General features: G+C 36.1%; 1 protein-coding gene across 1 annotated transcript; it reads right to left on the reverse strand.

The window, feature by feature from the left end:
• Positions 1-60,220: 60,220 nt before the first annotated feature.
• Positions 60,221-114,841, reverse strand: GNAT3 (G protein subunit alpha transducin 3). The gene is made up of 8 exons (XM_055301191.1): positions 114,724-114,841; positions 90,587-90,629; positions 87,648-87,789; positions 80,307-80,464; positions 74,914-75,042; positions 64,063-64,192; positions 63,703-63,856; positions 60,221-60,411 (listed from the first exon to the last, which is right to left on the reverse strand). The coding sequence occupies exons 1-8, from the start codon at positions 114,839-114,841 to the stop codon at positions 60,221-60,223; spliced, it is 1,065 nt and encodes a 354-aa protein (XP_055157166.1).
• Positions 114,842-144,179: the final 29,338 nt, after the last annotated feature.

Raw genomic sequence — 144,179 nt, forward strand, 5'->3', positions numbered from 1 at the left:
GGAGGAAGAATATTGTGTGTGACAAGAGTCACTTTCCAGAAAAGGCTTATTTATGATGGAGACTAAGTGTATGGGCAGCTACAGAATGTGGGTTAAGGAGACTAAGAATGGGGCCCTCTACAAATAGCTACCACCATCTACTATCAAACGGAGGTTGAAATTTTGTAACTAAAGATTCATTTCATTTAGATCTCGTAAGTCTGTACCAAAATGCAAACACTTTACAGAGGTTATCAGTTAGTTACCAATAGCATGTAGAGATAATTGAAGGGGTGGTCTACTGGTCAGAGGTCAAGTTACCTTGGTCTTCCCAATGGATTTTCCTAAGGCTGAGCCCAATTCGCATATTTTTCCCCTCAAAGAACATCCCTTTACTAAAACATAATTAAAATAAGAATTCACCAGGGATATAAATACTCAAGTTTGTTTTCCTTCACTATTCTCTAGGCTTTCCCCAAGTTTGAACACTTTTTAAAAAAAATATTTTTGAATTTATACTATATGTAGTAATCACTGTGGTAACCTTATAAATAAAAATACCTAGCACATACAATACATTTAAAAGCATTTCTGTGGATAGCCTTGATATGGTGGTGATAGCTCAGGGAATTTTCCGTTGCTATTTAAGAAATCAGGGTGAATTTTTTCTTTCTAAAATTACTCCGCGCCAAATATATTTTGTTCACAACCAGAAAAATGATGTTTAGAATGGTGACAGGTTGTGATCACAATTTTCTCTGTGCCAAGGATGAATTTATAAAAATACCATTCTTGCAAGATTGCCAATCATTTTATATTCCTTAATATATTTTAGGAACTAAGTCTATAAAATAGAAAAGATAAGGAAACATCTTAAATGATATTCTCTATGTAGTAAAATCTTTAAAGAACTTGAAATTAAAAGGACATGAGATTTAAATATGATCCTTAATTAAATACCATACGGATATCCATTTGTTCATTCATTGTTAGCACCCAGTACAACTACTGGCTTAGTGCGAAGTCCTTGAATGATATATGTAACAACTCAACATGGATCCTGCCTTTAAGGAGCTCATACATTTCAGGGAAATCTAAGACGTTATGCAGCATGATAAGAACAGTATGACAGACACTTGAAAGGTAAGGTGCAATCAGAAAGAATGACAAATTCTTCTCGAGAATAAGAATGAAGAAAGGCTGTGTAGGATAGGACAGAAAAAGGAACTGAGTCTTGAATGAAGACAATAGACTTTTTACTAATTAGATAGATATGGTGGGTAGAGATGTGCGTAAGAACTGGCATTTTGGAGAGAGGGGTTGACATACATAGGAACTTTATATGACATAAACTAATATTTAAAAAATAGATTAAAAGGAATAAAAACTAACATGACATAATATGTCTAATGACCCACTTCCTTCCTCACTTGAATAATAGCTACAATTAGAAAGAAAACATTAAAAGATGGAATCTTTAAGCATTTTGCCTGTCTTGTTTGGATCCAGTATTTCAAAGCATCAGTAAATTATAAATGATACAGGCATATGAAAGAATGTGCTTGAATATTAAGGATGCCTATGAGAATTTATGAATCTTACATTCTCTCCTCAAGCTATGTTTCTATAAAACTGGTATTTTTGATGTGGAAATACATGAATGTTTTAATGCTTCAAAATTTTTGAGGTATATACTTTAGAATTTTATTTAGGTAAGCATGGAGATATGATAAAGAATAAGATTTTTTCTAATATTTTTGAATTTAGACTATATGTAGTTATCACTATGGTAACCTTAGAAATAAAAATATCTAGCACATACAATACATTTACAGATTATACTGATTATGCAATAAGATTTAAAATTATTTGATAAAGAATTAAAAACAAGCCCATTTTAGTAATAGATTTATAATAGTAAACTAGTAAACCAACCTAAATATTTAATAGTGGAAATGCTAAATCAATTAAACTATATCCATTCATTGCAAATACTATGCAGTATATTTAAGCTCCTTACCTGGACACATTGAATGGAAAATATTTCATAATATATCAAAATTAACAATGTAATATTTGCTATGTAAAATAGGCATTTGTCTTTTGAAAAAAATCCTATTTGAAGATTCTAAACTTGATGTCTCAGGTTTGTGAAATTCAATGACTAATCTTTAATCTTTGGGACAGAACTTAGGGATAAATGAGAAGTATAATAACTGATGCAATTCTGATATTTGTATAAGTATATATTATATACAATAAAATATACTATATAATAGAATTATATATAATAAAACAATGTATATTGTGTATATATGTAATTTATATTATATAACTCTATAATATTGTATATTATATATATTGATTAAAGTATTTTTAGTCATTATATATATATATATATATAAAATATTGCAGACATTAAATTAGAAAAAAAAATAGGCTAAAATAGTAGTTTTATAGAGCTAGGATTCTTCAGATAGCTTGTATCATCCAGAGAGGTGTTCTTAGCTTCCTAACATTGTCTCCCTGGTAAGCCTCTAGAATATTAACAGCTATCATCTCTCAATAGGCAGTTATGGTTGCTTTTTAATTTTTTTAAATCATATATTGGCTGAAAATTTTCTAACATGTACTAATCACTATCATAAAACCATACTGTTTTTGGATAAACAAAAAATATGATGAAGAGTTGGTACTGAATTTATGAACTGGAGTAAATGAAAATTTCATTCCCTTATCCTCATTGATAACTCTTGGAATAAACAAGTGCTTTAATTATTTTTATTCAAGTACTTAACAAAGGCAGAAGAGACATATTCATTCATTCACTCATTCATTCATACAGCTAAGAAACGTAACCATTGTTTTTCCTCTAGCTGCCTAGTAAATCATATAATTAGTTTCTACTTTCAAAGTACCTTTTATAAAGGAGGCATACTGTACCCATTGTCTTCAGTAGTATACTTCAAGTGGCATCATTATATTGTAAAGTGGGTTAAATATCCAAGGAGGTAGTTATATTGGGAATATTTGGCTGCAACATTAACTAAAGTATGTGTTTATCACCAAGCAATGACTGAGAATGATTAAACTAGACCAAATTATGAAATGTTAGTTGTGCCTTAGAGATAATCTAATTTGACTTCAAAAATGATCATTTACAGATAAGTAAGTTAAAACCCTAGGGCTTATGTGAAACAACTTTTCCAGCTAATCGGTAGCAAAATTAACACTAGATTCCATTAATATTTAACAACTTCTACATCATATTTTTTCTACTCTGTAATATTAGCTCCAACTATTTTGAATTTTTTCATAATTGCTTGAAAACATTATTTTTCAGTCTTCTAACCAACATTTTACAAATTTAAATGCAAATTCATTCATTAAATTAAAAAGGAATCCTACTGAAACCTGTTCTGCTTTGGGTCATTTTGATGGAGTGTAATAAAAAATAAAAAAACATATTAATAATTACGTGGTCAGGGGTCAACTCATATACATTAATCGGAGACATAGAATGGAGAATACATCTCATGGGGAATTAAAAGTGTAAATTCGGTAGTTATTATGTAAAATGGGCATTTATACTTCTTAAATAATAAATTTTCTTATTTTGAGGATTCCAACTTTAGGATTTGTCCCAATTCTTTTAAATTACTACATTTTGTTTAAAATATAACTTTGACATGTCATTAACACAAAATTAGGATATTTTATACTTATTTATTATTTTATTTTAATTGAATAAATTTAACATATAATCTTGTGTAAATTTAAGGAATACAGCATGTTACTTAGAAACATAAATTGTAAAATGAGAACGTAGCAATATTTATCACCTTAAATAATCATAGTAAAATATTATCTATGTTCATTATACTGTGCATTAGATCCCTTTGGTTTATTTAGTACCCATTACAGGTTGGCACTTTTAAACACCATTGATCTTATTCCCTTCCCCCCATCACCTGGTAACCACCATTTTATTGTGTGTGTGTGTGTGTGTGCACGCGCACGCACACACTTTACAGGTATAACTTTTTTAAGATTCCGCATATAAGTAATATCCTACAGTACTTAGCTTTCTCTGTCTTGGTTATCTTGCTTAGGATAATGTGCTCAAGGTCCATTCATGTCACAAATGGCAGGATATCTTTTCTAATGGTTGAATAATATCCCCCATGTATACATACTACATCTTTTTTATCCATTCTGTTTAAATATTCTGTTGATGAATATACGGGTTATTTCCATATCTTGGCCATTGCAAATAATGCTGTGATAAACACCTTGTCAAACTCCTGTTGCCACTTCCTTTGGGTATATACCCAGAAGTAGAAATGCTGGATCATATGGTAGATCTATTTTTAAAATTTTGAGAAACCTGCATAGTTATTCATAGTGGTTGGACCCATTTACATTCCCACTAACAATTTTTAAGGGTTTCTCTTTTGCCACATCCTGGGTAGCACCTGTCGTCTCTTGTCTTGTTGTTAATAGCCTTTCTAACAGGTTCTAAGAGCTCATTATGGGTTGATTTGATTTTTCCCTTCAGGATTATTGATGAACATCTTTTAATGTACATGTTAGCTATTTTGGCATCCTCTTTGGGAAATGCCTTATTCCTTCTTAAATTGGAATGTTTTGTTTGTTTGTTTTTGTTGTTAAATTGACTGAGTTGTTTATGTATTTTTAAGAATCAACTCCTTACCTGACAGATGTTTTACAAAACTTTTCTTCCATTCTGTAGTTTATCTTTTCATTTTTTTTATCTTTTTGGTTTTTGTGCAGCAGCTTTTGAGTTTGATGTAGTCCCACTTAAATTTATTCTGAAGTGATTTGTTGTCTTTTAAAAACAGATATATTTATTTATTTGAGAGAGAGAGAATGGGCGTAGGGGAAGGGCAGAGGGAGAGGGAAAATATCCAGCAGACTCTGGGCTGAGTGTGGAGCTAGACTTGGAACTTGATCTCGAGACCCTGAGATCACGACCTTAGTAAAATCAAGAGGCAGACACTTAACTGACTGAGCCACTTAGACACTCCCAGTGTTTTATTGTCTTTTAATGCTATTGTGAGTGAGATAGTTGTATTTCTTTTTAGATGGTTCATCATTCATGTAAAATAATGCAACTGACTTCTATATGTTATATTTCCATTTTTATTTGTTTCAAGATATTTTTAATGTCACTTCTGATTTCTGTGACCAATTAAATGTTCAGTAGCCTACTATTTAATATCCAAATATTTGCAAATTTTCCATTTTTCTTATATTTGGTTTCTAATTTTATACCATCGTGGTCAGAAAAGATGGCTGATATGATTTCATTGGTTTTAAATTTGTTAAGATATATTTATAGATTAACATATTTGTTCTGGAAAGAGCTCCATGTGCACTTGAGAAGAAGATGTATTCCATTTGGTTGGAATGTTCTATATATGTTAAGTCCATTTGTTCTAAAGTATGGTTCAATTCCAATGATTCTTTATTGATTTTCTGTCGATCTATCTATTGCTGATAGTGGAATGTTGAAGTTCCCTATTACTGTACTGTTGACTATTTCTCCCTTATAATCTCTTATTGAATACATCTTACTGCTTAAGTATTGGTAGTGTATGTATTTATAATTATTATACCTTTTTGATGTACTGACCCTTTCATTATTATACAATGACTTCCTTTGTCCCTTCTTACCCTTTTGGGCTTGAAGTCTACTTTTTTTCTGATATAAGTATGACAATGTCTACCTTTTTTTGGTTCCTGTTAACTTGGAATATCATCTTACATCTTTTCACTTTGAGGTTATGTGTGTCTTCTTTTTTTGAGTTTGTGGATTTTTAACATTTATTTGAGCGAAAGAGAGCACACCTATCATGTGGGGGTGAGGGGTGGAGAGGAAGAGGGAAAAGGAAAAGTAGACTCTGTGGAGCCAGGAGCCCAATGCAGGACTCAGTCCCAGGGCCCTGAGGTGATGACTTGAGCTAAAGGTAAATGTCTAACTGAGCTACCCAGGTACCCCTTTTGTGTGTCTTTAGAGCTGAAATGAATTTCCCGTAGGCAGCATACACAGTTGACCCTTGAGCAAGATGGGATTTGGGGGTCCAACACTTTATACAGTAAAAAATCCACATGGAACTTTTGACTCCCCTAAAACATAACTAATAGCCTGCTGTTGAGTGAAAGCCTTACTGATAATGTAAATAGTCAATGAACACATATATTGTTGTTACATGCATTATATACTGTATTCTTAAAGTATGCTGGAGAAAAATGTTATTAAGAAAATCATAAGGAAGAGAAGATACATTTACAGCACTGAATTATATTTATCATATAAATATAAACATATGTTTATGTTATCTGTTTATAAGATGTAGGTACTGAAAAGTGACTCATCAATATGAGGATAGAAAATGTTATATGTAGATATTATATGTATTGCTAAAATGAAAAATGAAAAGTGAAGAGATAATATGAACAAAATTATATTTACAGATATAACGATGCATTGATACGAAGAAGCAGCAATATGATTGTATTATGGTAAGCCCCATGTAATAGATATGGTTGCTTCATGATAGCCTACCCTATACACTGAAGAATGATAGAAAAATTTGTATGGCATACAGTATTAGTCATATTCATAATAAAACATTGGAAACATCATTTCATTAAAAACCCTCACTTATCTGTGGTGTTAGGCTAATACAGTTTCTTCAATTAGAAGGAAGAGGCATGTTGTATAATTCTTTGAAAAAAATTATAAAACTAACACAATATTTTATACTATCACTCACCTTATTCCTGCGTAAGGATAGGCTATGCACTTACGTACAGGCCTTGCACATGATCTACATGATGAAAGCTTAGGTGGTGATGATAAACGTCTGATACGGTTTGTGCCGTACAGTCATCAGATGTCCACATGAAGATACACGCATACACACCAGATAGTTTTATTAGCTGTACAGCATGATGATTATCTACTCTTCATTAAGAGAAAATAGATCATCATAAAGGTCTTCATTCTTACCATCCTCATGTTGAGTAGGCTGAGGAGGAGGAAGAAAAAGAAGAGGGGTTGTCTTACTGTCTCAGGAGCAGCAGGTGGAAGGGGAGGCAGGAGAGGGAGGCACAGTAAGTGGAATTTTATGGAAATACGCTGTAATTTCTGAGTGTCTTTTTAATTTCTCTAAAAATATTTCTATACAGTTCCAATCCTTCTTCCACCATTTGCTTTAGTTTCAGTGACTGTATCATAGAAGGGTCAATGTTGTATAAGAAATTCAAAGCAGTCTTGAATAATTAGAGCCCTTCTACCAGAATGTCTGAAGTCCATTTGTTTTCTGGCACTATTTTCTTCCATGATTTCTTCCTCGTCATCTGTCGTGGGTTTAAGCATTCACCTCCATCAAGACATCTTCTGTTAACTCCTCTATGTGTTGTCTATTAGCTCTTAATTTTTCTCAAGATCTGTATCTTGAGAGTCTTCACCCATCACCTTTTTGTCATATTAATAATCTCTTTAATGATTTCACTTACTAGCTCTGTTGATAAACCTTGTGAAGTCTTGTATAACACCCAGTTTCCTCCAAGACGAATTTATTGTTTTAACTTAATGGTTTTCACAGCTTTTTCTATAATGATGACAACATCTGCAGTGCTGTAGTCCTCCCAGACTCTTATGATGTTTTTTCTATTAGGGTTCTCTCCTATAGCATTAGTAGTTCTTTCTATAGAAAGTTGTGTGTAATGATCCTTAAAGGTTCTTATGAATCTTTTATCTGAAGGTTGAATTAGAGATGTTGTGTTTGGGGGCAGAGAAGCCATTTGACACTTTGGTGTTGAACTCATAGGGTGCTGCACCCAGGGGCATTGTCCAATATCAGAAGAACTTCAAAAGGCAGTCCCTTATTGGCAAGGTACCTCCTGACCACAGGGACAAAGCATGCATGGAGCCAATCCAGAAAAAGAGTTCTTGTTGTCAAAGCCGTCTTGTTGTGCAACCAAAAGGCTAGCAGCTAGTATTTATCTTTTTTTCTTCTAGGCATGGGTTAGCTGTTTTATAAACAAAGGCAGTCCTGATCATAAATCTGACTTTATTTGCTTAAAACAGTAGTTATCCTATCCCTTCCCACCTTAAATCCTGGTGCTCACTTCTCTTTCAATAAGTCTTGGCAGCATTTTTTTTCCCCAAATAGGGCACTTCTATCTGCATTCAAAACTTCTTCAGGCAGATATCTTTTCTTCTCAATGATTTTCTTAATGGCATCTAGGAATTCATCTGCTGCCTCTTGACAAGAAGCAGCTGCTTCTCCTGTTATCTTGACTTTTTTTTTTTTAATTTTAGAGCGAGAATGAGAGCATGCAAGGGGGAAGAGTAGAGGGAGAGGGAAAAATGGACTCTGTGATGAGCATGGAGCCTGAGGCAGGGCGCTCGATCCCAGGACCCCAAGATCAGGACCTCAGACAAAATCAAGAGTTGGACGTTCAACCAACTGAGCCACCCAGGCGCCCTTATCTTGATATTTTTAACACCAAACTTCTTTTTAAAATTACCCAACCATCCTCTGCTGGCATTAAATTACCCAGCTCTAGAACCTTCACCTTCCTTCTGGTTTAAACTGTCATATAATAACTTCACTTTCCTTGAATCCTATTGGAATCTATAGGTGTGCCTTTCTTAAAGCAAGCCTGCACCTACCCTAGAGCTGCATATTCAACACAAGATAAAAAGGTACATATTTTACAAAAAGTGCAAGGCTATTATGCCTGCTGGTTTAGCTGCTGTGGTAGCTTCCCAAATGTTCTTGTTTTTTACAATTCTCCTTACACCAGGTTGATATTTTGAAATGGCAGGTAGCTACAGCTGCAGCCTTAATCTGTGGTACATATCAATTAATTCAACTTTTTCTTGTGATGTTAGGACTTTTCTTTCTGCTTCTTGGGAGCTCTTTCAGCATCACTAGTGGCACTGAGTAAGGGTCCCATGGTGTTAGTTAAGGTGCATGGTACTGCACCAAACACAACGAAAACTATGTGAGGATGATGAGAGATCACTTTTTACTGTGATATGAAATGTACAGGAGAGACAAACTGGTCGGGAGGAGATGATTAGCATCACACAGCATTTTAAGTGGATACAAGAGGCGACTACAGAATTATTACAGTATACTATGTACTATGTACTAATTATTACAGTATACATAGTACTATGTACTATGTTGTTTTTATATGGTTATGATTTAATACTGCACCTTTACATTAGTTGACATTTCTCTCAACTGTGAATGGGATGTATGGCCTATGTATATAAGTTTTAACAAGTTTTAGTTTTTAATAATTAGGGTATATTTTATGGTAGTAAGCAATAAGATAGACTGACTAGTACCTACAATTCGTATATTATGCATTCACGTCATACCTAACTTTTTCTGAATTTTGTTGTTGTTGTTATTTCTGGGCAATGTGGTTCATCTGTGAGTTCTTTCAAATTGTCAAAAACCTCCAAAAGAATTTTCCAGTATATTTATTGCAGAAAAAAAATCCACGTATAAGTAGATCCATGCAATTCAAACCCATGTGGTTCAAGAATCAACTGTCACTAGGTCTGGCTTTTTAATCCAGCCAGCCAGCCTGGGTCTTTTGATCCATAAGTTTACAACCTTATCTGATATTTAGGGTGATTATTAATAAGTGAGGATTTACTACTGCCATTTTATCTTTTGTTTTCTGATTATTTTGTTTATCCATTTTTCTTATTCTATATCCCCTCTATCTTTGAAGGTGGTGGTTTTCCATGGTGATTTGTTGAGTCTCTGCCACCTCCCCCCCACACCTTATTTTGCTTTTAGACAAAGTGCAAGTGTAGGGAGGAGGGGTAGAGAGAGAGGGAGAAAGAGAATCTCAAGCAGGTTTCATGCCCAGGACAGAGTCAGATATGGAACTCAATCCTAAGAACCTGAGATTATGACTTAAGCCAAACTTAATATTCAGAAGTCTAACCAACTGAGGCACCCCAGTATCCCAAGCCTCCTCTTCTTTGTGGATTTGTACCTCTGCTCTAGATTTTTGCTTTGTGGTTAGCAAGGTTTACATAAAGCACCCTATAAATGAAATAGTCCTTTTTTGCTAATGATAACCATTTATCTTCAGTTGCCCATAGGATTCTAGCCTTTTATTCTTCCCCTTTCATTTTTTGATGTCACATGTTACTTTTTATGCTATAATTTAACTACCAAGAGGCAATAACCATTGTTATTTTTAATGTTTTTTCCTTTAACCTTGACACTACAATTAAGAGTATGATAGACTATTGTAAAAAAAGAGTTATACTCATCTAGTTATGATGGTGTATGTATCACTTTGATCAGAGCTTTGTGTACTTTCACCTTTTGGTTTCAGGTTGAAGACTTCCTTTTTACATTTTTTTAGGCAGTTCAAAAGGTGGTAAACTCCCTCAGCTTTTGTTTGTCTGGAAAAGCCTCTATCTTTCTTTCAAATCTGAAACATAACTTTGCCAAATAGAGTATTCTTGGCTGGCAGTTCTTATCTTTCAATATTTTGAATATGTCACTCCATTCTCTCCTGTTGTACAGGATTTTTGCTGAAAAATTGGCGGGTTGGCTAATGTGGATTCCTTTGTAGGTTGCTATACTTCCCCTCACCCCCTGCTGGATGCCTGTAAGCTTCTTTATCATTGACTTTTGGCAGTTTTAATATAATGTGTCTTGGAGAAGGTCTTTTGCGTTGAGATAACAAGATGTTCTATCAGCTTTGTGGATTTCTATCTCCAGTTCCTTCCCCAGGTGTGAGCAATTCTCAGCTATTATTTCTTCAAATACACTTTCTGCCCTTACTCCCTCTCTTTTTCTTCTGGTGTATCCATTACTATTTTTATGTCTTTTCAAGATTTTATTTTTAAGTAATCTCTATACCCAGTGTGGGGCTCAAACTCCCGAACCTGAGGTCAAGAATCGCGTACTCCACTGAGCCACTAGCCAGGTGCCTCTATTCATTAACCTGATGTTGACTTTCCTGGTGGACTCTGATAGTTCTCATGGAGTGTCTTTACTTTTAAAAATCTTACTTCTTTCTTCTCTTCCACTGAATTATTTCTATATTCCTATGCTTGAGCTCACTTATTCACTCTTCCATCTGATCTTTGCTATTTCCAATGATTTTTAGTGCAGTTCTTTTATCTCATTTATTGGGTTCTTCAGCTCCAGAATTTCTGCTTTGCTTTTGAATTTTAATCTCTTGGGTGTTCCATCTGCTCACCAATTTTTATTCCTGAGATTATTGTGTTACCTTCCTGACTTTTCTTGTAGCTCATTGGAAACAGCTATTTCAAATTCTTTATCAGTTAGATTAAATATGCCACGCTTTCAGCTCAGTTGCTGGAAAATTGTCATTTTCTTCTCGGGAAACCATAATGTCATGATTTTCCATAGCATTTGATGGAAAGTACATTTGCCACCACATTCGAAGTATTAACACCTTTCTTACTTAGGCTATGTTTTGCTTGCTTTGATTCTAGAAATTCAGCAATCTTCCTTTTGTTTTCCAGATAGTGGCACTAGAGCACAAGTTTTTGGTTTCTTTTAACAGAGCTGACTCGAAGCTATGATTGGGAAAGCTTGCCTAAGAAGAGCTGACAGAGAAAAAAAAAGGGTGTGTCAGCAGACTGGGGTGAGGTGTCTTCTTTGCCCCAGGGTTTTGGGTGTGCCCAGGACCTGATTGTGTGGCTCTATTGGGGACAGGGGCAGGGTCATGGAAGTCCTCTGGCCAGAATCTCAGGGCAGACAGCACGAGACATTTTCCCTCAGTTCATTGCCTTCCTTCCTCCCTTGCCTTTAGCCCCCACCAGTCACTGAGGTCACTCCTCAGAGAAGGCGGTAGGCATCTCCAGCTGCAGAGCTGAGCCAGGTAGACCCTCACTTGCTGCCTTCACCTTCCACCACTTCTGCCGAAAGAGGTTGTGCTGGCCCTTGTGGGACCTGTGTCTACCACCACTCCCCTCATTCCACAGCCTCTTCCGAAGTTGAAGTCACCCACTTCGGGGTGCACAGATGGATGGACTCTCAGGTGTCCTGCACAGAGGTGATTTTCTCAATTAAGAACATTTGATTAGTTGTAAATTAAAGGGGAGAGACAAAAAGAACTTGTGCCACCATGATGGTGACCACACTCCATCCCAGTTCCTAAAACCATGTATTCTTTCATTCGAAACTTCTAGTTACACTGATGAGTATTCTGGAACTGTTTCTTAAACTCTCAGTGGGGACCCACCTATTATGCCAAAGATGGTTGGCTAAAAGTAATTTGGGAAAGCAGAACAGGAAGCTTTTCACAAATCGATCAGAATCTTGAATGGTCTGACTTAATCCAAGGATACATTTTTGAGTATCTGTAGGAATAGTACATATCCAGGCAAAACTCCACAACTACGGTCTTGTCCAACTGGACAAATATTTAATATCGACAAGACACAGTGGTGTGTTTTACTCCCTCCCCACCCCCTTGCCCTGGCTACTAATTAGAATGCTACTTCTATAGTTTCCAGTTAAGTGCAGTCATACATTGCAGCAAAAGGCTGCATAATATATGATTGACGTCTTACAGAATTTAATCCCTAACAAGATTCTACATTTATGACGTGGTAAGCCAAGTAGAGAAGAGAGATATCGATAAAGAATGGAGGTTCCATTCGCAGATGATATTAGAACTGAGTTTTCTGAGATTATTCAAGGAGAATGTAGGAGGAACAGAAAAGTAGTATGTGAAGGCCGCTTAGAGGAAGCCAGAAGTCCTATGGGGAGAATGAGCACCACAAGAAAATGGTGCCTTGGTAGTCAGGAGTAAATAGTATTTCAAGAACGGATTGGCTTAAAATAAAAAGTGCCAAAGAGAAACCGAATAGGATAAACTGAATGTTAAATATCATTGTGTCAGTTAGGATGTTACCATTGACTTTGTCTTTGACAAAGACAGGTTGCAGTGCTTTTAACATTATTTGCGATGTGGGAAAGTTCCTAGTCATTAAACAAAATTAGACTGAAAAAAAAAGAGAGATTTTGGGGATCTAGGGTAGACTTAGGACAAAAGCATAGAAAACAGTGTTTTATGCAGGTACAAACAGCAGAAAAAAAATATTTAATGGAGCAAGTCCTGGGGAGGTAAAGTAAGATGAAGTCAAGATTACAAGTAGAAGAACTAACTTTGTAAAATAGTATGGACACCTCTCCTGTTAAAATTCAAAAGTTAAAAAGGATGGTTGAAAATAAAGGACATTATGAAAGCAGAATGTTTTTTTGAAAGGTTATTTTGTAAAATCAGCTATTTTGGATAGAGGTGGCTAGATTAAGAATAAAATAAAAGTTTGTAGTGAATAATCTAGGCTGTGAATAATTGATTTACAGAAAATAATTTGAGGCTGATTAGAGACAATGAATAGAATTCTGAACCAATTACAGGCTGATTCATAAGAGCATCATATATTTGTAATGATATCTAGGTGTAAAGCTCTCTGACTCTCCCTGGTGATGCTTGACAGCCTAAAACCTGGGGGGGGAGAAACATTCCTCTTTCTCCAGAGATGGGATTATCATGATAGCTGTAGTGATAAAGACAAAAAGACCACAAAGTTATTATTGAACCGAATAAAGGAGGCTTTTGAGACCACTTGAATGAAACTGTTAAGTAGTGGATTGCCAAACTAAGATTGACTTAGTAAACCTTTGGGGTTTATGGAGTTACTTCCAGCTTATTTTCTGGTATAGGTTAAACTCTGTCAAAATCTGCATCAGTAATCAGTTGAATAGTTTGATCTCAAAGACAAACTCTATTTGTTTTCTATAAACATAGGCCAAAGGGAGTGGAAAAAATCAAGCTGAAAATCAACAATTCAAAACTGTTCCTATTCTATGTGTGTGGTTGATATAAAATGATGATGCAGGGGGAACTTCATTATATACATATTCAAAATTGGGATGTAAAATTTAATGGTATTACTATGAAACTTATTATTTTATTTATTATTTTTTTAATTTTTAAAAGATTTTATTTATTTATTCATGACAGACACACACACACACACACACACAGAGAGAGAGAGAGAGAGAGAGAGAGAGAGGCAGAGACACAGGCAGAGGGAGAAGCAGGCTCCCTACAGGGAGCCTGAGGTAGGACTCAATCTCAGGTCTCCAGGATCATACCCAGGCTGAAGGCAGTGCCAAACCTCTGGGCCATCGGGGCTGCCCTATTATTTTATTTAAATTTTAGTTAATATACAAGGCATTATTGGTTCTGAAGTAGAATTCAGTGATTCATGACTTACATACAACATCCAGTGCTCATCACAAGTGCCCTCTTTAATACCCATCACTCATCTAGCCCATCCTCTACCCTCCTCCCTCCATCAACCTTCAGTTTGTTCTCTATCATTGAGAGTCTACTATGGTTTGTTACCCTCTCTCCTTCCTCCCACCCCATATATTCATCTTTTTTTCTTTCTTAAATTACATATATGAGTGAGATCATATGGTATCTGTCTTTCTCTGACTAGCTTTTAACTCAGTGTAATATACTCTAGCTCCATCCATGTCATTGCAAATGGCAAGATTCCATCCTCTTTGATGGCCGAGTAATAGTCTTGTGTGTGTGTGTGTGTGTGTGTGTGTGTGTGTGTGTGTGTACAATACGTCTTCTTTACCCATTCAACACTAGATGGGCATTTGGGCTCTCTTCATAGTTTGGCTATTGTTGATGATGCTGCAATAAATATGGGGAGTGCATGTACCCCTTCAAATATGTATTTTTGTATCATTTGGGTAAATACCTCGTAGTGCAATTGCTGGATATTAGCATAGTTCTATTTTTTTAACCTTTTCAAGTAAGCTCCATAGTGTTTTCCAGAGAGGCTGTACCAGTTTGCGTTCCCACCAACAGTGCAAGATGCTTTCCCCCTTCTCCACACCCTTGCCAACACCTGCTGTTTCTTGTGTTAATTTTAGCCATTCTGACAGGTGTGAGGCAGTATTTCATTGTGGTTTTGATTTATATTTACCTGATTATGAGTGACATAGAACATCTTTTCATGTGTCTATTAGCCATCTGGATGTCTTCTTTGGAAAAGTGTCTATTCATGTCTTCTGCCCATTTCTTAACTGGATTATTTATCTTTTGAGTGTTGAGTTTGGTAAGTTCTTTATAGATTTTGGATATTAGCCCTTTGTCAGATCACTTGCAAATATCTTTTCCCACTCTGTAGGCTACCTTTTAGTTTTGTTGATTGTTTCTTTCATGGTGCAGGTTTTTATCTTGATGAAGTCCCAATAGTTCATTCTTGCTTTTGCTTCCCTTGCTTGTAGTGACACGTCTAATAAGAAGTTGCTACAACTGAGATCAAAGAGGTTGTTGTCCACATTCTCTTCTAGGATTTTTAATAGATTTCTACCTCACATTCAGGTCTTTCATCCATTTTGAATTTATTTTTGTCTTCAGTCTAAGGAGGTGGTCCAGTTTTCTTTGGCATGTGGCTGTTTAGTTTTCCCAACATCATTTATTGAAGAGATTTTTTTTTTCCACTGGATATTCTTTCCTTCCTTGTCAAAGGTTAGTTGACCATATAATCACTGTTCCATTTCTGGGTGGAACAGTTCTGTTCCATTGATCTATGTGTCTGTTTTTGTGTCAGTACCATATTACCTTGATGACTACAGCTTTGTAATATAGCTTAAAATCCAGAATCACGATGCCTCCAGTTTTGTTCTTGTTTCCGGATTGCTTTGGCTACTCGGGGTCTTTTATGGTTCCATACAAATTTTAGGATTATTTGTTCTAGCTTTATGAAAAATGCTGGCAGTATTATGATAGAGATTGCTTTAAATGTGCAGATTGCATTGGGTAGGACAGATATTTTAACAGTGTTTGTTCTTCCAATCCATGAGTGTGGAATGCTTTTCCATTTCTTTGTGTCCTCTTCAATTTCTTTCATACATATTCTATAGTTTTCAGGGTACAGATCTTTCAGTTAAGTGTATTGCTAGGTTTCTTATTGTTTTTGTTGCAATTGCAAATGGATCAAGTCCTTTTTTATTAAGATTTTATTTATTTATTCATGAGAGACACAGAGAGAGGCAGAGACACAGGCAGAGGAATAAACAGGCTCCATGTAGAGAGCCTGCTGTGGGACTCGATTCCGGGGCTCCAGGATCACACCCTGGGCTGAAGGCAGACACTTAACCTCTGAGCCACCCAGACATCCCTGGATCAAGTCCATGTTTCCTTCTCCTGCTGTTTTCTTACTGGTGTATAGAAATGCAACAGATTTCTGCACAGTGATTTTATATCCTGCAACTTTGCTGGATTCATGTATTAGTTCTAGCAGTTTTTGGTGGAGCCTTTCAGGTTTGCTACATAGAGTATCATGTCATCTGCAAATCGTCAAAGTTGCACTTCTTCCTTGCTGATTTGGGTGCCTCATATTCTTTTCGTTGCCTGACTGCTGAGGCTAAGACTTCCGGTACTATGTTAAATAATAGTGGTGAGACTGGACATCCTCGTCTGGTTCCTGACTGGGGGAAAGGCTCTCAGTTTTCCCCCCTTGAGGATGTTATTAACTGTGGGTCTTTCATACATGACTTTTATGATGTTGAGGTATGTTCTATTTATCCCCACTTTGTTGAAGAATTTTTATCAAGAAAGGATCCTGTATTTTATCAAATGCGTTCTCCGCATGTATTGACAGAATCATATGGCTCCTCTCCTTTCTTTTAATAATGTATGTCATGTTGATTGATTGTGGATATTGAACCAACCCCACAGCCCACGAATAAATCCCACTTGATCATAGTGAATAATTCCTTTAACGTAATGTTGAATTCAGTTTGCAAGTATTTTATTGAGAACTTTTGCATCCATATTTACCAGGGATATTGGCTTGTAATCCTCCTTTTTAGTGGGGTCTTTGGTTTTGGAATCAAGGGACTGCTGGCTTTGTGGAAAGAATTTGGAGGTGTTCCTTCCATTTCTATCTCTTTGGAACAGTTTGAGAATAGGTTAATTCTCCTTTAAATTTCTTGTAGAATTCCCTCAGGAAGCAATCTAGCCTAGGACTCTTGTTTGTTGGGAGACTGAATTTCATTGCTGGTTACAAGTCTGTTCAAATTTTCTATTTCTTCCTGTTTCAGTTTTGATAGTTTGTAGGTTTCTAGGAACTTGTCCATTTCTTACAGATTTCCCAGTTGGTTGGCATATAATTTTTCATAGTATTCTCTTGTAATTGTCCATATTTCTGTGGTGTTGATTGTGGTCTCTCCTCTTTCATTTGTGATTTTATCTATTTGGGTCCTTTCTCTTTTCTTTTTGAGAAGTCTGGCTAGGGGCTTATCAGTTATATTAATTCTTTCAAAGAATCAGCTCTTAGTTCTATTGGTATGTTCTACTAGTTTTTGTTTGTTTGTATATTTTATTCATTTCTGATCTACTCTTTATTATTTCTCTTTTGCTGACGTTAGGTTTTATTCATTGTTCCTTCCCTTGCTTCTTTAGGTGTAGGGGTAGGTTGTGTATTGGAGACTTTTCTTGCTTCTTGAGATAAGCCTGTATTGCAATCTACTTCCTTCTTAGGATTGCCTTTGCTCCATCACAAAGATTTTGGACTATAGCGTTTTCATTTTCATTTGCTCCCACATATTATTTTATTCTTTAATTTTTTGGTTAATCCATTCGTTCTTTAGTAGATGTTCTTTAACATCCATGTATTTGTGGTCTTTCCAAATGTTTTCTTGTGATTGACTGCAAGTTTCATAGTGTTGTGGTCTGAAAATATGCATGGCATCATCTGGCTATTTTTGTACTTGTTGAGAGTTGGTTTATGACCCAGCAAGTGATCTGTTCTGGAGAATGTTCCATGTACATTCAAAAAGGACATGCATCGTGCTGCTTTAGGATGAAGTGTTCTGATTCTATATGTTAAGTCCATCTGATCCAGTGCCTTTAAGCCATTGAGTCCTTGTGGATTTTCTGCTTAGATGATCTGTCCATTGCTGCAAGTGGGGTGATAAAGTCCCCTACTACTATTGTATTATTATCCATGAGTTTGTTTTATTATTGATTCATATATATGGGTACTCCCAAGTTTGGGGCATACATATTTACTATTGTTAGGTTTTCTTGATGCTTAGACCCCTTAATTATGATATAATGCCTTTCTTTATCTCTTGTTACAGTCTTCAGTTTAAAATCTAATTTGTCTGATATAAGCACGGCTACTTCAGCTTTCTTATGACATCCATTAGCATGATAGATGGTTCTAAAGAACCATCCTAACTTTCAATCTGCAGGTGTCATTAGTTCTAAAATGAATCCCACGTAGGCAGCACATAAACGGATCTTGTTTTATCCATTCTGATATGTCTTTTCATTGAAGTATTTAGTCTATTTACATCAGAGTGACTATTGAAAGATATGAATTTAGTGCCATTGTGTTACCTGTAGAGTTCATGTTTCTGGTGATGTTCTCTGGTCCTTTCTAGCCTTGTTGCTTTTGGTGTTTTTTGCCACTCAGGTGTTTTTTGCTCTTAATATTTCTTGCAGGGCTGGTTCAGTGGTCACAAACTCCTTTAATGTTCAGGAAACTCTTTATCTCTCCTACTCTGAATGATAGCCTTGCTGGATAAAGAATTCTTGGCTGCAATTTTTCCCATTTAGCACTTTGAATATATTTTGCCACATTCTTCTGTCCTGTCAAGTTTCTGTGGATAGATCTGCTGCAAACTGGATCTGCTACACACCTGATCTGTCTTCCCTTGTAGGTTATAACATTTTTTCCCCTTGCTGCTTTCAGGATCCTTTCTTTGTTACTCTGTTTTGTGAATTTGACTATGATATACCTAGGCAGTGGTTAGCATTTGTTGAATTTAAGGGGAGTTCTCTGTGCTTCTTGAATTTTGATGTCTGTATCCTTCCCCAGATTGGGGCATTTTTATGCTCTAATTTGCATGGTAAACCTTCTGCCCCTTTTTCTTTCCCTTCATCTTCTGAAACTCCTGTGATAAGAGTGTTAATGCATTTTAATAAGTCACTGAGTTCCCTAAGTCTACCTTTATAATCCATTATCTTTCTTTCATTCTTCAGCTTCATTATTTTATATAATTTTATCTTCCATATCCCTGATGCCTTCCTCTGCTTCAACCATCCTCATTTTTATGCCATGCATTTGTGTTTTCATCTAGCTATAGCCTTTTTAATTACAGCCTGACTCAATTTTAGTTCTTCTATCTCTGCAGCAAAGATTTCTCCAGTGTCTTCTATGCTTTTTCAAGCCCAGCTAGTATGTTTATAATTATTGCTTTAAATTCTAGCTCAGACATTTCATTTATATCTGTATTGATTATATCTCTGGCTGTAATTTCTTCCTGTTCTTTCTTTTGCAGTGAATTCCTCCATCTTGTCATTTTGGAGGAGGGAAAAAATAAAACAGAATAAAACAACTAAAAGTTAAAAAATAATTAAAAGATAAAATAAAATAGATATAGGAAGCTAGATCCTACATATGTTTTGATCTCCTTATGAGAAACTTGATAGAACAAAGAGAGAAAGAAAAGAAAATTAAAAATTAAAAAATTAAATAAAACTTAAAAAAATTAAATTGCTCCTTCTGTATCCAAAAATACAAAAGAAAACAAAATGAAAGGACAAAACAAAATGAAAAGAAACAACTGAAAAAACAAAAAAACTCCAAAGGACACTAGATCCTGTTTTCCCTAGAGCTAAAACGTTGTAGTACTCTGTAATCAGGAGACTTGGTGTGATTGAGGTTTTTGTGCTGGTCTTCTGCCAGGAGGGGTCCCCTGTCCTGATTCTCAGATGGAATTGCTGGAGTGGGTATGTGGCTGCAGGGGGCACGAGGGCCCGGCTTGGTGTAGCTGCTCCTTTCTCCAATTGGGGGCGCTATTTAGCTCACTGGGGTGGATTAAGTTTGTGGGCTCCTGGAGAAAATGGCCTCACCCTGTTCTTTCCTCTCCTAAGCAGGAAATACATGCCACCCCTCTTAGGTGAGCCCTCTCAGATGTCCAAACAGTGACCTCTCCTGTGTCCCTGGTTTCCATCACATCCCACCTTCGCCCTGTGTCCGAGCTGCCCACCTGCCCAGCGGCACCGCATCCCAGTGTTTCATCTCAGCAGTAGCTGTATCTCAAAACCCAACACTGCAGAGACTCTGGTGGCAGGGACCTGCCTTGATCCTCTGGGGGAGGGTATCCCTGCACTCTGGCCAGTGCCAGCTCGTCCCAGAAAAGAGTCGTGGGACTGCACAGTGGTTTGGAGTTCATGGTAAAGTGCAACACACAGCTGGCGCCAGGGTTTGCTGCCTTCAGCGGGGGAATGGGATAGCTATATCGGTCCTTCCGGGCCCTTTGCGGCTGGAGAGGCCTTATCACCTCTCCCAAATGTCCTCCAAGCAGGGGAACCACTTCTCCTGTGACCCTGGGGATCCTTGCTGCCTGCTGTTGGGGTTTGGCCCTGCTCTCCCACCAGAGCACTATTTCCTTCCCCAGGTGCAAGCCTGGCAATGCCACAGACCTCTGAAACTTCAGACTCTATGCGCCACTGTTTACAGAAAATGTGGTGTTTAATCCTTTCCTTTTTCCCTGTCAGTGGTTTTGGGGAATTGTTTTCTTACACAGTCCCCTGCGTGTGTTTTCATTCTTCTCCTCCCACCCCCACCCACCCCACCGCTGCTTTCTCACCTCTCTTCCTTCTCTCTTGCAACTCCCTCTGCAATCAGGGCTCCCTCCCCTGGGCAGCACCCAGGGCTCTTTTCTCCCACCAATCAATTCCACAGTTCCTAATTCTAGGGGTCATTTTTCTGGTTTGTTCTTGTAAAACTTCGAATTGATCTCTTGTCTTGAGAATGATTTGGTATTGTCTAGCTGTGTTCAAGGGAGGAGACAAGCTTAGGGCTGCCCTACTCAGCCATCTCTCTCTCTCTACGATAAAACCTTATTAGAGGGTATGGAGTCTAAATCCTAATCCCTTCTCCTTGACCCAATAGAAAAGTAAAAATAGGGGTGCCTGGGTGACTTAGTTGGTTAGGCATCTGCCTTCAGCTCAGGTCATGATCCTCAGGGTCCTGGGATAGAGTCCAGCCTCAGGCTCCCTGCTCATCAGGGAATTTCCTTATCCTTCTGCCCCTGTCCATACCCCTACTCATGCTCTCTCGCTCTCTCTCTCTCTGTCTCAAATAAATAAATAAAATCCTTAAAAAAAAAAAAAGTTAAAATAAGTCTTGGTTCGTGATACAAAATTATATTTGATGTATTTTGTTTGTCTACAGTAGATAACTGTTTTTATTTAGAGAAGCAGAGAAGTGGTAAGATAAGTTACCCTTTAAAATATTCAGCTTACTTTAGTTTAAATGTGGCCTAAATCTAGCTGTAAATGTTATTTTCCATCTTTAGTCATTTCTTTCTGTTTCACTGAATGTTACTTACAGATTACCCCAAATAGAGTAAAATAATGCATCTTTTGTGGAGTGTAAAAAGAATCACTTACTTCTTGGTATTTTCATATTATTATGAAATGTTTTATGCTATGATCATAGATTACAAAAAGGAGGGGGATTTCTATTTCTCTTCTTCAAAATCTAGCCTTTGAGAGCTCTGATTTTTGACGCTGGAGTTCTAGTGAGGACTGACATTCAGTCTTGAGTTAGGGCAGGACAGGCACAGGCTTTTTAAATATTTATTTTTATTAATTTAATCCTAAATTTGCATTGGATTGAAGATAGATTAGCATTATTCACCTAATGGTCAAAACAATGATTGTGTAATTCCCTACATCCTGATTTTTACCTCTGGACAATGAAATGAAAGCTAGATGTAATGTTTTCAATTCTCTTGGGCATAAACCCAAAAGTAGAGTGACTGGTCATATGGAAATCTGTGCTTTTTTTTTTTTTTTTTCTTCTTTTAAAGCAAAGTAGGGTTGACATAAAATATTATTTTCAGGTATATAGCATAGTGATTTGGCAATTATATACATTGATAATACCACAATAAGTGTAGTTACTATTTGCTGTCACACAAAATCAATACAATATTATTGACAATATTTCCTATGCTGTATTTTTTCATCCCTGTGATTTATTGATTTTATAGTTGGAAGTTTGAACCTCTTAATCCTCGATTTCACCTATCAGTTTGTTCTCTGTATTTGTGAGTCTGTTTTTGTTTTGTTTTTCAGATGTCAGGTATAAGTGAAACTATATGGCATTTATTGTGCTCTGGATGACTTATTTCATGCAGCATAATATGCTGCAGGTCCATCCATGTTGTTGTGAACCACAAGATTGCATTCATTTTTACGGCTGAACATTCCATCGTGTTAACATGCCATATCTTTTTTTATCTATTCACCTATTGATGGTGCCATATCTTGGCTGTTGTAAATAATGCTGCCATAAACACAGTGTACATATTTTTTTGAATTAGTGTTCAAAAAATTCTCAGTAAATTCTCAGAAGTGGAATTAGTGGATTGTGTGGTATTGAATTTTTGATTTTTTTTTTCAGGGAATGTCCATACAGTTTTCTCCAGTGACTGCACCAATTTACATTCCTAAAAATAGAACACATGTGATCCTTTTTCATCACATCCTTGCCAATGCTTGTTATTTCTTGTCTTTTGACGTCTAGCCATTCTGGTAGATGTAAGGTAATATCTCATTGTGGTTTTTATATGCATTTCCCTGATATATATGGAATATATATATATACACACACACACATATACACATATTTCACATTTTAAATCACATCTGTATTTTGGAATCTGTGGACATGTTTTTCTTTTTTTCCTAGAGAGGTTGGAATCTAGGAGTTAAAAGAGGTAAAGGAGAAACTGGGCAATTCTTTTACTCACAATGCTTTGGGCCTGACTAGTAAATTAATTACAATACTTTCTGTTGACAATACACTTGGGGAATTTATTTAGATCTACTCTCAGGGCTGACTTCCCAAGAGAATGCAAGTCAATTATGGTTCGAACTCTTCCTGTCTCATTAGTGATTTGAATAATAATATATTTGAATGACGGCCCAAGAGACTAGAATTAGGAACTGCTTGTCTTAGTCCCAAATGAACTTCTTAGTCAGATAATCCTAAGTGTCCATTATTAGTTCTAGCTGTGCCATGACTGGCTCAAGTATGTTCTACTCAATTCCAGAAAAAAAATGGTGGGCTCCATAGGTTTATTTCTTTTTAACAAACATGCAATTGTACTCAACATCTGCAGCTTAGCAAATTAATTTCAAATCATCAAAACTGCTTTATATCAAGAGAGTCTAAGTGATCTAAGTCAGTTTTATTCATTTTCAATTTATAAAAAAATATAACTGCTGTGTTCTAAAAAAAGGAGTTTTAAAATTTTTTTTCAAAATGACCATTTCTCAGTAACCAAAAGTAACATTTAGTACAAAATTAGGTTGTTGTGTTATTCTGGTGGCTAGCTGTCCTCTGATGCATGATGTAATGAGATGCAGATCAATCCATGAAATTCCACAAATGAGGATGACCTCAGTCATTATTTAAGTAAGTTGTTGAAGAGAAATTATTATTTTAAAAACTGTTTTCCAAATGTTTGAAAAAGAGAGTAAAGCACAATACAATATGATTGAAATAAGAATATATAAGAGAAAACATAAACTATGCAGTAACTGTATGAACAGCAGTTCCAGAAAAAAAATAGGATGGCTCTTTTATAAGTTGCAATTGTAAGCATCTGTAAAAGTGAAACTAAGAAACAAAATCAGTTAGCCTTTGAATTAATCTTCATAACACTCTAGAGGATATCATAAAAAGTCAAAAACCCACTATTTTCCATTCCCAAAGGAGATGTTTCCTTTGTGATTACTACTCCATTTTGGTAATGTATTTAGCCGACTTGAAGATGTCATTCCTTACATGTAATGAAAGCTCTCTCTCATCCAATGAAATGCTGGTCCTTACTAGTTGGAACACGAACCCTTCATCTCAGAAACCTCAGAATTTACAGATAACATGAACTTAATCATCGCCTAGTTCTATCTAAATTCTTTATTATCCTTAAATTCTTTCTATCATGGAATACAAAATATTCTCATAGAAACACACTAATACTAGAAAGGTCTAGATTTCTTATAAAGAGATCTCTGCTAATTTTTTTTCTATAGAATATGCATGCTCTATGTATATTATGTACTTTTTATTACACAGTATCTGATATTGATGATACTGGGTTTTTAGTTGATAGATTTCCCATGCATATAAAAATGATTCGATTATAGGTGAGATAACTATTTATACTGGCTTCTTTGTTGATTGATGGGAATTACCACAGAAGCAGGGACCTGTGTTGACTAATATTGATCAGCACAGAAGCTATAAAATGTAGCATGCCTTTTGCAGGTACAGTGACCAAGTGAACATATCTCATTTTAAGCATAAAGACTCCAACTAAAATGGAGGTAGAATTATTTTATAAAGGATTAGGATTGGGGGGCCTGAGTGGCTCAGTTGGTTAAGTGTCTGCCTTCAGCTCAGGTAATGATCCCAGGTCCTGGGATTGAGCCCTGCATGGGGTTCCCTATTCAGTAGGGAGCCTGCTTCTCTCTCTCCCTCTGTCCTTCCCCTACCCTCTTTGTATGCTCTCTCTTTCTCAAATAAATGAAGTCTTTCCAAAAAAATATACAAAAAAAAAAAAAACAAGATTAGCATCATCATTCTATGGTTAAATATATTTAACTCATCTTTCTGGTGGGCTGTCTTTGGATACTGTCTATGAACACAGTAGCCTTATTTCAATTATTTTTAAAAAGTGAAGAAATTTTACCTATAAATTTTTTAATAGATCTCTAATGGTAAACATTCCATCATAACCAGTAATACCGCTCCATCTGTTCTTAGTTGGAAGACAAATATCTTGGCCTGTATAAATTTGTTTTCTCATGCTAATAAAAGAATCTAACTATTCCCATTAAAGAAAATAACATGCCGTATATATTATTTCTAGACTTCTTCTTGCTTGAGTACTCTGAAAACAGGCTGCCCTTTAAAATATGATGATAATTCTAATTGTGTAGATGCTATGGACAAAACTGTGTTGCTGCAAAATTCATGTGTTGAAGCCCTAACCCCTAATGTGACTGTATCTGGAGATAGGACCTTTAGGAAGTGATTTAACTTTATCTGAGGTCATAAGCGTGGGACTCTAATTTCGACATGACTATGGCTTTATAAGAAAAGGAAGAACTCCCTCCCTGTCCCTCCCTCCCTTCCTCCTCTCTGCTCCTCTTCTTCCTCTCCCCACTCCCAAGTCATACAAGGACTCAACAGGAAAGTGTAGGTGTCTATCTGCAAGCCAGGAAGAGAGCTCTCACTAGAAACTGAACCCTGCCAAACTTTGAACCTGGACTTTATAGCCTCTAGAGATGTGAGAAAATGCTTTTCTGCTGTTTAAATCACGCAGTCTATGGGATTTCATTATGGTAGGCTGAGCTGACTAATACAGTGATTTATAATTAGTGTGTTTTGATAGATCTGCTGGCACATTGAACAAGCTGCATCACAGATTTTAAAACAAACTAATTATGAATTGTACTTAATTGGACAATAGCTACAGACAAAAATCAACACTTTCTTATAATTATAGGATGAAAAATATCTTTTATGACATCACTGCTATATTTAACAAAGGCTTTAAAGTACTCTGCTTACTAGGTGCATGTCTACAGCATCTGTAACAGCAGTCTCAAATCCTTAAGTTTCATAACTACACAATAATTAAGAGACTTCATATTTATTGAGCACACATCTCCTAGGAGACAGTTACATCTTTTAAAATCTCCTACTATAGAGTAGATTCTACTTTTCCCATTTCACAAATGATGAAAATGACCATAGGCATACAAATGAAAATACAGAGATCACACTTAATGCATTTAAGACTATTATACCCCATGCTACACTTTTATCATAGATATGCATTCCTGTCACATCAAACATGTGTTTATGGGATAATGCTGAAGATACGGTGCCAGTTTGGTTTTTGTTCTCTTTTTTATAGATGATGTTTAGACCATTTTTTTAAAAAGATTTTTAAAAAATCTTTAATAAAACTTCTTCACTTATAATCATTTTACGGTTTTTCATCCTTGAGTTTATTATACACAGGGTTTGATTGAATACTTAGGTTATCTTTTGCAAAGAGCTAAACTTGGTCCTTAGAAAGTTTCAACATATAGGGGCACTTGGGTGGCTCAGTTGATTTAGGCATCCAACTCTTGATTTCAGCTCAGGTCATAAATCTTAGGGTCCTGGGATCAAGCCTGCAAGGGGCTCTAAGTTCAACCAGGAGTCTGCTTGGAGCTTCTCTCCCTCTCTCCTCGTTCCTCACCCCTCAAATAATTCTTTAAAAAAACCATTCAACAGGGGATCCCTGGGTGGCGCAGCGGTTTGGCGCCTGCCTTTGGCCCAGGGCGCGATCCTGGAGACCCGGGATCGAATCCCACATCAGGCTCCCAGTGCATGGAGCCTGCTTCTCCCTCTGCCTGTGTCTCTGCCTCTCTCTCTCTCTCTGTGACTATCATAAAAAAAAAAAAAACCTTCAACATATAATTTATTCTGAGAGTAACCACAATTTCAGTTTTGAAAATGCTTTATTCTTTACCTATAGAGAAAAAGTAAAAAAAAAAAAAAAAAAAGTGGAGAGAGCCGTCTGTCTCTGTATGCCAGGAAATATCCAGAATGAATCAAGTATGTCTCCCTTATTCTTAGATTATGTCTTTCTCAGTGGGTTCAGGCTGCAGAGAGTTTCAGAAAATTTGTAGGAGCCACCAGTGGGCATACCAATGACCTATAGAAATGCTTTTCAAGATAACCTATCTGTCCAGCTGGTCTTAGACCATCACAATGGAAAAGAGGTAGTGAGAGTCATATGCATTTAGCAAATTCTCCCACAGACCTTAGAAAAGGGAATAGGGCCAAACTGCTAATAAATACATTGGCAGAAAGCAAATGTTGAAATGGTAGTATTTTCCAGTGCTTTCTGCCACGAATGTCTACTGGAAGAATCAGTACTACCAAGCCCCTCATTGTTCCAGATGTTAGCTTCTTAGCCAAAACAGGCTGTTGCCATATTTTCTCCAAGTCTCGTGCTTATATATGTCACGAAACATATATTAAACAAGTAAATACAAACTCATCATATAACAATCAGATGTCTGTCATCCAATAACAATATTTTAAGTATAATATCTACATAGAGGGTAATTTTTCCTATAAGATATATTATTCTCAGAGGCTGGTTATGCTAAGGACTTGGGGAAAGCATTCATGGAGAGGATAGGGTATCCATGGAGAGAGTCAGAGCATGTTTCCCAGCCCCCTGACTTATGTTGTAGACTTGACTCATATCCCTAATCCATAGCCATAATTATTGTGGCCATCTTAAGGAAATTAAAAAAGAAAAAAACAGGGAAAATTAAACTAAAAAGTAGAATACAGTCAGTTAAGGTACAAATGAAAAGAGAAAGAAAATAGGTACAAATACAAAAGAATATTTAAAGAGTAATTTGTGATTAAAAAAAAAAATTGGAAATCAGGGCACCTGGGTAGTCGGTTAAGTGTCTGCCTTCGGCTTGGATCATTATATCAGGGTCCTGGGATTCAGGCCTGTGTTGGGTTCCCTGCCCCACAGGTGTCTGCTTTTCCTTCAACCTCTGCCCCTCCCCCCTGCTCAGGTTTTCTCTCTCTCTCTTTCACATGAGCTCTCTCTCTCTCAAATAAATAAATAAATAAAATTGGAAATCAGAAAAATAAAGATGTAATCATAGGATAATTACAACATAAAAGAATATTAAAAAGAAAAGTTCATGGGACCCCAGGGTGGCTCAGCGGTTGAGCATCTGCCTCGGGCTCAGGTCGTGATCCCAGGGTCCAGGGTCCGAGTCCCACATCGGGCTCCCTACAGGGAGCCTGCTTCTCCCTCTGCCTATGTCTCTGCCTCTCTCTCTGTGTCTCTCATGAAAAAATAAATAAAAATCGTTATAAATAAATAAATAAATAAATAAATAAAAGGAAAAGTTCATAACATGCAAAATTAGGAATAAAATAGCTCAATGTTTATAACATAAGTAGGTAAGGTTGAAGAATGAGAGTAAAAATTAAGAATTAAGAACTAAAAATGTGGAGCATAGATTACAATATAAAAACTGGCAACAAACACAACCAAGAGAAATCGGAGTTAACAGTAATTAGACAACTAGGTAATAGAATTTAAGAGCTACACAAAAAGCAATGGAATTCAAGTCAATAAAAGAACTAGAACTGTATCAAGACATTAAACTTGATTCTCTCAAGTGTGAGGCCTTGAGGATGATACGGTACAGATCAACAATGACAGGGAATGAGCTTAGTGTGGCAATAAAAAACTTCTACAAAGAAGACATTAGTAATTCCACAGAAGCAGCAACTACATTTGTCTAAATACACTTATCTGTTTGTATTTGAGAGATTAGCATTTCAGACTACATAGAAAAAACTTTGTAAAATGTTTCTGCTAGATGGGAAAAAGGAAAAACCCTTCCATTTTGGTATAAACTGAAGTGTTTATGTGTGATTATCCATATCAAGATAAACTATTTCAGCTTGGGCATATTTCTTTGTGACTCAGTCTTGGCACCCACGAATGCTCTTCAAACAGCAGAAAAATGAACTCTGTGAATCAAACAGCTGAACAATTTGTTAAGACACAGGCTTTCGAAGTCTCTTTGGCCTTGATGCTGATGTGATGTCCTTTACTGAACAAAGAATAAATAGATCTGCTCTGTAATTCTTGAATTGCGTATCTAGCCTTCCCTTTGTTTAGAGTTTATTAGCAGAGAATGAGAAGACAAGCAGCCTTGAGTTGGTAGGATAAGAATCTGTGTGAGCTTTTCATGCCTACTTTAATTTGTCTACCCAAAAAGGTCCAACCATGAGTCACAATGGAAGAAGCTCTGGGATGTAGCAAAGAGCATATAACAAAATGTCTGAAAGATGAGATACATAGATGTATGAGCTGGTCATTGGGGAACTTAAATATTGCTCTATAGAAGCCAAAGAGTTATAGATAAAGATGTTTATTTTCTACCTGGTTTGTCGCCTTAAAGACCAGTCCCCTAGAGAGACCTCAGGGCACAATATGGCCTTGGCTTCATCCTTGTCTTGCACTGGCGCAGGTCAGCTCAGAGCCTTCTCTTCTCCCCCACTTTTGGGCTCAGTGTCCTCTTGTGTCCCAAACTGCCTGATACACCAAGAATCCACACACGGCCACCTTCTTTACTCCTTTTAAAGCACTCTGTGCTAAACCTTTTATTTCCACTCTGACTCAAAGTCCTACAGTCAATCTGTTGTCAGCTACATCTAAAAGGAAGGCAATAGATTATGTTAATTGGTACCAGAAGTAGCAATAGCTGATAACCCCCATCTACTTCCAAACCCTTTGAGAAAAACATTTAAATATAAGACACTTTAACCTCTATAAATACTCATTTGGTAGTAACTTAGTCACTATGAGAAAGTGAGAAAAGCCAAAACAGCAGAGATTGTGAGAGAACTTGGAAAAGGAAGGGCGTATTTAATAACTTCTGAGACATGTAATACAAGTGGAAAGTAATTCATGTCTAAATCTCATTTTTTTTTAATATTTTATTTATTTATTCATGAGAGACACACACAGAGAGAGAAAGAGAGACACACAGGCCGAGGGAGAAGCAGGCTCCATGCAGGAAGCCCAACATGTGACTCGATCCCGGGTCTCCAGGATCAGGCCTGGGGCAGAAGGTGGCACTAAACCGCTGAGCCACCCAAGCTGCCCCCAAATCCCATTTTTAAAATGCTATTTGCTGATTAATGCCTTATCACCTATGTCCTGTGATTTTTGCCCAATTTCACATACATTATATAGAAATATTGTAGATACAAGATTCCTCTTGGTTACTTTTTTGATGAAATGTTTGGTCTTCATCAGCTGCACAAATTACAATGTAATCCTTGTTACGCACTAGTTTCTTTCCAGGCCATAGTGACTGGATTTCTGCTCATTTGATGAGTGAATTTTTGTTTTTTGGTAGAAGGAGATCTATTTTGTTAAAAGGACAGCTGTATATACAGGTGAAATTATCTCTTCTAGATAAAAACAAAATAAAAATCAACATAACTATCAACATAGTTAGAAAGAGACATCTTTCCTTGACTGAAGGTTATGATGTACAGATACGATACACACACGTTTCCCCCTAATCTTTTCCGTAACGAACATTTCCTGCTATTGAAAAAGTATGTGTGTGCAGCAGAACACACAGGAGCCTTGTGTGTTTTCTGCTGGTATTTCTTGTTCTCCAAGTTTCTTTTCTTCTGCTGGGCATAAAGGCACAGTCCAGAGTGTGAGTTCCAAGGAAATGGACACAAAATTAGGAAACTGTCATATCTGAATTGGAGTTGAATCTGGGGGAGAGTATAATATAGTAAAAGGTGAGACTGAGAAAATGACCAGGTACATACGTAATCTGAAGAGAATCCCAGAAGGAAGAGAGCTCTACTTTTTAAAGTGAACAGTACAGCGACGCCTGGGTGGCTCAGCGGTTGAGCGTCTGCCTTCAGCCCGGGGCGTGATTCCTGAGTCCCGGGATCAAGTCCCGCATCAGGCTTCCTGTGTGGAGCCTGCTTCTCCCTTTGCCTATGTCTCTGCCTCTCTCTCCATATCTTTCATGAATAAATAAATAAAATCTTAAAAAAAAATAAAGTGAACAGTACACACTTACTACATGCTCCCGTTTTATTTCTGAGTACATCGAAGAAAATGAAAAAAATACTCATGGGCTCCTACAGACCTGGGCCTGAATTCCAATTCCAGTCCTTTATTTGATTTTTTATTATTATCAATACTAAATATATACATATATGTATAATAATTATCAATATTAATTTATAAATGCTCATACTTAACAATAAAGTTATTTTTTTTCCGAACAATAAAGTTATTTATATCTGCAGGAACTGCTAAGTCAAGTGTACAATGATATATAAAGAATATTCATTTTGGCAATAATTTAATGTTTTACTGAGTCCATGTGGCAGATTAAGATATGCCCATCCAATTGTTGATGTAGCATATTTGTACTAATACGGAATATTTTACAAATAGAGTTTATAAAAAGAGTTTGCAGGAAAATACATTTTACTGTTATGGAGTGAATGTTCGTATCCCTCCCAAGTTCACGTGCTGAGGCCCTAACCCAAATGTGATAGAACCTTTGGGAGGTGATTAGGGCTGGATAGGGTCTTGAGGAGGAGGCCCTCATGATGAGATTAGTGCCTTTATAAGAAAAAAATACCAGGGAGCTTGCTCTCTCTCTCCCCATGGGCCTCCAAGAGATGATGTGAACCCATAGCCACGTGCTGGCTACCTGAAGCCAAAAGGAGCAGCCATAGAGAGAAACTTGCCTTGCTAATATCTTGGACTAATCTTGGACTTGCCATCCTCCAGGTGAGTGAGAGCTAAATTATTGTTGCTTGAGTCACACAGTCTATGGTATTTGTTATGGCAGCTTGAGCCAAGACAGTTATACAAACTTATTTTGTTAAGGATCTTAATATGTGTGTATTAAGGCAATAAAGTGGTTTAAGAGACGCCAAACACTTAACAGTGGTTAGCAGTGGGATTTAACATTCAGAGCTTCTTAATTCTTTTACTTTCTAAATTTGTACAAGACACAGATATTTTCTAATGTGCATGCATTATCCTTCTGATTTGAAAAGAGAAAAATCGATACTTTTATGTAAAAAGTAACTAAAAGTAATTTATGTAAAAAGTAATTAAAATTTTAGAAAGAACACTTGAGTTCAAGGTTAAAAGGAGTGATACTATTCTTGATCATGTTAACCACATGCATACCTCAGGCAACTTTGTCAAGCTTCAGAAGCCTCACTCCCTTCATTTGTAAATTATGTATAACAGTATTAGCTCTGCGCACAATCCCAGAATTTTGTAGGGGGAAAATCAAGATAAAACATAAGAAAATTTTTAGAAATCATAAAAGCATTTTTCCTATGTACAGTATATCATAAATAACTTTGGCACTGCATATTTTAAGAAAACCTATTTCTGAATAAAAAGGAAGGAGGAAACATTATGAGAACTCTTAAGAATCAGCGATGCACAAAGATGTTTTAAAAAAGTTACTCCTCTGTTTGAAAGGAGTGAAGACTGAAACTGCTAACTTCACCAACCATGGCTGGAAACACAGACCAGACCACAAGCCTATTACTCTGACATGTCACATATTTCCAGTGGTATGTTCTTACCTTGTTTAAAGCATTACTCAGGTCTTCTCTGTCTGCTAATCTTCTCTTCTGTTCTTCTTTCCAATATCTCTATATTTCAGTCTTTGTGTTTTTCAGAAAATAGTTTATATTCTCAGTTCTGCTCAGATGAGATTAATCAAGATCTGTGGCTCCTCATCACTTCCAAGAGTTCAGTCAGACCTATTGACAGGAAACAGTAATGGATTTTCTTAAAAATAATCTATGGCATTAAAAAACCCCAAACCCATCTTTTATATCTTAATTGATGCTTAATTAACTTTAACATTGTGTACAGTAAGATATTTTTAAAAAAAGCCAGAATTGCTGTTGAGCAGATTTGATGTGCATTTTTTTCAAATACTTTTTCATTATTTTTTTTCATGAGAGACACAGAGAGAGAGAGAGAGAGAGAGAGAGAGAGAGGCAGAGACACAGGCAGAGGGAGAAGCAGGCTCCATGCAGGGAGCCTGACATGGGACTCGATCCCAGGACCCCAGGATCACGACCTGAGCCAAAGGCAGATGCTCAACCACTGAGCTACCCAGGTACCCCAGCTTTGCTATGTATTTGATAGGTTATTTACTCTGAAAAATAGAGTACCATTTTCCTGTCACTTGCCTTCTTTCTATTGTAGGAGTAAAATGCTTGGTGAAACAAAGATCACAAATGGCATTAATTAAAAAACAAACAAATAAACAACAACAGCAACAACAACAACAAAAAAACAGAACAAAACCCTTGACATTGCTTCCTTAGAGGATAAGTTTTCTATGGAATAACTCACTTTTGTGGCTAGAAATAAGTCTGACCTTCCTGTCATCTTTTCCTCAGTAAATAGATACATCACCTTGTCAGAAGACATATGGATACCCTGTCATATGTATATAGTCATGGACATCCAAAATGTTATATTTTCCATTGGAAAATTAGAAAGATAGAAAATTCGCAATAAAGAAAACTCAGGGTTACAATCTTCAAGTTGCCACTGCAGATTAAAAATTTGGTATGTACTGTTTTCACATTAAGTATGGAATGAATCTGGTGTTTTATTAGCTTTCTAAGTCTATGCTTTTTTAGAAAAAAAAAGTAAATGGAGGTAAAATTCTTTTTATGTTCTCTGGGTTCAAAGATTGCCCGAATAACTAAAGAAGATATATATATATATATATATATATATATATATATATATATATACACACAGGAAGATGTGAAAAGTCACAAGTTGAGCTTTAGAAGTGAAGATGGGATCAATTCAGAAATACTTTCAAAATGAAAATACTTTAAAGGAAAGTGATTTTGTAAAAGGCGACTTGATGCTCACTAGCGTTTTATTTGTGTGTGTACTTGCTTTAATTTCAATAGCCTTGAGATCTAATTCACGTATCCTGCAATTCACCCGTTTAAAGAGTACAGTTCAGTATTTTAGTATATTCATGTGCTTATGCAACCATTACCACAAATTTTACCACATTTTCTTCTCTCCTAAAAGAAACTATGCCCTCATTAGTGGTCAGTCACCATTCCCATCCTCTTCTACCCTCTAACTTGGATGAATGGTTAATCTAAATTCTGTCTTCATTAATTTCCCTAAATATTTCATATAAGGAATCCTAAAATACTTGGCCTTTTGCGATTGGCTTCTTCCACTTAGCAAAATGTCTTGGAGGTGTGTCTTTGTTGTCATATGTGCCAATACTTCATTTATTCTTACTGTGAAATAAAAGTCTGTGTTAAAGATACAATGTTTTATTTATCCATGAATCATTTGGACATTTGAGTCATTTCCACTTTTTGGTTATTAAGAGTAATGCTAGTCTGAACCATTGATGTCTGCTTTTGTGTGGCTGCATTTTTTTCTCTTGGGTATACAAATAAGAGTGGAGTCGCTGTGTTATAATGGTACGTGTGATGAAATACTGCAGGGGATGGTGGATTTGAGACTCATTTTTAGAAGGATGATGAGTGATAATATGAAAATAACGATCACTAACAGTACAGAGCGAAAGAGAAAGAGGCAGATGCCTCAAGGGGATGTCCATATTTAAGCAGTTGAAGGAAAAGGTGAAATTGAAGAAAGACGTGAAACAGCTGTTCAGAAACTGAAGAAGAAAGCCATGTCGATGCAGCCAATAGTTCATGAAGAGCAAGAACAGAGACATGGATACTAAATGTGGCACAAAGGAGATCAAACATTGGTGACCTTGGAAAGATCAGTTTTCATAGATTGAAAAAAGTCGGCCTACATACCAAAGGCTTAAGGAGTAAGAGGCAAGGAGGTGGCCAATGTGGGGTAATCTTTAGCAATTTTGATTTTAAAAGGAAAGACTGACAGGGCTATTGTTCAAACTAGGAAAGCATGTTTGTAATCAGAGAAGAAAAATCAGAACAAAGAAAAAGGAACTCTGAGAGAAAGGGAATTGTTCCTTGAGAAAAATGTCAAGTGAGGTGAGAGAGCTTAAGGGAAAGAACACAAGTAAGTGTAGGGTGGAGCGTTTGAAAGAAGGAAATACCATTCTAACAAATACACATTGCGGTACAGAGGGAAGTTATTCTGTGAGGAATTTTTATTTTAGTTCCAGAAAATACTAAATAGCTCATTAAATGATTATGTGACATTTATTAAGCATGTATTTTGTTCCAGAAACTATGTTAAGTGCTTTATGCATGAAATCTAATTATTATAGCAATTTTATGGAATAACGTTGTTAATAGCAATTTACAGATGATAAAACTGAGGTTTAATGTTTAGACAACTTAAAAGGCCACAGAAAAATAAAGATACTATTTAAAGCCCCGGCCTGTATAACTTTGCTTTTAATGAGTTAGTTTTTTTTTTTTTTTTTACATTGGTCTTAATCTTTTCTATAAATTAGAAGATTTCATTGCTGACATTTGGAGTGTGATATGTGTTTGACTGGATTTGTGACTGAATGTGTAGGAGTATAAATCTGGAGTAGATAGGAATACAAAAGCTGAAGCTGTTTGATTTCTAAATGACTATCTTTAACAGTCGATGTGAAGACAATGATGTGAAGTCTTGAGGCAATGTCCTACTCATGAAAACCTAGCTTTGCCCATCTCCAGTAGGGTGCAGCACATACCAATGTACACCTCCATTCACTGCGCCTGCAAACAATACAAGTAATACGGAGAAAGATCTTTGAAGAGTCCACTGTGTAAAGGTAGTAAAAAAAAAAAGCACATATTACAGTTTCGGTTCTTCCTATATGACTTATTCATCTGTTAAAAGAGCTATATTGTCGATTCTGCTTGAGAGTCATAATGGAGATATTTAGAAATTCATTTATTATCAGTTCAATTTCTAGCAAATAACTGAATATAAAAAATAATTCTCAAAACTCAGAATAGTAAGAGGAATTTGGCAAAAATCAGTGCTTGGAAGTTTATGCATTTAAGATTTTCCAGCATCTAAAGCTTTGGGGTATGTATAAAGATGTTATGTTAGTTATTGGCTTTATGAAAGACAGCATGATGGGACACCTGAGTGGCTCAGTGGTTGAGCCTCTGCCTTCGGCGCAGGGCATGATCCTGGGATCCAGGACTGAGTCCTGCATCAGGCTCCCTGCGTGGAACCTGCTTCTCCCTCTGCCTGGGTCTCTACATCTCTCTGTGTCTCTTATGAATAAATAAATAAATAAATAAATAAATAAATAAATAAATAAATAAATAAAATCTTTTTTTAAAAAAGAAAGAAAAACAACATATAGTATTATAAGATAGAATTTATTTTTGTATTTTGAAGGCCACTCAATTGCATTAGGTTTTTGTTAAGAATACAACACATCCATTGTTGGCTCTTTTATTAGCTGGGTTCAAATCACCATCATTTCATCAGATGTTTTGTTTTAAAAAATTCTTTTAGTGTAGTGTAATTAATGCACAAACAAAAAAGATATGGTTCATTGCTGAGAACACAGACTAGGCATTTTAGAAATAAAAGGAAAATATAATCCATGTATGATAGTTTTTGCTTAAAGATAAACATCAACTTTCAGGGCAACCTTGGATATTTTCCTTAATAAACACAAAATTTAAGAGTATATTAATTCCAGTTCTATAGTGTTCCATTACCCATAGAAAATCATCTTAGATTTGCTGAGTCACGGGGTGCCTGGGTGGCCAGTGGTTGAGCATGTGTCTTTGGCTCAGGTCGGGATCCTGGGGTCCTGGGATCTGGTCCCCACATTGGGATCCCTGCAGGGAGTCTCCCTCTCCCTCTGCCTGTGTCTCTGCCACTTTCTCTGTGTCTCTCATGAATAAATAAATAAAATATTTTTAAAAAAGATTTGTCGAGTCATCTAATTATGTGTGCATTATTTAATAGGGAATATTTTATAGCTGGAAGGAAAAAAGACTTAAAAGCTTTCTGTGCTTTACCCAGTATCACACAGCTGGTGAAGCTAGGATTCAAACACAGGCCTAATTTCAGATATTATGATCTTTCAGAAAACCATAGCACACCATTCCCACAATCCTACTCTAAGTTTTTTAATTTACCATATAGATTGCTTTCTTATGAGGTAAGAATACTCAAGACTGAGGCCAAGATGGCTCAGAAGAGCCAGTAAGAAAGTTGCCTTCCCAATGTTTCCCTTCCCACTCTTCTGTCAGGATACTTGAGAAGCCATTCCTTAAATCTAAAAGCAAGGCTGGAGTAGGGGGAGAAATTCTAAGGACAGACATTGTCTATTATCCACAAAAACAATGGAAGAGCCATGTCCTGAAAGAACAACGTCCTCTTTTGGTTCCTGTACCTCTCTTCCCTGGAACATTCTCCTATTCAAGAAGTCCTTTCCATCTTCTTCGCTTGGATCATTCCCTTTCATGGGCTGGGCTGCACTGGGCTTCCTTCTTTGACTCGTAGTCCATTCCAACGTTTTAGAAAAACTCCGTTCCAAAAAGTTGAAGGCTTTGTCTCATGGACCAATAACCAATCTGTGAGGTACATATAATAATGGCAGTACTCTATAATAAAGCTATTGCAGATTTTACAAATTGATTGAGACATAATTGAAATATAGTCAAATGTACATACTTAAAGTCTGCAACTGGGTTATTTTTGACCTTTGTGTACGTCTGTAATGCCATCACCTTAATGGGGTAACATATAATTCCATAACTCCATAAAGTTTCCTTGTGTCCCTTGGTGATATTGTAATTTATAATAATAAAAAAAAAATAGTTGGGTTTTGCCTCTGTCTCTAACAGAGAGTTCCTAAAACCTTTGGAATTTTCAAAGTGATAACAACAAAAGTGTCTTTTGTTACTCAAAAAAAGCCCTAAATACTACCTGCCTTCTTGTCAATGAGGTGATTTTTGGAAAGCCCCTAGATAACCACAGGATGGAGTTTTGTTACCAAAGGAACCAAAAGTGCAATTAGAAGGTGGAAAACTTTGAGCCCTATACCAGGACTTTTGGTTGTGGAAAGGACTGGAGGTTGAGTTAATCATCAGCGGTCAATGATTTAATCAGTTATGCCTATGTAATGAAGCCTTCATAAAAACTCAAAAGGATGGACACCTGGTGGCCCAGTTGGTTAAGCATCTGCCTTCAGCTCAGGTCATGATCCCAGGGTCCTGGGATCTAGCCTGCCATCAAGCTCTCTGCTCAGCAGGGAACCTGCTTTCCCCCCTCCCTCTGCTCATTCCCCCCACACTCATGCTCATTCTATCTCAAATAAATAAAATCTTAAAAAACAATCCATAAGGATAGGTTCCAAGAACTTTGGAGTGGTGAGCATGAAGAAATGCTGCCAGAGTGACATGCTTGGAGAGAATCTGGAAGCTCTGTGCTGCTTTGCACCTACTTTGCAGATGCATCTCTTCCATGTGGCTGTTTCTGAGCTGTATCCTTTTATAAAAAAAATGATATTCTAATAGTAAACTGTTTTCCTGATTTTTCTGAAGGAGGGGATGAAGAACTTCTCACTTATAGCGGGTTGGTCAGAAGCACAGATGACGACCTAGCCTTATTGTCCTCTGAAGTTGGAGGGATCCTGTGGGACCGAGCCCTTAACCTGTGGGACCTGATGTGATCTCCAATATTTTTCAGCAACAAAAAGAATGAACTACTGATAGGGGTGCCTGGGTGGCTCAGTGGTTGAGCAACTGCCTTTGGCTCAGGTCGTGATCCTGGGATTTGGGATCGAGTCCCACATCAGGCTCCCTGCATGCAGCCTGCTTCTTCCTCTGCCTGTGTCTCTGCCTCTCTCTCTGTGTCTCTCATGAATAAATAAATAAATCTTTAAAAAAAATGAACTACTGATAGATTCAATGGCGTGGCTGAGTCTGAAGGGGTTGTATTTTTAAAGTGACAGTCTGCCTTTAAGGGGTTTTCAGTGAGGGGGAAAGGGAGATCTGGTTTTATTGTAATAACTTGAAGATTTCCCCCCAAATATACACACAAGATAGCTTCTCTGGTGTGTGTGTGGGGGGGGGGGCGGTATGCAGAGATAATTTGAAATGTTAGCCATCCTTCCTTTCTCTCCTGTCTTCCTTTCAATTTCAAACATGAAAGTAGTACTGAACCCTCCTGGCATGTCTTGAGTCAAACCACATAGCCTCAGATCTTCCAGGCAGAGCCAACTCTAGATGGTAACAACATGAGAGTATCGTTTTAAAGTCTTTGCTCCAAAAAAGGATGGGTCTGTGAGGAGTGATAGGCAGCTAAGGAAACTTTGGAGCATATAGTTCTACTGGTGCTCCCAAGGCCCGAGTAAAGATCCAGCAAAATCCTGAGAGCCAGGTGCATTTTATTTGGGTAATATTACTTCCGATTTTTTCTACTTTGAAGAAGCACGTCTGCAGTGAAAGCAAAATAGGAACTATTTCAGGGTCAAGCAAAATCACTCTATTCCCTTAATTACGAGTCTCTCCCATAGCCTAATTTCTTATAATATTTGTCATCTTTTTCATAAAGCTCTTCTAATTTGATAACCTCTGGCTAAATATTCAGCCATAATCTCTTTTTTGTATTATTCATACTAAGTCAAATGATCATCCTATGTTGAAAAACTATTAATGATGTATTTTGATACGTTGTTGGTCTAGAGTCTTCCAGTTGGTTCATGACCACTGTGCCTTTTATTTTTCTCATTCAGAGCAATCCCCACTCTTCTCTGAGATTTTTAATTAGAGAGATTACAAAAACAACAGAAGCTTTTCTTTACCCTTTCACTTTTTCCTGTTAAATTTCATTCTACTTTGTTCCAATAAACCAAATGCTTACTTCGCAAGCCGAAAGAACGGCACGTATTCAGTGACTCCCACATCTCTCTACCTGACCCAGCCCAGGGTCACTTCTCCTCAAACCAGCCCTCTACATCTGCATGGATCCTATACATATCTCCATTTTTGTTTAGTCCAGATGTTTTGTAATTGCTCTCATTCTCTGTCCCACAAAAGAAGACCCCGTAATATTAATAAAAAGCAATCTTCTGCTAGGATCAGTTAGGCCAGCATACGACAGGCAAAACCTCCTGGATGATAATAGGGCCAGAATCTTCATCCAAGTTTAGAGAAGGCAGATGATCTGGAAAGCCTTGATCAACAGGCACTTAACACAAACTAAAAGGCATGCTTGTAACTGTAGAATTTTTAGAAAAAGTAGGAGAAAAACAAACTGCTCTATATATTTTACAACTAATGGAAAGAACATTACATTTCATTTCTTTAATATAATAGATTTTTTTTCAGATTTTATTTATTTGACACAGAGAGAGAGAGAGAGAGCCCAAGCAGGGGGAGCGGCACAGAGAGAGGGAGGGGCTTGATTCCAGGACCCCAGATCCATGACCTGAGCCCAAGGCAGATGCCTCACCTACAGAGCCCCCCAGGTGCCCTGATAAACATTTTAATCTGATTGAGATTATTCATTTCCGTTTACTTTTGTTTTTATTTTTTAAAGATATTTATTTGAGAGAAAGAGACAGAGAGAGAGCATGAGCCGAGGGAGGGGCAGAGGGCAGGGTGGGGAACAAGCAGATTCTGAGGTGAGCAGGAGCCAGATGGGGGTCTGGGTCCCAGGACCTTGAGATCATGATTTGAGATAAAGGCAGAAGTTTAAGCCTAACTGAGCCCCCCAGTCACCCTGATACTATTCACTTCTGTTTGCACATGTTCTCACAAGGTTGTATTTTAGTGTTCAAAAACATAATTACAAGGTTTTTAAATATCTTTAATCAAATTAAATATACTAAAAATTTAGACGTGTATTTATGTTTTACATATATACATATTTTAAAGATTTATATTTATTTTAGAGAGAGACAGAGAGTGTGGGTGAGGGGCAGAGGGAGAGGGAGAGAGAATCTTTAGCAGACTCTCACTGAGCATGGAGCCCAACACGAGGCCCAATCCCCCACCCTGAGATCATGACTAGAGCCGCAATCAAGAGTCGGATGCTTAACTGACTGAGCCGGGGACCCTTGTTTTACATATGTTTTGTCTGAGTTTTTGAGAGCAAACCTGAAGAGAAAAAATTCCCGAGGAATCAGTTATTTGGGAAGTGATCCTGGGGAGTGGAGATGAGGGATGAAGAAGAAGTGAATGTGCACCAGAGAAACCCCATGTAAGGATGTACTGTTGCATCAGCTGTCACTTGACCTGGGGTTCTATCCTTAGGGATTTCTGAGGAGCCTAGAAACCGCCTCATAGAACTGTCTGTCCAGAGATGATAAAAGAGGAAAGCATTATGCATAAGCTTCTGATCTCCTTTGATGATGGCTGGAATCTCAATTTTTTTGTATATTTAATTTGATTAAATAAATAAATCTTTATATATATATATACACATATATATACGAAGTGTCTCCCTCTCTCTCTCTGTATATATATATATATATATATACAGAGAGAGAGAGAGAGAGAGATTTTTTATATATATTTTATATATATATAAAATGGAATATAATATATATATAGTTTAAAAGGCCTATATAAATTTTTATTAGCACATTTTCACTAGCACTAGGAGTTACATCATTATACTCATTAGCATTAGGAGTTATTTTTTAAAATTATTGTCAAAGTAATAGTTGATAATCATTCTTGACCTACCTTGTGGTTTTACAGTTTACTCTTTATTACTAGATTTTTTTCTTTTGACTTTTTTCTGAGTATTAGTTTTTTAATGCTACAAATAACAAACTGAGTGACTTGAAACATTATAGTTTTATTATCTTACAAATTCAGTCAGGAGTCTGAGTATTGGTTAGATGGATTTTCTACTTTATATCTCACCAGACTGCAATCAAGCTGTTGGGCAGGGTTGTAGTTTTATATGAGGCTTGGAGTGTTCTCTTCCAAGCTCAGTTTTTGGCAGAAATCAACCACTAATGGCTATATAACTGAGGTCCCTGTTTTCTTGTTATTAGCTCCTGGAGACCACAGATCCCTACTCACTCATAGGGATTCTCACAATATGACAAATACTTCCTCCTTCGGACCAACAGAAGAGCATATCTCTGACACCACAGCTTTTAAAGAGGTCATCTGATTAGGTCAGGCTCACCCAGTGCATTATCCCTTTTGAGTACCTCAAAATCAGCTGATAACCAGCTAATCACAGGAGCGGTATCTCATCATATTCACAGTCCTGCTCAAAGAGGAGGGTATTCTACAAGCTGTGTGCACCAGAGGGTAAAAATCTTGGGGCCATCTTAGATTTCTGCTACTATAATGAGCTAAACTTAGAACTTAAGATTCTGTATTGAAGCAGATACCAAAATTGTGTATTGAACAGATCAGGAGATTAAGTGAAAGACAAACATAATCATATAAGAAATAAGGACGTAAACATTTCAACCTCAGTTATATGATGGTTAAGGATAATTGCCTTATTTTTCACACGAATTTGAAATGTCCTAGTGTTAAAAGTTGCCAACGAACTATCCATTTTCATGTCATGGAAAACCTTGTTGATTATAGACATGTTAGTCAAGGTAATTACTTTAAAATACAATTTAAGCTACAGGCATAATACCAACATTATAAAAACTGGAGAGAAATGAGACCAAAAAATGGATTACTCATGATGTCAAACCCAAGCATCTTACTATACCTCACTGATCTCCCTAATTCTTGTCTGGGTGACTTGTTGGTGATGTCCAGACTTACCCACCCCCCGACCCCGCTCCCTCCTCTGCTGTCCTTTGTCATACCCACACAGAACATTACCTTGCTTTTTCTTTAATTACACCCCTCTGACTCCAACTCATCATCTATATCAATTCCCGCCACCTGCCATCATGCTTAGTGCATACAGAGCCCCACTTGACTTTTTCCCATTACCTTGTGCAATTTCACAGGATTTTCAATATGGCTTTCTGTATGAATACCTCTAGGTCATGTCCACTGAACTTCCATATTGATAGTGAAAAAACTGCACATCACTTTTCCCTTGAGAATTAGCTGAAGTAGACACAGGTCTTGGTAGTCTCTGGCACAGCTCAGAGATTTTCTGTTGGTTAACAAGGTCAGGTCTCAATATTGTCATTTCTGTATTTCTTGGAAGGCTGAAATCAGAAATAATGACAGAATTTATCTGTTGTTTAATATGTCTCAAGCACTGTGCAATTGCTTTATATACACTATTTCTTATATCAGCTCAATAAATGAGAAAACCATTATCGCCACTGCTGTAGATTGAATGTTTGTGTCCCCCTAAAGTCCATATGTTAAATCCCAAGTCCCAATGTGATGGTCTTAATTGGTCAGTATTTGGTAGGTGATCAGGGTGTGTGGTTAGAGCACTCATGAATGGGCTTGTGCCCCACCCCCTTCTGATAAGTGAGGACATAGGAATGAACCAGGAAGTAAGCTCCCACCAGACACTGAGTCTGCTGCCATCCTGATCTCAGACTTAAGGTCTCCAGAATTGAGAAGCAAATTTCCGTTGTTTGTAAACCATCTAGTTTTGGTATTCTGTGATAGCAGCTCCAAGAGACTAAGACATACATATTAAGGGTGAAGAAAGTGAAGCTCAAAGGTGAGGTCACATGCTTAGCAGGTGGTGGGGCTGGGGTTTGAACTCAAGGAGACTGCATCCTACATTGGTATTCTAGATCTGACATGGCTTGGCAGTGGGCTGAGTTGACTATGATCATAAGGCATTATTTTCTTCAGTCAGCAGTCTAGGAGGGTGAGGAGGGAGTGGATAATAGGATTTCTTTCACTTAATAGTCTGTGATTCCCTGCTAAAGTTCCACTGAATGTAGGTGCACTCTTGCATAATGTTTTCTCCTTATTTATGGCATGTTGGGTTAATTAACAGTGTATTAAAATCACCTACATGTATTACTGCTACCTCAATATTTTTTCTAGAATCATTGTTCCTATCTTGGAAATTTTCCAACTTTATATCAAGAATTAATGAGTATAAAGAGACATTCCTTTTATTCTTTTTTCCCCTTATTAGATCAACTGTTTCTAGTTTATTTCTGCTTGAGATCTCAAAGATCTGTCATTCACACAAAGGAAAATACATACATTTAAGAAAACTGATGATTTTCCTAATCTAATACTGGTACAGACTGCTCCTCAAATTCATCAGGTTCAACACCATTTTCACATACTCCCTCTTCCTTCCTCACCCCTGATCCTCTTGGCCATCCTCTATCTTGGTAGCTCACCATCATCCCTAAAACCTTCTCTCCCTGACTGTCCACTACCCTCTCATATCTCATAGTGATGAATGAATCGCAGGGTCTGTTGCATTGGCTCCAGAGTACATTATGAGTCTCTCTGCCATTTTATTCTCCATCTCTGTAGTCCTAGGTTAGGTTATTATCTCCCCCTGGATCATTTTGAATATAACTTCCCATGAATCTATGCAAATCCAGTCTTCCTTCTTTTAATCGCCTTTCCACAACACGGCCAGGGTAAATTTTTTAAATTGTCAATCTTATCACACCATCCCACTTCTGAACACTCATTTAAAAAATAAAGACAAAATTCCTTAATGTATATTAAAAGATCCTGACTGGTCTAATCTTTACAACCTTCCTTCACTGTATTCTTTTCCTTCCTATTTGAGCTCCAGTAGCCATAGTAATTTACCTGCACCATGATTTCTCTAACCTCAGGGAGTTGGCCCGTGCACTTCCTTGGCCCAGCAGAGATCCCTTCTTCTCTTCATTTCATTACTGCACCCTCATTCATAGGTCAAGTTTATTTACTCAGAAAAAAAAAATTGCTGACCCCATCTGAGTAGATCACTGCATGTTATATGCTTATAAAATCATATTCATTGCTTTCACAACATATATTCCATTTTATACTTATTATGTTCTAATTAGTGTAATGGCTTTCTCCTTCCTGGAGTAGGAATTCATTGAAGGTAGAACATGTGCTTGGTTTTGCTCGCTATTATAGACACCTACTTTGAGATAATGCCAGTGCTGTAACAGGTGAGTGATACATGTTTACTGAGTAAATAAATGAATAAGTAAATGATTTAATGAACACAAAATTGCAGACAATACCTTTATTATAGAATTCCTCTTGAAATATCTAGTTTATCTCCCTTCTTAGAATAGTAGGTTTCAAAAGTAGACACTAACCTAATCCACTCACATTTCCCTCATGTGTCTAAGTTGCAACACAGTTTAAGTGCTTTGTTAACATTTAAACTAGAAGAAAATATGTAAGTGGAGATAAAAATTTAAATCAATATTTACTTTTTGATGTTTTAAGCAATGTTTCCCCTACTACCTAGTCACAAGAACCACAAATTCATGGAAGTTCTTCAAAGCAACAGAATCAGAATGGGGACCTCGAAATATACATTTTTAAACAGTCTTCTCTGGTGTTAGCAAGGCAAGTTTGAGAAACACCAATTTAATATCGTTAATATACTTATAATGTAGTAATGAGCAAAAAATGATGACATCATTCACACATATCTTGAGGAAAAAATATGTTCTATTTTTCCTACCTTCTTTTTTTCCCACCCATACATTCATACTGATGTATTCCAAAATCAAAATCAAGTTTGTTTACAGTAGATTTGCAAATTGTGCTTCTTTTTCCTGAATCATTAGTACACTTGGGATTTCCTAGTATCAATTTTTTGCTAAAGTAAGAAACATGTTTGTCTGAGTGGTAAAGAAATTGTTACTTATGTCTTCAGGTTGGGGGTATGCTATTTAAGGTTGCATGCTAATAGTGTGGTTGTACTTAATGTGAAATTTTGTAATCCGCAATGGTGCAATTATGTCTCATACATCTTACTATATATTCTTTGGGGAAATCTCAACCTAAGTGCTAACATTTTTCTAGGTTCAACTGTGTGAGTTAAATTGTCTGGAAAATAGCTAAGCTGAGAAAGCCATGTTAAGATTATTGCAACAGCATTTTAGTGAAAAATTAGTGTCAAGGAAGAGTTGTACTCAGATGAATGACCTCATATTGATTTTGTACAATGGGGCAAGTGGTTTCCTAGGGAAAGAGAGAGAGGGTCTTGTCTCTGGCTCAGCATTTTAAAATGATAATAAATGAGATTAATGACACTCTTATGGTTTCAGTTTTAGAACAGTTAAGATTCTGCTAGAGTTGGATCTGGATTGCAGAATTATGATATCTGTTCAATGCACTTCAAAGAGTCAGGATGAAAGTCAAGGCCCTGGAGAACCCCAAGGGCCTCTCCTTATTTGTGGCTTTTGGTTTTTTAAGGAAAATTGCTGTACAAATAGTATCTGTGATCCATTGGCGTGGGAGGTGGGGGGAGCAGTGCTGACTCTCAGCACAAAAACATTACCTACAAGATGGCCTGGCTATGCCCAGGACATGCATGGCTCACTGTATTGCTTCCTGGACTTGGTCAGTTATCAAAACTGCTTTTTACTGTGCTGGAGTCTGTTTCCCATGTGTGTGGTCTAAAGGAATACAAATAGTGCCCTTATATCACTGAAATTTAGTTTGTGGCCATGTCATTGTATGCTGAACAAAACTAAAAACCAGAAAGTAAGTAGAAAAGGCCTTTTCTCAAAAAACCTGTCACATAAATCCATGCAATAATGTTATTGTTGTTAATTTATTATCTAATATTGCAGTGACTGCTTTCTCAACACTAGCTGCAACACTAGTGGTTCCAAAAAGGAACTCTTACACTGTGTCTCAGAAGACTATGGTATAGTTGAATAATTCCTTATGGTTTAAGATACCAGGGTTTGAAGGGAGCAAATACTCTAGTAGTTTGAAAACACCGTTTAGTAAGAAGTCTCCCGTATAGGCAGATGATGATGTCCTTTGAGTTCCAGATGGCACAGTTGTATCATATTCTGCTTATACAACTTGTGTACCACAACAGAGCTTTTTTTTTGTTTAAAATTCATAGTCAGCTTTACTATTCTTGCTCTCCTTGTTGGAATAGTAATAAAATATGACACTCTATGAGTTACTGGATGAAACGATTTAAAAGTGCAGCATCTTTCCCATACAGTTCTAACACTCTTGGTCAGCTGATGGCTGCAGGTGAATGTCACAGTTAGTATGTGGATGTCTGCTCTGCCAGTCTCCTGGGTTTGGAGCACTGGGAAAATGCCGTGGGCTCAGCAGGGTGTCGTGTGGTCATAGCTCACCCAGGTAATATAAACAGACGTCTGGACTTCTGCTGAGATGGAGTTTCAAGATAGGGCTCCCTTGATGTAAGATTTAATTTAACTTAAAAGAGAAAAAGGACTTCCAAAGTGAAAATTTTGTCTTCAGAAGGCAAATTTCACAGCACCTTTTATAGACTAATGATCATCAGAAAGGCAAGTTGTGTGCATTCACCATTCACACTGTGGGAGTTTTTTTTTTTTTTTTAATTTTATTTATTTATTTATTTATTTATTTATTTATTTATTTATTTATTTATGTATTTATTTATGATAGTCACACACACAGAGAGAGAGAGAGAGGCAGAGACATAGGCAGAGGGAGAGGCAGGCTCCATGCACTGGGAGCCTGACGTGGGATTTGATCCCGGGTCTCCAGGATCGCGCCCTGGGCCAAAGGCAGGCGCCAAACCGCTGCGCCACCCAGGGATCCCCACACTGTGGGAGTTTAAGAGATTGCAAAGCTGGTTGTAGTTTGGTCTGGTCCTTATGCATGAGAGAAAATCTGCCCCTTCAAAATCTTTCAAAATTGGAACTTATGGTACTTATATTTTTAGAATCACAATTGAGAGAAAGCACAGAGTACATGCACAGTAAATTCACTGAATCATTCTTAAAAGTTTTTTTATTGAATTTTTTTTAAGAAAGCCCTGTGAATTGTATAAAAAATTTACAACCCTTAATTGGTGGTTGGACTTTAACTTATGATTTAAAGAAGGATTAAGTAACTGGCAGGTTTCGTTACTTTAAAAGACACTTTTTAAACTGTGTTTAGGGCACCTGGGTGGGTTATGTAGGTTATGTAGGTTATGTAGGTTATGTAGGTTATGTGTCTGCCTTGGGCTCAGGTCATGATCCCAGGGTCCTGGGATGGATCTCTGCTTCTCCTTCTACTGCTTCTCCCTCTGCTTGTGTGCGCTCTCTCTCTCTCTCTCTCTTAAATAAATAAATAAACAAACAAACAAATAAATCAATTGTGTTGAGCAAAAGTGGTTTTAGGTCTTTCTGAAGCATGAGATGATGTAGGCAATTATATTTAGCAACTTGCCTGCATACTTTATATCAAAAAGATAAAACTAATGATATTTTCTAGATTTGATGAGTTTATAAATTTAAGGGAGGACAATAAAAGGAATCTAAAAATCTCATATTATACACCCTCCCCACACACATGATTAATGGAAATGATGAAATTCCTACATCTATATCAAAGATCATGATCGCTAAACCTCATGGAGAATAAGTATTGATTTTCAACTGAAATCTATCCCAGACAACTAAATATATTCATGTACATCTCAGTGAAGGAAATATTTTTTACATAAAGATATGTTAAAATGTGAGAAACTTAAATATATTCAGATTATAGAAAATATACATGGAGGAATTTCACTATGTACTTGTGTTTATAGACATTAAAGGGTAATTTATTCATTAACTTTACAAGTTATACTGTAAACTTTGAAATGTAAGCATTTTCCAAATGTGATAGAACTTTGGGTACATGATTTGCATTCCGTTGGAATGTTATAGATAGAGGTTATTTCTACTACAGGTGTCATTAGACTGATCCTTTGGTAAAAATCTGGTTTATGTTTGTAAAGCAGTTGTGAACATAGGAGGTTCAGAGTCTGTCCTGTTTTTAAGGGGAGAAGTTGTTTTTGTAAGAGTTAAAGACAGTTCTTTTAAAAAGGACACAAAAATATTAGTAAATTTAAAGAGATCACCCTCTAATTATTATAAAGATAGCATATAAAGCCATGAAATTAAATGTCTAAGGATCTAAAGGTTGGTTCTTTTATTATTATGCTTTGCTGCTCTAAGGACAATGCTTCATATGATGTAATTCTGTCTTTACAAGTTGGTGAACAAAAGAAATGCTCACAGGTTAAGGTTTTTCATGTAATGCACTAATTGCTGCAGGCCTTTGTAATATGCTGCTATTCATTATCCAAAATCTAAAAAAAAAAAACAAAAAAAAACAAACAAAAAACCTGTTTGACTTAAACATCTACTCTGGATCTGCAGTCTGATTTCAAGCCTTTTGAGATATTTTAGACAGGTCTCTTTTTACAGAGGCATCAGTGTGGCGGCAGAGGCAAGAGTGGTGATGCTTTCTTTTCAAATGTCTTTAGGATGATACTTGTTACTTCTTAGAATAGTGAGAATCTTCTCTCTAGAAGCTTGCATAATTTGTATTGATGCTAGTAAGACATGGTAAATAGCTTTGAGAAAACAGATTGCTAACATATTCATGTAGCCTCATTTGGAATATAAAATAAAGAGGTAATGAATGACTGATGGGAAACTTTACCAAATGTATTTAAGAATTTTTTAAAGGCTTATTCAGGGAAGAAAATAGGTTTTGTTTTTGTTTCTAGATTTTATTTATTTATTCATGAGAGACACACAGAGAAAGAAAGGCAGAGACACAGGCAGAGGGAGAAGATCCCAGGACCCCAGGATCATGAGCTGAGCCAAAGGCAGATGCTCAACCAGTGAGCCAACAGTTGCCTCAAGAAAAATAGGGTTGTTTTTTTTTTTTTAGTCATGATACATGACTTTAGACACTTTTATTATCCCTTGCTACTGCACCAAGAACATTAAGACAGGGCTGTGATCTTTAAAACATGTGGACACACATGCACAGAGTGTAAACATAGCATATATACAACTATGCTTATCTTAAAGTGGATTATGTACTCTTCACAGGGATGGATGTGCATTTTCTCGACTACGTTATCATAAGGCTTACCAAGAAGGAGCCACAGGTGGCCAGAGAGAACAGAGGACAGACAGGTAGACAAGACCTGGCAGATGAGGAGAGAATTTCCGAAAAAAGTAAAAACTTAGAGGTTGAGTTAATCAATCAGCAAATAGGGACACAGGAATATTCTGGAAAGGAGCACACTTGCAAGTGGACTTAGAGCAAATAATGGTTAAAGATGGAGCTGGAGAGGTAAAAAGGCATCGGGGTATGCAGGACATTTAACCATCATGGCAGTTGGACTTTATTCTGTGATAGTGGAGAAGCATGGAAGCTTTTGGAGTCTTCTACGATGTTGTTCTGCATTTTAGAAAGAGCACCATCATCCTGTCAGTTGGATAGAAAATAGATTGGGAGTGGTGAGAATAGATGCAGCGCGGACAGTTCAAGGAGATGTCCCAGAAATCTCCGCAAGAGAGAGACTTGAATTTGACAAGGGGTAAATAATGATAAAAAAGGCAATGAAAGAAATATTTAGCATGCAGAATCCCTTAGAACTTGTGAGTGATTTGAGTTGGGTCTCAGAAGAAGGAAAAGAAATGCAAAACCCACATTTGGCATTGAACAACTGAGAGACATCATGGGAGGAGGCATAGATTCAGTGAGTTCAAATGTAATTCAACTCATTAAGTCATGAGTTTAATTTTGAAAGTGTTGAGGTTTATTTGTGCACGTCCCAAGAGGCAGTGAAGACAAACATCTAGAGATCAGAAGACTGATCTTACCTACAAAAGAATGAAGTCATGAAAGTACTTAAGACTCCTTATAGAGAATGTGTCAAGTAGTAAAAGATGGTCTAGATAACAGATTTTTAGTAATACTAATATTTATGGGATGGTTGGAGGAGGAGAAGAAGAAACCAGATAGGAAATTCAGGAAAGTATTGTATTCCAAGGACCCAGAGATTAGAAGCTTTCAAGGAGGAATTGGTAAACAACCATTGATTCATCCATTAATTCACAAGTACCCATTAAGCTTCTACTTTGCATCAAGCACAATTGTGGAAAACCCCTATACCGGGCACTGCTTCCAGGGAACTTACAGAAAGGTGGGAAAATAAATATAAATTAAATAATCACACCAATACTTCATTGTAAATTTCAAGTAGTCTTGAGTAAAATTCTTATTAAAAAACAATAAAAATACAAAGCAGGTGAACTTCTACGAGTTCTGGGAACCCCTGTCTGAAGAGGCAAACTTTGACTTAAGATTTAGGAAAGAAATAGGAGCTAACAAGGCACAGTGGGGTCGGGGGCAGCGTTCTGGCATCTGGCAATGAAATGGCAAACATTACGTACCTACTAAGTGAGGAATTTAGCCATGTACCCTGAGCTCTAGGAGTTAACCTGCAACTTTTAGCATGAAAATGGTTTCAGCTTCTAGGAGTTTTTAAAAAATACATTACTACTTTTAGGCAACCAACCACCCCGGAGATCGAAAGGGATGTTGGAGTTTGGTACATTTCCACTTTAGGCTGAGAGGTCATTAATTATAGGAAATATGAACTTACTAATTTATTAAATATTTATTCTATTACGTGTAATATGTGTGAGATACTGTGGGGAAGATAAGTTCCATATTTTTTTAAAAATCAGCTTTATCACTATAATTTGAAGGACAATTTATATATTCATCCCGTTTAAGTGCATAATTCAAATATTTGGTACTTTTACTAAGTTGTCACATTATCTTTAATACATTTTTTATACATTAATTGATGTATTTTTCCTTCCTTGGATGGCAAAGGATCCTACCAGGCTGAACAATGAAATGTTGCCCTTCTGAAGCTTTACCAGGGCCAGTGTTACATGCTTGATCCTTCTACTCAACAATAAATGACATTTCTAAGCCCCTAACTTAAAACTGAAAAGTAAAAGAAATCCCAATTTTAAGCATTAAGTCGATTTTAAATGTTCATTACAAATTAAAATACATTAGTCTTCCAGTTTCTATTTTCTTTAAATTCAAACTCCATTCAAGAAAGTAAAATAGCCACCTGGTAAAATTAAGAACTGTTCGATGTCCCACTGGCAGACAGTTCATCCTTTAACTATTACTTACATTTAAGTTCTCAAGCATGGCACAGGTTCCCTACAGTTACCGTGTCACCTGTCCCAGAGACAGGATGTAGTTCAGGAGGACTTTTGCCACAGATTCACAATGAAATACTTGTTGAGAAACTTTCCGTTGGAATTTCTGAGTTTAATAGAGGTTTCTCAGCATGGCGGTCTAGAATATGACTGTGCAGATACTTACATTACTGTTTTATAGCAGAACAATGTAATTATTGCTTAAGTGTATGAAACTACTTCTTTTTTATATTTAGAAAAAAAAGCAAAACTGTGGAAAAGGAATAAACATTTGTATCTGTTTTCGTGTAAGGAATATGATAGATGTATAGAGAAGGAGACCTGAACTGAGATCGAGAATCAGACACAACTGATTGAGCCACCCAGGTGCCCTAGTTTATGTTTTTTATAATGAATTTCTCTGCCCTTTGTTTCAAGAGATGGAGATGATTATGCTACACCACTACAGCTGTCACTGGGGAGCTCACCATATATATTAATAAAAATGTGAAGTGATTTTCTCTTGAATGTAATAGAGACCAACTAAATATTTGTAGACTCACTGTGATGAATTAACTTGACTTTAACAACAAGGGAAATAAAATTGTTTCTTTTGTTGGAAAACTATCTCACACATTTGTGCTAATACAGGCATGTCTTAGAGATACTGAAGGTTTGGTTCCAAGCCACCACAATAAGGTGAATGTCATAAAGGGAGGCCAATGAACTTTTTGGTTTCCCAATATATATGTTAGTTTTACATTATTCTCTAGTCTATTAAGGGTGCAATAGCATTATGTCTAAAACAATGTACAAATCATAATTTAAAAAAAAACATTTGCTTACTAAAAAATGCTAGCCATCATCTGAACTTTCAACAAGTTGCAATCTTTTTACTGGTGGAGGGTCTTGCCCCGATGCTCACAGCTGCTGACTGATGAGAGTTGTGGTTGCTAAAGTTTGGGATGGCTGTGGGAATTTCTTAAGACAATAATAAAATTTTCCTCATGTATCTATTCTTTCTTTCACAAATAATCCTCTGTAGCGTGGAATTCTGTTTGATAGCATTTGACCCACAGTAGAACTTTTTTCAAAATTGGATTTAATCCTCTCAAACCCTGTTGTAATATTCTAACTCCTTTGTGCTAATTTCAACAATCTTGAAAGCATCTTCACCAGTAGTAGGTCCCATCTCAAGAAACCACTTTCTTTCCTCATATATAAGAAGCAACTCGTCATTCTTTTTTTTATTTATTTTTTTTAAATTTTTATTTACTTATGATAGTCACAGAGAGAGAGAGAGAGAGGCAGAGACACAGGCAGAGGGAGAAGCAGGCTCCATGCACCGGGAGCCTGACGTGGGATTCGATCCCGGGTCTCCAGAATCGCGCCCTGGGCCAAAGGCAGGCGCCAAACCGCTGTGCCACCCAGGGATCCCGCAACTCGTCATTCATTCAAAATTAATCCCGAGATTACAGCCATTCAGTCACATCTCTAGGCTCCACTTCTAATTCTGGCTCTCATCCTGTTTCCACCCCATCTGCAGTTACTTCTCCACTGAAGTCTTGAACCCCTCAAATTCATCCATGATGGTTGGAATTAACTTTTTCCAAACTCCTGTTCAGATTGACATTTTGACCTCTTCCCATGAATCATGAATGTTCTTTATGGTATCTAGAATGATTAACCCTTCCCAAAAGGTTTTCAGTTGATTTTGCCCAAATCCATCAGAGGAATTGTGCACTATCTCTGGCAACTATGGTCTTATAAAATGGGTTTCTTTAGTAATAAGACTTGGAAGTAGCAGTCACTCCTTGATCCATGGGCTATAGAAAGGATGTTGTGTTAACCAGCATTAACCAGATCTCAATCTCCGTTAGAGCTCTTAGATGACCAGGTACATTATCAATGAGCAATGTTACTTTTTTTTTTTTTTTTTTAAACCTGAGCGGTGGTTCACAACAGTGGGCTTCAAAAATAGAGAACCACATTGTAAGTAGATGTGCTGTCATCCAGGCTCTGTAGTTCCACTGATAGAGCACAGCAGAGTAGAGGTAGCATAATTCTGTGGGGCTGTAGGATTTTCAGAATGGTCAATGTGCACTGGCTTCAAATTAAAGTCATCAGCTGCTTTAGCTTCTGAGAGAGTCAAGAGAGTCAGCCTCTGTCCTTTCAAGCTTTGAAGCCAGGCTTTGACTTCTCCTCTCTAGCTATGAAAGTCCTAGATGACATCTTCTTCTAATATAAAGCTATTTTCTGCACATGAAAAATCTGTTGTTTGGTGTAACCACTTTCTAGAATTAGTTCGGTCTTCTGTTGGCAAAGTAGTCAGAACACACACAGAACACTGCTATAGCTTCTACAACAGCACTTAGTGTTTCACCTTGCACTTTTATGTTACGGAGACAGCTGCTTTCTTTACATCTTAATAACTAACCTCTGCTAGCTTCAAGTTTTTGCCATGCAGCTTCCTTACCTCACTCAGCCCACAAAAAATTAAAGAGAGTTGAGTCTTGCTCTGGATTAGCCTTTGGTTTAAGAGAATATTGTGGCTGGTTTGACCCCCTATCCAGACCACTAAAATTTTTCCATATGAGCAATAAGGCTGTTTTGCTTTCTTGTCATCCATGTGTTTATTGGAGTAGTACCTCTGATTTCCTTCAAGAACTTACTTTTGCATTCACAGCTTGGCTAACCATTTGGTGCAAGAGACCTAGCTTCTGGCCTATCTCCACTTCGGACGTGCCTTTCTCAGTAAGCTTAATCATTTCTAGCTTTTGATAGTGAGATATGGGCAACTCTTTAACTTGAACATTTAGAGGTCATTGTGATGTGGGAAACAAAAGCAGAAGAAAAATTACTAAATTTCCTTGCTTCCTAACAGCCCATTGACCAGTCCTTGAAACAGGCAGAGTGACATTCCTCTAGGGACTCAGCTGCCTCAATGTTAATACTTTGCTAAGGGCAAAAGGCAATCCTAGCCTGATCCCCAGGATCCCGTAAGACTATTTTAGCATATAAAAATTCCTTTGGAAACTTCCTTTATCTCTACCCCCCAAGATACGTGTTGGTAATCATCCCCCAAGCATATGATCTGAAGGGTCTCATGATAAAGGTTGTATTAGTAATAAATGACCTTTTCTTAACAATAGCTAGCCCCTCAAGGTCCTGAAATTCTTGCTTCCAAAATTCCTTTGAGACTTATGCTCTCCCTAACCACCTCTCACTTGAAAAGTATATAAGGGGCCACTCTTCATGACCCCAGTGCAGCTCTTTCTGCCCATGGGTTCTGTCCCTGGGCTTTGTGCACCAAAGACGTCTCAAGATTTCTTTCTTGGCTGTCTGCTTCATAATCTAACATCTTTCCTACATCAAATGTAGGGTGGTTGTATCTCAGAGAATAGGGAAGTCCAAGGAGAAAGAGAGGGATGGGGGAAGGGCTGGTGGGCAAAGTAGTCAGAACACACACAGCATTTATTGGTTAAGCTTGCTGTGTTATTTGGTCATGATTCATGGCACCCAAATGATTACAGTAGTGACATCAAAGATCACTGATCACAGATGGTCACAACAAATATAATAACGAAAAAGTTTGAAATATTGCCAGAATTAGCAAAATGTGACAGAGGTGTGAGGTGAGCAAATGATGTCAGAAAAGTGGCACGGATAGATTTGCTGGAGACAGGGTCAAACCTCGACAAACCTTCAAATCGTAAGCAAAATATACTGCAAAACACAATAAAGCAAGGTGCATTAAAACAAGATATGCCTGCATATAAATGTACATTTGTACATCAATATTTTTAAGATTTAATAAAGTATTGAGATTTTAATTGGATAGGATAAACAATCATAGCATACATCATCTTTTTCTTTGGCATTCTGCACGTGAGCCCTTTTATGCCAAACCTTCATAAGCTAACTCTAAGTACAATCATCGATGGTTTTTTTCCAGTGTAAGGCTTTTAATATGTTAAAGTAGAAACAGTCACCACTAATGGCACATCATATTTAGCCATTTTTCTTTTTCAAAAAAAGAAAACACAGCAATCAAAACTGAAAAAAATATTTTCAATCACGTATATGTGCTGGGTTTCGTTCTAATCTAAGGAATTTAGAAAATATGAATGTCTTTCAAACAATCACTTTGCTTGTGTGTCTCAGATGTTATTTGCTTTCTGACAGGTAAAAAAAAGTTAGAGGGCCATTACTGTCCATCTCGAGTAAATTAGGGCCTTTTTATTTCCTTTTTCTTTCATGTGACTCTATTTACGTCTTAACTAGTGTGACCAATGTGGTTTAAAGTAAAAATTGTGCTATTACTAATGAAAAATGTGTTGGCAGCCACAGTGCCGGTAATCACAAAATGTCACAGAGCACTTATTTTCCTGTCTATCTGGTGGAGTGGTGGTTAAGGAAAAAGTTGTAATCAACGTAATAATGGGATGGTTGATGTTATAGCAGAGTGAAATTTTACTTTGATTTACTGAAAAGAAGCACATCGATAAGCAGCCATTTAATTACATGAAACATAGTTGTGAAACATCAAATTATTTTTCTCCTACGTTTCACTGTAAGCTAATCAAGATTTTCGAAACAATATGGATTAATGGAAAATCACACTGTACAAAATTAATGGTAACTTAGAAGTAAACAACAGTTGAGAAGTGGCAAAAAAAATTTAGAGGGTGAGAAAAAACCAAATTATCTGTGTAACACTGAACAAATCTGGAGCTGTTTCAATAGCTTTGTTATTTGCAAATTTGACTAAAGTAGTGCATATTATGATTACCAGGAGATTATCATATGCTTCTGAGCTGGAAGCGCAACATGAGCTATGTTTCTTAATAGGATTTTATTATCTGTCTCATTGAAGTTATTGGTAATCTAAATTTATTGTGTTGGCAACATTTGGGGAGAAAAACACATGATGTTAGTGTGCCCCCATGTGGCTATAGACTAGTTGGGAAGGATGTCAGAAAAGGGAGAAAAAAGATCATCCAGCCATAAATGGTTGAATTATCATCTGAATGCTCGCTGCATCCAGGCAGAGGCTGGTGTCCCTTATTTTTCAAATTATTCTAAGTGAGAGGATTCTTCTACGGTTCTTCCAGATATTTTATTTTTAGTAATTACTCCTGCTTACCAGCACATCCACCTCTGATTCTGAAGTGGTGTCTCATAGGAAGAACACTTATCTCCACACAAAAGATGTATTTTTCTTTATTTACAGAGTAGAGTGTGTGATTAAGTCAACCAGAATGATTCTGTGCAAATATTCTGAAAGTGTATTTTGTGATTAGATAGGATGATGAATCAAGTAAGAAAACTTGTCTTAGGACAGGCCCAAGGCCTGAAAAAACTAGTTTGCCAATTTGTATGATTTACATGAAAACTAGTGTTTGTTTAGGAATTTTGTTAATCAATAGAAAATGGGAAATCTATAATGTATGTTGTGGATTTCACAGAATTGGGCACTTCTTTTCTATAGAGCTTCTTTTTAGAGTCACCAGCTTTAATATTTTGACTCAAGGATATTCCCAATTAATAGTCTTCTTTACAATTCTCTAGTCACTGGTCCCCAGATGCAAAGACTTATATGTTGACCAGTTCATGCTTCTGGAAAAACTCTGCAAGAACCAGTTGTTAGTGACTCCATTAGCTATAGGCCTGCACCAGGTCTCTGAGGTAGTACAGTGTATCTACAATGGACACATTTTAGAAATGAATGAGTTGGGAGTGTTATCAATGTAAAGCAAGAGGGTTGAAGGACATTCTGAGAGAGGAAAAGAAACCTCAAATAATAGCAAAGGAAAATAGCAATAGAATATTTGAACTTTTACAAACACTAAGACTGCTTCGGGACACCTGGGGGGCTCAGTGGTTGAGCATCTGCCTTGGGCTCAGGGTGTGATCCCAGTGTCCCGGGATTGAGTCCCACATAGGGCTCCCTGCATGGAGCCTGCTTCTCCCTCTGCCTGTGCCTCTCTCTGTGTGTCTCTCATGAATAAATAAATAAAATATTAAAAAAAAGACTAGGCTGCTTCTTTGAGATATGTCAGAGCAAGAACACTAACTGTACAGTTGGAAGGTTGAATTTTCCCCTGAAACAGGTGTTTGAATTCTAACCAACTTTAATATTCCTGATCCCAGTGTAAATTTCTTCCAACTAAAGCATGGTTTTCCGGATTTTCCATTTTGTTACTTTCTTTAATTAGTTCAAAATACTGTGTTTCTATGCCAACTTTTTTTTATTAAAAATTTAAAATTGAAATCAGAAAGATACTCAGTTTTAAGGAGGATGATCATTAAAGAAATAATGCAAACGTCTATTTTCTCTACTTAAAATTTCTTTTTTTAATTAAAATTCACGGGCATAACAACTCTTTGTGATTGAGAAGACATTTTAAAATTCCAATGATAGGGTTGGAAGAAATAGGTTTTGTCTTGTTTTGTTTTCCTGTAATCCAAAGTGACCTCTAATTTTAGTTTGATCATTTAGCATATTTTTTTTAATTTCCAAGAGAAAATGATAAATATTGATAATTGTCAATCTTTTTGCACAGATCAAAATAAGTTAGGAAATTTTAAAAGACAAATTGAAACATTTTTGACTCCACCGTTTACACCAAAAAGAGAAATCCTAATGGTAAGACAAAGTCAAAATACAAACAATAATAGTAATATTTCACAAACTATCTTACTCCTTTATGGAAAATTCTCTTCACGCTGTTGGAGAAAAGCAGGTAAAAGCAGAATGGGAAAAAACAAAACGACAAAGCAATATACAAAATGACAGCATTTATAATCTTAATTTAGAATCTCTTAGCATTGAATATCTCCCAGCAAAATGTTGGGTCTTTGTCCTATAGATATTGGTTTTTAGCCAGAAAATTTCATTGAATGCTTGAAAATGTTTTCTCTCTCTTTCTCTTTTTTTTTTTTTTTTGTCCTTGCTATCTTAGGCTCCTTAATTAATAATTTATATTCTGCAAAGAAATTTCCAATTTATTTTTCTTACTATGACATTTTTATTGGATTGTATTTGTTGACATCTCCTTTCTGTTTTTGAAAGTAAAGCCAGAAACACTCCAGTCAAGGCTATTTATTGAATAGTGATCATTCCTAACCGTTTAGAATGGAAATGTTACAGAACCCTGAAGAGGTGACCCTGAGACAGAGCTTCCTAAATCCATCGGAGCTATGGATTGACAAATTGCTTAATTTATGTTTTCCTAAACTGGCTTGTAAAACACTAATTAGCCCTCTTTTGTGGGTGGTTATAAATCTCATGTCCTGACCTATGTATCACCTTCTACCAGGATAGAGAGTAAACAATATCAAGAGTCGCTTAAAGAGTATATGTTGAAAGTGGTACACACTTTAAAAACAGAAAGGTCATCTTTTCTGTTTGCAAATGACATGATTTGGTTCGTAAGGCACCAAATTAGCTTTTTAAAAGTAGGCTTGACCATTAGCATACGGTCTAACATTTAGAACGGACCATACAACGCTAGCAGAGAAGCTCAATGTTTCTCTTCTACAAATTCTTCTAATTACTCACTCTTACTTTGTACTTCTTCTTCACAAAACTGAAACATAATAAGTGCCAAGAAACTGAATTATTATTATTATTATTATTGTTTTTCTCTCTTGTGGTTTAAAAGTGTTGTCCTTCGACCATCAATTGTAATAATGCTCCATGCCACTCTAGGGCAAAATATGGGAGATGAGTACCCCATTAAGGACTGTGGTTCAGTATTTGACTCTGCCTGGTCCCATTTTCAACTAGGCTGGTAGAAAAAGATAGACTGTTAAAATCTCTAATTCTAAGGGTAAATTCAGCATTAATGACTTTCTTCCCTAAGAAAAATGTAGCAGATAAAATTACATGCATTTCTTTTGCATGTGTAATTTCCCATCAACAAGTACATGTCTGGTGAACATTTCATTAGCAACTTACTGAATAGCAGGAATGGACCAATAATGAATAGTTTTTATAGTACGGGCACAGTACATACCAGTGAAAACAAATGCCTCTCATAATCTGGCTGATGATGTAACATGGAAAACCTTGCATTTTTTGTTATTCTATAATTAGAAATAGATCACAATAGAGAAATTTACTACCAAGCAAATTCCCTGTCATTGATATGCACTGACGCAGCATTACCAAAATGTATATTTTTAGATATAAGGACATGAAAGATATCCCCATCCTCAATGTCACAGGGAAATTGAAACTTATCCAGATACAGTTGACAATATGTTAAAATTTTTGTATGAAAACTTTTTTCTTCAGAACACTACTCTATCAAAACTAAACACGTCACACAGCACCTTTCCTTTTGTATCTTGAAAAGTGTACATGAGCAAGAATGGAAGAAGAAAGGATTGATTAGAAAAGCCCACAGTCTTTTAGATTCTCTTTGATTATTATATCTGTAACTGCATCAAACACGAACTTGACATTTTGAGTATCCGTAGCACAGGTCATATGGGAATAAATTTCCTTATCTTCTTTCTTTAAATTCAGGTCTAGAAACTGGTTTTTGATGTAGTTTCCTGCGTCTTCAAATGTATTTGGTCCTTGTTTAAAAAAAGAAAGAAACGTAAATCGCATCTTAAAAGGAATAAAATTAGAAGTATCAGGAAGTGTTAGGATTTTACTTTGTGTGCTGCTGTTTGATATACTCAGTATTGAAAAATCAAGATGGCAATGGTCAGTTATCTAGGGTTTATGCAATATTAAATTTGTGCTGGGAACCATACCTGCCCCACTGATAAGGGGCTTCACTTGCCTAAAATACAATACAGTAAAAATACTGACATATATACATAAATGAGCAATGAAGTCTATATATATGACAAAGGCTCTGCATATGTATGTGTATGGAGGAGTGTTTTAATATGAGCTAAAGGAAGAAGAGAAATTGGAAATGAGTAGACTACAGGGCAAGGTGGTATTTCAGCTGGATCTTGAAGTGCAGCGAGAAGAGAGAAGGAAATAGTATGCACGAAGGCCAAAAAGTGGGAGTGAGAAAGGCCTGTGTCAGTGGACTAGAGGGTGGGGTTGAGAGGTAAATGTGCAGTTTGGAGAGATTTTTGCAGAGGAATTGTAGCAAATCAAGGAGAATGGATAGTATGGGTCAGATTATGGTTTATGTTGCTAACCAAACAAAGGAGTTGAAATGACATATGTAAAACTAGAGAGAGCTGTTCTTGACTGAGGCTTTCGTAGAGTTAAATGGAGAGTGGATGAAGGGTGGGCTTGGGAATGGTTAGCTTAGTAGCAGGACACACAATGGATCAACTGGGGAAAGGTGGTAATAAAATACACACAAGGCAAATAAAAGTGACTTTCTTGATGGCCTTTAAAACAGAATATACTTGGTGGAAACCTAACATATGATAGGGCAGCAGCATGGAGATTTTCCAAGGACATGAGATTTTTATTGCCCCACTTTACTGTAAGTAGGAAAAAAATTCCATGAGGGACAACCTTTAAAACCATGTAATGTGGCTAAAATCCAAAACACTGACAACACCAAATGCTGGCAAAGATGTGGAGCTGCAAGAACTTGATTTCATTGCTGGCAGGATCACAAAATGGTACAGCCACTTGGGAAGGCACTTGGTTGGCCCATGCTTCTAGATATTTACACAAAAACGTACAAGCACACAGGATCCTGAACATAGATGTTTATAGCAGCTTTATTCATAATTGCCAAAAATTGGAAGTAACTAAGATGTCTTTCAATAGGTGAAAGATTAAAGAAAGCAATTTGTTTATGGAATGAAATATTTTTCAGCAATGAAAGGAAATGGACTGTCAACTCATGAAAAGACATGGAGGAAATTTAAATGTGTATTTCAATTTATGACAAAAAAAATGAAAGCAGTCTGTCAGAAAATGCCATATGTTGTATGATTAAAGCTCGGTAACATTCTGGAAAGGGCATAACTATAGGTAGAGCAAACAGATCACAGGTTGCCACAAGTTGGAAGGGAGGGGTAAAGCACAGAGACGATTTTTATGGCAGTGAAATTATTCTGTATGTTACTGTCATGGTGGGTATGTGACATGAATTTGGCAAAGCACACAGAACTGTATAACACAGAGTATAATAAGCTATGGACTTTGGTTATGACTTATCAGTACTTATTAGTAGATTGTAACAAATACACTACATCAGTGCAAAATGTTAGTAATAAGGGAAACGGGAAGCTGACCAGAGAGGGAGTAGCCTATTAGTCAGAAGAAAACCTATAGAGCTGTCTTGAGTCTATATTTAGTTTGTAATATTCTACATGGAATCATGATTATATTTAGTCACAAGATAAATGTGTCAACATGTAATTGATATTTATAATGCTAGAAGAAAGATATAAGTAATAGTTTTGGATGAGCATAAATAGCCACTGTGGGGACTCCTGGGTGGCTCAGCTGGTTGAGTGTCTGACTTCGGTTCAGGTCATGACCTTGGGATCCTGAAATGGAGCCGAATGTCAGGCTCCCTCTCCCTCTGTTGTTCCCCCTGCTTGTGCCCACTGACTTTCTCTTTCTTGTCAAATAAATAAATAAGATCTTTAAAAAAAAATAACTACTGTGACAGAATGCCATGCTTCTAGTAATATCTGGGCTACCCATGTATCTAAATGGTGAATTGAGCTTCTATTTGTGTGTGTGTGTGTGTGTGTGTGTGTGTGTGTGTGTGTGTGTGTTTTAAGGTTCCATTTATTTGGGAGAGAGAGTACACATGCACACACCACTGAGTGGGGGAGGAGGGACAGAGGGAGAGGGAGAAGCAGACTTCCAGCTGAGCAGGGAGCCTGTCACAGGGCTCGATCCCTGGACCCTGGAATCATGACCTGAGCTGAAGACAGCCGATTAACTGACTGAGCCACCCAGGTGCCCCTATCTGTGTTTAAGTCATAAGGAGCTCTGCCTTATACATAGTTTCATTAGCAAAGCATTGGATAACTATATACCCCCTCAAAAAAGTGTCTATGAAGGAAAAAAAACCCCTTATAGAACCTGACATTTATAGTCATTAACAGGATCAGCACTAAAATTCTAGGATCTATGAAAACTAGTAAAAAGAAAATGTCACTATTCTCAAAATCATTCAAACTGTCCCTCAGGTAATTTAATTCAGACTTTGAGAAACCACTGCATTATAAAGTTTCATTAGGAAATACATAAAAAGGGGCACCCGGATGGCTCAGTGATTGAGCATCCTCCTTTAGCTCAGGTTGTGACCCTGGGGTCCTGGGATTGGGTCTCATATCAGGCTCCCCAGAGAGAGCCAGCTTCTGCCTCTGCCTGGGTCTCTGCCTCTCTCTCTCTGTGTCTCTCATGAATAAATAAATAAAATCTTTAAAAAAAATTAAAAAATGCCAATTTGAGGGGTGCCTGATTCTTGGTTTCAGTTCAGGTCATGATCTCAGGGTCTTGAGATTGGGCCCTAGGTTGGGCTCCACACTCAGCACAGAGCCAGCTTAGGATTCTCTCTGCCCCCTCCTGCTTGTTCTGTCTCCCTCTCATAAATAAAACAAATCTTTAAAAATACCAATTTGGAATATATTGCATTGTTTATAGTGTTTAAGATAATATAGTTCTCAGTGTTGTTTCATACAGAGAGTAGTAACACTGGTCTACCGAAATTCCCGTTTATTCCTTAGAGCTTTGCTTTAATGTTGACAGTGTAGACAGGGTTTCTTATTTGTCTGCAAGATCTCTTCCAATTTGAATCATACATGTGACTCAAGCAATTATCATAAGCCTCAACTTCATAAATGTTACCTGTCAAGATGAAGATAGGAAAATATAAGTCGATAGAAGCATTTAGTACGGAATTAAAGAGCAAAGTATCTTACCAGTGTATTCTGGAAAGCAGATACTAAGATGCACTTTGGTAACTTTTTCTTGAAAGAGATCCTTTTTATTGAGAAACAGGACAATGGAGGTGGTTGCAAAGTACTTGTGATTGCAGATACTGTTGAACAGGTGAAGGCTTTCATGCATTCTGTTCTGTTAGGTATAAAGATGAAAATGTGTAGGATTATTATTTGCAAAGTATTAACTCTGGGCATTATAAATGAGGCTCTAGGAGGAACACATATGTTTGGAAGATGTTCACTGAGTTGGGGAATGTGGTAGTAATGTTGGAATGCACACACGCTTGGTTTCTTTGTTTGTTTGCTATAACCTGGCATTATTTTCCTTTTTAGACTTACCACTTCTTCGTCTTCCACTAGGACCATGTCATAGGCACTGAGTGCAGCACAAAATATAATGCATGTAACGCCTTCAAAACAGTGAATCCATTTCTTTCTCTCAGATCTCTGTCCTCCTACATCGAACATTCTTTAAAAAAAAAAAAAAAACAAAAACAGAATAACAAGTCTTAGAAATACCCAGCAAAAGTTACATTAATATTAAAATTTAGAGCTCTAAATGAATGCTCTCATATCTTTACAAGATAATCTTGATTTTTATTGGTTATAAAATATCTTATTTGGTCAATTTGCAGCTCAAGGACTACAAAAAAAGAGAAAGTTCGTCTTCCTTTCTTTTTTTTAATTCATGCAAATTAGATAAAAATCGCATACAGACTTTGAAGGACAGGGCAATTTCAGGCAGACTAGACTTGAGAAATTTTGGGTCAAAGTTTATGCATGGTGTGGAAATCTTGCATCACTATATTGTACACACAATATTGTGTGTATTGTATTACAAATAATAGAACACAACTAACCGTATTGAAAATTGAAAAAAAGAAACCCTATGCATAGTTTTAAATGAAGAGAACCTACAGAAAAATCGAAGTTAACAGTTCTGATACTACGTATGATTCTTGCTTCTCTTAGTTCTTCCTACATTCATTCATTTAATTATTGTTTGTGTTTTTTGTGCAAGACACTGTTAGGCCTATCAACACAAAGATGAAAAAATACGGCCACTATCTTCAGAAAGCCTGCTGTCTTGGAGAGAGAAAACCAATACGTTATTATAGGATTTTATAATAAATATTCTTTTTAAAGCTTATATTTATTTTAGAGAGAGAAAGCAAAGAGAGGGGCAGAAGAAGAGGGGATCTCAGGCAAACTCCTTGTGGAGCGCAGCCAGCCACAGGGTGCTCGATCTCATGAGATCCATCCTAGTTGAAATCAAGCATCACTTAACCCACGGAGCTACCCACGTGTCCAGTACTACATCATAAATATTCTAACACACAAGGTAAAATGTGAGCCCAGAGGAAAACTTATGTAAGCCTGAGTCATCATGGAACTTACTCAGAGGAGGTATTTGAAAGTTGAGCTCTCCCCTGTCTTAGTATTTCGGTGAAAGTCACCATTGTGGACCTTGTAACTCAGTAAAGAAACTAGGAGTCAATCTAAAGAGCTTCCTTTCCATTACCCTCCATGGAATACACATGCAAAGTGCAGTTCCCAATCCATGCACTCCTTTCCAAGTCCCCTTGTCTAGCACAAGCCACTGCCGTTCCTCAGCATGCCACTGCAAAAGCTCTGCGACTCCTTAGCCATGGAACAAACACAGACCCATCTGATGACTCTTAAGGCTCTGGCTCTTTGGGTTCCCGCTTACTTTTCCCAGTGTAGTCCATACCACTTTCCTTTCTACTACAGCCCGATCACACAGAAACCTAACTTTTCTGCCTCAGGAATGCGCACAATTTGTCTCCTTCCCGGGTGACGTGACTCCTTTCTTCATTACGTGACACTGCCTAACTCACAGGTCTTATAGTCCGTGTCTCCTTCACAAAGAAACCCTCTTGAGCCCCCATGTGAGTTGTGTCTCTCTCCACCCCCATTTACTTTCTGTACGTCACTTTCTTTCCTATAAAGGATCGCAATTGTCACAATCAGTAATGTACTGGTTTATTTACTTTTTTACATGTTAATATCTGTCTTCTTCCTAATAGAATAATGGCCCCAGGGTAGAGATTTAGCTATATTAAGTGACAACTACATTCCCAGTAGCAGGCATTAAGTCTGACCTACAATAGACATGCCATAAATATTTACTAAACAAAGGAATATATTTTGTGGTAATGGGTTGGGGGTGGGGGGACTTTGACATCAAGTGCATGTGCCAGTTACCAAGGAATGAGAGAACATTGGAATGTTTGGGGGAACGTGAAAACTTAGGTAAAACCATTGAGATAAATGGCCTGATAATTGTTCATTTATTCAATAAATATTTATTGATCATGCCAGGCATTAGAGATTCAACCTCAAGAAGCTCCTAACCTACTGTGGAGGCAGCGGTGGTGGCAGTGGAGCTTGTTGTGTGTGTGTGTGTGTGTGTGTGTGTGTGTGTGTGTGTGTGTTTGTGAACAGGCTTAGGATATACATACAGAGAGGGTAGGGGTGAGTCATAATTTGAACAAAACTAATTGGAAACTGCTAATTAAACACTTAAGGAGATGAAGGATAGAGCCAAGTAAATGTCTGGGAAAACGTTCCAGGTAGAGGCAGCAGAAGAAACAGCAAAAGCAAAGATTTAAGCAGGTGGGAGGGAGTAAACCTGACATGTTAACCCTGAAACGATTAACTGGGTCTTTTGTATTACATGAGAAGATGACATTTATATTGCAACCAGTGGGGGAACTACAGGAGATTTGGGGGCAGGGAATTTGCATCGTTTGCTTGTTGTTCTGTTAAGTCACTTTGATCTGAGTCCAGAAGATAGATTCGATAAGGAAGAGACTAGAGGCAGAGAAAGAAATTATGGGGCTTTCATACTAGTTTAACCACAAGATATTAATTGATGGAAACAACCAAGCCATACAGAGATTTCAAAGGTAATAATTGTAGTTGGGGTAATAAATGTCAGTCAGCTGACCTGTGGAGGATAAGCAAAAGTAGACTACATTGTACTTCTCTACTACTTCACACTTGAGGTATGAACCAGGCAGAGAACAGACAAATAGAACTGAAGTCACACATCTCTATATACCTCAAAGCAAAAAGACTCTAGCAGTAGATTGAAAGAGAAGATGCTCACAGTATTCAAGATAATGTTGAAGCGTTCAGTAGTTGGGTGCCTTGGAAATTTAAATCCAGTGTCTTTAACTCTAGTTAGGTGCTGCTCATACCCAACCCTCTGCATCTTGAGACTTGTGATATAAATGGAGCAAAGGGCAGCATTTTGACTTTAAGGTTATATAATTTGTAAGCCAACCAGCAAATTTAATTGTTAAAACCAGTCAATACTCTTATGGAAGCAAAGATAAGCAATATGCAGACCTTTACTTTTAGTCAAATATTTTGTTGATCTATAAAAATAATCTTAGTCTTTTTTTCAAGCTTTCAAAAATAGCTTTCCTTATAGCTTTACTGAAAATATTAAATGTAGTACAGTGACTTCTAATTCTTCCATAAGTTCCCACCAATTGTAATGTCTTGATTTTAATTTAACACACCTAATAAATGTTTATGTGCCAGGCATGTAAGCAATCTACAACAATTTACTCAAATTTTAAACTATAAACTTATAAGGTAGGTACTATATTATTTCTATTTTTCAGATGAGATGTTAAAGCAACTTGCCCAAAGCTCATTAATTCTAGTAATATTTGTAGAGGCTGTGATGTGTCGGGTACCATGCTAGGTTCTGTGGTTTGATAATGAAGCTTTCTTATGAATCTTATCAAGTGTATGTTTATTTACTTAGACCAGAGGGCTCCAGTTAATACCTAGCATCCACAGTTAGCTTTAAAACTCTTAAGTTGTCACCAGTGGGTTGGAATCGCCTTCACTGTAGAGTCTATCCTTCTTACCCTAGATCAGATACTAGTCCTACATGTTGTCAAACTGGGCAAAAATGTAAAACTCCCCCCTTTCCAGGTGTTTTGTTCCATGATTTGAATAGTGATAGTTTAGACTACCGGGATTCTAGGTGTCGTGTATATTCTCCATTTGGTCAGATACAAATATGTGATGGATCATTTGTTGGCAAAGAAAGGTGGCAACTGTAATTGAACAAAGATACGTTAACCTGTGGAGTTTGGTGTGTTGCAGATTGAATACACATCAGTAGGTTTAAACTCCTGGTAAGCTTTTCCAGCTAAAACCACCCCTTGTATCTCCACCCACTAGATTTGAACAGGTAAGTATCTCCACAATTCTTGTTTCCTCTTTGTTCTGGTGCTCTCTTTGCTTCCATACTGGGCATCCCATAATGGAGAAGTAATTAATCATGGAATGAGGACAGAAGTTGCTGGATGAATAGAATGCCTGTGCTGAGACCAATATCCAATTTCCCAGTAGAAATGATATTGCTGTAGGAACTAAACTCCAGGACACCATGGTTATGTTTTCTCCACTAGGTAGGACTTGGGTTAGCATAACTAGCATTTGTTGTTGAGCCTCTTTATTTTCTCTGCTTTTATGGCCAACTCAGTAAGCTATCTCCATCTGTCTGATGATTTCTTTCTTTTTTTTCTTTTTGGTCAATTTTATATTTTCAATTAGATTATATTCAAACCTTACAAATCTGAGAATATTCTTAAGGTGACTTAGTATACCTGCTCAGATGCCTGGCACCTCAAAGAGAATAGTCTTATTTCTCTCATGTTAATAGTTTTTAAGTCAGAAAAAAAATCACAGGGAGTCCCTTGCAATGAAAATAGTAATAAGAATTATCAAGATATGAGTATTGCTAATTTTTGAGCTCTGAGAGGAATTTAAACTCCCCAGGAAATAGAGAAAACAGAAACTTCGTGTACTTCCTATTTATTTCATTTCTGCACTGTAATGATCTCAAATGGCTATCCCAAGAAGTGGAATATTTGAAAAATCTTTGAGATGAAAGTCAGAGCAAGCCCAGCCATCTCTTTGGCTCTCTTCTGACTTTCTCTGATCATTCAGCTTCTTCAGCAGCCTAATGTTGACATTAACATCCTTGTACAAGGGTAGCTATCCTCCTCTAGGTAAACAAATACAATTAGGGGTAAAATGTGTAACATGACCCTTAGCCTACTGTTTTAATGTATCATGCAGCCTTCAATAAATCACCTTTCTCCTGAGAGAGGGAAGACAGGATTTATCCTCCGAGGGCTTTGTCATATTGATAAAAACGGCTTTTGAAAGTCTTAGATTGCACGCTAATAACCTCATTTTATGACTCACTTGATAAACAGTGATGTGTGTATACACAAGCGTTCAGGTTGACCTTAGAGACAAAAGTCCAGGGAGCATTGAACATTGCTCTTATGCCATCTGCCATTACGGAACTGAAATGTTCATTAGCAAATCAGACCAACAGCTGGAGTCTTGCTTTCATATTGAGTCTACTGGATATTTTGTTAGCTCTGAGAAGTTACATGTTGTTATGCTGCTGTTGTAGTAGTTTCCTTTCATACATCTCTCTCCACTTTTAGCTCTTCCTCTAAATTGTAATTTGGGGCTTATTTTAGAGATGTAAAGCATTAAAACCTATTGAAACAATTTAGATTCCCAAAGCAGAAGCTTTTACTTATACATTTCATTGAATAAGTATTCTCCTATAAAAAATAAATGTAAGAATATGTATGAATATATAAATATATAAGAATATACTTGAATATGAATATATGTATATTCCATCATGACCATTTTGTGAAAAACAAAAGTAGAAATCTGAGGAAAACATGCATTCTCGCTGACTGAACATTTGGATTGGTCACATCAACAGGGACAGTTAGTGAGGTAAATGCCCATGTGATGCAGATTGAGTACCCTAATTCCCTGAGCATTAACGATATTGAATGGAATGCACAGTTCTCCGTTTGGGTGAAGGGATTTTGTTTTACTTATTTATTTATTTGGTAATATATATTTCCTTATTAAGTCTGGTATTTCAGTTAGAATTCTTAAGTTAAAAAAAGAAAGTTTTTAAATGCCTGAGTTGTACGATACAACTAAAAGTCCACAGGCAAGGCTTTTAAGTGACAGCTGAACATTGGTTATTTATTAAATTGCTCATGGCACTGATATAGGGCAAGTGATTAGAGTTTTATGGCTTTATATTAATCAGTTGAGTTGTGTAGTCTATTTTAAACAGTTGGGAAAACTGTTGAGTTGTATGGCTTTATGTCAAACAGTTGGCTAAATATTTAACCAATACCAGATTATTCACACTTCATTTTAAAACAGATTATAATGAAGTAATCCGTCCTTCATGGTACTTACACAATTGTTACATAATCTATGATAGCCAAACATTACTAATGCTACTGTAACTAATTTGTTAGATGTTTTTGCTCTTCCTATAAGTATGTGACTTCTCCTGGAAAAAACACAGTATCTGACATCTATATATTTGACCACAGAAAAAGAAGATCTAATCTGAGTTGGAATTTATTTTAAATTATTCTGCTGAGTGGAGTTGTTCCAAGATATTTGACTGTATCAGAACTGATACATCTTCTTAAGATGGCCACATTATGAAAGGGTCATATAGATTTGTGTCATCATTACACAGACATAGCAAAATGGTCTAACCAGGTCTTTCCCTTGTGCCAAATTCTGAAAATAGATCAGGGTAAATGTTTGTAGACAAAAAAAGATACACAGAGATATTCTAAATCCCTTAATAGCTTGTGATTAAAAAACAGAATCAAAAGGACTTATAACCATGAAAAAGTTAGGTCTCTAAATACCCATAATTAATAAAATTATATACTTTCTACTCAATGTGTGTGTGTGTCCATTTGGCATTTAAAATGCCCATTAGGGACACCTGAGTGGCTCAGTGGTTGAACGTCTGCCTTCAGCCCAGGGCGTGATACCAGAGTGCAGGGATCGAGTCCCACATCGGGCTCCCTCAGGGAGCCTCTTTCTCCCTCTGCCTGTGTCTCTGCCTCTCTCTCTGTGTCTCTCATGAATAAATAAATAAAATGTCCACTAGATAATTCTGTAATTATTGAATAACATAATTTATAAAGTCATTACAACATATCACTAGAATACATTAGACATAGGGCTTATTGGGGGTAATATTGACCATGAACATACCTGAAACAAATAATAGTTATATATGAGTTACTGCTCTCTCAGATTTAATAGACAATGATAAAGCTAATTTGAGATTTAGCAGCTGGGTAGACAATCAAACTCACTCCTAAGCCTAAGCTGACTTATATCCCCATAAAAAGGAACATGGTGCGCATGATCAATTTAAAATTAAAGAAAATTCTAAATTATGTCAGATCCTAGGTCCACTTAAACACTGTTGACAATAGTTCTGCTAAACTTACAAAATCTAAAGCTCTACATCGTAATAGTTACTGACTTCTCTTCTTGGAGTTCCACATAGTTTTACGTCCTTCCAGTTCTCTTGTTTAATATTGGAGCAGTTAGGAAGGAAATGACTTTTCTATAATTGTTTGATAAAGCCTTGTAAATCTTTAAGTTCTTTGTCCCAAGGAATTATAAGAGTAACAGAGCTCACACTTAATATTTTCCATTTACATAGTACTCTAATATCTGTAAAAACAATTTATTTTATGTTTGACTGCTGGAATTCTGGTTTGATAAGAACTCTAAGATAATTTCCATTAAATTAGGTGGTACAGGAAGATGATACTGTACATTGGCAGAAAGAATTTTTCATTTTGATGCTCCTGTTTAAAATGCTAGTTCTCTAATTTAATATGCAAATTAAATCTTTAGTTTTATATAATCACAGGATGATTTATGCTATGTGAATACAGATCAATGCTAATGCAATATATTTTAATACCTGGCACTTACTGAAATGAAGTTGGAAGGTATCTTATTTTTATACTTTCTATTTTGAAATACTACCATACTTTATACTACAAAAGCCTGTTCACTTTCAGATAATCCTATTCAGCACTTCAAAAAAAAAAAAAGTGATTTAACTGTGGGAATTTATTAAGGGATTAATATATGTCAGTTGCTGTGACCAAACTTAAAAATGTAAGTAAGTGATTTTAAATAGTTGCTTCAGAAAAAAAAGTTATACTTGCCTTTTTATATTTTGTGGTAAAATTTAATATTTTCAAAACATCATTGCTTAACACTTGTGTTGAGAGAATTCCCTGCATTTGAGTAATGTCCTCCATTTCCTTAGAGAAGATACCTTTTAATAGCACACCCTCTTGAGTGAGAGGAAAAACAAAACCTATTAAAATAGTTAAAACCCTCTTTAATGAATGGCAAGGAGGTAGTAGTTGTATGGTATAGAAAATGTTATGTCAAAAGGAGTCCTAACTTGGCTTCACAATCCAGTTCATGAGCATCTTCCATTTCAGCGTTGATGCTGTCAGAGAGAATTAGCAAGACTTTCCTACTCCTTCATAAGGGTCAGCAGCATTTGGAAGTAGCATAGACAATCACTTACCTATAGGACTTCAGACAGTGCCTCCAAAACCACAGAACTGCAGAAGGACAGGAAAATGTTGATGCACCAATGAGGGTTTAGAGGTATGATCAGAAGAGGCATATTATGAGGTAACATATCTTTACAATAATGTTTTATTTTTTTTAAATTAATGCAAATGGTTTATTCCACTCAGAATATAATTTTTAAAACTTTATGAATATTATTTGGTCCTGGGAGAAATAGATGTCCCAGGAAATGAACGTGACTTTCTGAGGTTTTGTGTGCTCATTGGCAGTCGTCATGTCCTCTGGTTTCAGAAGCACAGATGTGTGAAGGTTTTTTTTCACACAGAGCCCTGCCAACTTGGAGAGATCTCCCTACCAGCTGTCCATTTTATCCCCTGTTCCCTCTTCTCTCTGAAGGAAGTTATGAATGACCAACAACATTGGAAGAAGCACTCTACGAAGAAAGAATGCTCTCTGCTCCAATTTACCTCATAGCCCACAGCGATACGCAGTGTAAGAATGTGGTCTTTGAAGTTAGAAAGATGTGTTCTAGTCATATTTCTAGCACTTCTCTGTATGATCGTGGGGAAATTTTTCACTTCATTTTAGCCTCCATCTTTTGACTCTTTATTCAACATAAGGGCAGCAGTGCTCTTATAAGGAATGTGTTATAAGGAGTGTGTAAAAATAGATTAGGTACAGTGATTGGCATAGCACATGTATCCATCCAGCAAGAACTGACTGTAAGCCTACCCTGCACTAGCCACCACGATAGTCACAGGAGGTGGTACTGTAAGTAGACAAGGCCCCCACCCTCCAGGAGCTCAGAGCATATGTGACAGAAACAAACAAAAGAGCAAACCGATTTTTTAAAAGGCTATTTCATATATTAGTAAGTTTTTTTTTTAGAAAAGAACAAAATAGTGTGATATTTCAATGTTCTAAAGGCATTGGCTCACATTGACATGGCAGGTGAGAGCTGTTTGCATTTCTTCTCCATGCTGCATTTAGTGACATAGCATTGCTAAATTGCAATTAGCCATTGTTAGCATATTTGTACCAAGGGAATCTTCAATGACCACACATCAGGTTTTCCCTCCCCACTGTCCCAGAGAACCTATTGATAGGTTCACCAGCAGATTACTGGGTATGGTAGTGACAAGTATATGCAAGGATGGTACACAGAATGATCAAGGCTGTATGAGGAAACAGGATCTCATTTGGGAACTTAATGGTAAGAAGGAGCCAATCCTTGCAGACACCCAGGGGCAGAGCATTTTAGGCAAAGAGGACAGCAAGTGCAAAGGCCCTAAGGATTGGAATGTTCAAGGAACAGATAATTTATGAGAGTGACTATTTCTGAGAAGATACTAAATTGGTGTTGCATAGACTGACTAGAGTTGTAACCTTCTAGGTATCCAGTATGTGATATTAATTTTAGTAACTGGTTTACCATCCAGACTGTTCCCAGACAGTCTAAAATCCAGAAAATTCCATTAGCTTGTGTAATGCTTTGACAGGCTTAGGAGGGGCAGAGGGTCTGAGCAATTGGACTTGGGTTCCCATAGGAAAACCACTGAAACTGGATCAAAAACCAGGAGCCTGGAGAAAGCAGTTCCCAAGGAGGAACTGTACGACAGCGATGACAGAATGGAAGACAAACTGCTGACGTTTGCCAAGAGTAGATGTTGCTCCAAATCTTGGCAGTTCCTTTATCCCGGTTTGATCTTTGACTCATCTGTCAGAAAATTAACTATTTGTAGACTTGAAATTCAGGTGTAAATTTTAAAGAGCTTTCTTTGATAGTAACTTGAAAATACCCTGGCTATCTATGTTAACATCTATTCTAATTAGATGTTACATCTCGCCAATTCTAATAATAAAACATTTTTTTAAAAAATTTTAAAGCTCTTATCCCACTGAGGTAAATTTTGCTTCACAATTGATACAGATAATTCATATCACTTTTGTTCAGTTTTTCTACTTATTAAAAATATTCCCATTTTGCATACATGGATGAGTTTATTAATTGCATTTTTATTAATTTTTTCATTATTAAGTGATACATCTGGAACCTGATTGTAATATTTAATAGTCTGTCAATTCACATTCCACAGGGAGAGGCACTTAAGTGTTGTGACATTCTATAACACTATGGCTTGGATTTCCATTTCTTGGTATAGTGAATAAGTGGTTTTGCAATAGCATTTCTAGAAACGTCTCGGTAATATGACAGCAATAAAAATAGTGGACTCATTTTCTTACCCAAACCATGCTTATAAAATAGGTCTTATTTCAGTAAATAGAATCACATTCAAATAATTCTCTCAATTATTTGCATTTTTTAAATGAAGGAAATGAATATTTCAGGCAAATGGGAGAGTTGAAGGGCAAAGGACATAGTAGCTGTGGCACCTGTTACTTAAATTTTATTTAAATATATTTTCTTTCTATTTTTTTTTCATAGTAGGATATCAGTTTCAAGAGGAAAATGAAATTTAGCGCCTACTTGGTCAAGACAGAAGCATTTTTCTTAGAGGAAGGGATGCGGCTTAGGATGAGGGTTAGGGTGTTGGGCCACAGGAAAGCAGTAAGAGAGAGAGTGGTACTGAAGGTGAACCAGTCCTGGGAAGGATGCCCAAGCACTCACTCGGCTTGAAAGACCTTCCTCGGTGAAAAAAAATATTGAATATTTCTATTGATGGTTAGAAAAGACATGGTGCATACCTGAAATGCAAATCTTTAAAGGAGAATTGAGTTTCAATGATTCCAGTTGTTTTCACTCGAGAATGTAGGACATCTTGCTCATTTGGGACATATCCAGGAGCTGTGATTCTGTCTACATCATTAAGGTAGCTAATAAAACAACAAAAATAGCATGTGTTTTTAAAATTTATATTTGAGGACATCAGGATTCAGTACAAATGAATTTTTACTTCAGAGTCCATTAAAATGATCAAGTTGCAGACTGGTGCTTTTTAAATTCTGCTCATTAGAGCTTGGTGGGCGGATGTTGCAGAGTGCTAAGTGGCGCACGGCTGACCTGTGAAGGCCTCTTTTAAAGATTGCTAGATTGATGCTGCCTTGGCCTGGATTTTTGTGAGGTGTATGAATTGATGGTGTATGGATATGTTTCAGAGAAAAGTTGTATCTCCAGGTTTTGATCATCCCCAAAAAACCTAAATACAAAAAAACCTGCAAGTGCTATCCTGTGATGCTACTCACTAGACTGTCCTAAAAATGCTATAGTTTGAATTCAAGCACTTTGAATTTTAAGAGAGTAAGTGGTTGCAATAATGTTGTTCTCCATAGATTGTTTAGCTTAGGACTCTGGACCATTTGTTTTAAGCGCCGTGATTATATGCAGTTAGTGCAATAAAAGAAAACCTTTTTGACTTTGTTGCCAATTCACAATGGAACCAACTCATGATACTGATATGATGACCCCTCATGATTTGTGACCCACATGATATTGGTGACCCCTCCAAGGGATGGAAGGCTGAACTTAGACTTTGCACCCACCTCTAACACTTTCTCTTCCACCCGTGTGTCATTGTCCTTAACTCTTCCCTGGAGGACATATTAAAAGCCCTACTGTTAGGAAGCTGAATCCTGCCCTCTTTTTGCCCACAGGATCCTCGGGGTGCTGAGGAGGAGGATTAGGTCTGAGGAGACTGTTTGCTCTCTAAGAGTCTATTGAATGAGAGGAAAGAAACTGTTCTCTGCCTCCTTCTTGAAACCAGATCATGTCTTTAAACTAAAACAAAGTATTTCATAGCTTTCAAAACAGTTGGCAACCAGTATTCTAGACTTTCAAAACTAAGGCTTTAGTAGCTTAGCAATATGGCTATTTCTGTGAAAATGCTAAATAGAGATAGTAAAAGCCTGGTAAGGTTTTTATGACAAAACTGGCCATGATGTTAAACTTAGTTTGCATATGTGGCTAAATAGGAAGATCATGATGGGCAGACATCCATCCAGACAGAATTCCAAGGGTATAATCCAGCTAAATATTTTATTATTCAAAAGTTGCATTTTTTCAGGGACAAAGTTAAAGAGTTGTTATGCATTAGCACCTCATACGATGCCTTAAAAAGCAAAGCTATTTTATCATTTTTTAAAAAATAAATTCGACAGCAATATGGATAATTTATTCTCAGAGGTACTTTCTGATTTTGAGCCGAAACAAACTGAGTGAATGCCCCAAAGGGATTTCGGCCAAATGACAAAAAGGCGATCACAGTTCAGAAACACATGTATGTGTGGTGTGAAAATTTGTCACCATGCTTTATTCTAATAAAGCTGAATTTTTCTTAAAAGCAAGAGACAATCAAGATACAGATATATCAGAAGAAAATATTGGGAGATTTTTCCAAAATCTCTTTATTATTTTGTGAAGCCAGGTCCTTTGTGAATTCCCTGTTGACTAAGTCTGCACATATGGTAAAGCATACTGTTGGTCAGGTGGTTCACGCGGGAACAGCAACAACAAAAGCAAACCCTCAACCTAGCGACTAAATTCATTTTATGCTAGCTAAATGAATACTTGAAAAAGATGCATTTAATGTGCTTTCATTTGCATATACAAATGATTTCAAGCAAAGCAGAAGCATTAGCAGAGTGACAAATTTGCATTTAAGACACCTGTTTTGGGGACATCTGGGTGGGTCAGTGGTTGAGCTTCTGTCTTCAGCTCAGGGTGTGATCCTCGAGTCCTGGGATCGAGCCCCACATCTGGCTGCCTGAGGGGAGCCTGCTTCTGCCTCTGCCTGTGTCTCTGCCTCTCTCTGTGTCTCTCATGAATAAATAAATAAAATCTTGAAAATAACAAGATGCCTGTTTTTAATAAATATAAGATTTGAGTGCTCAGGCCTGTGGTCTAGAACTTAAACCAGAAGCCTGACATACATAAAATCACTTAAATCCCCCAAACCCCACCTGATTCTTTTTCTAATCATGAGCAAACAGTAGTTTTTTTTTTTTTTTTTTTTTTTTTCTGGTAAAGTCTTTGTTAGATCTTAAGGCTTATAGAATTTAAATAGCACACTACATGGCCTCAATCAGTAAACCATGAAGTATTAATACAAATGTTTTCCCCGTTTGTCACTGTCATGACTTTTCCTTCCAGTTTGCTTGTACTGATGGGGGCAGGGAGGTGTTATGTTGCCAAGGACACTGCCTTCCCTACTCTGATTAGGACTCACCTCTTTGTTAGCCTAAACTTGAAGGCGCTATAGGTTTGTGGTTTTTTTTTTTTAAAAAATATTTCTTTATTTATTTGAGAGAGAGTGCATGTGCGTGAGTGGAGGTGGGGGGAGAGGCAGGGGTCAGGGAAGGCAGAGGCAGAGGCAGAGGGAGAGACTCTTAAGCAGACTCCGGCTAAGCATGGAGCCTCACCAGGGCTCAGTCCCACATCCATAAGATCTTGACCTGACTCTGAGATCTAGACCTGAGTGGAAACCAAGAATCAGAAGCTCAAGGGACTGCACCACCCAGGTGCCCTGAGGGGGCTCTAGATTTAAAATAATAATAAATTTCCAATTTTGACTGAAAAAAGAAAAAGGGGAAAGGGAGAGAGAGGGAGGAGAGAAAGAGAGAGGAAGGAAAGAGGGAAAAGAGCTCATTACCTTATATAATACATATGAAGCAGACATGGATTCGATACTGATCTGATAGTGTATTTAGTTTTAAAATGTGAATGCAATGCGGTATTTGAAAAAAATATTAATTTTTGGAAGAAAGCAATAGCTTTCAGCTATTTTTATTTATGTTTTACTTAATCTTTCTTTCAAGGGTCTCTAAGGGCAGAATTAATTAATTAATTAATTATTAGCATAGTTAATATTTAAATTTGGGGGGTTTTAAATGAAAATTTTCTTAGACATGGAAGTGGGAGTGAAGGTGAAGGGGCAGTTTGGATTTCTTGTCCGACTGGTCTGTAAATCAATCGGGGTGTTTAAAACCATTATAATATAGGCAACGTTCACCGAATGTGTACAAATGTGTAATTGCGTTTAACTTGAACAGATAAGTGCTTACTATGAATCTATAACATGATAGTTCTGCTGCAAATTATGTATTTTGGATGTGAAAACAGAAAAACTGAAACTAAAGGTTAGAAAGACTAGAAAATACAATAAAAGATAATTTTATCTGCCCATTTTAACAATACAATACATAATTTTTTTGCTATTAAATAACAAAGTATTTGGTAAACATAATGATATCATAATTGCAAACACACTTCTTATAATATTCGAATAGAAAAATAATGCTTAATCAATAATGCTTATCTAAAACTAAATATATTAATTGCAGCTATTGAAGCGGTTTGGGACAGCACACACCACTCTCTACTCCCCGCCATACCCCAGAATGTGCCACTTTGGCATGTGGATTATTTTGAGCTGAAAGCACTTGAGACTCTGCAGGCTCAAGAGAACTTTTGCCTCTTCCTTAACTACAATAGAAGAATCTAAATTGAGAATCTTTGCTCTCAATTTAGCAGAGATACATTTTATCTGAGTGACCCATCTGTATGGTAGGGCAAACACCTAATTACCAAATATCTGCTCTTCTTATCACTCTCTGAAATGTATTTCTTTGCTCTCAAGTCCCAGACCACTTCCCTCTTCTCTTTAGTTCAGAATAACATATAGACTTCATTTTGTCTGACTTTGAAACTTCCATGTCCATGTAGATTCCCTGTATGTACCTTATTAAATTTGATTTTCTCCTGTTAATCTGTCTCTTGCCAATTTGATTCTTAGGCCAACTAGAAGGACCTTGGAGGGGACAGGAATTCTCGGTCCCCAGCACTGTGTTATGGCTTCTTCGGCAGCACATTTACCAACATTATCCATTACTTTCTCCCTTCTTCCCTAGAATTTTGTTAAGCAACATTTTATGAGAATAATCCACAATTCACTTTCTTATTGTGACTGTCCTTATATAGATTTATATAGAAAAGCAGTGGTTTCCATATTACAGAGAGTTCTGTTAGTATTATAATGTGGCTAGGTACTAGGACACATAAAACAGTTCTTGGGGTTTATGTAATTACATGACGCTATGCATTTTCTACTTCACCAAAGTGACAAGAGCAGGACTTTCCTCCAAGGGCTTTGGAATCTAAAATGAACATGGGTGAGTAATCACAAAAGACTGTTTTTGTTGTTGTTGTTGTTAGCTTTTCCTAAAATTTATGTGGGTTGCTTTCTATCCATAATTCTTCTGACCATCATGATCAGAAATCTGAAGTATCGTACAAGCTTCATTCTTCTGTCCTCATTCAATCTTTCATTTGCTTCATTTTTACCTTATTTTTTAAATTACTACTAACATGTTCCATTGGGAGTTCATCAAAGAGACTGTATTTATACCTTTTTAGACATTGGTATGCATGGACAGAAATACAGAATAAGTAAATTATATTTGCATACATGTGCACACACGCTTGTAGGCATTTAACCACAGCATAGGCTAAAATTTGCTTACTAAGATAGAAATTTAAAATAATTTTGATAATGAAATTATACATATTGTCATAACCTTCTAATTTCTTTGTGGCTGGTTATTGCCAACTGGATGATATTAGCTGTGAAAATGATAACTTTCTTGAGACTCAAACAGAATTATACAATATACAAATGTTTTGGAAATCATTATTTTCTTGAGAGTTCTGTATCATATTCATCAAACCAATGGAACCAAAGAATGTGTGTCATTAATAAAATTATTTTAGAAGATGATGATCAGTAATATGAATAGAAGTGAAATGAATAGCCCCAAACCTCAGTATGCATGTCACCAATCTGCGTTTATATTGAGCACAGTACACAGTGATTAATTCTTTTCAGTTGGGAGAAAATATTTGCAAAATATGAGTCTTCTTAGGCAAATAGCTTCAAAATTAGTTATTTTAAATCCTTTGCTTAGATTTTTAAATCTCATGCTGTTTTCTTGATCTTCATTTCTCTTCAATTACTTTTTATTTTAGTTTAACATATTGTAAAGCTGTTTTCTTTCCTCATTTGTGATTACAAATGCAGAATATGAAAAATTAGAATTGTTCATTTAAAATGTTTCAACTATAATTCTTGTCAAATGCATTCACTTACTAAGCTGCTGAGTCGTTGAGGTGATATTCAGATGACCTTTCAAAGCAGGCCTGAACTCCTGGGTCTCTCCAGAGTCGTTTTATTACCTCGGCCAGTTCCGGTGTCATGCCTCCATCTTCCAGAGTGTTTGCCATCACACAGAGTTGCTGTTGGTCTTCCTATAGCAATGTTTTTGTGAAAATGATAAAAATGTGTTGTTATTTGGAATCACATATCTCTTTTTTAAATAGAGCATTTCAATTCTATTATTTTTATCTTACTCCTTTAGATAATAATTTTGTTGAACATCTATTCAATGTATCTTAAGGTTGATGGAATCTTAAGTTTCCTTATAATGGCTGGGTAGAGTTCTCCATAGTAAAAACTGTGTAACATTATATGGTGAAATTAGAATATTTTTATATATATCATTAACTTCTGAAATATTGATATCAAAAGGGTTAATAGTTTAATGTAAATCCATTGAGATCTTAGGGAGTCCAATACAGAGATAAAAGGGTAATGAATCTGAACTAATCTGATACTTCATCTTCCTTTCATCACAGCCATATATTTTCCAGGAAATAAAAATATCATGCAAGAATTAGAGTTAAAATGGAAAATAGAACTCAATATTCTTTGCCATCGTGTATCTTTTGCAATCCTATAAATAAGAAATGATGAGCACTTTAATCCTCACACAGGTTTTAGATACCTGTCTAGGTGTTGTTGATTACATGCCTTTGGTGCTAATCAATAAGGCAGAGGAGAAAATTAGGAAAATAGAAGAATGGCACCTGGGCGGGTCAGTCCATTTAGCAGCCAACCCTTGATTTTGGCTCTGGTCATAATCTCATGGTTGTGAGATCAAGTTCTGAGTCAGGCTCTGCACTCAGAACAGAGTGTGCTTGAAATCCTCTCCCTCTCCTTCTGCCCACTCCCCACTCATGTGCGTGCATGCACTCTCTCTCAATAAATAAATAAAATCTTCAAAAAAGGAAATAGAGAAGGGAAGGAAGAAAAGAAAAAAATGAAAAAAAAAAAGCAAAAAAGAAAGACTGCATTATGTTACTCCTTATGGGATATTTAGAGGTGACAAGGGCAGAAGAAAATAACATTTTATCAAGTAAATTATATAGCACATGGTTTATTTAAACGAATAATACCATTTATGACTGAAAAAAAATTAAGAATTTGAGTTCCAGAGTAATTAAATTATTGCCCATGATACTAAACTAGGCAAATGATGTCTGGGTTCAAATTCTGGTTGTCAGACTTCAAAGCTCATACTCTTTTTAGTACATAGTATTATAATAACAGCTTATAAGTCAGTACTTGTAATATCTCACAAAATCCTCACAACACTAGTCACATAGATGCGATATTTTCTCCATTTTAAAAATGAATCTAAAACTAGGAGGTTAATTTTCCAAACCAAGAAAGACGAGGAACATCAGAAGAGTCAAATCCAAACTACTTTGTGCAATGGTAGGTGACTCCCAGTGAAGAATGGACAATTAGAACTTGCTGCTTTTCTGATACAATTCGATTTATCATTTTAAAATAGTAATGATGGGGGCAGCCCGGGTGGCTCAGCAGTTTAGTGCCACCTTCAGCCCAGGGCATGATCCTGGAGACCCGGGATCGAGTCCCACGTCGGGCTCCCTGCATGGAACCTGCTTCTCCCTCTGCCTGTGTCTCTGCCTCTCTCTCTCTCTGTGTGTCTCTCATGAATAAATAAACAATCTTTTTAAAAACAGTAATAATGATTTATTTCACCATTTTATTAAAAATCTGTTGTTTTCATTAAAAATGAAAGGTATGTCTCTTATTGTCAAAGAAAGGCTCTGTTATGACAAAACCTTATTGCATCTGCCTTCACATTCAGATTTTATTGCTAACCCAAACAGATCAGATGACTATCAAGGCAGAAATTGTAAATGGCCAAAAACTTAGAATTGACCCCATTTTCATATATTGGCACAGTATAAATTTTTGAGTCCTTCTTTCCAATAAGTTGGATATGAGCGAGCACTACAAATCCAGTGAAATATGACCCAGCCAGTTTAGCTGGCATCATCCCATTTGCCTCTTTGCACTGTTAAGGTGCCATTTAGGACAAAGGATGCAATGAAATAGCTGCTCAAATCAGTTTTTCCCTAAAGGGACAAACTGACATGCTTTATTAGTATACCTTTACAAACCAAACTAATTTCTAATGAATTCTTTCATTAAAAAAATTATCCAATTTCAATCTACACTTTATTTGAATAGTAACCATGAAAATAGTTTCATATTGAACATGTAAATGTCAGTCCTACTACTTTCCCCCCAGGGCAGGCCATCCTATCAGTTTGGTTTTTGTCTTTAAGACCTTTTATTTTTTAGCTTATTGCTTTCATTGGTAGAGCCAGTGGTGGGATTTTCAAACTAGGCTGTGCATTATAAGCATGTGGGGTTCTTCTACAATTATTAAAAAGCTGGCATGGTAATTTAAAGAATCAAAATTCATGTGTTTCAGGAATTGGGCCCCAAATCACATTTGAATTTTTTAAATATATAATACCAAAATTAACCAGTATTATGAAAAGTTGTCTTCTACATAAACAGCCAAAGTGATGGAAAACTGAACTCCTACTGATAATCTTACTCCCATATTTTGAAAACTCAGGTAGTTTCCCATCATACTCAAAATCCAAATCCCATGCCATGGCTTACAAGGTTCTACATATTTTAATCCATGTATTCCTTTTCACCTTTCCTTCTCATTCCCTCCCCATTTTTTCCCTCCCCTCACAATTTGTCTCTCTTTCCTCAAGATGCACTAGACTTCTTATTGTTCCTTAAGCTCACTAAACCCCCATTTGAGAGCATTTGAATGGCTCTTACTCCAAGTCTTCCCTGTGGCTCATTTCCTACTTCATTTAGCTTCTTCTAAAATATCACCCCTCAAGAATGCCTTCCAGGGCCATCCTTTGTTCCACTCTTTCCTTACTTTATAGCCTCCTGCCCTCCTTGATTTTTCTTAATAGCACTTATTTCTACCCATATAGTGCATTTTTTTTATTTTGTATTTTTTATATTAGACTATAAGCACATGCAGGTGACAGGTTTTTGTTGTTGTTCTGTTCATTTCTACATCCTCAAGACTGGTAGCAGAATCTAACGTATAGTATATGTCCCAGAAATACTGTAGAACAAATGAATCAATAAAATGAATTTGGCGTATTAGCTCAGACCTCACTTTCTAGAGAAAATTAAAAGATTCTCCAATAATTTCCTACATTTTTCAAATAGCTCCAAAGAGGTTTGAGTGGCATCCTGAAGAAATGTTATTTCCTTGTGACATATTTGGAAAAGCTTGGGAATTACGATGATTCTGAAATTGTTCATTCTATCAAGGTTGTGTAGCTCTGGAACAATGTTGCATAGAAACCGAAATATATATTCTCTACTAGTTACCCAGACTTCCTCACCAGTATTAGGTGATGATCCTAGAACCTTGTGGAACTCCTTCTAAACCCTTGGTCATATTTTCAAAGATTGCAGAAAAAAATATATCAAGAAAGGGAGACATATGACAACCTTGCAGTCTTGGGAAATGTCAGGTTAAGAAATGCCAGGTTTTGTCTCTACAAGATTGTCAGAGCCTTTGAGTACGGCCATTTGCCAATTTCCAAGAAGTTGTTATATGTATTCAAACTTGATTGATCATAGAACTTTTTTCCTAAAACATCTCATGAAACAGTGTTCATTGGCTTATATTACAAGGTTCACTTTGTTGAAAACTGTCCCATGGATGGTCACAACAACACCCGAATCATGATAAAGTGTTAAAACTTACAACATGTTGGTCTAGTGGTTGTTTGAGATCCTCTGAGATAGAACAGAATAATATTCAGAGAGGATAAGTTGGAATTTACTAAATGCCTGTATTGTATTCCCCTCTAGTTTTCCACTTCCCCCCTTTATATGTTCTATATTTAGGAAGTTAGTCTGCCAAGTATTAAACCAAAGCAAGAACAAGCCCTCCTTAGCTGCATTCCCCTTCAGCTACAGATCCTATTTCTCTCCTACTCCTCACCAATAGGTGCTAACAATGTCTTTAAACCCTGTTCACATATTTTCTTCTCACTTCTCAGCATACTTCATTGGATTCTGCATCCACTACTCTTCCTTTTGTTGTTGTTGTTGTTGTTGTTTTTTAATTTTCTTTCACAACTCTTCTAAAGCCTGTCTCATGATATCCCCAGTGTTCTTTATATTATTAAATCCAATAGATTTTAAATATACTTCTTTCCTGACTTCTCAAGACCTTTCAGCTTAGATAATTTCCCTTTGGAAACTTTGTATTAAATTCTGTGATTCCACATAAATTTGGTTTTCCTCTTACTATCCTATCATCTCCAAACTTCCCTCTTCCTCCCAAATGACCAGAATATGTTACTTTTTCAACACGAGCACCTAACTTGCTACTCTCCTTTATGCCCTCATCTTTTCTTTTGAAGCAGTTGACCTCTTCCATCCCATCTGTTTCTGTAATATAAATTATACACCATAGTGTAGTGTAATGCCAATACTACTGAGGTTTAGATCTCTCATCAGATTATCTTGTTTGAACTTGAAAGGCACATTTTCAACCACTTACACATGTGGATATGTTATAGAACTTACAAACTCAACATTTCCTAAGACATACTAGTTCTGCCCCCATTTTCACTGGTGATAGTATTTCCTTTCTCAGTAATTCTTTTCATAAGTGAGGATTTGGTTTCCCATCCAGCTGTGCTGCACTTCTGAAATAGGTGATGCTTTGTAATTAATTACTTGTTCAGCATCAGACTTCCTTCTCTTAAGGGCAGATACTGTTACTATTTTATTTACTGCTGATTTCTCAGTGTCCAAGCAAGGGTCTGCCATATAAATAATAGTTTGATGAAATATAATTTATTCAAATGATGTTAGATGTATAGACTTTAATGCATAAATTTAATGAGCTTGCATTCAGAGTGCTATTGGAAAATATATATATACTCAATATTTCCTAGGCTCTTACAGTATTTTGTTTTTAAGTGGATTTCCTATATTTCTGTTCACTTCTGTAATAGTCCTTGAAACTCGGTGAAAAAAGCACTAACGTTTTGTGGATGTAGAAACCCAAATGTAGAGAGATTAAGTAACATCAAAATTTACAGAACAGGTAACCAATAAAATTTTCCTTTAGGACTCTTCCTCTCTGAATGTTGATATAACAAAGGGTAATGTAAAAATATATAAATTGTACAAATAGCTAAATTGAAAGCTATAGTACAGCCAAACTCTGAAAGCCACACACACATGGATAAGATGTTTAGCAATTAATCTGTTTAAACCATGTAAACCAGGTATAAAGTATATTAATCTTAAAATCAAATACTAAAGAAGGTCACTGAAACTATTATAGTTTTCAACAACTGAAATCAAAATTTGCATTATGCAGTACCTGCCAACTGTGATGTTTAACACTTGAGGGCATAGGTCCTCCTGAGAAGTCATATCAATCATTCAGTATTGCATGAATTACACTGTTGCTACCATTTAATGTACAGTTTGAATAACTTGCTTTTATTTTAATTTTCCGTCAACATAATGGCAGCAATCTACAGAGTCTACATTATTTTCATTTTGCCTGCATGCAGATCATTAAGATGCTAACCAGTTAAGGATTAACAATCATTCCTGATCATTAAAAGTATTTTTACAAAAATTCTTGCATAGGGAAAAGCACTCTAATGGAAGCCAGTAGAAGTGGGTTTTGACTAAAGCACTAGCTATGCAATGCAGGCCACATTGCTAATCCTCTTTGATGTTTATTTTCCACACCTTTATTCTATTTTATTTTTTAAAAGATTTTATTTATTTATTCATGAGAGATACACAGAGAGAGGCAGAGACACAGGCAGAGGGAGAAGCAGGCTCCATGCAGGAAGCTCGATGTGGGATTCACTCCCAGGACCCCCTGAGTCACCCAGGCCTCCCTATTTTCCACACCTTAAAGTATGGGGTTTATACCCGGTGGTTTCTGAAGAGCCAATTTAAAATCTCAGAGCCTTAGGAACAGCCAGGGTCAGAGTGATAACCAACTACCCTTAAATAAAAAGGGGATCACTAAGTCATGGAATGGTAAAGAATGCCCTGAGAGGGAAACTGTAATCTAAAAAAGTAGGTGACTTACTGGAGCCACGTTTGAGGAAAGGTAAAATTGGAAGGAGATCCTCCTGGAACTCCTGACTCTGCTTATAAAGGATCTGCCCTAAGGACATACTTAGAATTTCTGTGCTCTTTGTTGGAAAATGACCGATGAGGATTGACCATTTCCTTTAAAATGAACAGCTTGAAAGAGGTATTTTTTTTTTCATCCTAATGGCTTCCAATGGTAATGTGCATAGTCTAATCTTAAACCCCTGGAGGGGTAGGAAGAGACAAGTACACATATCACATTCTTCTCTAAACATGCTGTTCCTCTCTTTTTTATTATTAGTGTAACAAGGTATCTAGGAGTTATATTGGGAGCAGTTCAGTTGATATCATCTGGAGGCAACCAGCTGCTCCACGACAGAACAAATGGAAATGAGTATTTTCCTGTTGATTGTACACCATTACTCCTTTTTGGGGTGTGGTTAACTATTGTTCTTTGGAGAATACTAAATGCTTCATTTGTCAACTAAAATAGTTCTATATGTTTGCACATAAACTCTTTTAAACTAAGTGGGTTTTTAATGTGTTTTAACATAAAATATATTACAAAATATAAAATAGAATGAAACTGTTTAGATATACCTTATAAACATAACTGACGAGTTGAGTATATTATACAAACATCTTACTTAATCACACAATTTTGAGTTGTTTTAACAAAATAACATAAAAGAATCATTTCGTTGCCCCACATTGTCTTTGTAATTATTGTTGAGCAATAATGATAATTATGTTATAAATATAACTATAATGTTTACTCCATGAATGACTCATAATTAAGAAAATAAGTGTAGATTTATTGCAGTTTGAGTTAATGGAATGAACTCTTTTGTACTTAGTAAATATTATCAATCTTTTTCTCTAATACAACGTATTATTTGATACTAGGTTCGATTCCTAGAAAAATAGTTAATGCTAAACAAGATAATAGCACACACTCTAAAAGAGAAAAAGGAATCTTACATGAAACAGAAAAAGAATCTTACATGATACAGAATTAAAATTCCCAAAATTAATATTTTATACTTTTAAATTTTTGTTAGATTAGTCCTACAAATTTAGTTCTATTGTTTTATGGCTGAAACTCCATTGTAGGACTACAACTGTCATTATTCGCATACTTACTGCACTTCTGGGATTTACATAATCAATCCCAAGGGTAGTCATGGCTTTCACAATAGCTAGAATGGATTGCAATGTATTACTGTAAATAACTGCTTTGAACTCCATGCATTCTTGCTCACTGTAACCATTCTTATGGATGATCCTATAATTTAAACATGAAAAGCTTTTGTGAGTTGAGCAATTTTTTTATAATATTAAAACATCAATAATAATTTGCTGAAATAAAATTACAGTATGTATTTGCTACAAAAAATATTGTCCATATGTCTATGTTAAATCTGAACAATTTTATGGCTTTGAATTTTTATTATCATCATTGGGATTTAATACAGTATTTTCTTTCTGAGCTCCTCATGCTAAATATAAAAAGGACTTTGAATTTACCCTAGATAAACCAGTATTTACAAATGAGTAAATCATGAGAACCTTACTTAGAAAGCTTATTTGTTTTCAAAAGAAAAATTTCCAGATTCCCCACACAAAGATACATACAGAGTTCTGAAACGTCTTTATAACGTGATTTCTAGAGGAAGCAAAGCAATTTAGCAGAACATTCATTTCTTTTCCTATCACTTAAGACACACTGGAAAATAGGAGTGCCGGCTTTCTATATATAGCATTAACAAAGGCATTTTTTTTAATGTAGGTAATTACCTGCTGTTAAATCCCTTGTCAGTTTTCCATCTGTGTACGTGCCACTAGTTCTCAAAGTATAAATGCTCGACATTTTATTTGACTGAACTCATCTTTTCCTTCCACTCGATCAGAACACAAACTTTTACTTATAGTTTTGGAGTAATACATTAAAATAGATTTACTTTCAAAAGCTAAAATCTCTGCATATGCTGATTACTTTTTTACATCTATCATATAGTATGTTCTTGCTCCTTTCTGTTGTTTGTTGCTGTTTTTGAAGTGCTATAGGTACATTGGGTATCATTTTGGATGTCATATTCTGAAGCAGTTGTGTTTTATCTATACAGAGACGCTTTATCATAAGTGGAAAAAGAATAGAAGTGCCCCGCAGGATACTAAAACTTTGAAATACAAGAATTTCTACAGTGAGAAGAGTTGAAGCAGCCTCTGTATCCATATTTATTGCTTTTGGTATTTAATTACCAGTAATTGCAGTATTTCTATTTTAAACATGGCCATGTTTATCTTGCTGTATTAAACAAGTAACTTTAATAAGTAAATAGATAATTAGAGTTTGTAGAAAAATACAGTAAAATGTCTTTGTGGATAGATCAAGTTCATTAAAAAAATCTCAGTCCTTTCTCAAAAACTGAAACTGGGAAATTATTTTAATTTCATTAAAATGGCAAGTACAACTAAACTTGGGGGCATTTAGGATTTCTTTCTGGAATAAATTCTGATTCCTATCTTTTCATCATAGGATAAGGAAACATCACAAAGCAAAATGACAAAATGGTGTTTAATTAACTTTTTAAAAATCCAGCTGTAGTGAGACTTTAATCAGCATTGTTTGTCTAGGGACTGCATAAATACATTTCGGTGAGATAGAGCTTTCTACTTGCAAGTTGATTCCTAAATCTGTTTAAATTAACTGGCTTTTCCTGGGCATTTTCTGTAACATACTGAATTATGTGCTGAAAAGAATGAGTGAATTATACTTTCTCTCCTCCCCAAGAACTTATAGACTGGATCTCCACTGTAGCCCCCAGATGTTAATTAAAATTAAATTAATTCCTCATTTACCCCAGCCACATTTCAAATGCTTAATGGCCACATAGGACTAGGAGCTGCTGTCTTGGAGAGTACAGATAGAGAATCTTTCTGTCCTCACAAAATATTCTATTAATACCAGAAAGGAAGAACATAAAATCCGTTTTTGTGCATTGTGATAGTACATAGCAACCATGTCTGCATGTGATGCAATAAACTAGAGAAGAAAAAGTGGTAAACTTTATTGGGAGTATGTGTAAGGGGTCACAGGAGACTGCCTGGGAGCAGTGATGATCAGCTGAGTTTTAAGGGAGAAGTAGTTACTCCAGATAGTGAAAACGAAGAACATTCTAGGCAGAAGGATCAGTATGACCAAGTAGATGATTACAATTGTCAAGCTTTGGTGTGTGCCAAGCACTGTTTTAAGTGCTTCATATGTCTTCTCCTTTCTTGCACTGAGTCCTTTAAAGGAGGTAAGATTCTTGCCTACATTTTACAGGAAAATAATGGAGGCATAGGTAAAGGCAGGAAGCCCCCCAACTCATTCAGTTAGTACGTGGTACAGTTGGGCAACAAATGCAGTCTGATTGGGGAGTCTGCGACCTTAGCCACGGAGCTGTACTGACTTGGGTAGGTCACAGAACTGTGTGAGTTCAGCATTTCTGGTGTAGAACCAGGAAGGGGGATGTCGTGGGATGTTAGGAGGAAGAGAGCTTAAGAGCTGGATTCTGAAGTGTCTTCTGTATCCTTCAAGGAGTTTGTACTTAATAGTTCATGAAGAGTACAATTCAGGAAAGAGATACAATTTTCTTTTTAACAAAACTGGTTGATGTTGGTGTGGTTATTGTGGTGAAAGAAAAAGGAAGGAAGAAGAAAGTGCTTTGCAGGTTAAAAATATTTTTTCCTCCTAAATTCAAATGGATCATTGATTGACATATTTTGAAATGTTTATGGCTTTTGCCCACATTACCAAAACCCTAAATTATACCCAGATTAATAGATTTAAAATATGGCTGCTTTTAGTATTCATCTTGTTGAGAAGCAAAGTTTAAGAGAGTGGAGATTGCAATATTACACACCAGTTGTGCTCTTTGTTGAAGGAGGGAGGGATACTTGCACAGGAATTGTGCCAGCTCTGCCACTACTTGGATGCACAGATTATCAATCAAATTTTCCATAAGTATTTATTTTCAGACTGCTCAAGTACACGGATAGACTTCAAATATCAAACATTTTAAATAGTCTATACCTACTTCATTTGTTTAACGATTGTGCTTTTTCCAGATTCCCCTGCGCCTGCAACAGAAAGATGGGACTGTTATAAATTGCTAAATTCATATAGATAATAAAACCTGTGATTATCACTTTCTTGTGGGTAAATCTTGAACAGAGAGCTCTCCTATATAAAGAAGGAAAATAATCTCTGTCAAGTCTTGAAAGATATTAGCTGCCTACTTTCTAGGATACCCGAAGAAAATAAAACCCCTGTATATTGATGTTAAATCCAGATATAGGTCTGACTTCAAGGTAAAGGGTATCTTCTAAAACAAGAAATGTATACTCTCAGGAAAAAAATATATATTACTGCATTTGAACATAATTTGGAAAGCTCGTGTCGCCTGGGTTTGCACCCCAAGGAAAGTAGTCCCAATTTTACAGTCTCTAGGTAGCTCTAAGTCTCCCAGAATGTCTCCTCATGTATCCTATTAGATTAAATAGCAATAAAAAAAGAACACTACAAAGTTGTCTTTTATTCCCAGAACGTTTTGAAGCCTATTCTAATCGAAGAATAGACTCTTGTCTTTAATACTGTGTTTACCTTGGTACACAATGTTTTTTCTTCTGTTTATATAAAGGGAAATTAATAAGATAAACAACACTAAACAAACCTAAAGAGGCTGCAGATAACAATGACCGGTGAGCATCTGAAAATGGATTACACATTCCAGAGGGAGGAGCATGGGGGGTGATAATACCATAGAAAACCAGTTGCAAAAAAAAAAAAAAAAAGAAAGAAAGAAAGAAAACCAGTTGCATTTACCTCGAGCATTTATTTTAGTTGATATACAATATACAACTTAATTTTGGTGTGTTTGGCAAACATTGTATAGAGAGGTACAAAATTCACATGATTCATAAAATATAAAAGATGAAACTGATGAAAAAAATCTGTTTCCAGCTATGTCACAAGGCCTTTTGAGCATATTTCTTGAGTCTCCTTTGCCATTAATGAGTGTTTACTTGTGAAATGAAACCCAAGAAGTACTGAATTGAAGTGACCTGGGTTTGAGGGTTTGGTTCTGTCCCCGTGTGTGCACACCTGTGAGCTTTGTGATCTCTTTGGTAAGTTCTTAAGGCCTTACCTATAAACCGAGAATATTTACTTCACAAGATTATTGAAGACTATAATGCCATAATAAGCACAAACTTATTTGCCAGCTACCATGCAAGATAAAACACAAAGCAATGTACTTAAGAATCCACATATGTCAGAAACTCTGCGGTACTTTGTAAAGAGAACAGTGTAAAGAAACCCTACATGTATTAAATAAATGATGTTGAAGCAACTGGTTGTTCATGTGGAAAAACAGCATTGACTCTTACATGACAATAATCCAAAAATTATTTTGAATTGATTCATAAACATGTATCTGTTTGTGTGTGTACTAAAGCTATACAAGTTCTAGAGCAATACATAGATTAAAATCTTTGCAAGATAGAAGTAGCCAAAATGTTCTTAGGTAACACACACACACAAAAACCAAACAAAACAACAAAGACTTAAAGATTGATAAATTGGACTTGCTCAATATTAAAAATGTTTGCTTTCCAAAAGACACTGTCAAGCAAATGAAATGACAAGCTACTGACTAGGAGGAAACATTCACAGCAAGTCTGTCAGGCAAAGGGCAGGTACCTAGATTTATAAACTATTTTAAGTTCATAATGAGAAGACATAAATATCCAATAAAATTAGGCACAAAATTTGAACTGACGTTTTTCAAAACAAGATATTTGTGACCAATAATCTTCTAAAAAAGATGCTCCATGTTAGTAATCAAGAATGGCACCCTAGAGAGATAGCATTACATATCCAGTAAAATTGGCTACAATTAAAAGATTCACAATACCGTGTATTGACAAGGATGTGGAGCAATTGGGAGACTCTAATTTGCTGGTAGAAAAGAACAAAGTATATCCACTCCGGAAAACAATTGGCAGCTCCTGATATGTTGAGTATAAACCTATCATATGATCCACTCATTACCCTCTTAGGCATTTACTCCAAATAAAAGAAAATGTACATCGTCACAAGGATTTGCACATGAATGTTCATATTTGATGAACTTTATTTGATAGCCCCAGAGCAGTAATACCCAACTGCCCATTAACAGGGACAATAAACAAAACGTAGCATCTCTTAATGAAATGCTACAAGCAGTAAAAAGGAATACACTTATGACTCATGCAACAACACTAATAAACTTAAAATGATGCTGCATGAAGGAAGCAAGGCAAATAGACTGTATTGATCCCATATATTCCATAGTATATTTGTTTCATTTATATAAAACTCTAGAAAGTACAAACCAGGGCACCTGGGTGGCTCAGTTGGTTAAGTGTCTGGCTTTGGCTCAGGTCATATTCCAGGGTCCTGGGACTGAGTCCCACATCAGGCTCCCCGCTCAGCAGGGAGTCTGCTTCTCTGCCCTTCTCCCCCGCTCGTGATCTTTCTCTCTCTCTCTCTCTCAAATAGATAAATACAATTTTAAAAACATAAAAAAAGTACAAACCAAGCGCAGTGACAGAATGCAGATCCGTGCTTCCTACTCACGGGAGAGGAGAAAGGCAAGGACTGCAGAAGCACAGGAGGAAACTGAGCGTGTCGAAAGCGTTCAGTATCTTTAGTCATGGTAAAAACGATTTCATGGGTGTGTACATCTATCAAAACTCACTAAATTGTACTCTTTCAGGATTTGCGATTTATTATATGTAGATTTTTATCTCAATAATCTTGTTTAAAAAACATACATCCTCAGCAACTTAAAAATGATTGTACCATAGGTCATTATCAGGAAGACTACAGAGAATAAAACACCTATGATTTTAAGGTCCAATATTCCCATAATATCTTAATATATGTGTGTTTTATAAAGTAGAATATTACATACTTATATGTAATATGTAATATTTATATATTTTGAACAGTAGGATAAATGCAATGAGACTCAGAGTATTCATATGAGTGTTTATTAAAATGATGATGGCCCCCCTGGGTGGCTCAGTGGTTTAGCGTCTGCCTTCGGCCCGGGGCATGATCCTGGGGTCCTGGGATCGAGTCCCACCTCAGGCTCCCTGCATGGAGACTGCTTCTCCCTCTGCCTGTGTCTCTGCCTCTCTCTCTCTGTGTCTCTCATGAGTAAGTAAATAAAATCTTTAAAAACAAATGATGACTAGTGTAAGGATGGCTGCCATATGAGGAGTCTAAAATGGATATATCTCTTGAGAGTGAAAATGATGGGAGAATTTGGTTAAAATTACTGCAACATGTAGGGCATACTGTATAGAGTATGAAATGATATATAAAGACATATTTTTTAGTGTATTTATCTATGAATCCTAGACATACGAAGCGGGAGGTGGGGAAGGAGCAAATTTAGGCAGCCACTAGAACTTGGAATATTCTGATTTTACAGATGGGAGAAAAGCAGAGAGTCACCAAGAATTGGCAAAGCCTGATAATACAAATTTCATAAAACTTTTAGATAAAATCACCAATAAATCTTGAAAGCATTGGGGAATATTCAGTATTTTGTAACTGATATGAAATCATATTTTTATAATTATCCTCAGTTTACAACTAACCCTTATCCAAAGAAATATGACATTAAAATAAGATATTGACCAAAGATCTGAACTAAAATGCCAATGAGTAGATTTGTTAGTTTTCTCAACCTAATTTCCGTATCTTTAAGAGAAGCAAGAGGCTTCATATACTACTGGTAGCTCCAAAAATTGGGTCACGGGACACATTCGAAGTCTCAGGGCACCTGTTAATTTTGGACAGATTTCAAAGTAGCACAGCTAAGGCAGTTTTAAAATTTCCCAGGAAAAATCCAAACCCAGGATTTGGATTTTATTATGCTACTAAACGTCTATCCCTTACTAGCATGGCAGTCAACTGCCTAGTTTTACCTGTTTTTATGTAAACAAAACTAATAGGACTTTTGATAACTCTGAATCTCAGAATTTTATTTAAACTTATAGCAAAATATATATTGAATTGGAGGACCTTGACTTGCCTGGTTAGATTTTTAACTCCACTGTCAGCTACTTTATTCTAATTTCCCTACTCGACTTTTTCCTAGCACTTACCGTATTCTACAAATTGACAAATTACTCACATGCCATTTTTAATTTTTTGTTTTTTGTTTTGTCTGTCCTTCCAACACTGTGAGGTACACTGCACAAGGGCAGGGGTCTCTGTTTTGTCCACTGATGAATCTAAAACACCTAGAAGAGTGTCTAATCCTAGAATTTCAATGAAATAAATGAATTCTTTAAGTTCATACTTAAAAAATAAAAGTTTGCCCTTTGTATTGGATATTACACTTTTTATCTTGAAACCTTTCTGCCTGATTGGCACTATTTTCTTCAGCTGTGATAAACAGATATATCTACACCTAAATTTAATTCTACTTCACAGCAAATACGTATTGTCTCAGGCTTATCAAAATGTATCTAGTTCCTACAGTTATCTGAAACAGCAGGCCACCTCATAGCAAGGATGTCAGAGTGGTAAAGCTACGGGAAATGAGATTTCATTGCCTGGTGAGGATGTATGGATTCTTCATCCTGAGGACCCTCCAGCAGACTTCTCTTCATACTTTTATACTACTGTGGTCTACACCGCACAGCATAAAAATTTGACAAATGCAAAATCAACCACAGCAATTTGCTAATCTTTCTTTATAGACTTGTAACCAAATATGAACTGACAGTTGGCGCAAAACCATCCCAATTAATAGCGACTGCTGTGTCCAAGGGTAAAAGTTTTGAGGATAAAATAAAAATCACATTAAAATATCACCTCACCTATTTTCAGAAGACAAGTGGCTGTATTATTTTGCATGACTAAGCATTGCTTGTTTGCAAGAGTGGTTAAGAGCAGATCAACGAGCTCTGTACAATATTTTGGTTTGCTGGCTTCAGAAGATTGGCTATTTTGCTCCAGGTTGTGCCTCATTTTGGGGGAAAAAAGTTACCTAGCAATATTATAAAACTGTTCTTGGTAATATTGTTTTAAACTCTCTACAGTAGATGTGGACATTAGAAATTAGAGCGTCATACTATTTGGGTGATGGATTCGGAGAATATCTCACTTCTCCAAATTTATATGTATATGTATATTCATAATTTTGCTATATGGAAAATTATAGAATCATAAGGATGTGGGAGGACAGTCAATGGGCTCAATAGGAACCCCACTGCTTGTTCATGCAGAAGTATTTAGTGTTATATTTTGATCAATCAGAATGGAAGTATTGGGTGGAGGGGGGAACTTTGGTGAAAATCTGAGACTGAGAAAAGGAACTCATCCTATTATATTTAATTGGTAATTATACTGATAACACTAAGATCGGGCAAGTTGCCAAATTATTTCTGAGTCTAGAGGGTATCTTATTATAAAATGATTCTTTATAGGTTAGCTGATCATTCATGACCTTTCTTGGGTAAGCAGAATACTGTAATGTTTACAAAATAGTATGTTTTATGAAACTACATATGAAATATGAATATTTTCCTTGGAAGACTTTAGAGAAGCTATCTGGATCATTCTTTGCTCTTTGTATGACTTCAGTCTTCTATATGAAGGTCCAGTATAGTCCGCTATAGTGTTAACAGGGAAAACTCTTGAAGAAAAGTCAATCTCTCCAAAATCCTATTTATTATTTGAAACTCTATTAGAAAGTTATATCAGAAGTAAATAGCAAGTCCCATTCTCACAATGATTCTAGGTCATAGTTCACAATAACCATTCCATTCTTGTACAATGAGATCATGTTACAGAGTCAAATATAGACATCAAAACAGCATGTTCACATAGGCTGAGGGTGTCCCGAAATAATCTCTTCCTTCCAAACCGGTCATCACTAAAATTATTTTCTGGGTCAAGGGGTACTAAAGGAATTTTATTTATTGGAAGTGGATAATGTTTCAAATAATTAAATATTCAGGCTGGTGCTTCCTATTTTAATACTCAAATTATTCCTAAGAATTAAAGATTTTATTTCACATTTTTATTTACAAATATTAAAGACAATTTTAAAGCTACATGACATTTATGGTTGTAACTGAACTTCAACTGGACACACTCCTAGGCTTGATTATTCATTTCCTAAGAGGCAAAGTGAGAATAAACACTTATCCTGCATAAGATTTTTTTGTAGGTGGTTTTAAAAATCACATAATTGTACAGTAAAATACAAACTCAGAAATCAACCAACTATGCATATCTCTTCATTCTATGCATGAGAAAAATGGGTCCAGGAGAAATTGTAATACTCACCCAAAGTCCCACATCTACCTCAAAACAGAGAAACTGTCTTCTGACACCCATATTAATGCTGTAAGTTTGATTTATTTAAAAAAAAGTCCTTATGATGTCAATATCAAAATTATTTCATCACATAAATTATTTAATTCCTTCATTACAAATTAATATGAAGGCAGTGTACTTGCCATAGATATCGGTGTGCAGTGTCTGCCTGTCATCCATTTATAGACTGTAGGCATGGAAGGTTTTTAGGGTAGCCCTTTTGAACCAACTTAATTTTATTGCACTGTTTATTCCTCTTTCTTACAGAGCAGTGACAAAATTATCTGTCTCTTCCTCATGACAACCCTTCAAATCGGCTAGACCGACGGTAGGAAAACGTGATAGGCATACTCACATTTTGGAATTAAACAAATGTGGGCTTGCAATTATTTTTGACTTTGGATATCTTGGTCAAATTTAATCAGAGAGTCGTTTCCTCTTTTATAAAATGGGGCTATTAATATCTACCCCTTAGGGTTGGGCAGGTTAAATTACAGATAGAAATCCCCAGGACGTACTTTAACTTATGGTGAGTTCTCGGCATTTTCTCTTAATTGAAGCATGCTCTATCTCTTTTCTAAGAGAATTTGCAAGTTTAATATGTTCTGGTCCTTTAATCCTTTCTTGTGGAACAAGATATTTAAACCCCTTACATTCAACACTGGACTCCACGTGTGAAAGCCAGTGTCCTGAAGCACTGGTACTGAAAATTGTGCCATACATATCAGGAGATTTATCAACAATACTGACATTCTGATGTAGTAGGATAGGAATGCAACCTAGGCTGGCCTTGCTCTTGGTACTTGTTTTTAAATAGAACACTTAATGCAGACCATGATTCATTTGCCACTGCCATTGTCTTCCTCCTCCTCTTCTTCTTTTTCTTCTTCCTTCTTTCTTCTTTCTCTTTTCTTCTTCAGTTTTATCATATCCTCTACCTATATTGAGTTTGGAATATTTAAAATTTTTCACCTTTGATTCCACATCACCTCTTAGCAAACAGATTATTTCACATACTATGCGTGTATAATCTTTTTTTAAACCTCGGCTGAAGATCTCTTGTTTAAATTCCATTTTGTTGGGGCACCTGGGGGGCTCAGTGGTTCAGTGTTTGCCTTTGGCTCAGGTTGTATCCCGGGGTCCCAGGATCGAGTCCCCCATCTGGCTCCCCACAGGGAGCCTGCTTCTCCCTCTGCCTATGTCTCTGTCTCTCTGTGTGTGTGTCATGAATAAATAAATAAAATCTTTTTTTAAAAAGTAAATTCCATTTTGTTTATTTGGATCAATCATTTCTGATGGTTAAAGTCAGTCAGAACTTTGACTTTGTTTGTCACTATATGTTGCCAAACTCTGAATCTTATTTGAGTATGAAATGGTGCCTATCCACCTTCACCCAAACACCTGGTAAGAGCATTGAATAGGAAAGGGTGAGGGGCAGGAAACTGGGTCAAGTCCCTGAATCATCATTAGCCCTTGTTCACTGTTTGTAGTCAACAATGTAGTCAACTGGCTTACAGTATGAACTATGACAACCCCTGAACGTTATTGTACATATTGCTTATCTGGTTAAGGGAACTGCCTTTATAGCTTGTTTGATAAGAGTTTTTCAGATATGGATGAAAGAAATTTATTGTTTGTTTTTGGTTACTTCAAACATAACTATAACTATTTTTCTCCTTTAATGTGGTAATGTAGTAATGTAGTGAATGATATTAATATTCCAGTGCTATTTTAACCATGCATTTTTAGGATAACTGCCCCCTAAAAGAAGATACACTTGATATACTTCCATACTTCCATACTTCCTCCTCCTCCTCCTCCTCCTTCTTCTTCTTCTTCTTCTTCTTCTTCTTCTTCTTCTTCTTCTTCTTCTTCTTCTTTCTTCTTCTTCTTCTTCTTTCTTCTTCAACATTTTGTACATTCTTAGAATCAGCTTGCTAATAATACTGGTTTTGGTCTTTGCATTTATGTTTCTGTTGAGAGAGATTGCTGTGTCACCATCTGTTAATTTTTGTGTGTGTGTGTTAATTTTTTTTTTAAGATTTAATTTATTTACTCATGAGAGACACAGAGACAGAGGCAGAGACACAGGCAGAGAGAGAAACAGATTCCATGCAGGGAGTTCAATGTGGGACTTGATCCTGGGACTCCAGTATCATCCTGGGCTGAAGGCAGGCATTCAACCACTGAGCCACCAGACTTCCCTACCATCTGTTAAATTTTGTTGTCAAGGTTATCAAATAATGTATTTGTATCAAAGTATGTATTTCTTGGGATGTCTGGGCAGCTCAGTGGTTGAGTGTGGTCTGCCTTCAGCTCAGGATGTGATCCCAGGGTCCTGGGATCGAGTCCCACATAAGGTTCCTCATGGGCAGCCTGTTTCTCCCTCTGCCTGTGTCTCTGCCTCTCTCTCTCTCTGTGTCTTTCATGAATAAATAAAGTCTTAAAAATATGTATTTCTTTGTGAAATTTGTAAATGATTTGTTCATGAGATTATTGGTAGAATTTACTTATAAAATCATACTGAATTTGTAGTTAAATTTATACATTTTTTGCCAAATAATAAACAATATCTCAGTGTACACTTATTTTTTCCCAAATATTTTATTCTAATAATCTTAAAACCTGCAAGAGTTTGAGAAAATAGTCCATTGGAAATCTATATTTTTAAATTGATGTATAGTTAACATACAGATTTATATTAGTTTTAGGTGTAGAACATATTGATTCAATAATTCTGTACATTATTAAATTGTATATATTGAATATATAATAAATGCTCACCAAAATAGGTACAAGCACCATCTGTCACCATACAATGTTATTACCATAGTATTGGCTATATTCCCTGTGCTGTCCATTTCATCTCTGTGACTTATTTAGTTTATAACTGGAAGTTTGTGAACCTCTTTATCTGTTTCTCCCATCCTACCAACCCACTGCTCCTCTGGCAACCACCAATTCTCTATATTTAAGAGTCTGCTTGGTTTTTGTTTGCTCTTTTTTTTTTTTAGATTCCACATATGAGTGAGATCATATGGTATGGCTCTTCCACTGTCTGACTTGTTTCACTTAACATGATACTTTTAAGTCCACTCATGGTGCAGATGGCAAGAATTCATTCTTTTTTTTTATGTTTATTAGATAGTCCATTGTATTTACATCTTCTTTATCCATTATCTATTGATAGACACTTGGGTTGCTTCTGTATATTGCCTATTGTAAATAATGCTGCTAAATAATGCTGCAATAAATAGAAGGGGGCATACGTCTTTCCAAATTAGTGCTTTCATTTTCTCTGGGTAAACATCCAGTAGTGAAATTACTGGGTCATACAACATTTCTATTTTTATTTTTTTTTGAAGAAACTCTATGCTGTCATCCATAGTGGCTGCATTTACATTACACCAATTTACATTCTCACCGGCAATGCATGCTATGTGTGTTCCCTTCCCCACATCCTTGTCAACCCTTGTAATTTCTTGTCTTTTAATACTAGACTTTCTGACTGGTGTGAGGTGATAGGTCACCACGGTTTTGATTTGCATTTCCTTGCATCCCATAGTTTTGAGTTGCATCACTAATGATGATTAGTGACATTGAGCATCTTTTAACATGTCTGTTGGCCATCTGTAGGTCTTTGGAAAAAATGTCTATTCAGGTTCTTTGTCCATTTTTTAATTGGATGATTGTGATGATTTACTGTTGAGTTATATAAGGTCTTTATACATTTTGGATATTAACCCCTTATCAGAGATAACATCTGCAACTATCTTCTCTTATTCACTAGTTCACTAGGTTGCCTTTTTTTGTTGTTGATGGCTTCATTTGCTGTGCAAAAAAATATATATATATGTATTTTTATTATGTATAAATTTATATACATATATAATATATATATTATATTTTGTTGTAGTCCCAGTAGTTTAATTTTGCTTTTCTTTCCCTTGCTTAAGGATATATTTCCATAAATAAAGTGCTAAGAGTGATGTCCAAAAGATTACTGCCTTTTTCAGGAGTTTTATGATTTCAGGTCTCACATTTAGATCTTTAATGCATTTTGAGTTTATTTTTGTATATGGTGTAAAATAAGTGGTCTAGTTCCTTTTCTTTCTTTCTTTCTTTCTTTCTTTCTTTCTTTCTTTCTTTCTTTCTTTTTTTGTTTTTTGCATGTAACTCTTCACTTTTCCCAGTACCATTTATTGAAAAAGCTGTCTTTTCCCCATTGTAGATTATTGCCTCCTTTGTCATAGGTTAATTGATCATATAGGTGTAGGTTTATTTCATGGCTGTCTATCCTGTTCCATTTACCTATGTGTCCATTTTTCTGCCAGTATCATACTGTTTTGAATCTAAAGCTCAATAGTATATCATGAAATCTGGGATTGTGATGCCTCCAGCTTTATTCTTTCTCAAAATTGCTTTCATTATTTAGGGTCTTTGTGATTTCATACAAATTTTAGGACAATTTATTCTAGTTCTGTGAAAAATATTATTCGTATTCTAATAGGAATAATTTTGAATCTGTAGATTGCTTTGGGTTGTATGGGCATTTTAATGGCATTAACTCTTTCAATGCATATGTGTGGTACAGCTTTCCGCTGGTTTGTGTTGTCTTTAATTTCTTTGATCAATATTGTATAGTTTTCAGAGTATAGGTTTCTCACTTCCTTGGTGAAATTTATTCCTAGGTATTTTAATCTTTTTGCTGCAATTGTAAATGAGATTTAAAAAATTCTCTTTCTGCTACTTCATTATTAGTGTATAGAAAGGTAACCGTTTTTGTTTATTAATTTTGTATCCTGCAAATTTACTGAATTTATTTATCAGTTCCAGTAATATTTTTGGTGGAGTCTTTTGGGTTTTCTATATATAGTAACATGTCATGGGCAAATAGTACATTTTACTTCTTCCTTACCAATTTGGATGCCTTTTATTTCTTTTTCTTGTCTGATTGCTATGCCCAGAACACCAGTACTGTGTTGACTAAAAGTAGTGAAGTGGATATCTTTATCTTGTTCTTTTTTTTAAAGATATTTATTTATTTATTCATGAGAGAGAGAGAGAGAGAGAGAGACAGGCAGAGACAGGCAGAAGGGGAAGCAGGCTCCATGCAGGGAGCCAGATGTGGGACTCGATCCTGGGACTCCAGGATCATGTCCTGAGCCAAAGGCAGATGCTCAACTGCTGAGCCACCCAGGGATCTGTTTATCTTGTTCTTGATCTTAGAGGAAAAGTTTTTAGTTATTCACCATTAGTATGTTCCCTCTAAGCCCACTTTGCTGAAAGTTTTTATCATGAATGGATATTATATTTTGTCAAGAGCTTTTTCAGATGATCATATGTTTTTTATCCTTTCTCTTATTAATCTGATGTATCTCATTTATTTTATGAATATTGAACCACCCTTGCATTCCTGGAATAAATTCCACTTGACTGTGGTGAATGATTCTTTTAATGTATTCTAGACTTCAATTTAATATTTTTTGAGGATTTTTACATGTAAGTTCATCAGAGATATTGGGCTGTAGTTCTTTATTTTTTCCTTTTTTTTCTTTTTCCTTCTTTTTCTTCTTTCTTTCATTCTTTCCTTCCTTCCTTCCTTCTTTTTTTTTTTTTTGTGGCATCTTTTTCTGGTCTTGGTATTAGACTATGCTGATCTCATGGAAGGAATTTGGAAATTTTCCTTCCTCTTCTATTTATTGGACTAGATTGAGAAGAATAGATATTAACTCTAAATGTTTGATAGAATTTACCTTTGAAGGCATCTGATCCTAGACTTTTGTTTGTTAGTTTTGAATACTAATAAATTTCATTACTAGTAATTATTCTGTTAAAGTTTTCTATTTCTTCCTGATTCAATTTTGGAAGTCATATAGTCTGTGAATTTATTTAGTTCTTCCAGATTACTCAATTTGTTTTTATGTTTTCTTATAATCTTATTTTTTAATTCTTCATATTTCTTCAATATTGATTATTTTTTCTCTTCCTTTCTTTCTGATTTTGAGTTCTCTGTTTTTTTCTTAATGAGTCTGGCTAAAAACTTATCATTTTTGTTTATCTTCTCAAAGAACCAGCTCTTGGTTTCATTGATCTTTTCCATTGTGTGTGTGTGTTTGTGTGTCTATGTCATTTATTTCTGCTCTAATCTGTACATTTTTCTTCCTTGTAATAGCTTTGGGTTTTGTTCATTCCTTTTCTATGTCCTTTAGGTGTAAGGTTAGATGGTTTTATTTGAGAGTTTTCTTGTTTCTTGAGATATGTTTGTATCACTATAAACTTCATTCTTAGAACTGCTCTCCTTGTATCTCAAAGATTTGGGGTTATTTTGTTTCCATTTTTATTTGTCTCCATGTTTTTTTTTAATTTTCATTTTATTTCTTAGTTGACATATTCACTGTTTAGTAGCATGTTGTTTAGCTTCCATTTATTCCTGTGTTTTACAGATTTTTTCTTGTAATTGATTTCTACTTCCATACTATTGTGGTAAAAAAAAAAAAAAAGTTGCTTGGTATCATTTCAGTCTTCTCAAATTTTTTGATAGTTATTTTGTAGCCTAACATTGTGATCTGTCTTGGAGAATGTTCCATATGCATTTGAAAATAATGTGTATTCTGCTGGTATTTTTATGTAATAATCTGGTTATATCTGTTAAATTTATCTTGTTTAGTGTGTCATTCAAAGCCACTGTTTCCTTTTTTATTTTCTACTGGATGTTCTATCCTTTGATGTAAGGTGCCATTAAAGTCCTCTAGTCTATTGTGTTACTGTCAACTTCCCCTTTTATGTCTATTAATATTTGCTTTGCACTTAGGTACTCCTGTGTTGGGTGTAAATTAAAGTAATTATTGGTAGGAAAGTACGTATTGCCATTTTGGTAATTGTTTTCTGGTTGTTATTGTAGTCCTTCTCTGTTCCTTTCTTCTCTTGCCCTCTTCCCTTTTGATTTGATGACTTTCTTTAAATGTTATGTTTTAATTCCTTTCTCATTATTTTTTGTGTATCTGTTACAGATTTTTTATTTGTGTGATTACCTTTAGGTTCCTATATAACATCTTACATGTAGAGCAATCTATATTAAGTTAGAAGTCATTAAGTAAAAAAAAAAAAAAAAAACATGAAATTTTCTCTCCCCCTTGATGTTTTATGTATATAAAGCCAAACTTATCTTTTATTTTCTGTATCCATTGACTAATTTTTTGTAGATATAATTGACTTTATGCTTTTGTGTTTTAATCTTCACACTGGCTTTATAAGTGATTGTTCCATTACCTTTACTGTGTGTTTACTTTTACCTGTGAAATCTTTTTCCTTTCATAATTTTCATCTAGCTATGGCCTTTTATTTCCACTCAAAGAATTTTCTTTAACATTACTTGTAAGACTGATTTAGTGGTGATGAACGCCTATAACTTTTGTTCATCTGGGAGGCTTTTTATCTCTCCTATTCCAAATGATAACCTTGCTGGGTATAGTATTCTTGGTTGCAGGTTTTCACCTTTCAGTACTTTGAATATATCATGCCACTCTCTTCTGGTCTCCAATGTTTCTGCTGAAAAATCAGCAAAGAGCCTTATGGAGTTGTCCTTGTATATAACATTTTTCTTTTGTTCTAGCTGCTTTTAAAATTCTCTCTTTATCATTACTTGTTGCTATTTCAATTATTATGTGTCTTGACATGGACCTCCTTGGGTTAATTTTGTTAAGGACTTTCTGTGCTTTCTGGTCCTGGATGTCTGTTCCCTTCCTGAGATGTTATTACTCTTGGTGATGTCACTGAGTTCCCTTAACCCATTCCCATTTTTTACTCTTTTTGCTATTCAGCTTGCTTGCTTTCCACTACTCTCATCTACATTGCTGATTTGTTCTTCTGCATCTTCCAATCTGCTATTGATTCCCTCTATAGTATTTTTTATTTTAGTTATTGAATGCCCCATCTCTGATTGGTTCTTTTTTATATTTTGTATCTTTGTGAAAGCTCTTACTGTGTTTGTCCACTATTCTCAAGTCCAGTGAGTATCTTTATGACAGTTACTTTGAATTCTCTATCAGACATACTGTTTATCTTTGTTCCATTTAGTTTTTTTTTTTTTTGCTGTGATTTTGTCTATTTTTTCATTTGAGATATATTTCTCTGTCTCATTTTGTCTCACTCTATGTTTACTTCTAGGCAATAAGGAGGTCAGCTACATCTCCTGGTCTTCAATATAGTGGTCTTGTGTAGAAGAGGTCCTGTGGTGCTCTGTAGTGCAGTGCCCCCCTGGTGACCAGAACCAGATGATCCAAAGTTGTCTTCTGTGTGGCTGCATGTGCCCTACTGTTGTCACTAGGTTGCTCTTGTCTTCTGCCCATCCAGCTGCAATGCGTTGGGTGCAGACACACCTAGTGTTAGGGCTTGCTCCCTGTGCAGCCCCCTATGAAGCTTGGATGCAGGAATTATGAGTGTGCTAGTGTATGGGGTTATCTTCCCTTCTCCCTAAAACAGGAATTATTTTGGAATGGCGCTGATCTCTGCTTGCAGGGTGTGTGTGTGGGTTCTTTAAGGGCAGGGGCTCAGTTTTCTATTGCCTTTTGGCTCTCGCAGAGTTAAGCCCACTGATTTTTAAAGTAATCAGAATTAAACCCCACTGATTGTAAAATCTCTCAAATTTAAGCCCCACTGATTTTCAAAGCCAGAATTTATGGAAACTTGTCCTTGCAGTGTGAAAACCAGTTCCTGGGGTGCCCAGGGTGCAATTTAATACTCTTGCTTTGCTGCACTTGTGTTGTCCCTCCTGTCTGTGGTTAGTCTCACTGGAAGTTTGGTTCCCAACTGCATCTCTACCCCTCATGCCCTTTGCAATGTGGACTCCTCTCTTCAATTAACTGTGGAAAAGTCTGTTGGGCCAGTCTTCAGGTCATTGTCAGGGTTAGTTGCATATGTGCAGCTGTTATCTCAGTGTGTCCAAGGAACAAGGTGAGCTGAGCATACTCCTACTCTACCATCTTCCCTGTACTCCCTTAAAAACCTGTATTTTGGGGATCCCTGGGTGGTGCGGCGATTTAGCGCCTGCCTTTGGCCCAGGGTGCAATCCTGGAGACCCGGGATTGAATCCCACGTTGGGCTCCCTGCGTGGAGCCTGCTTCTCCCTCTGCCTGTGTCGCTGCCTCTCTCTCTCTCTCTCTCTCTCTCTCTCTCTCTCTCTCTCTGTGTGACTATCATAAATAAATAAAAATTAAAAAAAAGAAAAAAACCGAAAAAAACTGTATTTTATACCCTTTACCAATTATTAATATTTTGTCATGTTTGCTTTCTTTTATATATATGTATATATATATGAAATAATGTTTTATATATATATGTATACTTGCATGTATTTAATATACCTTTGAAAGTGGACACTTTACCCATAAATACTTCAGAACACATAATAATAAGGTCACTTTTTCCCTATAAAATCATAATACTAGTTTCATGCTTGAGAGAATTTATATTAATCCAAAATGTGATCTAATATATAGTCTATATTCAAGTTTATCTGATTGTTCCAAAAAAATGTTTTTCATGCTTTTTATATTTCTTGGATCCAAGATCCAGTCTACGTTTATATATTGCCTCTGATTGTTAGACTATTCAAATTTGTTTAATTTAGAATATTCCCCTTTTCATATTGTTTTTATTTTGTTTTCATGGCATTAGCAGTTTTCTAAAGTCTAGGGTAATTTCTTATATAATGTCCAGTGTTTTATATTTATCTGATTAGATCCAATATAAATATTTTAGCATAAATATGATATAAATAATACTCTATGTTTTACATCACAGCAGTAAGAATATGGTGTAAGCTGTATTTCTATGACTGTTAGTATGTCCAAATACCAATTTCTGTGATAGAGTATTAATAAGCATCACAAATCTGTAAAATACTTTATGAGACAAACTAAGCATGTTTCATTTGTGTGAAATATTATGGCTATGTACTATCTTTTCTAATGAAATTTTATTTAAGTACTTCCAATTTTATACTTATTTTTAAAATGCAGTATTTAAAAGATCATATGAGGTATTCTGGATTTTGAGAAGTATTTTAAAAATATATCATCTTTCTTATCTTATTACTATAAACTTTAGGCTGAAAAAAGAAGAAACTAAAATACAGAATTATGTGATTTTCCCCACACAGTCCTGTTTTACTTAGAAATGGATGATAGATATATCTAAGTGTTCAGTAATTGTGGAACAGGCATGTACATATCTCTTGTATAATAAAGTTTCCCAAAAAAAACCCTTTCTTAACTACATGGCTATTTTATGCACATTTGATAATTGGGCAAAGGAAAACAAAGGATTAAATATATTAGATCTCCAATGCTCACTTGAGTTGTCCCTCATAATTTCGAGACCAATATATTCATCTATTTGATAGATATATTCATTTGGTTATGCTATAAACATCACACATTTGAGTGTTCTAAATTATTTTTTCCTTCATATCTTCTGCAGTGTAAACTGTCTTGCATTTCATGTACTAATAAAATGATCACTATATTCAATTCTACTTTTAATCATTCTTCTCACTTAAAATCCATATGCAGTCACCTACTATGTTCTTTTGACCTTGTCTCTGAATGTTCCTCAAATCTTACTTCCATACTTGTAATTTCCACTTTAATTTACAATCTCAAAAGAACTTGCATAGCAGTGACAGTTTCCTAGTTGGCCTACCTACCTCAATCATTCTCATAAAACCTTTGTCTCACAGTGTAGCCAGGAAGGTTTTTGATGCCCCTCCCCCCAATCCAAATGTTATTCTCACTTATATTCTGAAAACCTATCAATATCTTCCAATTGAATTAAACAAGCTCTATATGGATGACATATGGCTTTTTTCTAGCTCTGTTTCCACATACCAAATGTAAGGCTATGCTTTAGACACTATGAAGCTTACAGAAATATTTTAGATTCCAATTCTGTCATTCTTCCATACATATATCATGCTTGTAGGCATTCCTGTACTAAGCCATAGGAATTCAATGAAGAACAAAACCTGACATATTGTTTGTTGTCATAGACCTTATAATGCAGATAAACATTTAAAACTTACACAGATAAAAATAAAAGGCTTTGCTTTCTTATAATTTGTGATCTTAGAAACTGAATTAACTTCTTAAGTTCTTGTTTTCTTATCTGTATAATGAAAATAATATCTATTTCATAGGGGTGTTTTTGTAGATAGCAAGCAGTGCAAAAAAGAAATATGAGATCCATTCTATCAAAGATAGAGATAAAACGCAACTTTGCCACAATGGGGAAAGAATGATCACAAAGGAATTAAAGGAGATTGAAATACAGAGCTAAAAGGAAAAAAATATAATTGGGAGCTTCATAAAATAAAGATTAAGGATAAATTGGCAGCAAGATCAGACTGAAAATTAATTTTCTGGGTCTCCTAAAGTGCAATCAGTTCACTGATAAATAACAGAAGTTTGCAAATATGAGTCAAGACAATGGACAAAAAGAAAGATATTAGTGTCGTTCTTCCAGAGGAGATAGTTCTGATGTGAGGTCCCCAAGAGACAGTACAGATTTCAGAACACAAAGATCCAAGGACAAACCTGGACAGGTGAAACCCCTGAAGAATGGGGGAGAAGAAGCGGAGTTCATTAAAGGGAGAGGTGATGGATATAAAACACCAGAGGGTATTGCAATATTACACGATACGTAAAGAAGAGATGCAAAGTTACTGAGGTCTGAGTTTTGTGAATTGGGGTTTATCAGGGCTCTATGAGAGAGAACATTTTAGTAGAGATTAAATTGCAATTAGCTAAAACAGAATGTATATGGTAAGAAAACAGAAGCAGTGAGCAAACACTATGAGAAGTATGTTTAAAAAGATACCTATGAAAAAAAATAATAAAAATAAAAATAAAAAGATACCTATGTAAGGTAAACTCAAGGAGATAGAGTCCAGAATGTTTTTAGGCTAAAGAAGAGAAATACTTCTATGTACGGAGAGTAAGGAGCTAGTAAAGAAGACTTTTGAAAATGCAAAAAAAGATAAAACAATTTTATAAACCAAAATTCTTAAGATATAGCAAAGGATAAAATTTGTAACACAGTGGCTGAAATTAGGTTTAAACTGAAAATAGTGCAGTGAGATTTGCAGCTGATGATTGATCACTATCTAGTACATAGGTGTTGATCTCAGGTAAGGTGGAGGGGAGTTCTAGAGGAACATGATATTGGGAATGCAGGAACAGCTGCCCTTTGGAGGACTGTAGTAGAAAACTAGGACGGAGTAAAATAATTGTTGGTCCAGCTAACATTAAAAACAGAAAATTCAAAAAAAAAAAAAAAAGAACCCAGAAAATTGTCAGCCAGGAAACAGAAAATGATAGCATTTTATTCTTCCACACCTGGGAATGAGGGAAATTAAGGGGATGCTTGAGTCAGGGTTAGATCAGCACTAAGAGCTGAAAAGATGTTCAATAGCATCACTTTGGCGGAAATTGGTTGGCTTCAGCGTATTAGATCAATGGTGAACAGAGAATCTTGAGGAATTCTGAAGGGCTGAGGGTATGAATGTCAATGATTAAGGGAACAGGATATTTCAGAATTGTCTGAGGAACACAGCTAAAAAGGCTGATTCCGATTAAAGGGGGCAGGAAAGTATATGAAATTAAAGAAATAACTCAGCAAGTGTCAAAAAGAATGAGAGATTGTAAAATGCTGGTCAGAGACTGAAACTTTCAGATAACTTAAAAAAGGAACAATTTTAAGTAGCATACCTATTCTATTTAAATATAAAATACTGAGGCAGGAATGAAAGCTGGGACATCTGCTTTATTTTTATTATTATTTTAAAGATTTTTGTTTATTCATTTGAGAGAAAATACAAGCAGGGGGAGGGTAGAGGGATGGGGGAGACAGCCTACCGCCTGAGCAGGGAGCCTGATGTGGGACTCGATCCCAGGACCCTGGGATCATGACCTGAGCTGAAGGCAGATGCTTAACCAGGCACGCCCGTGCACCTGCTTTAAAGCATCAGGATCTAATAAACAGAATGGGTGTTTTCCCACATCTTGATGGGTCTCGCCCTCAGTTTCACCTTGAATCAATGCAACTTCTATAGGTTCAAGTTTACCGTGATAGATTTACACATCAGTACTTGGAGAAAACTTAAGATACACAGATGGATTCTGAGTTTGAGTATAAGATTTTAACTTGGAGGTATATTATATGTGAAATCTATCTTGGAGACATCATGCTCTCAAATGTTCACCACGCTCCTACCTCTGTGACAGTTTGGAGGGGCAAAAAACTTTTTGTTGGCTTCTCATGGTGCTTATGTAAATGTTTTTAAAATTACAGTATTGCTTGCTCTTGAATCAATAATGCAGAGTTTGAATGAGAAAAAAAGTGAACACAAAAATGTTCTGCAATATTGTTAGAGAGGTTCTGTTAAATTAGAGTTAACAAGAGCCATTTTCAGAGCATTTAATTTCATTTACACTACTGTAATAAATGGTTTGCATCTTTTATGTGAGAGACTTGAGTCTATGGATAAGATGTGCTAATTAAGATAAATAAACATCCAAATATATCCAAAACATTTGTCTAAGTACTCTGTCTATTGGAAAAAGGGACATTATATAGAGCTATTTAATACTCCCATCTGCCAAATAAATACAACATTATAAATATTTGGCTTTCCTTTTAGAGCTTTCAAATTGTTATGGTGCAAATAGTTCACTGTATTTTGGAGAAAATTTGAAACTCTCCAAGTAGACTTTTTCTGTCTGTTTTCTCTTCACTTTACTGAAAAGCAATTTTAAACATTTGTACTAAATATATTTGTTCATCCACAGGATTGGATATCTTTAGAAAGATAGAATAAAATTATTTTATAATATTTTAAACAAAAATACATTAATAGAGCAAGGAAAGGACAGCTTTAATTTGAATAATCAAAACAAATAATTGAAAACATTATTTAGGAATATGTCTTACATGTTGCTCACTTATCAGTAGTGATCAGAAAGAAATTTATTGGTTAATCCTAAAGTAATTATCCCAGGGGTCTATTTGTCTGATGACACCCATGGATAGGCATTGACTCTTGGTGTAATAGAAATTCAAAATAAAATTTCTTAAACTTGATGAATTTATAATCTAGCCTGTGACTCTTTCCTGAACACCCCCACTTTCCTGAACACTATCACACTCATATTTAGAGATACTTTTAAAAATAAAAATAAAGACCTACTTAAAAAAAAAGAATAAAAATGAGAACTTTGATTTAATCTGAGTTTGTATCCTCTTTTCTCTTAGGTATACATAAACGGAAAACAAAAGGAAGAAAAATTGTATACATTTATTGACATTCAATTTATTTCAATTTTGCAAATATGTTACACAACAGAAATCATATTTGCAATTTATAAAGTACTTTCGCAACCACCATTTCTCTAAGGTTATGTGGTTAGCCCTAGGTAACTCAGAGATGCAAAAAAAGCATAACGTAATGAAAGTATGAAGTCAACTTTTTATCTCAAATGACTTAAAAACACATTGTACTCTATTTGTTTTGAATTCTCTTCACTCTGCAGGTGGATAAACCTATTCAGCCAATTCTGTTGTGCAGATTTAGTTTTACCAATTATTTTGTAACAAGTTTTTAGACTGTCAGAATTAAAATAATTCTCCCACTATCATACTAGAAAAATGATACACTTTCCAAAATATCCATATGTTGAGTAAGTGGGACCATTTGAAAAGTTTGAAAGTGTTGATTACCTAAGTAAATATAAACACACTTAAAGGAGATATTTTTTTTTATCTTTGGACCCTTTTTAAGTTCATGTTTCTAAGAGTCAGATGATTGCAGTAATATTTTTAAACAATAAAGTTCGAATGGCACAATTTTAAAAATTGTGAGATGTTTACAATATAGCAGATAGAAAAATAAAGAATAGAAGGGCCAAGATCTAAAAGAAAACTAATGATGAACAGTCCAGAATAGTGCTGGAAATCACTGGCTAAAAGCTAATTATAATATCATAATTACAAATTGTAGAATGAATGTGACAGTGTCAAATATGAAGAGAAAACAAAACTAATTTTTCTTTATACTTCCCATTAAGCTCTGAGTCTACAGGAGTACAAAAGAAATTAAGGGAAAATATAAAGAGAAGCGACATAGAAAGAATGGAAATGATCCACACTGATTTTGCAATTAAATGACAGGTATTTCTTTTGAATAGAAATAAAATTTAATCAAATATTTATAAATTAAGTCTTTAAAAATAACTAAGAATTCTCCAAAAGAGAACATGTTATTCAATAAAATTTGTTCTTCTAATTAAAATGTAGTCTTTCTGGGGCATCTTTATAGTTTTTTTTTTTTTTAAGCACATGACGTTACTGTTCTAATAGTAATTTTCAAATGTGCCAGGGACGTCTGAGTCATCTCCAATGTTTCCTAGAAGACTGCTTTTTGCTAAGGAAAAAGATTTGGCATCTCTTTTGTAATTTGACTAAATGTCTGAAAGGCATAATAAAGAGGGAACCTGTCTGCAAGGTGATCCTTTATTTGTAGAATAGCAATTAGATAGCTCTTTAACTTCAGTGAAATCTTGTGTCCAATAATAATACCAAATGGTACAACTACTTTACAGCACATGTTAAATTTGGTGAGTTGTGTTATGTGTTTAAGCGCCCAGAATTTATTAGATAAGAGGATCAACGTAAAGAATGAATTCTGTCAAAAATAATTTTCTACTTGAATCTTTTCAAAAATTGAGGTATAGTCAGGATCTGATCACTACTGAGGCTTAACTGGTTAGTCCCACATGACACAAAACATTGATAAACTTTAAACCTGTTGTTTGGACTGCTCTCGGCTCTCGTGAATAAGAATCGTTGTTTCAGTGTTGGGAAAAATTAAGTAGATTTCATTTCTGAAGGGATTTGAGGGTAGGATGGGGAGGTTTTAGGTTAGTTCTACCAGATTTCTTAGGTCTTAATGAGGCCATGTTGCATATTAAAAATTACTGTTTAGAGAATTTGAGTTCAAGAAAAAAAATGAGGATCAAAGCAGAGTTGTTACAAAACTTTGTTGTTTTGAACTTGACAATTGAATGATCATACATAATACTCAGAGTCCAGAAAGGAAAACTTAGACAGATATTTGGAGTAGACTGGAAGAGGAAGACTTGAGAATCAGATTCACTTGTGTAAATAAGGAGTTCAGTGCACATATCATAAGAACCAAATAAATCCACGCATGGTGCATGGTAACTTTGGAACTGTATTTGTGAAATCATGATGGTCTTGGGAGAGTAAGAGGTAAAATAATGTTGCTTACTACTCTTTTAGCTCTCTGGTACTAAAAGTTATCATCTCTTCTTGCTCTATCTCAACCGCTTTAATCTAAAAATTACTGGCATATTGAGAATATGTCTGTTCTTTTGAAATTTAATTCAAACATAGGAATTTTTAAACATATTTTGTCATTACTATTATACCACTGTTCTTAGTATTGGAGGGACACTGAATGCATTTGTAGGAATGTTTGTCTTTCCCTCTCACCTTTTGTTTGCTTTTTCTATGTCCACATTACTTTTACTCATGATCAAAGCCTCAGAGAGCACTCTGGAGTGTGGTGCTTTCATAAGAGTTGGCCCCAACATCTTTCTAAGTTACCAACCCTTAGTTAGTAACTTGCAAGTGCTGTGGACAAGTGCATAGCCACAGAACTTGTGCATAAAGGGAGAGAACATTCTCTTTTCTTTGAGGAGCAAGTGCTGGGAATCCCACAGTTGGTTTCTGAGACACTCTTGCCACTGGGAGCAAATTAGACTCAGTAAGGGAGGCACTTAAAAAAATGAGGGCATTTCATGTGAAAGATACACGATTCTGAAATAAAATGAAGTCTTTCTGTGTATACTAAACAGGAGGAACACACAACTGATTGAAGTTCTTGTTTTGATCTCTTTAAATAGGTCTTGATTTTTATTTCGAAAACATATTTATCTTGACGTGACTACTACATGTTAGAATTTTTATGTCGAGAATAATATTCAGCATATAGATTTTCCTTCAGTTCATTAAACATTTGTTGAATTTAGAGTCGTAGTAAAACATTGTTCTGAGTTTTAAAAGGATAAAAAGATATAAGGAACATAATTCCTGACCTGACTCAATATATAGATATCCTAAAAGTCTTTAAATGGAATATTTTGCAAGTATACAGGCAATGTCACAGACAGTATTCAGAAGCCTGAACAATGTTATTACTATAAATTACCTTATCATTCATTACTCTCTAAATAACTTGAGACTAGTTGGTTTTCACAGCATAAGTAATTAAATACCATATTAAATTTGATATCAAACAACTGAACATATTTCTCTTCAAAGTAACATCACACTTTACAACTTATAATTAAAGGATTGTTTTCGGTATTAAATAACCAATATTCAGAAAATGATTAGGGTGTGATAAAATAAAAAAAATGTATATGAGTTTTCTTTTAATAATAGGCAATTGTATTATTGGCAAAGGAATTGAATCATCTCATAAATAGTTGTTTCTCTGCTTAAGCAAAAAAAAAAAAAAAAAAAAAGTAAAATACCAAACAAACAAAATATTTATAGAGTGCAGATAAAGTCTATTTAAGTTTCCAGACACATATTCATAATAAATCTCCCATCTGGTAATATACCTGAAATTAAAATTGGAGGAATGGAAATGCATCATACGTGTAAAAAAATTGGAGTTTTGAAAACAAAAGGAAAAGACAATGTTACCTAATAACAGCAACTTTACAGTTCTTGCATCTCGCTCAGCATCTTCCTGAAGCTTTTTCTCCAGTTCTTTTGATCTTTTGGCTGACTCCTTGCTCTCTGAACTGATTCCGCTTCCCATCTTGTGGTGTTAGATACTTGCCAGTTTATTTGCCCAAACTTTTTCAAACATCCAGCACAGCTCTGACTTGGATGAGGGATGCCAGAAGCAGTGGTCTGTGGAGGTTCCTAACAGCCCACTCCCTCACTCTGAGATTCTGCTTTGACTAAGGAGATGCTTTCTGAGCTGTCACATGATCAAAGCGTAAAGCCATAGGACACCATGGTTGTATGGCTGGAAGCAAAAGAGGAAATTCATTATGCTTTCAAATTAAATGGCCACTAATGGCACATCTTCAAAAGCTTGCTCAGCTTCCTTAAAGAATAGGGTATAATAATGTAGAACATGGTCAAAATCTATACACTAGAGATAATATGCAATCAATAGTGCAATCTGAACATTTCTCACTATTAGATAATATTTATTTATTTATTTTTTAATTTAATTTAATTTTATTTATTTATGATAGGCACACAGTGAGAGAGAGAGAGAGGCAGAGACATAGGCAGAGGGAGAAGCAGGCTCCATGCAACGGGAGCCTGATGTGGGATTCGATCCCGGGTCTCCAGGATCGCGCCCTGGGCCAAAGGCAGGCGCTAAACCGCTGCGCCACCCAGGGATCCCTAGATAATATTTATTGCTGTGATGTAAAGTTCTTACTAATCAACAAGCTTGTATCTTCAGATGTTTGAGTTTTCAAATTCTTCACAACCATTCCAGTATCACTATCAGAATATTTATATTGAATCATCCGAATTTACAGTCTTGTGTATTTAGATTATCACTAAAAATTATTGGGAATCTCTTTGTATTAACTAGAAAACATGTTTTTTAGAAAAAAGAAACACATAAATGTAGTTCTTATATTTATACTTATTAATGTATTGCCACAGACAGAATTCAACACATACTTTTAAATTATTGATTTTCATCTCATAGGATTCATCTCTATAAATTGAGATTTTACTGCTTGTGAGAAAGCCAATCCATCAACATTACTCTAGGGCCCACTTGGTGTAGACACTGGACTGTGTTCAATTTAGGCAGTGCATTAACTCTTTGGGGCCATTAAGCAACAGCTGTTGTGCTGGAAGCACTTTTATTGATTTGGTACCATGAAAATACAAAACAATGTTCTTTGAAATGGTAAGTAATTTGGTTCTTCCTGAAAAGTAAGAACAGTAAATATATCTAAATATGTTCCCTGCCTTTCAACTATCCTAATAGATATCATGCACTTGAAGACCTGCAAGGTAGAGGGCAAAGATTATGTTGTACAACTTTTTGTTTATATGAGGCATAAAAAAGCACTTATTAGGTAGATGAGATATTTCATAAACAGGGTTGGCTACCGGTGGCACCAGGCAAATCTTTCAATGAATATTTCGGGATCTGTGAATGTGCCCCGACCAGGAAATGCTGGACTATCGTCAATCCATCCACATGGCAGTGCTGTTCTTCTTTTGAGATCTTCTGCAAAGACCGAACAGGTGGGGTTTTGCATATTCATAAAGCAAGGAAATGTTAGGCTTCCAAATCAAATACATATTCCTAATTTGTTTACTTTTTCACATAAAATATTAGGCTGCAGATATATAAGCATAGTCAAAACTTCTGGATTTCATCTCTCCAAAGCCATGTTATGATAGTATAAAGATGTGGAAAGGTAGGTACGCAAGGGTTTGTGCAAATCATGTGGTATAGCTTTTACAATGCAAAAGGCCTGTCCCAAAGGAACAAGATTTGCACTGCTTCATTTATTTAACCTCATCCATGAACACGGAGCTCACTCTGACAGCAATGCAAAATAAAAACGTTAAAATAAATTTGTTTTTGCCTATTGTTTTTATATCAAAATCATATATATTGAGTACCTTGAATATACAGGATTTTTGCATATTTCATAACAGTTATGAACTACAAGACTTCATAAAATTTGCATTCAAGTAAATATACCCCACATACCTGGGCTTTGTAAAGATAAGCATTTTACTCAGCCTTCCTAAGTAGGTTATTAAACTGACCAACTCTTTCAGGGCTGTGTACAGTTTTCTGCACTATATAAAATTACAAACTTCTACTTTTCTGTGTATCCCAGAATGGTTAGTCATCAACTTTAAGACTATTGTATGATTTCTTTCAGCAGTGATTTAAATAAGCTTGATACACAATTCAAGATGTGTCTATATTTAGGGGTGGCAGGCTGGGGAAAGCCAGAGAGAAGAGAAAGTTTCCTATTTCAGCCCTCTCCCCTGGGTACCCGGGACAAAGCTTTACTAATGAGCTGGGTTGTTAATACACTATTAGTCCTGTGGCTTCACCTAGAATTATAGGGCCTAAGAAAATGATGAAAATAAAATAATAAACACTAGAGTGGGGACAATATCTTACTAGCTTGGATGTGTGCTATAGTATTTGGCACAGTGTTAGCCATATGAAAAGTTCAAAAATTAGTTCTTGCTAATAGATTGAGGCCTGGAGTCCTTTTTATTTCTTATGTTCTGCTAAGGTGACAAAATGGTTATGGGCTCCTTTCCAATGTTCATTGTCATAGTAGGTCTGTCTCAACAACCTAGAAACTTTAGAGTATCTCCAAATATCAATGAGAAAGCCCAATTTTGGTCTGAAATAATGTCAAATGATGTCAATTTACCTTTCTTTTTTCTCAGTCTTAGAAATGACAGTGGTATACTCTCTTTCTATTGTAAAACCTCATTTCATAGTGAAAGTGGATAAAAGTTAACAATGGGAAAGATAACTACATTAGATGTTTTTTATTCAGGGGAAAATGTGGCCATAAATTTTGTTTTTGAAAACAAACATAAAGTTATCCAAGACACTATAATGTTAGAGTTCTCCATATTAGCCTGCTGAAGGGATTGCTGTGTACACACACGCACACACACACACACACACACACACACACCCCAGAGCCTGAAAGCAAGAGATATTGTATATCAGTAACATGGTCTTTTAGAATAATCACTGAAAATGACTTCTAAGAACCTTGTTGCTTTTTAATTTTTTGTTTCACGGCATTAGGCTGACTGAGAATATCTACTTTTGGCACCAGGCTGTGGGAAAGAAAATGGACTTGAGATAAAGTACAGAGAGAGTCTTCAGTTCTAAATTAGGTCACTGAAATACCACAAGCTTTGTATGGTGTGGATAATTTTTCCTCTTGATATTTTTGGTCAGGGTCTCAGTATTATCTTCAGAAGGGGATATTAGCCCTTAAAAAGTTTGAGTAATCACTATTTTACATTTATAATTCAACATCTAGCTTGAGATGACATGCAATCATTCACCTGCTTTTCATGGTGAAATTTCAAAGCATGTTTTTGTAGATGTCTCTTTTGATAGAATTACCTGGGCTTCAAGCTGGATTTCCTCCAAGGATGTGCTTTGTGGCTGACTTTAAAAAGTACATCCACGAAGGCAAAAGAAACAAAAGCAAAAATGAACTATTGGGACTTCATCAAGATAAGAAGCTTTTGCACAGCAAAGGATACAGTCAACAAAACTAAAAGACAACCTACAGAATGGGAGAAGATATTTGCAAATGACGTATCAGATAAAGGGCTAGTTTCCAAAATCTATAAAGAACTTATTCAACTCAACACCAAAGAAACAAACAATCCAATCATGAAATGGGCAAAAGACATGAAGAGAAATCTCACAGAGGAAGACATAGACATGGCCAACATGCACATGAGAAAATGCTCCGCATCACTTGCCATCAGGGAAATACAAATCAAAACCACAATGAGATACCACCTCACACCAGTGAGAATGGGGAAAATTAACAAGGCAGGAAACCACAAATGTTGGAGAGGATGTGGAGAAAAGGGAACCCTCTTACACTGTTGGTGGGAATGTGAACTGGTGCAGCCACTCTGGAAAACTGTGTGGAGGTTCCTCAAAGAGTTAAAAATAGACCTGCCCTACGACCCAGCAATTGCACTGTTGGGGATTTACCCCAAAGATTCAGATGCAATGAAACGCCGGGACACCTGCACCCCGATGTTTCTAGTAACAATGTGCACAATAGCCAAACTGTGGAAGGAGACTCGGTGTCCATCGGCAGATGATGCATAAAGAAGCTGTGGTCTATGTATACAATGGAATATTCCTCAGCCATTAGAAATGACAAATACTCACCATTTGCTTCAACGTGGATGGAACTGGAGGGTATTATGCTGAGTGAAGTAAGTCAATCGGAGAAGGAGAGTGTATGTTCTCATTCATTTGGGGAATATAAATAATAGTGAAAGGGAATATAAGGGAAGGGAGAAGAAATGTGTGGGAAATATCAGAAAGGGAGACAGAACATAAAGACTCCTAACTGGGAAATGAACAAGGGGTGGTGGAAGGGGAGGAGGGCGGGGCGTGGGGGTGAATGGGTGACGGGCACTGAGGGGGACACTTGACAGGATGAGCACTGAGTATTGTTCTGTATGTTGGTAAATTGAACACCAATAAAAAATTAATTTATTAAAAAATAGAATACAATAAAATAGCCAGGGTATGGCCATCAATAAATAAATAAATAAATAAATAAATAAATAAATAAATAAAATAAAAAGTGGTTTCAATGGCTCAGCTCCTTCTGGAAATTGTAAATCCAGGCTACCATCTGTATTGTTCTTTATTTTGTTTCCATATATTATAGGAGGTGTTGACTTCAGACATTGGGCCCTGGGTGGTTTGAGTCCTGGCTACCTTAGCAATGACCTTTATCCTTGCATATTCCCCTGAAATTTGAGGCAAACCATCCCTCCTTTGCTAATGGTACTCCAATGTGCACTTCTGTGAGCTCTGTGCATGGTATTTCCTCCAGAGAGTTCACATCTTTGGGGACTTCCTGAGAGCAGTCTTTTGATCTTGAGGGAATAGGGCAAAACTTGCTGTTTCAAGTCAGTACATTCATGTGGTGCAATAAGTTTACAATGCCAACATTAAGCAGCTCTTATGTCTTAAGAGGTAATACAAATATGTATTTTTATTCATTGGAATTGATTTCTACATTTACTTACTCTACATGTTCTTTTTAGATTAGAATATAGTTATATGGAATGGCTATTTGAAATTAAAAATGCTATCAGCTTAATGGACAAAGATGAAAATCATAATGATCTCCCAAGGGGCCACTTCCTATCCCAAATTCGGATCTTATTTAAGATGTTTTGTACTACATTTCTTTAATGCAATATTTCCACCACTTACTGCCTTAATCTTACTCCTCAGTCACTTCAGTTCTGATTATTGCAACCACCTCTTAATTTAGGCTTCCAGATTCTAGTCTCTGCTCTGTTCCACTCTAGCCTGTCTGATGGTGCCAGGTTAAATTTCCTCAAACCCAAATTTCATTGTTATACCTTTCTTGTTGAAAACTCAAAGAATTACTTCATTGCTACTGCTTCCTGCTGCCATATACTGAGCAATCTGGTTAGCTCTGTCCAACTAGCCCAAACCATTTCCCATTACTTCTCATAACACACTTTTATAGCTGGGCTTTTATATCTTTCCTAACTAGATTTCCCAACTTAGCTTTCACACATGCTCTATTTCCTCACTAGGAATATCTTGCCTTTCTGTAGCTGACTTTTTCCCATAGTACCCATTCTTTGAGAACCTAATATGTATATTCTCCATTATGCCCCACACTGCTACCAGAGAAAAAAAAATTAGATAACACTTCTTTTAAAAAAATATTTTATTTATTTACTCATGAGAGACACAGAGAGAGAGAGAGGCAGAGACACAGGCAGAGGGAGAAGCAGGCTCCATGCAGGGAGCCCGACGTGGGACTCAATCCTCCAGGATCTGGCCCTGGGCTGAAGGCAGAGCTAAACCGCTGAGCCACCTGGGCTTCCCTAGATAACACTTCTTATAGACCCCCATACCTACCCTCCATTCTAGAATGTGAGTATGTATGGGGGCTCACAGAGACAATAAACATGATAAATATTTAAAGTATGCAGAATTATAGATGGCGACAAGTGTTAAATAAAACAGAATGAAATAAGGAGTATGAGAGTTGTGGTAAGGATAGAAATTAGAATTTTATATAATTTGTTCAGGGAAAAACTAATTGAAAAAGGAATTATTTTGGATCAAGAGTTCTAAAATCTGACTTTAGTATGAAAAATGCATGCAGAAAGTTTTTGTTTTGTTTTTTTTTTTTTGGAACAATCCACATAAGTGAGTAAAGGAAGCAATGTTGGCAGAAGGAGAAATTAGATTGCAATGCAGTTACAACAGAGAACTCAGCCATTCCTATGGGGAACTCAAAACCTGGGATGGTTCTTTAGATTTATATTGAAATGAAGCACAAAGACTGGACCAGTATACCTCCTTTAAGAACATAACAGTGAGGTTCTGGGTGGGGCAGTATCATAGGCATCCGTTTGATATTCACTGTGTCAGATCTTACTGTGTAAGCCAAAAAAATGAGGATTTTGCCAACTGCTGTGTATATTTATTCTGATTATGCATTTAGGGACTTCAGAAATGAGTACTGGCTGAGTCTGTGAGTCCAGCGGATCCTCTGTAACCTAGCTATGGTCCAGGATACCATTTATTACCTGGTTCCCATATGTTTCCATTCTAATATAAGGGCCATGATACTACTACTGGTCCCCAACTATCAAGGTTCACACAGACCCCATAGGATATCTTTTGTGAATCTTCATTCTGTACATAAATCATTGTGGTTGAAGTTTTGTCATTCATGAGGATTATTCAGTAATTGGGTCCCGGCTTTGAGAAATAACTCAGGTATAGAAACAGAGCAAGAGTTCATAACATTTTTTTGAAAGTGACCACTCTTATCCTCCTAATGATTATTCTTCACTTTTCTGGTTGTTTAGGTTGAGCAATACTTTTATGCCTACTCATTTATTTGGATTTTAAGAACATTTTGTTCTATTAACTATTTTCATAAGTCTCTCTTTACCTAAAGGGTCTCCTGGCTGCTACTCTGACTTTGACTCTCATTATAATATTACCCTTACTTTTGTTCTCATAATTAAGTACTGGAACTTGATCTTTCTTATTTGGGGATCCTATTATTCTTACTGCTTTGAGGAAGCCTAGGTCTGTAATTTGATTTTTTTTATTAACCTCTGCCTATAAAGGACTATCTCAAAAATGCTAAAGTCTTCTTCATTGGTGTATTTATTATTTTAATACATAGAAAACTATTCGGTCATTTCCTAACGTCTAATTGGTTTTGCGATCTAGGATGCCAACTTCTTTAAGCCTCTTGTTGCCCTTCTCTACCATTTTCCGTAGGACAACCCAATATCCAGTCTTCTAAGAGCCATCCCATAAAACATGTTAATACAGTTGCCTAAAGTGTTGGCATCCTATTGTATCATGAGAACAATCTTCTGTATGGTACTTCTCCTTTATCCAACTTTATGTTTTACCTTCCTTTGATCTAGCACCCTAATAATCCAGTCACATATGTACATGTACTATGTGTATGGATATTCATCCCCCTTCTGTATTTGTTGGTTAATTTCTGTAGCTCTTTTGGTGTGTGAACTCTTTCTTCCAATGGCCAACCCAGAGCTTCCCTGGCCAGGTTCTGTCATAAGTAGATTTAGTTATTTACCTGATCTCTAGGAGCAGTGGGTATAGATCTTCACTAGGTTGAATGTTATAAGACAAAGGCCTCTGTACTGTCTTCATGCAAAGGGGTGTGCTAGCCTTTCAAAAGGAAGAGCATCCTATTTTTACTACTCTAGAGGGTCCAAATCTAAGAATTCCAGATTTTTTGATGCATCAGACCAGGCATCATTATTCTAAGTTTCTGAGTCCCACTCCTTTCCAATGAGGACTTTGATGTAATAGTCTTGCCAAAGTTGAAAATTCCATCTTCTTTGGAATTCTCCTACTTTATAATTAAATCCTACACCAGATCATCACTATTTCCACCCTTATCTCTACTATAGGAGATGAGTCTCTTTTTATGCAACACAAGAGATCTGTTGGCTTTTACTTTGCATTTAATTGTTGATTAATCACTTTTGGCCTTTCATTGTCTTTCTACAGTGAATCAGTGGTCCACTGCTACAGTCCTTATAGTTTCTGTTTTCCTTAATTCAAACAGTAAGAGTGTGCTCACCTATACATTGTCTTTCACTAGTATGCCATCTCAGGTGAAAATCTTTCAAAACTAAACAACTACTGAAGCCAGGAGCTATCAGTGATAGACCTACCACCAGAAAAAGGGTCTAATTGTTCAGCTGGCTAGAGGTTGAGGATAAGGAGTGAGCTATCTTTTTCCAATGTACCATTTTAGCATCTGCTTCTTAGGTATACTGCTAGCACCAAGTCTTTCAGATTAAGTTTCTTGGAAACAGAATCTGAGACAGACTTACATGATAAAGTGGACTGGGGAAAACCCTTTGCAGAGATGCCTCTATGGAATTAGAATTCAAACTTGGCAGGATGAAAGATTGAACCGCAATGCATTTACCAGGAGTCTTTAACTAGAATGAATCTTCAAAGTCATAAATGAGACAAGAGATGAACATGTATACTCCAAAATTGTTTAGTCATTGGTTGGGGGATTCCCTCAGGTAGGGGTTAAAAGCCTTGGGAGAGATAGCTCCTTTTGGTCAAGAGCAGTTCTTGAAGAGGGATTCAGCTGCCACCACTTCCAATGGTTGGAAGAACAAGTGTCTCAGTCACAGAACGAATTCTAAGTGGTGCAGCACAATGTTCACTTCAGTAACATTTAGGCAAAGACATCAAAGAGATGAGAAATAAAAAACAAAATCATCTGGAGAAAGACAAATCTGAGCAAAGGGGACGGTAATGCAAAAGCTGTGAGGCAGAAACTTGCCTACCGTGATCGAAGAATCATGAGAAAACCAGAGTGGCTGCAGTAGAAGGAGTACAGAGATGTCAGCAGGACAACAAAGCAGAGTTAATAAGTGTCAGGGTGAGGGGTCCAGATTGTTGAGAGACTCCTAGGCCAGCTCAGGACTTCGACTTCTACTCTGAGGTATTGGAAAACATTGCAAGGTTGACAGGACTCTGGATAGCATGTTGAAAATTAATTAGGAAAATTTCATGATAACAAAAGTGAAAGGCAACATGATTTAGGTGACATTATCACCATACTAGCCAATGGTCAGATTTGGATACAGGTTACAGGTAGAATGGACATGGTTGGAGATGCAGCATTTGAAAGAGAGAGAGAGGAGCCTGAGTAATTAAGAGTGTAGTTGCTACGTATTGTGACAGGGAAGACTGAAACCAACCTGGAGGAGGAAGATCCGGAGCTCAATTGTGAATATCACATGTATGGAATAATTATTACACAGCCAAACTAAGTGTTTATGCAGGCCACTCATGAGTTTATGGGTGTAGGGCTGGCTTGAATATAATTCTAGCTAGAATATAATTTGGGAGTCATTAGCAGATGATGGTAATCAAAGCAATCAAAAGTCGACAATCTAGTCAGATATGTAAAGATAGAAAAGAGGTTCCGAGGTTGTGTCCAAGATTTTAAAGAAGTCTGAGAAGTTGTTGCTAATGTGGAAAGAGAAGAGAGGAGAACACACTGTCCTCCTAGAACCCAAGGAAAGGGGGGCGGTTCTCAAGTGAAGGCAGTGAGGCACTCTGTCAAATGCTACTGATAAGTAAATATATATTGAGAATTGATCATTGATTCCCAATAGGCCTACCACTGACACTTTCAAGGAAGAATATCATTCGCAGCATATCTACTATACATCTAGATATTTATTTCAAATCAAGCTAACAACTCAAAGAAAATGTATTCTTTCCTCTTAAAGAAAAAAAAATGTAATTTCATAGTGCCGTGAAAAGATGTTCAGATTTAGCAAACTGAGTGCTTTTCAACACCAAAATGTGAAAGAATGAGGACTTTGCCCCTCTTCTCTTCTCACCATCAATTCTATGCTCGGCCATGCACAGAATCCTTGCACAGGCAAGCTCCGGCCAAGCCATCTTAACACGATGCAGATGGGTGCTTCTTGGCAATTTCTCAGGACTAGGGATAAGTACACAGTGTGATAACCTCTTAAGACTTAACTCTCAGACTTAAGAAAGAGGCCCATGGAGATCCTGAAGCAGGTTTAAGTGATTTTAGCAGGAAATTATGGGATTCTCCTTTCTTGGATTCTGGAAGAATATAGGCTCCAGGTGGGCATGTCCTCTCAGCCTCATGAACTCCTTGCTCCATGAGGGAAGAGCTCAGCCAGTGAAGGGCCAGAGAGGGGACTTCTAAGTTTTGTGTGGGAAACAGGCCTTTTGTATCATAAATAGATCTAAGAAAAGAGGCTGTTAATATATGATCCTGAGAAATGCGCCCCATGGTGAGACAAAGAGAAGTTTCTACGAATAGAAGAACAGTAAGTCCTGAATGCAGGACGCAACTAACTGGAACATCAAAATGGACTGTTCATCATACTTGAAACTTCTTTGTGCACCCTATATGGGAAGGGTGTTCATTAGAAGTTATTTTCAGCTTGCCTCATTGTATTACCTGACTTATCTAATGTAGAGATCTCTGTTTGGAACACATAGGGTTAAGCAGTGCACCTAATAAAAGCAGCAGCCTTTATGAGCTTGGGACCTTTGCAACTTTGTGTTTTTTCCTTCCAAGCCAGACTTGGAAGCAGCATTTTGGGGCTTTGGGAAAGGGTCCTCTCTTGACTGAATATAGAGGTGGTACAGAATTTAAAAATGCTGACCTTGATAACAGAGGTTTTAAAGCAGTGTTAAAAAATGGGGGAGAGACATTATAGACTGCAGTGGACATTGCTTTCCAGGCTTTCCTTTCTGCAAAGGAAAGGAGAGGACCTGCATGGTAACTGGTAGGGGACATTGGTCAAGGGGGATGCTTTTATAAAACCGATAAGAAAGATACAGTGGAGAGGGAAAATGGTAAGATTTGATCACATTTAATAGAGAAGGGACTGTGTTGTTGCAGAGATCTTCCGGAGTAAGTGAGAAAGGGAGGTGGTGACCTATGTGGATGGTAGTTTTCTATTGGAAGACCAGACACTTCTTCTACAGTAACAAGAAGGAGAAGCAAATCGATACTGAAACAAATAGGTGTTAGGTATGATGCTGAAAGGTTCCGATTTACAATAGAACCCCCCACAAAATGATAAATCTAGGAATAAATGTAACCAAAGAGGTAAAAGACCTGAACTCTGAAAACTATAAAACACTGATGAAACAAATTGAAGACGACACAAACAAATGGAAAGATATTCCATGCTCATGGAATGCAAGTACAAATATTGTTAAAAATGCCCATTCTACCTAAAGTGATCTGCAGGTTTAATGCAACATCTATCAAAATCATACATTTTCATGAACTAGGACAAATAATCTTAAAATTTGCATGGAGCTGCAAAAAAAACCCAAATTGCCAAAGCCAACCTTGAAAAAAAAAAAAAAGAACAAAGCTAGAAGTATCACAATCCCAAATTTCAAGATATAATACCAAAGCTGTAGTTACCAAAGCAGTATGGTCCTGGCATAAAACAGGCACATAGATAAAAGGAACATGATAGGGTACCCATATCCAAACCCCTGCTTTTATGGCTGATTAATCTATGACAAAGGAGGCAAGCATATACAATGAGTAAAAGACAAGCTCCTCAATAAAAAGTGCTGGAAAACTGGACAGCTACATGCAAAAGAATGAAACTGGACCACTTTCTTATATCAAACACAAAATAAACTCAAAGTGGCTTAGAGACCCAACAGTGAGTTCTGAAACCATGAAACTCTTAGAAGAAAACATAAGCATAAGTAATTTCTTTAACATTGGCTGTAGAAACATTTTTCTAGATATGTCTCCTCAGGCAAGGGAAACAAAAGCAAAATTAAACTACTAGGACTATATTTAAAAAACAAACACAAAAAAAAAACGTTTTGCACAAGGAAGGAAACCATCAACAAAACAAAAGGGCAACCTAATGAATGGGAGAAGATATTTTCAAGTGATATATCTGATAAAATATATATCCAAAATATATAAAGAACTTCTAGAACTCCACAGCAAACACAACAAAACAACCCCCCCCCCAAAAAAAAACCCAATCTGATTAAAATGGGCAACAAAATGGGATAGACATTTTTCCAAAAATGCCTTACAGGTGGCCAACAGATACATAAAAGGATACTCATCACTATTCATCAGGAAAGTGCAAATTAAAACCTCAATGAGATATCACTTCATACCTATCAGAATGGCTAAAATAAAAACACAAGAAATAAAAAATCTTGGAATGAAAGTGGAGAAGAGGGAACTCTCATGCACTGTTGGAAAAAATGCAAATTAGTGCATCCAGTGTAGAAAACAGTATAAAGGTTTCTCAAAAAAGTGAAAATAGAATTACCATATGATCCAGTAATTGTACTAGTGGGTATTTTGCCCCCCAAAAAACAAAAACACTAATTCAAAATAATATATGCATCCCTGTTTAGGGCAACATTATTTACAAGATTATTTACATTATTTACATTCCATGCCAAGGTATGGAAGCCAGCCAAGTGCCCATCCATTGGTGAATGGATAAAGAAGACGTGGTATATATACACAATGGAATATCACTCAGCCATAAAAAGGAATGAAATCTTGGCTTTTGCAACAACATGGATGGAGTTCGGGAGTATGATGCTAAGTGAGATAAGTCAGAGAAGAACAAATCCCGTATGATTTCACTCATGTGGAATTTAAGAAACAAAACGAAGGACAGACTCTTAAATACAGGAAACAAACTGGTGGTTGTCAGGTGAGGAGGTAGGTGGGGGCCATGGATAAAACAGATAAAGGGGATTAGGAATACCTTATCTTGATGAGCCCTGAGAAGTATATAAAATTGTTGAATCATTATATTGTAAGCCTAAAAATAATATGGCATCTATGTTGGATACATGGGATACTTCAGTAAAAAGACAAATAAAAATAAAATATATTTCTCTTCTGATTGCTTCCGTTTTCTCATTGAGATAGGAAGCAAGAGTGGGAGCATGTATCAGAGATGCCAAAGGAGAAAGGTGAGACAGCCATCGAATTTGTTTCCAGTCCTATCTAAATAATCCTTTATATGAGTCATATAACCTCACTCCTCCAACTCTACCAAAGTTGCTTCGTCAGTCACTGTGTTGTACAAATCACCAAATCCTCTTTCCCTTATGGCTTGTCCAGGAATTCCTCGGGAATGTGGACATGGCCAACCGCTCATTCTTCTGAAACCTCTGTCACTCAGGCTTTCACATTCTGGTTAATACCTTTTTATGCCTTCACACCGGTCTTCTGTCTTCACTAAATTCTTTTCCGTTAGTTTTTTGAAAGCCAAATTCTTTCACGTTTCTGGCTTTAAATGCCATGCTCCTTCTTCAGGCAATTTCATTTCCTCTTTAGGAAATGTTACAAAAAAAAAAAAAGGAAATGTTACAAGATGAAGCCCCAAATGTTTCCTTCCACCTAGACTCTCTCCTCAGTTGGCGGCTAGTCCTCGAGCACTGCAGAATTAACAAGTTGGAAACTGAACTCACCATGTTTCAGTATAAACCTTCCCTCGTCCCTTGTGCACCATCATGACTCTCTTCCTCCCTCATACTTGAAATCTGAGTCATTTCTGCTTTTCTCTTCTTCTTGCATTTAATATAAGTTCTATCGCACTCCAAAGTTCTTTCAAATCCTTTGTTCCCTTTTGGTTTCTTATCCAGGTACATACTTTGCCCTCTCTCCCTGCCTACTGGGGCAGACCCCTAAAGATTCTTACTTCCTCTTTTCTTTCAACTAAACTCTTATTCCATCTGACTTCAGAGGGATAAAAGGTTTATCTTCCCAAAGAACAAATGGCAATGTCCCTTATAACAGTGTCCAATGTTTAAGTTAAAAACTTTTAGAAGGTCCAAAGAACAGAAACTAGTTTTTTTTTTATTTTTAACTTTTTTTTTGCAATGTTAACAGCGGGATTTGAGAAACTATTATTCAAAACCTTGGAATACTCAACAGTTGCTGATTATGGAAATTTCACAGTTTCCACCCTCACTTCTGACCATCTTTCCCAGAATAATCGTTGAATTATGAGTTCAAATAAAACTGAAGTCCACCCTACACTAAGCACTTACCACTAAGACCAAAGAACTTTAAGTCTCCTGAAATTATCCATTATAGAAGACCTTCCACTTCCAAATATCTCTGTAAATATTTATTTTGTGTTTCCAGATTGAAGGAAGACATCATAAAATAAAATGCCTTGTAAAAACAACAACAAAAACAACTTTTAAGCCTCTACTAGTTGATTTCAATCCACCTTTCTTCTGAATTTTACATTTCTTTCCTATATTTGTTTTCAAATCCTAGTCAAAATTAATCACTTAATATTTTTCATACTTTTTTTGTTAGCCCTTTATGCATTTCATCCTTAACCTTGTGCTATTCTTATTGCCTAAATGTCCTTTCTCATCTCAAAAGTATTTAATGCCTGATTCAATGCCACTGCATCTACTATTCTGAACTCCATCTGAAATTGAGCTGTTTATATTTTGTCTGAAAATTTAAAATTTTACTAGGACCACTTTTGTAAAGGTAATTGAACTTATTGCAATTCAGTTAAATTATTAATACATCTACTTTATTATTTCTTATTGATTTGGAGGGCTTTCTAGGTATAATCTGAAACTGACCCCCTAACACAGAGGGCAGAGAAACACTGAAAGAAAGAAGTCACTCCAGATTGGTAGGTGGTAGTTTTAAGGAGGAAAGGAACTTAGACATACGAGGCTTGTTCTGGGGGACTGCAAGATGAGTCGTTTTCTGCACCTGCCCATGAAATCTTAAAAGTTTATATAGAGGTCTTAACTGAGTTCAGTCACATATTCCACCTAAATGGTCTCAACTGTACATCAGCATCTCAAGGTTCTGGGATCAGGGGAGGCAAGTGGACCCATAATCCAAGGACAGAGGAAAAGGTAAGAAATCTCCAGTTGTTGGGTCCAGCTCACAGGTTGACCAGCAGTCACATCTTCTTGATGACCCTCCCTCAACAATTATTCATACTAATTGATGAGTTATGGGGTCTAGAGACAGAGAAATCTGAAAAAAGGTACTGCATGTTACTTGTCCTTTAGTAAGAACTATGCAATAGAATCTTCTGCAATGGTGGGGATAGTCTGTATTTGCACAGTCCCATACAGTAGCTCGTGACTGCAGGTGGCTACAGAGCACTTGAAGTGTGTGCAATAAACACTAAATTTTAAATTTTATTCAATTTTAATTATTTTGGTTTTAAATTTAAATAGGCACAAGTAGCTAACGGCTTTTAGTTACTACCTGTTTGGCCTATATGTGTGCACTGAGATTTCCTGCCTAACTGTCACCACAATCCGTTCATCTCACCACACGCAAACTCTTGAGGTGACGCTGCTAGAAGATTCACATCTCACCCAGCCATTGCAAAATTATACTGTACATACCAACTTTGGCCTTCTTTCTATGACTCATGCTGCATAAATTCTAATCTGAGTGTTTTCCCCCTTCTCCCACACTACGCAAAACACATGAAAGCCTAAAAACAGCCACAAAGCCATTACTCACCAAACACTAGCCCATGATCCAGTATTTTCCTTCTTATTTGTTGTGGTTTCTATTTTTTCTGCACATATGGGTCAGAGAGACATTACTGGGTGCTTGATGGTAACGGGAAGAAAAGTTAATGTTTCAGTGACCGTGCATTTTTCTCTTCCTCCATCATGCTAGCAAAAGAAAAAATTCATATCTCCATTGAATACTTTTTTTCCTAGAAAATCCTCAAGGGATTTCTCTACCTATTCAGCTCTTTTTTATATCTGTAGTGAAGTTTCAAACTATAGTCATACCACAGAATGATATTTCTGGAGAATATTTAAAAATGGCTGAGTCAATAATATAAGTGCACAAGAAAAGAGAACTGTGGTACAAGAGGTTTATGGTTAATGTCAAGAGAATTGTAAGGTGCACATGGGAGGCTCAGTAAGTGTCTAACTCTTGATTTCTGCTCAGGTCATGATCTTGGGGTCATGATCTCAGGGTTGTGAGACTGAGCCCCATGTCGATGGGGAGTCTGCTTGAGATTCTCTCCCTGTCTCTTTGCTCCTCCCTCTGCTTTCTGTCTAATCTTAAAAAAAAAAAAAAAGAATTGCACACACACACTCACACACACACACAAAGATTCAAGAAGTTCAGAGAAAAGTATTACTTTTATATACTTTAAATATAAGGAATCTTGTATGAAGAAGTTATGATTTTAGCTGTTTTGAATTCTAAGTAAAATTTCAAGTGGATAAAATAAAAGGTTTGCAGAACACAGTATAGACTATCACAAAGACATGGAATTCGTACGAACACTATTCCCTTGGTAGTTGTGTCTTCCTTTGCAAATTTCTGAATATTTAAAAACTGATTTTTCTTTCCTTGTAAAGCGAGAGCCTTACAACATTTTTTGTTATTGTTTATTTGAAGATAAAATATAATGTCTGTAAAACTCCTAGCATGATGCTTGGAGAATCACAGGATTTTAATATAGAGTAGCATTATGACTATTCCAGATGAAGGAAACTGCATGTCCTGAGAACCAGAGGCAGGAATTCCCACAGACACAAGAGAGTTTAAGGGACAGAGTGCTGAGTTACTACAAACAGATCAGTTTGGTTCAAGGATTGTGTATATTTGGGAGCAATGTGGGGCATATTTAGAAAAATAGATCGAAACAAGATTGTGAAAGGCATTTTATTCCAAGGTAAAGAGTCTGTCATATAGGTTAGAAGGAGCTAATGAATGTTCTTCCATAACAGTAGTCAAGTAGAAGTGTTTTAAAAATAGAAATTCCACGACCATACTTGAAAGAAAGAGGATAGAAATAGAGCATCAAGTCAGGAGTCCAATACAGTAATTGAAACATTTGAAAATAAGGCCTAGGATTAAGGTATCAAATGTAGAAAAGTAACTTAAAAATGATATACAAATAGAAGAAATAATACCTACATAAAGGTAATAGATACCTGATGGAAAGAGGAACTTAGGGAATGAAAATTTGGAGTAATAAAAGGAATTTTTTGGAATCAGAGAGTCTTAGGCTCAAAATCTTGCCTGCACTCTGTGTTATTTTTTTATAAGATTTTATTTATTTAATCATGAGAGACACACAGAGAGAGGTAGAGACACAAGCAGAGGGAGAAGCAAGCTCCAGGCAGGGAGCCCGATGTGGGACTCGATCCTGGAACTCCAGGATCAGGCCCTGAGCCAAAGGCAGATGCTCAACCAGTGAGCTACCCAGGGATCCCTTTTTGTGAATTTAATCACATACTCAATCTTTGTGAGCCTTGGTTATCTTCTCTGTAAAATTAATGATACCAGTGAATTTGCTGTGCAACTGTAACATGGAAAGCTTATGCATTTTTTATTCTGAATTGGAATGATGATGGTGTAAATGAACAGGATTTTGAAAAGTGAACAAAATATTTGAAATGGGGGATAAGAAAACTAACATTTCTTTAATTCAACATAATAGAAGAATCCCCTTGAGGCAATATATTCTAGGCATTTGAAAATTCATGACTAGTGGTTAAGAAAGACTATTATTCTATTTTAAAAATGGAGGATAATTTTGGAAGAATAGGGTAGAAATCTCAGCCTGGAATGTCAGAATTGTGAGGTTCGTGAACATACAACTGTCCATTCCTGATTGGATGGAATCTGATGTAGACCTTGGTAATAGATTTCTTAGCCTGTCACTCTTCCCTTTCCCATTCAGCTCCACAATATGACTAAATATATTTCCTAAGCCTCATTTGAGTATCTTCATTGGTTTTGGAGATGTGGCATTCTCATCTCTCTGCTAAATAGTTCAAAAATCCCTATGTTTAAAGTATGGACTATGTTTATGTTTAGTCCATACTTTACCATATTTCCATAAGTTCTTTGCTGTTCGAGGCAAAATCTCCCAGGGCTCTTCAGTCTTCCTCAAAAACAAACTCTTCACTCTATCTGTTCCCTGAAGTTATTTCCATGTGAAATGTCATTGTGAATCCCAGACATGTCCAGGATATCAGGGTTCTGCAGCATTCATTTAAAAGTTGAAAATACGGATTATGTAAATTGGAAAACTTATTTTAGGGAAGTGCAGATTTAGCAGTGAGAATAGGGGGTTTATATTGTGTTCTGTGTTGACTCGAACAATTTGGGCCAGATACAAAAAAGTAAGAATCGAGCTTTCTCTTTCTTAGCTTTAAAAACACAACATAAACCCAACAGTTCCCAGTGAGGAAAATAATGGATCATTGGCAGAATTCAGAAAAACGTTTATTATCCACCATGATATTTACCTGGAATGAAGAGCCAACATTACTAAATGATCAGTAGTTTTATTTGACCTGAGACCAATCCCTTTAAAAAGAGTTACCCTGGGATCCCTGGGTGGCTCAGCGGTTTAGCACCTGCCTTCAGCCCAGGGCCTGATCCTGGAGTCCCCGAACCAAGTCCCATGTTGGCCTCCTTGTGAGGAGCCTGCTTCTCCCTCTGCCTGTGTCTCTGCCTCTCTCTCTCTCTCTGTCTCTCTGTGTCTCTCATGAATAATAAAGTAAAATCTTAAAAAAAAAAAAAGTCACCCTGATAGCAAATGAGTGGCATCATTATTTGTGCCACCCACTCTGCCTCCCTTTTGAGTTTTTCTTTTCCTATATCACCTGGCCCGATCTTCCTTAAAAGCTCAGAGACCCACAAAACTGCCCATTTTCTAAATGGCACACTTTCTTCAAACCCTCCCACAAAACAGAACCTCTCAATTTAGACCTATTTTACTACCTGAGGATCCCACTATCAAAGCTGTTTGATTTATTTTATTTATTTGTTTATTTGTTTGTTTGTTTATTTTTATTTATTTATTTTTTGTTTGTTTGTTTATTTATTTATTTATTTTTATTAAAGCTGTTTTAGTAAGCAATGGAGGGGAATAGAAAGTCAAGCAGATCTCCCTGAATTTATGTCATCTCTAAAGATGGCAGCGATGAAATCTGTCTCTTGTCAGAAGGAACTAACACATGAGAGAATATTAAAGCAGTGCTTTGCCTATGGCAGTATTTTTTTTTTTTAAGTATATTATTCCTGGTCCTTTTGGGTCCTTTGCCCAAAAGAGATGTTTTGATAGGACTCCCCTAAGTACCCAGTGATGATTATATCTCCAGCACAATTCTTTATCCTGTGGGTGGCCTAACGGACATGTTTACTAGAATTTTGCATAGATATCCTGTTGTGGATCCTGTGCGTAGTCATCCACACCCCTATTCAGGATTGAAGATTACTCCCCTTCAACTGCTAGAATGTTGTTGCCTGATGATAACTGTGGGATTGTTAGTTCTTTCCAGAAATTTCCCTCAGCCAAAAATATCTATTTCACCAAAGGTCATACATCCCAAAGTGGATAGTCTGCATCCAATGACTGAGGCTTCAAGTCAAGACAAGTCTGAAGAACCATTCCGGTTTCAGAGCGCCTTGTGGGCTTCACTGAAACAGTATCACTGCACAACATCCCAATTTTTCCTTCTTCCCAATTTTTAATAGTTTTACTTCCATCCTAAATATTGATCATGGGAGGACTCCCTAATAAACTTCCTTTACAGTAGTCTTGTTTCAGGGTTGGCTTCCTAGGGAACCACATCAAATAGCATGTGCCAAGCCGAAACAGACCATTACCAAGAACAACAGTACAACTTCAGGCAAACCTATAGGTTACATGGCATTTTATGCACTGAGCATTTTGACCCAATCAACCAAAGTATTTTTGCCACTTACTCTCATTTTATTTCCACATCCAAAAAAAGAAAGGGTCTATTTAATTTTTAACAGGCACTATTTTTTAAACAATTTTAGCTTCATAGCAAAACTAAGCAGAAAGTATAGAGATTTTTCCTATACCTCTGTCCTTGTATGCAGAGCCTCCCCCATAATTACCATCCCCACCAAAATCGTATATTTTTTACCATTAGTGACCCTATATGGACATATCATTATCATCCAAAGTTCATAGTTTATTTTTTTTCAAAGTTCATAGTTTAAATTAGGGTTCACTCTTGGTATTGTACATTCTTTGGGTTTGGATAAATATATAATGGCATATCCATCATTATAGTAGACAAGAGCAGTTTCACTGCCCTAAAAATTCTTTGTGGCCTACTTATATCCCCCTTTCCTCCTAACCCTTGACAAACACTGATTATTTTATTTATTTTATTTTATTTTATTTTATTTATTTTATTATTTATTTTCTTACTTGTTTTTTACCATCACTATAGTTTTATCTTTTCCAGCATGTCATGTAGTTGGAATCATAAAGTATGCAGCCTTTACCGATTGGCTTCTTTCACTTAGCGATATGTAGTTAAGTTTTCTTCATGTATTTTTATGGCTTGACAGTTAATTTCTTATTAGTAATGAATAATATTCCAATGTCTGGATGTACCAATTTTTCATCACCCACTGAGTGACATCTTGTTTGCTTCCAAATTTTGACAGTTATAAATAAAACTGCTTTATAACCACGTGTAGATTTTTGTATGTACATAAAGTTTTGAACTCTTGGATAAATACCAAGAGGCTGGGTTAAATGGTAAGAATATGTTTACTTTTGTAGGAAACCACCAAAATGTCTTCCAAAATGCCTGTGCCATTTCTCATTCCTACGAAAAATGGATGACAGTTCCTTATTGCTCCACATCCTTGTAAGCATTTAGTGTTGTCAGTGTTCTGAGTTTTGACCATTTTCACAAGCACATAGCATTATCTTGTTTTTTAATTTGCATTCATCTGATTACATATGATGTGGAGCATCTTTTCATATGCTTCTTTGCCATCTAAATATCTTCTTTTATGTCTTTTAAGGAATTGGTCTAGGTTATTGAATTCAGTGAAACTATCAAATTTGTGGGCCTACAGCTATTCCTTCTAATATTAATGGGGTCTGTAATGATGTCCTTTCTTCCATTTCTAACATTAGTGATTTGTCCATTCCCTTTTTTCTGTTAATCTGCTTATTGATTTATTGATTTTTTCCAGGAACCAGCTTTTGGTTTTACTGCATTTTCTCTATTGATTTTCTGTTTTAAATCTCATCAATTTCTGTTGTAATTTTTATTATTTATTTTATTCTATTTTGCACTTTTTCTAGTTTCCTGAGATGGGAACTTAGGTGGTTAATTTTAGATCCTTAACCTTTTATTTTTTTAATATTTAAAAATTTTTATTTAAATTTAATTAATTAACATGCAATAAATTATTGGTTTCAGAGGTAGAGGTCAGTGATTCATCAGTCTTATATAACACCCAGTGCACATTATATCATGTACCCTTCTTAATGTCCATTACCCAGTTAATCCCATCCCCCTATCCCTTTCCCTTCCAGCAACCCTCAATTTGTTTCCTATGATTCTCTTATGGTTTGTCTCCATCTCTGATTTCAGTTTATTTTTTCCTCTCTTCCCCTACGATTCTCTGTTTTGTTTCTCAAATTCCACTTATGAGTGAGATCATATAATTGTCTTTCTCTGATTGACTTATTTCACTTAGCGTAATATCTTCTAGTCCCATCCACATCATTGCAAAGGCAAGATTTCAGGCTTTTTGATGGCTGAGTAGTAGTCCATTGTATATATATATAGCATCTTCTTTATCCATTCATCCGCTGAGGGGCATCTGGGCTCTTTCCATAGTTTGGCTATTGTATACATTGCTTCTATGAACATTGGGGTTCAAGTGTTCCTTTATATCACTACATTTGTATCTTTGAAGTAAATACCCAGTAGTGCAATTGCTGGGTTGTAGGGTAGCTCTATTTTTAACTTTTTAAAGAAAGCTCCATACTATTTTCCAGAGTGACTGCACCAGCTTGCATTCCCATCAACAGTATAAGAGGGTTTCCCTTTCTCTGCATCATCACCAACATCTGTTGTTTCCTGACTTCTTAATTTTAGTCATTCTGACTCATTGTATCTCACTGTGGTTTTGATTTATATTTCCCTGATGCAGAGTGATGTGCAGCATTTTTTCAGGTGTCTGCTGGCCATCTGGATGTCTTCTTTGGAGAAATGTCTATTCATGCCTTCTGCCTATTTCTTGATTGGATTATTTGCTCTTTGGGTGTTGAGTTTGATTTCTTTTTTTTTTTTCTCTCATAAGTTCTTTATAGATTTTGGATACTAGCCCTTTATCTGATATATTCTCCCATTCTGTAGGTTCCAAATACCTTCTTGGTTTTATTGACTATTTCTTTTGTTATGCAAAAGTTTTTTATCTTGTTGAAGTCCCGATAGTTCATTTTTGCCTTTGTTTCCCTTGCCTTTGGAGACATTCCTAGTAAGAAGTTGCTGCGGCCAGGGTCACAACGTTTGCTGCCTGTTTTTTTCCTCTAGGATATTGATGGATTTCTGCCTCACATTTAGGTCGTTCATCCATTTTGAGTCTATTTTTGTGTGTGGTGTGAGGAAATGGCTTAATTTCATTCTTCTGCATGTGGCTAATTTTCCCAAAACAATTTGTTGAAGGAGATGTCTTTTTTCCAAAGGATATTCTTTCCTGCTTTGTTGAATATTAGTTGATCATAGAGTTGAGGGTCCATTTCTGGGCTCTGTATTCTGTTACAATCTTTGTGCCTGTTTTTGTGCCAGTACCACACTGTCTTGATGATGACAGCTTTGTAATACAGCTTGAGTCCAGAATTGTGATGCCACCAGCTTTTTTTTTTTTTAAGAGTTTATTTATTTATTCATGAGAGACACAGAGTGACAGAGAGGCAGAGACACAGGCAGAGGGAGAAGCCGGCTCCATGCAGGGAGCCCGACGTGGGACTCGATTCTGGGACTTCAGAATCAGGCCCTGGGCCGAAGGCAGGCGCTAAACCACTGAACCACCAGGGATCCCCCCCTTTTTTTTTCAGCATTCTTTGGCTATTTGGGGTCTTTTCTGGTTCCATACACATTTTAGAATTATTTGTTCTAACTCTGTGAAATAGGGTGATGGTATTTTGATAGGGATTGCATTGAATGTATAGATTGCTCTAGGTAGCATAGACATTTTAACAACATTTGTTCTTCAAATCTATGAGCATGGAACATTTTTTTCATTTCTTTATGTCTTCCTCAGTTTCTTTTATGAGTATTTTATAGTTTTCTGAGTACAGATCCTTTGCCTCTCTGGTTGGGTTTATTCCTAGGTATCTTGTAGTTTTGGGTGCAGTTGTAAATGGGATCAACTTCTTAATTTATCTTTCTTCTGTCTCACTGTTACTCTATAGAAATATAACTGATTTCTGTCCATTGATGTTATATCTTGCCACTTTGCTGAGTTTCTGTATGAGTTCTAGCTATTTTGGGGTAGAGTCTTTTAGGTTTTCCATATAAAATACCATATTCTGCAAAGAGTGAGAGTTCGACTCCTTTGCCAGTTCAGATGCCTTTTATTTCTTTTTTTTCTTTTTTTTTTTTTTTTTTTTACTTTTTTTGGGGTTGGGGTCTCTTCTGATTTGTTTAGTGTATATTTCTCTGGGTTGTTGCTGCCATTTTAATATTTTGTTCTCTCATTTGTCTATTCTTCTCTGGACAGAATGACAAGACAGAAAAACTCACCTCAAAAAAAGAATAAGAGGCAGTACTGATTGTCAGGGACCTAATCGGTATGTACATAAGTAAGACATGAGAACTAGAGCTCAGAATGATTATAACAATACTAGCAGGGCTTGGAAAAAGCATAGAAGACACTAGAAAATCCCCTTCTGGAGAAATAAAAGAACTAAAGTCTAATCAAGTTGAAATAAAAAAGACTACTAATGAGATGCAATAAAAAATGGAGGCTCTGACTTCTAGGATAAACAAGGCAGAGGAGAGAATTAGTGATATAGAAGACAAAATGATGGAGAATAAAGAAGGTGAGAAAAGAGAGATAAATAACTAATGGATCACTAGGGGAGAATTTGAGAGATATATGAGGCCATAAAGTAAAACAATATTAGAATAATTGGGATCCCAGAGGAAGAGGAAACAGAGACACACAAAAGGTATATTGGAGCAACTTAGAGCAGAGAAGTTCCATAATCGTCAGAAGAAAACAGGCATCTAGGGCCAGGAGGCACAGAGAACTTCCCCTTCAAAATCAATAAAAATAGGTGAAATTTTCAAATCTCAGGGGCAAAGAGAAAAACCTGAAAGCAGCTTGGGACAAGAGATCTGTAACCTACAAGGGCAGAAACATTAGACTGTCAGCAGACTTATCCACAGAGACCTGGCAGGCCAGAAAGGACTGGCATGGTATATTCAGGGTGCTAAATGAGAAAAATATGCAGCTAAGAATATTTTATCCAGCATACATTTTTTTGTATCTCTTTTCTTTATGTTGTGCTCTGTTTTCACATTTTATTTCTCAGAATATTAAAAAGCAATGTTAAATTTTTGAGTTATTATATAACCATAAATAAAAAGGAAAGGAAGAGAGAAGCTTTAGTCATAGTCCAGAAACTATTAGCACAGCTCAAATTGATCACTCTCTTGTTCTATAAGAATCATTGACCAAGGGAAGAGTAGAAAGGGTAAGGAAAAGCTTCTATGCCTTAGGAATACATCTTCTCTTCTATGAAGAAGGGTATATATATATATATATATATTTCTTAATCCTCATTTTATTCACTATTTCAAAGTCTTCTAATAATATATCTCTCTAATTAAAGTTGAAAGGTAAATGATAGTGAAAGGCATCCAGTTCTATTATAGGTATTTCCAGCTAATCTCACATAAATAAGATTATGTCTTCTGAATTAGACTGAGAACTTTCTGGGTAGAATTAATTCATTTTTTTTCTTTTAATTTGCATAGCACTTAACACATCAAGGCCTTCAATAAATCTTGTTACAGTAATGAACGAATAGATTAATTAATTGATATACTTTAAAAAGTTATTCAGTTATTAAAGAACTTTCTGGAATAAAAACCTAGAAATCTATGCTTTTCGGTAATTTTAAAGCAGATTTAAAATTGATTTCCTAACAAGCAGTTGGGAATACTCAGGTGAATTCACAAGATTATTGTGAATAATAATGTGGGTTAGGCTTCCCTCCCCTCTGTGAAAGACACAACATGCTCAGTAAATGAGTTATTATTTTTTTGTCTTTTCTAAGGTCCTTTTAACTAGTGAGTTAGGATATACCAACTATAGTGGACACAAAATCTGCTGACCAATTGCATGCCCCATCCATATCTGTCCCAGTAGGCAATGATTGGGGCACACTGTATCTCTTTGGGGAAGACTAACAGCAGTGTTTATGGAAAGCTGGTTTGGTAGTGAGGTTAATTTGGGACTTCTTTTTTAAAGGGGCATGATAGGAGCCTCACATTCCCATGACCTCTCCACCAAATGCTCTTGGATCTGCTGTGTTACTTAATTCATGCTTAGTCCTCTGTCTCTTTTTTTCACATGACTATATGTAGTCTTAGTTGTACTGGGTTCATCAACTTTGTGAGTCTTAAATGTGGATATAATTATCTTTGTGAATATATGCAAAAAGTATTTCTAAATATGTGTTTTAGTCTTTCTTCAAAAGAATAAAAAAAATCATTTCTATGCAAACTCATATAAAGACTAAAAAATCCTTACTGTGCAGACTAGTTATCAGGCCTATCTGAGAGAAATGCAAAGGAATCACATGAAAGAGAATATGAAGTTTGAATTTAGGAAATCAGGGATCCCTGGGTGGCGCAGTGGTTTGGCGCCTGCCTTTGGCCCAGGGCGCGATCCTGGAGACCCAGGATCGAATCCCACATCGGGCTCCCAGTGCATGGAGCCTGCTTCTCCCTCTGCCTGTGTCTCTACCTCTCTCTCTCTCTCTCTGTGACTATCATAAATAAATTTAAAAAAAAATCAAAAAAAAAATTTGAATTTAGGAAATCAAAGGAATGCAATTCCTTGTGCTAATTTACCTTCAGTCACTCATGGTCTCATTATTAATCAAATTGTCATTGACAGATGAGAATTAAAACATTTTTGTTTCTGCTATCATTTGTATGCTGTGCTGTTCTATAACAACATAAGTAGTTTTAAAAGTTTGGCAAAGAAATCCTAAGTAGTTCATTTATGTACTTTAATGTATACCTTGAAATAAACTTTCTTGTATTTTATTCTTTTAGAGGCAACTTAAGTGCAAAGGAGGATACTGGGGCATGGCTGGGCCAATATGAAAGTCCAAGCTTCTCCCTCTCCCTTTGCCTGCTGCTTCCCTTGCTTGTGATCTCTCTCTCTGTGCGAAATAATTAATAAACAAACAAACAAACAAACAAATAAATAAATAAATAAAATCTTCTAAACAAACAAAAAAAACAATATCTGACTATATTAGGCATTCAACTACTATTTTTGGGATATGTAAATATGCATTGAACACATTGATTCATTAAGACTTCATTTTTGAAGATTTGTAACAAAACTTCTATGTAAAATAATAAGGTCCAAGATATAAAAGCCTTAAAATATTTGATATTTTTTAAAAAACTTATAAATTTTTAGTAAATATTTTAGTTAAAGTATATGTAACTACTGATATTTCAACATTTTTCACCTATGCAAATGTCAATGTCATGTTTCAATTTAAAAATCACTGACATAAATTCAATAATGTGTAACTCCAAGAATATGAAAAAATAATAATGCTATGTAATATTCGAAAAATAACATAGCAGTTCTGCTAGTGATCTCCGCAAATTTCCGCAGGTTATTTTATCTGATTAGGCTGGGTGATTTAGCATCAGAATCATCCTGGGAGCTTGTTAAAATGTATATTTCTAAATCCCTTCCAGTTGAGATTCTGGACTAGAAAATCAAATCTAAACTCCTTGTCCTGGCATTCAAAGACTTTTGTACGAGATCATAGCTTTAGTGTGACACCATCACCATCACTTCACCAGTCTCATTCTACACTCTTCCCTCCCAGTCATTCATTGTAGATCCTTAAGTCTCCCTGTCTTTGCTATCTCTATCTCAAATGCTATATCACTTTGTTAAATTAAATCATTTCTAAGCCATTTCTTCACATATTTACTTGTGTTTTATCTGTCTCCCTCAGGAGGGGGTAAAACTCCCCAGTGGCAAGACCATTCACCAGCATTTTCCAAGATCCTGGTAAATTTTTCTGGTAAATAGAATGCAATTGATAAATATCTGTAATATCCACCTATTGAAGGACATATGCCTACTACTACTTTGCTGTAGTAGAAGCATAATGGTGTAAATATGAAATAGAAATGCAGATTTTATGCAGTAGGGCTGCAGAGGGGTGGGGTATCAGTTCCCCTGGGGTAGAGGTTGGGTATTAGGAAAAGCTCCTTTGGACTAATGTCAAGTCAAGGTCAAATTCATTATCAAAGGATAGGGATTTTATCTATAGGCAATGATTGACTGGGATTCTAAGTTTTAGTTTTCTCTCTTTCTCTTTCTCTCTCTCTCCTGCTGTCATTCTTGTTCTCTCTCAAAGTGGCACATTTCACAAATATCTTCTTTTTTTTATTAATTTCTCAACTGTTACTATCTACCTTTTATTATAGCTTGAGAGCTCAACTTTATCTAAATGGCAGTTAGGCCTTTCTTTTATATGTTTGTTTAATATAATCAGTTTATTACATTATGAGTATTTTTTCCCTTTTACAGTGAATTCCTATTGGCTCTCTCTAATTCTGTTGGTATTGTGTGGAGTATAAAAGGGAGTTGGCTTTTAGAAACATTCTAGACCCGTGACCTATGATTTACAATATTTACTTAATGACACACACACACACACACACACAAAACAAACAAAAGAACATTTTTGAACATCCTCAGAGACTTTCCCCATCAACATCTAATTTTAGATTGTTTCAGTTCCTGCTATTGGCAGTTTTAGGAGCTGCCAGTTCCCATAATGCTTTCAAATTTGCATGAGAAGGCAAAGAGAACATATGGGACCAAAGTTCTGTTTTTCATATTCTCCATTTTAACCTTTCCCTTTAAAATTTAATCAGCATGAGAGGAAATAAACACTTTTTGCCTCCATTGTACAATGGGAGTGACATCCTCCTCCATTTCCCCAGTGATAGTCAGGTTCCAGATGGCTGCCTTAAACTGCAAATTTTAAATCAGGTTGACTCCTAAGAGCAACTTGGCTAGTATTTTTGCCCAAATGGAGGCCAACTGTTTCTTAGATGGTGCCAAAGGGCTAAATACTGGCCCAGAACTATCCAACTATTACAACTCAAATTTGTAATAACATAGCATGTGTCAAACAACTATTTTACATTTTGCCTGAGATATAACCCAGGAAGGAAAATAATAATGAGAAGTCTTAGGATTCATGGAACATTATGTAGTTGTCAAAAAACTGGGATTTGTACCACATAATGTCTTTTGAACAATTATCAATATGTAAAATTTAAAATGGAAACAAACAATTATTAAAAACCAACTGCTTTTTCTGAGCGATTTATGTTGCCCATTATCCCTACCCCAAGGTAGCATTTCTTCTGCTTGGAGTCCCCGGGACTCCAGTCCCCAGGACTCCAGGATCATGACCTAAATCGAAGGCAGACACTTAACTGACTGAACCTCCCAAGGGCCTCCCCAAAACCCATAGATCTTAAAAATTTTACACATTTTGGGCTTTTTTTTAAATAAAAGGAAAAGCAAAATTCATTAAATATTAATTGCTTCACCCTGGCAATCTGTGAAATGAAATTGCCTAGATTGATATTTATTCCCTATAGTGTTTGCACTGAATGGTACTACATTTTACTGACGCCCAAAAACCAAATTCTCATTCTTAAACTTGAGAAGAGAAGAAAAATATTCTATATCTAAGAGAAGCAAATTTTATATTTCAATGATTATACTATTTTGATGAATAATTGAGTCTTTTTTAAAAAAGAAATCCTTGGCAAATGTTATCAACTTCCAGTTCACTAAGAATCATCAGGTAAATATAATCAAAATTTCCTTAATTATTTGTTGAAATATTTCCTTTCTATCTAAATAGTTTTGTTGCTGGCTACATTCTCTTTCTAGATGGTTTAGCAATTAGTTAATTTCATCATTTGAAATAGCCTTATTTCCAACAGTGTAAGGTACATGGGCAAGGTTGTAAGTAACAATGATTCTTGTTTACTGAACTCCACTTGTGTATGAGGGACTGTGGCAAGAACTCTGTACACAGTATCTGTAACTTATTAGAATTTTCTTATGTATGAAAGTGTGTAACCTCTTTGTGGTGTTGTACAGAATAAGGAGTCAGTGAATGAAAGCACTTAGAACAGT

Source organism: Nyctereutes procyonoides, unplaced genomic scaffold (genome assembly GCF_905146905.1).
Source record: "Nyctereutes procyonoides isolate TBG_1078 unplaced genomic scaffold, NYPRO_anot_genome, whole genome shotgun sequence".
NCBI lineage: Eukaryota > Metazoa > Chordata > Mammalia > Carnivora > Canidae > Nyctereutes > Nyctereutes procyonoides.

Bases quoted from the DNA above. Each gene is read 5' to 3' on its own strand.
- GNAT3 (XM_055301191.1), bottom strand. From the start codon at position 114,841: ATGGGAAGCGGAATCAGTTCAGAGAGCAAGGAGTCAGCCAAAAGATCA. The intron at 87,790-90,586 runs GTAGGTATAGAC...TTTAAATTATAG, and splicing joins ACAATCGTTAAACAAATGAA to GATCATCCATAAGAATGGTT. The intron at 75,043-80,306 runs GTAAGTGAATGC...TTGTTTTATTAG, and splicing joins CTCAACGACTCAGCAGCTTA to CTACCTTAATGATGTAGACA.